Source organism: Talpa europaea (assembly GCF_964194135.1).
Source record: "Talpa europaea genome assembly, chromosome: 14".
NCBI lineage: Eukaryota > Metazoa > Chordata > Mammalia > Eulipotyphla > Talpidae > Talpa > Talpa europaea.
The window spans coordinates 90,931,964-91,040,482 of record NC_140082.1 but is presented as its reverse complement, the minus strand read 5'-3'; the positions used below and the strand labels follow the sequence as shown (position 1 = coordinate 91,040,482).

Below are 108,519 nucleotides of genomic sequence, written 5' to 3'. Positions count from 1 at the left end.
GCCCTGGTGGGCACTGCGGTCCCCGCCCCCAGCCCGCCCGCAAGAGCCCTGGGATGGGACAGTGGGGCGGGCGTGGTCATCGACTGCAGGTTCACCTGTGTGGGGGTGGGGGCGTCAGCAGACTGGCACTTCCAGAAATTTTGCAGCTGAGTGACTGGAGCACGGAGGGACGGGCTTCAGGGCTGGAGCTTTGGAGGGGTCGCGGCCCAGTGTCCTGCGCCTTCCTGGGCCCCGTTCGGGTGCCCTGGCCTGTGCCGCAGTGTGCGTCTTGGGTGGCAGGAGTACGGTCGCCGCCTCAGCAGATGGGCTGGGCCTGCGGGAAGAGGGCGCCCTGATGTAGGCCCCTGCTGCCCACAGTGCATGCGGGAGCGGCTGTGACCAGGCAGAGCTGGCGAAGCCTGGAACTGCCCTTAGGAGACTGACTCTCTCCTCTCCTCCCCAGCTGCCACGCTGCGCCCTCGCTGCGGCCAGGCCTGGAGGGACTGCTGCTGGACAGCTGCGCCCGGGCTGTGTGAGCGCAGCCCCGCCGCCGCCGCCAAGAGGTCAGTGAGGCCGTCCCTGCTGGGAGCCGCCTTGTGCACCTCCAGGTGCGGTGCTAGCCGAGGAGGTTGTCCAGGCAGTGCTGGCTCGGTGGCACGTCTGCCCGGAAGCTCCTTTGCTGCTCGCTGTGTGAGCTCCTTCTGGGTAGCGCTCAGTGGGGCAGCCCTTCTGTAATGGATGCTGCCGCGTCTTCTGTGGGCCATGGGCCCTGCAGATCGGCCCCTTCCCTCCCCCTGCTCTGGGCAGGCTCCCCCTCTGGCGGCCACACTGCTCGGGGCCCGTGCACTCTGCTTCTTGTCCTCTGCACCATGGTCTTCAGCTTCTCCTGGCACATCTGGATTCCATGGGATGGGGTGCTGGTCACCAGGATGCTGCCACGGCGAGCTCTTCCAGTGCCCACCCCCAAATTGCTGACGGGACCTCCTGGTGCCCACTCTGAGGTGCACGTTTCTGCGCCATCAGCGCCGTCGACAGCAGCTGTGCTTGGGGAGCGAAGCCGCTGCCCGTGGCGGGGGCTGGCGCGGCGGCCTGGGCTGGAGGTGCCGGCCAGGGCGGGTCCTGGCCTGCATGGCTATTGGGAGGTGGGTCGGGCCTGGGCAGTGTCCCTGACCTGCAGCCTAGCCCTCCCCTGGCAGGCCCTTGCCACCCTGTGCGTCTGTGGCTTAGAGCGCCGCCACCGTCCGTGCTGTTGGCAGGCGCACGCGTGCCTTGCCTGTGTGTTGGGACCCAGGCCCGTGTGGCCAGCCCTGCCTGCTGTCTGCTTGTGGGTGCAGACTTGGAACAGGCGACGGTGCCCTGGTGTGAAAGGCGGACCTACCGCCCTCCATGGCCTGGGCTTTGAGGGCTCCTGACAGCAGCCCCGCCTGCTAGCCCATGGGCCTTCTCCGCCCTCTTTCCCATCGAGAGGCGGTGTGGGGCAGGAGCGGGGTCACCTGTGGGTCTCCCTGGCATGTGGAGTGGACGCGGGTGGTGGACGGTCGCGTGTCCACATTGCTGACCCTGTGTTGTCTATAGGTGCCCAGCAGAAGAACATGGCTCAAGAGGCGAATCACAGCCAGGCGCCCATGCTGTGCTCCACCGGCTGCGGGTTCTACGGGAACCCCCGGACCAACGGCATGTGCTCCGTGTGCTACAAGGAGCACCTCCAGAGACAGAACAACGGCGGCAGGATCAGCCCACCTGGTGAGCCTGTCCGGGCCGTCATCCACGGGGAGCCAGTGCCCCATCCCTGCATAGCATCCTGTCTCCTGTCTCCGAGTAGGGTGGGGTGGGGCAGCAAGGGGCCCTGGGGAAGGCGGGCGGGTCGTCGGCTGGACCTGGCTTCGCCTTGGGGGCGGGGCTGCTCTGCCCTCCTGAACCGGTCCTCCAGGGCCCTGCAGACGGGCTTCTGTGTCGGCAGCTGCGAGAGCAGATTGAGAAGGCTTCTGAGGAGCAGCTGTGGAGAGGACAGCTGTGGTGGCCTCCAGCTGGGCCACGTTGGCGCCTCGGAGGCCGTCTAGGCTGCGGCTGTCTCCTCGCTGCCCCACATGGAAGCCCAGGGCCAGGCCCATGGGGATGCTGCCCCTCTGGGTCTTCTGCACCGAGACACAGCGGGGGCAGCACCTTCCCAGCTGCTGGGAGCGGTTTCTCAGCCTGCGGGCCCGGCCTCAGTGTGCAGGCCGCCCCAGGGCTCCACCCCCGGGGGACATTTGTGACCAGGACACGGGCGCCCAGCCATTCGTCCTGGAAGTTCATCTCTTCACATTGACCGTGGGGGTGCGGTTCAACAGACATCCTTCCGCTCCCAAAGCCCCGGGTTTTTTAACTGAGTGCAGCGAGCCAGCGGCTCATGGGCGGGCGGGCGGGTGGGCCTGGGTTTGGTCTGCCCTGGCAGGCACCGCCAAGGACAGGTCCTTGACCCACGGTGTCCCCACAGCAGCCTCTGTTGGTAGCCTCTCCGAGCCCCTGCCTGTCCAGTGCACAGATGTCGGGGCCGCGGAGGCTCCTCCTGCGCTGGAGTCCACGTCGCCATCCACACAGCCCAGGTAGGAGGCTCTGTGGGGTGGGGGGCACACGTCATCCCTCAGCCCAGGCAGGGAGCCCCAGACCACCCGGCCCAACCAGCGAAGAGGCATCCCTGGCCCACCCTCCTCCAGAGGGCTGGGCTCCCTGTGTCTCTTGCTGGGACAGGTCCCGACTCCAGCTCCTGGCTAGTGCCAGGCCTCGGGCACCCTTCTCCTTTCTGGCTCTGAAGTCACATCCCCCAGGAACCTAAGGAGATGGACGCTTGCCCCACCTGTCTCCTGCTGTCAGAGGCGGCCTGTGCCTCTCCTGGGGCTGGGGCACACGGCGTGGCCTGCAGGAACGTTGTCTCCCCGAGCCAGGTCATGCCACTCACGCTGTGGCTTCCCCCCGAGGTGGGCTGGCCCCCGCGGCCTGACTCCAGGGCCCCGTGAGGCGCCACAGCCCACTCAGATATGCAGCTCCCACGCTGCCCTTGCAGTTACTGTCCGGGACCACCTTTCAATCTGAATGCTTTTGCTTTTCCAGCCCTGTATCAAATCAGTCACTTTTATCAGAATCGGTAGCCTCTTCCCAAGTGGACAGCACGTCTGTGGACAAAGCAGCGCCTGAGACAGAAGACCTGCAAGGTCGGTGGGGCCCTCTGGGCTGTGGGGCTGGTGCTGTTGCGTAGCTGGGCACGCCGTGCTGGTGGACAGCAGCATGCAGGCCCTCCTCATGGCCGTGGGGCAGGGCGGGGTGCCGTGTCTTCCCTGAGTGGACATGCTGTTGGCCTCGAGGCCTGCGCTGAGCAAGGCCGCCTCCCTGTGTGGGGTGGGCCTGGCTGAGGAGAGTCTCGAGCGTGGGCACCAGGCTGAGCCATAGGTCCTGCTGCCCGTGGGGTCTGGGAGATCAGCTTGGCGGGCGCCTCCCGGGGCGCCCGGTTGCCACTGGCCTGCGGTGCTGCTGCTGAGCTCGAGGTGGCCACCCCCACACAGGCCAGCTGCTCCCTGGCACGGGCAGGCGGCGTGGCAAGCCTTGGCTTTGGCCCCTGAGCTCCGCCTTAAGAATGGGGAGAGGACCTGGGTGAAGTGCGGGGGGAAGGGGAGACCCTTAGAGCTGCGGTGAGGGCCCGGCATGCCAGTCGGCACCTCTCACAGATGTGGGCTGGTTCCTGGCAGGGTCGGCTGGAGCCCGAGCTGGGGAGGCCTGGGCCACGCCGTGTGGATGCACATCTCAGGGTGGCGGACCTAATGGAGGTGTCTGGGAGCACGGGGCTGGGGCGTCCTCGTGGCAGCCTGGGTGCTGGCCTTGGCTCGTGCAGGGACACGGCAGCTCAGCTTCATCACCTGTCTGTCCTTGAGCTCAGAGGTTTCACGTGAACGCCTGGGACTGCCCGACACACATCGTGTCATGGCTCGGGCTGGACCTTGTCCCCGAGCGCCTCAGCACCGGCCCAATATGTGCGTCGGCACAGGGCGCCCCTCACACACTCCCCGGGATGCCAGGCGTGCACGTGCGCTACCGCCGCCGCTGGCCCGGCGTGTGTTGGAGAAGCTGCGAGTACAGCGCGGGCCTGTGTTTTCTGTTTCCCGTGTGCCACGCGCCCCAATGCAGGTGCACCAGATACCTGTCACCCCCTGGGGCCGTGGCTTCCCGGCGCGTGGGTCTTATCACTTAATGACACCGCGCTGCCTTCCTGTTCTGTCAGCCTCCGCGTCAGATGCGGCACAGCCGCCCTCTGAAGAGCAAAGCAAATCCCTTGAGAAGCCAAAACAGAAGAAGAATCGCTGCTTCATGTGCAGGAAGAAGGTGGGGCTAACTGGTAAGGACCCGGCCCGCCGCCGGGGAAGGCCGGGAAGGCGGGCCCAGCTGTTAGGGCTGCCCGTCCGGGAGCTGAGACTCGCTTCGGTGTGTGAGTTTTCTTAAGAGAAATAAAAATAGTTTACTTACGTATCCAAAAGTGAAATGAACAGCTCTTCTTTACGCACATGGACAGGTGAGGCCCGGTGCTGGCACGGGCGGGGTCGGAGGGCAGTCTCCTGGGGAGGAGCACGGTGTCCCGGGGTGCTGAGGGGCAGCCAGGCGTTCCAGGCAGGGCTGTCATGTTTGGCAGAAAACAAGCGCTCTGGGGTTCAGCGAAGGAGGGAGTTTGTGTAAAAGAAGGGTGAGGAGAGGCGAGTGCAGGTGCCTGTGCCAGAGGTTCTGGGCAGACAAGCTGGACTTGGCACCGAGGGGACAGGCATGCAGGCAGAAAGAGCTGGGCAGAAGCTCAGGGAGGGGAGCGCGGGGGTTGCCAGCTGGCCGGGCGGGCCGGGGCAGCAGAGCCGAGTGGCTGCTGGTGCTCGCTGGGTTAGGCCAGGGCTGAGGACCTTCCCTGAGAGTCTGCCCGGGAGCGGGGACGCGCAGCAAGACTGCCGGCCAGCATGCTGAGGGCGGGCACACAGTGCAGGCGGGCAGGAGAGGAAGGTTCCGCTGTCCCCTGTGGACGTGAACAGACACCGAAGTCCCCCTGAGGCCCTGCCCGTGTTCGAGGCCGTCTTTCTAGGTTCAGACCAAGGCCTGGTGGTTCTCTTTCTGCCGTCCACTGGTCTAGCCCTTCTTGTTGGCCTCACCTTCCAGTCGTGCTCACGGCGGTCCGGATGTCATGACAGTGAAATCCAAGGGCCCAGGAAGTCGGCGTCAGTCTCAATGCAGCCCTCACACCTCCTGCAGCCCAGACCCCTGCCAGGCATAGCACAAGGGTCCTTTCCAAGTCAGGTGCTGAGAACGCCGACCCCAGTCTGCACCCAGCCGTGGCATCCTGTGGGCACGGTGGGCCTCCCGAGGCAGCAGTCCACACTCGGCTCAGCTCTCGGCCTCCACCCTTGGGCCACTTTCCTAAAACAAGTCGCTTGCATGTTACTGTTTATGTGAAGGGCCTCCCACTCCCCCGTCACCCTCCAGAGTCACAGATGCAGAAACAGGCTCGAGGCTCAGCTGCGGACTCGGTCAGGGAGGAGCCGCTTGCAAGCCCGCGGTGCAGGGCCTGACCCGGGGGATCCTGCCAGGAGGAGGTTGGGCCCACCTCCGGCAGCCAGTACGGGGGTGGCTGCGCTTTCCCGCCTGGCAGGTGCTCGCCAGGCCGCAGCCATCATGCCCGGTGCTAGTGGACGGCCGGGCGGTGGGCAAGAGGCGCCCGAGGAGGCGCGCGGCGCGGTGGGTGTCTGGGTGCCCCTGCTGGGCCCGCCTGCCACCCTCTGCCCACTCACCTGTGCTGTCGTCCGTTTCCAGGGTTCGAATGCCGGTGCGGGAACGTGTACTGCGGCGCGCACCGCTACTCCGACGTGCACAGCTGCCCTTACAATTACAGAGCCGACGCTGCCGAGCGGATCCGGAAAGAAAACCCAGTCGTTGTCGGCGAAAAGATCCAGAAGATTTGAGCTCCTGCTGGAATACAAAGTCCTTGGCCATCTGCAAACTAAACACTGACTTGAGTTTTTTTCCTAGTCCTTGGACGTAGAGCAGCGTCTGATAGGCCTTTAATCACGCATGTCACCGGAAGAATAGATTTTTGTTTTTGTTTTGAAAATGACTCTGAACATTTATTTCCATTGCAGTTTCTGTGCTGAAAAGACTTAAGTAAACTTTACAAGTATTATCCTTTTAAGATCATTCTCATTCTAGTTGAGCGCAGAGGGCTTGTGATGCCTGAAGCCCGGAGGGCGACTTCCCGTGGTGCCGCCTGCGCCAGCCCGGCCGCTCCGCGCAGCCTCCGCGCCCTCCGGGGACCCTGCTCGCACCGCGCGGACCTGGACTGCCTGCCGGCCCGCGCTTCTCCCTGACCACGGCCCCGCCTCTGCCGGCGCTTGCTCTGCGCCCCACCGTTATGTCCTCGGCGCGGGGAGGGGGGCCGTCCTGGCCCGCGCGGAGGGGAGGGCGTGGGGCCGCGCTGTTTTCTGTTTCGCACCAGCCTCTGATTCAATAAAGGAAATGGCTCCTCTGCTGGCGCGCGCTCCCTCATTCTCACCAGCGGCGCCTCAACCTCTGGGCCTCTGCTTGGCTCATTTTTTTCTGTTTTTTTTTTTTAAAGATTCATGCATACAAGAGCTGGGGTGCAGGCCAGAGGTGTGGGGGTGAGAAGATTCCCCAGAGACAGAGCGGGGAGCAGAACAGGCGGATCCACTGAAATCCACTGCTGAGGGGAGCCGCGGGGAGACAGGGGAGGGCTGCTGCGCCCTGTGGGCAGCTCCCTGGCCGGGGATGGAGCTCGTGCTGCAGAGGCGGCGGACAGCTTCACAGCGCTGTGCCTAACCCCTTGCGCCACCAGGGAGGCCCCGTGGCTGGTTGCTGTTTAATCCCTGGAAGGGCAGGATTATTGTAACGAGAGAGTGAGGGACGCTGGCCCAGGCTTCAGTGCAGGCAAGAGCCACTTGCAAAGGGATGGGTTTGCCAAGAGAATCGCCGGCCGGCGTAGGCGGGCGTCGTGGGGGGGGGCTCTGGCTGCCCTCTGTGGCGAGGATCTGCCCGCCGGCGCCGGCAGCCGACGGAGTGTGCTTTGGCCGCGCAGGGACTTGGCGCCCATGGCGCAGGCGGCAGCGTTGCTGGGGCAGAAGTCGCCCTGGATACCGGGCAGTAGCCGGAGGGTGCTCTGGGGTCTGTCCAGCCTGGTGTCCAGTCCTGGGAAGCCGCCCGGCGCCCCTTCTTCAAAGCCAGTGAGGTTGGGGAGCCACAGTGAGAAGCCAGCCCTGAGCACCCTCTGGCGGCAGGTGGGGACCCCTTGCGCCTCCCGCCTGGGTGTGGCTGGGTCCGCGGACAGAGGGGTTGGGCCTTGGGAGGTTTGGGGTTACCCCAGAAGTTAAGAGTTCACACGCTCCATAACGTGCCGTGCCGCCCTCCACACCGGGCACACGCCCTCCACGCCCCGCCCCCGCTGCCGGGGCCGCCGCCTGCCTGTGCATGGCCGGTGCTCCCTGCGGGCTGGGCGGGCGCCGTGGACCTGCGGAGATGGCCGGGCTCACCGCGAGGGGCGGGGGGCCGGTGAGGCTCTGCCAGCAGGGGCCAAGCCTTGTGTTGGGAGGACAGCCACGCGGGAAGCCATCGTCCTGCCCATGTTGGCAGCTGGAGGTTGAATCAGCCTCCATGTTGAGTTTTTGTGGTTCAGTGTCCCCAAAGCCCCCGCCTGGGTGCTGGGGTCACGAGAGGTCGTCAGGACAGCCCGTGCCCCCTGTGCCCGCCTTGCTAGGGCCACCTGACTCCGCTTCCCGAAACGCCTGCCGCGAGGACGCAGGGCCGGCCGCGGGCTGGTCCAGGCGGCGTGGCAGCAGGGCCGCTAGGCAGGCTGCTGCCCGTGGTCGCCGGACGCTTGGCGGGATCCGGCTTCAAAGCCAGGCGGCCAGGGCTGTGGAAAGGCGGCTCCAGGCCCCGAGACCCCGACGGTGGGGCTGGGGCAGAGGATCCATGGTGGCCCCTCTGGGCTCGCAGCCTAGCCTGGGTCCTCTGGCGCCCTGAAGCGTCTGGGCCTTGGGTGGCCATCCTGGCGACTTGGCTTGTCCTGTGCGGCCGCACGACATGCCGTTCCCAGCCGGGCAGGCCTTCGAGGACCTGCTGGCGCAGGGGGAGGGCACAGATGGCTGCGTGCTGAGAGGAGACACATGGGCGCTCCTGGCCTGGTAACGTGGAAACTAGGCTCCAGGATGTGCCCGGGAGGGAGAACGCGAAGGGGCGGGGAGTAACATGCAAATCTGAAACCACAGGGGGTGGCGCCAGGTGCATGAGCCCTTAAAATTATCTTTCATGGCTGTACATGCTCCCCGCCCCCCCCCAAAAAAAACCAAAATCCAAAGACGGAAAGAAAATAGAACTTTCCAGTCGCTTGTGGTGAGTTTTCCAAAGAACAGCTTTGGCGCCTGCAGACGCACCGCGGTGAGCGCCACCCGGGCCACACCAGGACCCTGCGCCCCGCGCTGCCATCTCTGTGGCTTCCGGCGGGGAGGCTGGCCTGTGCCCGCCTCCGGGGCGCCCCTGCCCGGCGCGTGCAAGCAGGCCCGCAGGTGCCCGCAGGTGCCCGCAGGTGCCCGCAGGTGCTGCACAAACCGGCTCCGCTGCTCCTGCTCAGGGCAAGCGGCCCTGCAGCCCAGAGGTGCTGGGGAGCGAGACCGGCCCGGCGCGGGACACCTCCCTGCACCCCCTTCCCGCCGCGTCCTTCCCCTCCTGGGCCGGCTCCAAGCCCCTCCCGGGCCCTCCCGTCTGTCCCGGCTGTGCAGCCAGCGGCGGCACCGGCACCCCGCGGCGGAGACTGGGGCGCCCCGGGCGGAAGACGCCTGGGGTCCCTCTAGAGCCAGGGCCGCGCTCCGCGGAGATGGACCTGCGGAAAGAGGGGCGGGCCGGGCCGGAGGGGCGGGCCGGGCCGGGGAGGGGCGGGCCGGGCCGGAGGGGCGGGCCGGGCCGGAGGGGCGGGCCGGGGAGGGGCGGGCCGGGCCGGAGGGGCGGGCCGGGGAGGGGCGGGCCGGGCCGGAGGGGCGGGCCGGGCCGGGCCGGAGGGGCGGGCCGGGGAGGGGCGGGCCGGGCCGGAGGGGCGGGCCGGGCCGGCGGGGCGGGCGGAGCGCAGGGCCAGAGTCCGCGCGGCCGCCCGCCTGCCGTCCAGCCGAGCCGCAGCCCTCGCCGCCGAGCCCGCTCCGCGCCCCGCCAGCTCGCCAGCATGTCCTTCGTGCCGGTGCCCGCGGACTGCGACTTCCCCATCCAGAACCTGCCCTACGGCGTCTTCTCCAGCGCGCGCCAGGTGCCGCGCGGGGGCGGGGGCGGGGGCGGGAGCCCCTGGGGACCCTCGGGGCGCGGCCGCCGGCCTCCCCCGCGCCCGCCGCGCGCTGCCCCTCCCGCGGGCGCCCGTGGGGTCCGGGGCCCGGCCAGCCTCCCGGGGCGCCTCTCCGCGGACCCCAGACCCCAGGGACTCAGGGGCGGGGCGGAGGCGCGTGCCCTGGCTGGACATCTGAGACCCGCCGCGCTGCGGCCCGCGGGGTGCCCGCCCTGCCCCCGCCCCCGGCCAGCTCCTCCAGCTGGCTCTGGGCGAAGTCGATTGGCAGCGAGAAACCCCTGGACACCGCGGGATCCTCAGCACATCTGTCGAAAGGCCAGGCCAGGAAGCCCCGCTGCTCAGGGCTCCCCCCCACCCCCCCATCCCCCGTGGACTGGGGTCTGCTCTGCAGTGCCCCAGAATCCCCCTCCCCAGAACCCTCCCCTGCCCGCCCTGCCCGGGCCCTGGCTCCCTGCCACCTTGGCCCAGGTAGCAGGGCCTTTCACAAGGGGCCGCTGGCCGCCTGTTGCAAGGGCCCAAAGGTTAGCCCCTGGCCCCTGGAGGTCGCACACACAAACAGGGGCGTGGCGGCCCAGACCAGCGCTGACTGGCCCAGCAGCCCTCCAGGCCGCGTGGCTGAGGCTGGTGGGGGTGGCCAGCAGAGAGGGCGCGGGGCTCGGGCGTCCCATCCCCGGCGAGCGCGTGCCTGCTCCTCTGCAGGGTGGCGCCCCTCCAGGCCGGCCAGTTGCTCGTCCTCCCTTGCCGGCCACCAGCCCTTCAGATTTTTTTTAAAGATTCATTTATTTATGCATACAAGGATCAGGGTGCAGGCTGGGGGTGAGGGGACTCCCCAGAGACAGAGTGGGGAGCACAACAGGCGGATCCACTGAGATCCACGGCTGAGGGGGCAGCGGGGGACAGGAGGGGTCAGCTGCTTCCTGTGGGTCAGCTCCCTGGCCGGGCACCAACTCAGGCTGCAGCGGTGACAGCCTGAGACTGACCCCGGGCCACAGGGAGGCCCCCTCCATAGTTTGGTGCAGCAATTGTGACTTGACCAGTCACTTCCTTCATTCTCTTATTTGCCCAGTGCTCCGGGTCCAGCTCCCCGCCAGGCTCTGGCCGGGAAGGCGAGTCCTTCCTCAGAGGTGCTGAGGGCTGAGGAACCCGAGAGGGGGAGGCCGCTGTGGGCGGCTGACTGGCTCCCTGCTCCTGGCCAGGTGGCCGCCACTCAGAGCCGGCCTCATGTCGGGACCCGCCTTTCTGCCGCCAGAGTCCTCCTTCTTGCGCAGGGTTCGCCTCCCCGAACAGCCCCGCAGCTCCCGTCGGAGGGGTGGGGGCAGGAGCAAGGCTTGAGCGTCGCCCATGTGTCCTGGGCCTGCGGGACGCTGCCCAGGGGACTCGAGCAAGGCCCGCGCCGTCGCCCGTCACAGCCAAGGAAACGGAGGCTAGGAGGCGCCCCGCGTCGGGCGGCCCAGCGGGTCGGGGCAGCCCTGAGGTCACGTGTCCAGCTCCCAGACGAGTGGGGTGCTCGCCTTAGGAGGATGTGGACACAGCTGGCTGTGCGCTCTAGAGGCCCCGGGCCCTCCTGGTCAGCCCTGTGAGGCCCGCGAGGCCCGGGCCCTATTGGGGCAGATGCCGGGAGAGAGCAGGCTGGGCTGCACCCGGCTGGAGCTGCTCCTGCGCAGCTGAGGAAGCTGCTTCCGGAGCCTGGTCAGGGTTCTGTGGGTGCCAGCACGGGGAGCACCCGCTGTGCCTGTGGCCTGGCAGTGGCCTCCAGGCTGTAGACTGGGCTAGCAGGTGCTTCTGGGGTGCCCTTCCTGCCCCCAGCTGGGCCTCAGAAAACAAGTCTCTGCATGTCCCCTGGGGGCAGCCCTGGACCCAGCGCTCTGCTTCTTTCAGAGGGGGGCTCAGGTGCAGGGGGGCACAGTGGAACTGGGGGTACCAGGCACTGGGGTGGCAGCCTCAGGGCCAGGTGGGGGTGTGGTGTCATGTGCTGGCTGCGTGAGAGATGCCCCACATGAGCACAGTGCGCACACAGCTGCTCCCCTCTCCATGCCCGGGAGGGCAGTGGCAGGCTGAGGCCGGGAGGCCCAGGAGGCTCTGCGGAGGAGGGCCAGGGCCAGTCTGCAGAGCTCTTGGGCTCCCGTGGACAACAGGCTCGGGGCAGTGGACAGACTCTCCGCTCACAGCCCTTGGGAGCTTCCCTTCTCCTCCCCACGTCTGAGCTGCCGAGTGCACTCCAGTGCCCCCCACCCCACCGCCGGCTGCGGGGGCCACCCAGCGGGGTGCAGCCTTGCCTGGAGGGACTCCCCTCCCACCCACGCAGGCCTGGGACCTCCCTTCTGGGTGAACACGGGTTCCTGGGGCTCAGGCCACCCCGGGTCGCGGGAGGAGGGTGCTGGGGGGGGTGCTCATGCCCCAGCTCCACGGCCCCAGCCTCCAGGGCCCTCCGAGGGGAGGCCACCTCACTAGAGAGCCTTGAGCGCCAGCATGTCTCCCCAGGCGAGACCGAGGATCGGCGTGGCCATTGGCGACCAGATCCTGGACCTCAGCGCCATCAGGCACCTGTTCACCGGGCCTGTTCTCTCCCAGCACCAGGATGTCTTCAATGAGGTGGGTGCCGCGGTCCGTGCAGGGGCTGCAGAGGCCAGGCCCGTGCAGGGCAAGGAGGGCCTGGGGCTCGGGGTCTGCACCTGAGCGGCAGGGGCTGCTGCTGTCTCCCTGCTTGGGTAGGGCACCCCGGCTTCGCCACACCTCGCCTTCCCCTTTTCTGTCCCAGCCAACGCTCAACAGCTTCATGGGCCTGGGCCAGGCCGCCTGGAAGGAGGCGAGAGCCTGTCTGCAGGACCTGCTGTCCGCCCGCCAGGCCCGGCTCAGGGACGACCCAGCGCTCCGGGAGCGGTGAGCGGGCGCCCTTGCCCGGGCGGGGGTCCAGCAGGGCTGTGCTCGAGGGCTTCGGCGGCCGTGGCCGGGCTGCAGGGTCACCACCGCTGCTGGCCGTCCCCCTGCGCCCCGGCTCCGGCCTCCAGAAGAGCAGCCCCAGGTTTGGGTAGTCAGGGGGGTGGCCCTCCCAGGTGGCCTGCCCGAGAGCTGCTGGGAATTGCCAGGGGGTTCTGGGAAGGGCCTGGGCTCAGCCCTCATGGGGGCTGCAGCGGGGACCCCGTGTCCTTGCTTAGATTTGCAGCCCTGGCTCTGGTTCATTTCAGTGCGTTCACGCCCCAGGCGGCCGCCACCATGCACCTCCCGGCCACCATAGGTGAGTGAGTTCCCGCTAGCCCAGGGCCACCCAGGACAGTAGCTGGGCTGTCAAGAGCTCAGCCCGGTGCCAGCTGGACGAGGTGCTGTTCGGACCTGGACACTGGGGTCCAGCGTTCCAGGCTGAATCAGCCTTGCGGAGGGCACCCCAGCCTCGTCCAGCTCCATGCTGTGGCCACAGGAGCCCCACTGGACGGTGCCATCCCTGGACAGGCACCTGGTGCTGGGCCCAGCAGTTGAGACACGGGTGGTAGTGAGGGCCACAGAGCGCCCCAGCCCCTCGCCCTGCCCCCACAGCTGGCTGATGGAGTCCTGGCACCCAGGCCACAGGAAGTGTGCGCCCGGTCTCGGGAACGGTGTGCCAGAGCAGGCACTGCCCCCCTGCCCCCACGGATTCCCTGGAGCCCTGGCGCAGAAGTGGGGGAGCAGCCTGGCAGCGGGCAGGCCTCACTGTGCCCTCCTCCCCTGGCCAGACAGTGGGCACCCCTGCTGGCACCCCCGCCTGGCCTCCTCTTGGGTCGGCTGTTGGGGGAAATGCCTGCTGTGCCTCTTCTGGGCCCGAAGGGGTGCAGGGCCTCCCCTCCCTGCCAGCCTGGCTCTGGCCCCAGCTGCTGGTCTGGACCAGCTTGGCCGCTTTGGAGAGAGATTTCCGAGCCGCGCAGGCAGGCGAACTGCCCAACGGGTTTGTCCTGTAGATTCTGGCAGTTGACTCCCCGAGGAAGCCGGGGAGCGGGTGCCAGCCCCTCCCAGGGCCCCACGAGACAGATGGGGAGGTGGTCTTGGCCCTGGGAGGGGGCAGGAAGCCAGCACAGGGGCAGGCGCGGCCCCAGGGAGAGCGCGGCTCTGTGGGCACTGCAGGGGCACTGGGGGGCACGCCCGGCCGCGTGGGGGCTGCCGGGGCAGCGGCTGGGGCAGCGGCTACTCAGGCCACACACGTGCCCCCTTGGCCCAGAGGGCGGCTCCCGACTGCCAGCTCGTCTCGGGAGCCCCAGCGGGTCCTCGCGGCGCCTCGCGGACACCCCGCCCGCCACGCGCCGCGCCCCTCCCGCCCGCGTCCAGGCGCCGGCCGCTGACCACCCCGCGTCTCTGGCCTGCAGGCGACTACACGGACTTCTACTCCTCGCGGCAGCACGCCTCGAACGTGGGCATCATGTTCCGGGGCAAGGAGAACGCACTGATGCCCAACTGGTGGGTGCCGGGCGGGTAGCATCTCCTGGTCCCCCGTCCCCCTGGGCACCCGCCTCCCGCCGCGACCTGGCCGGCCCCGCCCCCAAGCTGGCCCCCCGCAGGGTGTCCATCGCTCTGCTTGGGCCTTAGGGTCATAAGTCAGCTCTTCCTTTGTCTTTAAGTCTTAAAAACCCTGCGGGGCGTGGTGAGCAGACAGCCTGCTGACGCCTCCCCACCCCCCTTGCAGGCTGCACTTGCCTGTCGGCTACCACGGACGTGCCTCCTCCATCGTGGTGTCCGGCACCCCTATCCGCAGGCCCCTGGGGCAGATGCGGCCGGATGAGAGTGAGAGCTGGGCCCGAGGGAGGGCGCCCGCGGGGGGCGGGGTGTGAGGGCGCCTGGCTCACCGGGCTCTCTGTTCCGCACAGCCAAGCCTCCCGTGTTCGGGCCCTGCAAGCTCCTGGACATTGAGTTGGAAATGGTGAGCGGGAGTCTGGGTGACCCCTGGTAGCTCCTGTCCCCGCCGGTCATGTCCGTGGTTCCCGTCCCGGTCTCACTCCTGCACTGCGGGTAGCCCTGGCGGCACCCAGAGCCGGGTCCTCCGGGCCGCAGGGTGAGCTCCCTGGGCAGCACTTGGCCACCTGGTCCAGCAGCGCGTCCCTGGCACAGCCACGGGTGCCACCGTAGTCCAGGACCTGCGCTCTTCTTTGGCGACTCTGCCCTGAAGTGCCCCCGAGGGCAGAGGCCCTCTGTGCCTCGCAGAGGAGGTGCCCGGGCTGCGTCCCCAGCGCCAGTCAGCACAGACCCGCACTGGGCCCCGAGCGGAGGCTGGGCCTGGAGGCTCCAACCCTGGCGGACGCCCTGTCCCGCTTGTCCTGTGCAGGGCGCCCCGACCCCCGCGGCACGGCCGTGCTGGTTCCTCGCTGGCTGAGGGGCTCAAGCCTCCGGGACAGGGCCCTGGCCAGCCATGGGGCTGCGTCCCCCCGCGGTGCCAGGGTGGGGAGGCCCTGAGCCCCACACGGCAGGTGCTCCTCTGGAAGGAGGTCCCAGCCCCGCCCCGATTTCCCGGTGTGGTCCGAGGGGCGCTGGCTGCCGCGATGAGGACTGCCCGCTCCGCCCAGCACGGGCACGGATGGCCGGTGGGCCCTGCGCCGGCTGCCTGTGCTGCCCGGGCTCGGGAAGGCCTGACCTCCGCCCTCCAAGCACGTGCCCCGGCGGCCGCCCAGCTGGGCGCTCACCCGTGCCCCGCAGGCTTTCTTTGTAGGGCCTGGGAACCGCTTCGGAGAGCCCATCCCCATCTCCGAGGCCCACGAGCACATCTTCGGGATGGTCCTCATGAACGACTGGAGCGGTGTGCGGGCCGGGCCGGGGCGGTGCGGGCGGGGGCGGCGGGGGGCGCGAGGACGGGGCCTGGGCGGCGCGCGGGGCCCAAGCAGGGTGGGCTCGGGCTGACGCGGCCCCTCCCCCCAGCCCGAGACATTCAGAAGTGGGAGTACGTGCCGCTCGGGCCCTTCCTGGGCAAGAGCTTCGGGACCACCATCTCCCCCTGGGTGGTGCCCATGGACGCGCTGCTGCCCTTCGCCATCCCCAACCCCAAGCAGGTGAGCGGGGCGTCCTGCGCCGGGCGGGCCTGCTCTTGGGGAAACGGGGGCTTCTGTAGCCTCGGAGCCCCTCAGAGCTGGGGGAGCTAGCCAGCGGCAAGGGGCGGGAGTGGAGAGCGGCTCCTGGCCCCTCTGACCCCTGCCTCTCGGGGGTGACTCCCTGGCTCTGTCCCCTCCCCATGCCCTGTCCTCAGCAGGGAGGCCCCGCAGTACAGCTCCACTGGCCTCCTGCCCTGGCAACCCCCCCAGCTTCTCCCCTGCCGCCCAGCTCCAGGCACCCAGCTCCCCCACCCCATTCCCCACCCCCACCCCACCCCTGCCTTGCTTCCAGCACCTCCAGCCCAGCAGGCACCGAGGCCCAGAGACCACCCCTTCCTGTGGGCACCCCCCCCACAGCTTCCCCCACCTAGCTCTGAGGCGAGACAGCTCAGTGCCCCTGCCTCAGGGGTCCCCAGGAGGGCCCAGCTCCTTGTCTGGTCTGCCCTCGCAGGACCCCAAGCCTCTGCCATACCTGCGCCACGACCAGCCCTACACCTTTGACATCAACCTCTCGGTGGCCCTGAAAGGTACTGCCTCGGCTGGGCGTGCTCTCCCTCCCGCTGCATCCTCCACGTGCCAGTCTGCACGCGCCACAACCCTGGCCTGATACTGTGCCAGGACAGGTGCCCTCGGAGCGGGGCAGGAGTGCCAGCTGGGGTGGCACAGGTGCCCTGAGGAAGCACTGCCCCCCCCTCACGACAGTCATGGGGATTCCCAGGCCTAGAGGGGTGGCCCTCCAGCCACTTAGTGAGGACCGAGCAGCCTGCCCAGCGCCTGGAGCCTGAGCCTCATCCGGCGGGCTCTGGAAGGCTGGGGCAGGAGGTGCCGCCCCAGAGCAGGCAGGTGGGAGGGGCCGGGCCAGGGCCCTCCCGCTGCAGCCCTCAGGGCTTGGTGCTGCTCCCAGCTGGGGCCTGGGGAACACGGCTCCCTGGGGCCACCTGTTCTCTGAGCCTCAGAGGGTCAGAGGGGACGCAGGGCCCTGGGAGGCCCAGTGCCGGGGCGGGGGTGGGGGTGGGGATGGTGGGCTGACCCCCGCAGTGGCATTGCATGGCCGGCCCCGGTGCCCTGGATGAGGAGAGAAGGCCCGTCCTGGGGCCTGGGGGCTGCCGGGAGCACTGTGTCAGGAAGCTGAGGTCTTGCGGCCTCAGAGGTGGCGGGTGCTGGGCCGGGAGGGCAGCGTGGACACTGGGCGTGGGGCTCCTGGCGGGTGGGTGCTGGTGGTCGGTCCTCCAGGGTCTTCTCCCTGCCTGGTGGTGGGGCCCGTCTCTGTGCCTGTCTCTGTCCCTCCCCAGGAGAAGGAATGAGCCAGCCGGCCACCATATGCAGATCCAATTTTAAGGTGAGCTTGACGCGGGGGCTGCCTCTTACGGGGTGGGGAGGGTCTCCGGGCAGGACCCGCATCGCCGCGTCCAGGTGGGGGTGGCTGGAGCACCTCTGCCTTGCTCCTGTGGGGTGACCATGAGGTCAAGAGACCCCCCCAGACGGGACAGCAGCCACGTGGCCAGTGAGCTGCCTCTGAAGGTGCAGTTGGTGCTGCCCCCTGAGGTGCCAGGAAGCCGGGGCACTGTGTCCGGGTGGGGAGGGGGCCCTGCTGGGGCACCGGGTCCAGGCCGGGTTGCACGGTGCATGGGGGCGGGCATGCGTGTCCTCGCAGGGGGCCTGTGTGTAGCCAGAGGTCTGATCCTGGAGGTTGGATGCTCATGCTGTGAGTGAGGGGGTTGTGGGGAGAGTCGGGAAGTCTCTGGGGCAGCACGTCCTCCCGGGAGGCCTGCTGAGCACCCACCTTCGCCCCCAGAACATGTATTGGACGATGCTGCAGCAGCTCACCCACCACTCGGTCAATGGCTGCAACCTGCGGCCCGGGGACCTGCTGGCATCTGGGACCATCAGTGGGTCGGTGAGTGCCCAGCCCCACCCTCCTGGCCCCGCCTCTGGGCACCCCGGGGAGGGCCTGCGCGTCTGGCCTCCGGGTCAGGGTCTCCTTTCTACATTCTGACCCAAGGGGACGGCAGGAGGATGGGGGGGCCTCTTCCAGGCGGTGCTGGCTGTCCCATCTCTTTGCCCCTCCCTGGATGAGGTCCCTCCCACCCCATGTGCCCACATCTCCCCATTCCCCTGTGCCCCTGTGTCCCCCATGTGCCCTCAGCCGGGGCTGTGCTGCTGACCCCGTGCCGGGTCCGGCTTCAGCCTCTGGTTTGATGGGGCTCCGTCCTGTTGGTGGGGTGTCCGGCCCAGTCTAGGGCCCCCCTGTGCGCCAAAGTAGAGGGTGCCTATTTAAATGGTAGGAAAGTTTTGCGTCTGGGATCCTCAGCCTCAATTTAGATGCAGAATTTTGGGAACATTTTGGACCCAAAAAATAACCTGCCAAAACCTTCTGAATGGGCACCTTTGGGTGTGACCCGGCCAGCTACGCCTGCTGGGCGCGGCCTGCACTGCCCTGGCCTGGACCAGGGCGCCAGGGCTGAGCTACTGCGCCTGCGCCCGCTGACCACACCCCCTCTGTGCGGGCAGGAGCCGGACAGCTTTGGCTCCCTGCTGGAGCTGTCCTGGAAGGGCACGAAGGCCCTGGACCTGGGGAACGGGCAGAGCAGGAAGTTTCTGCTGGACGGGGATGAGGTCATCATAACAGGTGAGGCTGCCTGTGGGGCCCCCGCCCCGGCCACCCCCACCGGCAACCTGCCCCGCCGCCGAGGCCGACGCCCACCTCCGGGGCGGCCCTCTTGGGCAGCCCGTGTCTGCCGCGCTGGCCCTCCTCCCCTCGTCCGCGCACCTCACAGATGAGGAAACTGGGGCCTGGGTCACAGGCGCACGGGAGGGCCAGGCCTTGGTGCGTGCGCGGACCTGGGGCCGGAGACCAAGCCCTGGCGGGAGGGCAGCCCCGCGGCAGCCATGTCCCCCACCCCCGCGGCGGCTCTGGGCACCCTGTGGGGCCGGCCACGTGTGACCCCGGCCTCCTGTGTTCCAGGGCACTGCCAGGGGGATGGCTACCGTGTGGGCTTCGGCCAGTGTGCCGGGAAGGTGCTGCCCGCCCTCTCGCCAGCCTGAGTCTCTGCTCCTGAAGTCAGGGCTCGGCCGGAGCGGCCCCTCGCGCCCCCAGCTGGTCCCCCATGGGGGACGAATAAACCCCACGTGAGCCCCGCTCTGCTGTCCGTTTCCACTGTGTCCTGGCGTCCCGGGCCGGCTGTGCCGCCCACTGGGGAGACTCGGGGACTGGCCGCGGAGCCTCCTCTCTCAGTCCTCCGGCACTGGGCAGCGGGGCACCCTGGGGGGGCTGTGTGGGCGCACGCCCTGACCCGACGGCAGAAAGGTCAGCTCCGTCCCATCGCCAGCCTCGGCGGCATCCCAGCAGCTCCGCCCACATGCACAAGCCTGTCCTCAGCTGTGCTTGGGGCCGCGTCTGCTGACCCTTGCTGGGCAGAGGCAGTGGCTCTGGGGGTCGTTCCAGGCCCAAGGGGGAGTGTCCCTGCTCTGGGGACAGCGAGGGCCTGGTGCTCCTCTCAGGTGGCCCGAGGCGGATGTCTCCAGTCCAGCTCCACCCCGGGCACCTCACCCCAGGCCCACAGCTTGGCCTCACGGCCACCTCCTGGGCGGGAGGCTGTGGCTCTGGCAGGTGCACCCCAGTCCCAGGCCTGTGGAGGGAAGATGGTAGGGCAGGGGCGGGGCCAGGAGCTCGGGCCTGCAGTGGCCCTCAGGCGGCCAGCGCCTATGCCCGTGGGTGCGGCAGCCAGGCCTCTGTCCTGCTCTGCTCCTGCGCCTGGAGCATGTAGCTAAAGACGGAGAGTGAGTCTGGGGGGCTGTGGTCAGGCGTGGGGGGCTGTGGGAGGCTGGACCATGCTGCTCAGCAGAGTCGTCTGAGACCTGGGGCCTCGGCTTCCTGGGGCCTGTATGCGGTTCCGGCCGACTGCTGGTCTGGGCTTCTGGGCAGTGCCTTCGCGCTGTCCAGCCTCAGCTTGGACCGTGGGCTGTCCTTGCCCCACGCCTCCCCGGCCTCGGCAGTTGATGGCGCGGGCGCCTCTGCCCTGGCCACAAGCCCTGGGTGGTGCTTGCAGCTCCGGCCACCTGGGGCTGTGGACACTCCCAGGTGCGGGGCTGGGCCCGGGCGTGCGCCTGCCTGGCCTGCAGCGCCGTTCAGGGCCAGAGGCACACGGGCAGCGAGACCCCAGGCCGTTCTCACGCTGGCCGTGACAGCGGAGCCTTCTGGAGCTAGCGGGGCACGCCAAGAGGCGTCCCGGCAGGGGGTCTGGCTGGGGGCCGGGTCTCTGAGCCCTTGCCCTTCACCCCACCGCCCGCCGCGCTGTGAGCCCCGTGCGGGTGAGGCCAGAGGGGCCAGGTCGGCAATTTTGAGGACGAGGGAGCCGTGGCATGTAGCATCAGCTTTAATCGGGAAGGCCCTGGCCTGAGGTGGCCTGACAGCGGCTGCATCGTGTCTCCACCGTGCGCACACCTTGGAGCCCGCAGTGGCCGCGAGCGCCCCCCGGAGGGGCTGCCAGGGCTGCTTTTCTGCTCCTCAGCCAAACCGGGGCCCGCCCCCGCCCCTCCTCCCAAACAGACGCGGGCTGCGAGCCTGTCTGCTCCTGGGGGGCCCGGCCGGTCCCACCAGCATGGCCAGCAGCGCGCCCGGACTGGGGCAGGGGCTGGACGGGGGACCTGTGCCCTGGCCTTTGAACATTCAGTGGGATGAGCTGGCCCCGGCTTCCAGGCGGGGACCGGCCCCCGGCCCCTGGGGCCTCTCTCTGCAAGACCCGCGCAGCTGGACGGGCGCCCCCTGAGAACCACAGGGAACTTGCGGCAGGTGCCGCCCGCCCTGGCTACCACATGGGCCCGTGGGCGAAGATGCGCTATTGAGAGCCTGCCTGGGCGGGGTGCAGCCTGGGTGGCCTGGGCGGGGTGCGGCCTGGGCCCCAGCCGCCCAGCGGGGGACCCCCACCCGCACGCACGTTGCTGTGTGTGAGGGCATGTGTGCTTTGGATGTATGTGTGTGTGTGCACGCTTGTGCTATGTGCAAGTGTGAGTGCGAGTGCACACACGTGTGTGCCGTGCACCTGGAACACACCTTGATTTGTGTCTGCTGAGGCGCAACAGCCCAGAACTGCGGCCTATTCCCCCTCAGGGTCCCACAGCCCAGGGCCCAAGTGGCTGGGGCCTGGGGTGCAGGCATTCAGGGGGCTCAGGCCTGCTCTGGGAGTGGCAGCCGCGCCTGAGGGGACACCCCACCATGTTCATGGGGGGCTGTCAACGAGCACACGCGACCCCTGAGGCCAGGCCGCCGGTGGGCCTGGCTGGGAGGTGGGCCGGAGCTGTACCCCCAGCACAGAGCCTGCTGCCCTGGTGGGGTCGGGGAGCACCCTGTCCCCCCGCGTCGCCCCACCACACCCTGCGAGGTAGATGCTGCTCCCTCATGTCCGGGGACCTGGGCTCAGGGCCTGCGCACGAGCAGAGGCGCGCGGACTTGGCCAGGCCACTCTCCAAGCCGCAGCTGTGAGTGCCGGGGCAGGCATCGCGCCCCAGGTTGCAGACACAGGCCTTGCCCCACCGCCCGCAGCCGGGCCCCTCCTTTCTTTCCTGTGAGGTTTACACAAAGCAAAGGGTGAGGCCCTTCTGGGCACCACCGGTGAGGGGACAGACAGGAGCGGCCAGCCTGTGTCCAGCATCCGCCTGCCGGCCCGCCCTCCAGGGAGCAGGGGCAGCCGGCACTGGGGGGAGAGGGCGGCGGCGGCGGGGCTGGGGGTGGGGCAGGGAGTGGACGCCCTTGGGCCGGGGTGGGGCATGGACAGTGGGGGTGGGACGTGGGTCTGCGCAGCTGGGTGGGGAACTGAGGGCCACCCGCAGAGTACGGCTCTAAAAACTGTAGAAAAGACAAGAAAATATATCAAAACGGAGGTCCCCTGGGGCTCGACATGCCCTCCCCTCGCCTCTCCTTGTTTTCTGGGTTTCCCCAAACTTCCGATGTGTATAAAAGGGAAGACAAACACCTCTCCTGGCGCTTACGGGGCCTGGCTTCCGCGTGTCCCTGCCGGGCGGGGTCCGGCGGTCCGAGCACCTGCTGCCCACGCCGCCCCGGAGGGCTCCCTGCCGCCGGCCCTCATCTGCGCCCCCAGCCCCCAGCCCGCTCCGCGTGGGCGTGGCCGAGGGCCTAGTCGTCCAGGTGCTGTTCCTCCCAGGTGGAGGTGGGGATGGCGCTGTAGGGGTCCATGATGACCTTGGCGCAGCGGATGATCATCGCCACAAGGAAGAGGCAGAGGAAGGCCAGGCAGGCCAGGGTCAGCCCCTTGTCCACGTCCACGTGGACGGGCTCCGGCGTGGGCTCCTCCATGGCGCAGCTGCAGGCCCCTGCGGCTTGGGGGCAACTGGTACCATCTTCGGCCCTGCGGGGAGCAGCGCTGGTCACCTCACTGGCCACTCTGAGGAGGGCCACTCCAAGCCCTGCCCACCAGAGCCAGCACCGCCGCCGGGGAGACACACGGGGCCGGAGGGGAAGGGCCCGAGGCATCCAAGGGTATCTGCATGGCCCCCGCCCGGGCTGCGGCCTCCCCAGGGCTGGGCGGCCCACACAGTGCGCCCGGGAGTGGGGCCACCCCAGGGAGCAGCTCCCCCCCAACCCTGCTCCTCTGCCGGTCTGCAGAGGCAGGCCCAGGAGCGGGGCGGGGAGGTGGGGTCCCCCTGGCCCAGAGGGGAGGCCGTCAGGCAGGACGAGGTTGGCTGTCCTCCCCGCGTGGCATAGTGCCACATCACACGGCTGGGCCGTGTCCACACGCAGCTGTGTCCTGGGCACAGCGGGCCAGTACTGACACGCCACGTCACAGGTGTGGAAACCGAGGCATGGGAGGCCCCACATCCCAAGCCCCAGGCCTTTGTAAGCCCAGAGCCCAGTGGAAGGCCCCCTCCCCTCCCCTGGCCGCCCAGAGCCCCCACCTGCTGCTAGGAGAGGGCCAGTCACCCGGCCATCAGGCTGCGGGCGTGGGTTGGGGTGCGGGTGCGTGGGGGCTGCTCCTGGGAGTGAGGGGGGAGGCACTGGGGCTGCAACAGAGCAGAGGGGGGTGGGCGGGGGCTGGGGGCTCCTTCCTTCTCTTCGAAATGAAACATCCTGACGGTGGCGGTAAAAGCGGTGTAACATCAGGTCCGCCCTCGTGAGGCTGTGGTGCCGCCCGCCCACCTCCAGGCCGTCTTCATCTCCCCAAGGGACCCGTCCACTGGACACCAGCTCCGTCCCGAGGCCACCAGCCACACTCGGAGAGGCCCGCTGACCGCGCCCCGGGGCTGGTTAGCAGTGCTTTCTCGGTCCTTCCGAGGGGTGGGGGCCGAGGCTTCTAGACAGACAGGGCCCGGCTCAGAGCAGTGTGCTGGCCGGCCTGGACACGCCCTCGCCCCGGCCAGCCCCCCAGCCGGCCAGCGCCTGACCCCACGCCGACCCAGGCCTGGTGCTGGGCCTGGCAGCTGCATCCCTGTGCCCAGCTGGCTGGTGCAGGGAACTGGCTCAGACTGGGCACTGGCCCGGCCGGCCGTGGGCCTCTGGACAGGGCTGCGAGTCTCTCCCCCGCCTTTGAGTTGACTCTCAAGCACCCACTGTTTCCCTAACCGGGGAGGAGGTTAGGGAGGTTCCCCGGGATGTGTCTGTGTGCGGGGCTCCAGCAGCGTCATTTCTGGGAAGCCCAGCCCCTCCTCCAAGCCAGGGCACGGGGTGAGAGGGGCAGGGCCCTCCGAAGCCCGGGACGCCCCTGCCACCCCGTCCAGTCCCCCGAGCTGCCCCCGCCTCCCAGAGCAGCCTCAGCTGCTGCTTCCTTGGCAGCCAGCGTCCTGGCCCCCTCACCCCGGGCTTAATTTTGTGTTCAGAGTTGTGAGTCACTTTATGGGGGTCCCGCCTGCTGAGAGGCCCTGGGGCCAGTGGCCCAGCTTGGCCCCTGCTCTCCCTCCTGCTCCCACTCCCGCGGGTGAGGCCTGGGCTGTGCACCTCCGCCCAGACAGCTCCTAGCGAGGGATCGGGCCCAGGCCTTACAAGGGGAGACCCCCGTCTGAGGCCGGGGGTACTCCCTAGACATCTGCCTCGAGAGAGGCTCCAGGGGCCAGCCTGGCTCTAGAGAAGGCGGCCTCCAAGTGTGTCTGGTTTGGGAGACACTTTGCACAGACGCCAAAATCAGCGGCGAGTGTCGCACTGAGACCGAGACTGTGCTGGGCTCTCAGCCCAGGTGCCAACCCAGGTGCCCAGAGCCGGCTGCTGAGCGCAGCCAGCGGGGCCCCGCGGGGTCTGGACAGGCCTGTGCTCGGGCCGCACCTGTGGGCTCTTGGCGCCGGCGGCTCAGCTTGGGTGGGGGAGGCCGCGGTTGCCTACTGGGGACATGACGCCAGGCCAGCACTGACCTTCTTCCTGGGCAGCAGAGCCCTGCATGGTGCTCCCCCAGGCAGGGGCCGGGAGGGCCCACGGCGGCGGTTCTCGCAGGACAGTGCCTGTGGCAGGACTGAGGCCTGGGAGGAACCGGGGTCGGCAGAGGCCCCACGGGCTGGCTGCCTCCTCTCAGCTGCAGTGTTCCAGGCACAGATGGCCCCCTCGCCCGGGCACTCAGGGCCCCCCAGTCCAGCCCTGATGGAGGCAGAGGATGGCGTGGCCGGTCCGCCTGGACCAGGTGCCCATCAGGGCCCTGGCTGGGTCCCCGCAGCCTCGGCCATGGGGCGGTGACACTGGGAGCAGGTGTGGAGCTGCCCCAGGCTCGGGCCTCAGAGCCAGGCACTGGCCCAGGCGGTGCAGCCTGCACACCCGCCCCATCCAAACCAGCGGGCAGCGCCGGCACCAGCCCGGTCACTAGCCGCCCTCCGTGCTCAGAGCCAGCGGGGCAGAAAGCAGCCCTCGCTCCCCTCCAGGTCCGGTACAGGCCCAGACAGAGGCACCAGGGAGGAGGGTGAAACCCTTAGACTCTGCCCTCATCCCTGGGTGTCCCCGGGCCCGGGCAGGGGCTCAGGACCAGCAGGTGGGCGGCTCCCAGGAGGCACGCTGGGCCTCCACCAGGAGGAGCGAGGATGGCCCCGCGCACGCTGGCTCCGGCCAGCAGTGAGGGCGGGGTGGGCCCAGCCAGGGGAGGCTGGGGCTGCCCGGGCTGCAGACAGGTGTCAGACCGTTGCTCTGGAACGCTCCCGGGGTGCTGCCCTGCAGGCGAGGCTGTCCCTCCCAGCACCTCCGTGGCGGGCCGGGGGTGACATGGCAGGAGCAGGAGCAGCGCCCGCATGGAGACCCCATTGGGGTCCTCCTCTCAGAACCCCATTATGCAAACAGGCGCACATGGAGACGTGCGAGCAGAGGACCCGCAGCCACTGGCAGGACAGCGCATCCTGGGCCAGGCATCTGTGTCCAGTGTCCCTGCAGCCAACTGAGCAGACGGGTGCTTCAGAGCAAGCACGAGTGGCAGAGGGAAGTGCTCCTGGCTGTGTCCAGGGACAGGGCGGACACCGCCATGCCCTCCCTCTGGAGCAGCTCCTGTCCCTTGGCCCAAGTCCACCCTCTGTGGGGCCAGGAAGGCCTCGGACACAAGGTGGATAGACGCGTCTCCTCGTGTGCAGCTAAAGCTGGAGCCTCTGGACTGGCACACCTTGCAGGCGGCCCCGCTGCCTGTCCTGCTGCCATGTCCTCCAGGCCGGCGGGGCAGGGCCGGTTACTACCGCCCGCTGGCACCAACTGTGTCATGACTCCAGAGGAGAGCAGGCGTCTTGAGAAGCCCCGTGACGCCCGTGGGGTGCTGGCATTGGTGGCCCAGGCCTCAGGGGTCGTGGTGTGGGCACTGCTGCCCGGCTGAGCAGGTGAGTGTCCCAGAGTCCCCAGGGCAGCTGCTCCCGCCTGCTTGCTGCATCCCTGTCTGCCGGGCCAGGGCCAGGCCTCTGAGTCTGCACCTCGCCAGAGCCACCCAGGTGGTCCTTCTAGAAGTTCTGACCACTCTGAGCAACTCATGGGCATCTCACAGCAGACTCGGTGCTGCTGAAACACAGACTGCCCAGGTGCATGCCGTCTTGCAGGCCTCCGTCCCCCAGAGAACTGACTCAGGGTGGTCATCCAGCTGGACCTGTGCCGGCGGCACCCACCGGGAGGTTTGAGGACACCAGTGGCGGGTGGACCCTGGACACCCTGTCCTGGAAAGCCCCCAGCCCTGAGGGGCCCCTCCGTGGAGTCCCTGTGGGACCGCACCCTGAGCAGGGCGTGGGGAGCGGGCATGGGAGGGCGCGTCTACACTGGCCGACCCTGGGAACCCTCTCCCCGGGGGCATCTGGCCTGGTCTCTGGGAGGGGTCAGAGGAACCTGGGCAGGGTGGTCGTCCCAGCCATCTGCGTATCCGAAATGTCCCCCGTAATGTTTTACCGTGAACTTCAGCAGTTGACACTGTCACCACGTGGACAGCGTCCAGAGAGCGGGCCAGGCCCCGCGGCCTGGCCAGGACAGCCAGGAGCCAGCGTTGGCACTTGCCCAGGGCTCAGCTGCCTCAGTGGCTGATAGGGCCACTCCAGGCATTTTCCTGGACACCGTTCTGCTTTCCACGGAAGCCACAGGACAGCCCTGGGCCTGCAGGCGTCTGCAGGCCCCGCGTGCGCCAGGTAGCCGGGCGGCGGGGCGTGAGCGGGACAGGGCCCACGTCGGGGCCAGGCCTCGGGTGCTGGCGTGGCCCGCCGTCTGTAAGCCTCATTCCACCTGCGCTTCGTGTGTTTTGAATTTACATCTCAGACATGGAATGGTGAGAATTTGCTGTAATTTTCCAGACTTGTTTGCGGTCAGAGACACATTGTCAGGGTCTGCTACCCGCGTGGTTCAGGGAGGGTGTCCGTGGCCGGGGGACACGGGCTGGGACGCAGGACGAAGACAGTCGCCCTCCCCCCTTTCCTGGAGAAACGAGGCTGTTCATCTAGGGCCGAGGCCTCCAGGAACTGCTGTCTGAGCCCCTTTCTGGGTCGCCTCTAAGGGAGGTGCTCGGTCTCCTGCGTCACTGTCCTGAGCCAAGGCAGGAGGACAGCATAGGGCTCCCCCCTCCTCCCCCACTGGGCAGAGGCCCCGGACCCTCTGGACACACGTTCATGGAAAGAGCCCAGGGCCCTGTGGACGCCAGGTCCTCCCTGGCAGGTCTGGAGGCCCAGGGGGACGCACACAGGGACCGAGAAATCTCTTGAAAAGTGGCGCCGCGGTGGCCGCAGGGACCCTCTCCCGGGAGGGCCAGGCCCCCTGAGCTGCATTCTGAGTCCAAACCACACTGACCTTGGGAGCAGCTGGCGAGAGGCTTTCCTCTTCCAGAACTTACCCTGCAGGCCAGGGAAACCTCATTATCAAGTCTAGTGCCCCAGTACACCCAACCCTCCCCAGGGCCACTGTCCCCACCCGGGCGTGGGGACACCGTGTTGGGCTTTTCACCCAGATCAGGACAAGGGCCAGCTGAGACCTGGCGCTCCAGGAAGCTGACCCCAGCAGAACTTTCCCCGAAGTCCACGATGGTGACCTCCTTCCAGGCACCGGGGGCAGACATGACCGGGTTTCAAGCGCTGGACTCCACGGGGGATTTCTAACTTTGATTCCATTCTGCTCTCGCTCCACAAGCCCCCCATGCACAGGGGCCCGGAGGCTCAGGGTGCCCCCATCCTGCCCCGGCGATGGTCCCCCAGTGGCAAAACCCTGGGGGGGCTGCTGCAGCGTCCCCCACCCCCAGGCCGAGGTCTGGCCTCCCCACTGCCAGGAGCTCCGGGGCACAGTGCGCCCAGCGAGTTGGCGGGCCAGGCTGGTCCCCCGGTGGTGGGGTGGCAGGTGCGGCCGACCCCAGGGCATTCCTATCCTCGGGCAGGGGTCCCTGCAGCCGTGCTCCACCCCCAGGCGCCCAGGCGGTGGCAGCAGCAGTGGCGGCGGCCCGGGGCGCGCTGCGGTCCTTACCTGGAGAGGCCTGTCCCGTGCGCTCGCTCGCGGGGCCCCAGCCCGGCCCGTCCAGTGCCGGGGGCGGCTGCCTGCTGCGGGGCACTTCCCGGTGCGGGGCGCGGGCGCAGGGTCCCCAGCCCAGGCCCGGCGCGCTGGCGGCTGCCCGGCTGCGGCTGAGTCAGCGCCCCGGCGGCGGCGGGCGAGCCCGGGCCAGCCGCAGCGAGGGGGCTCTGAGCAGAGCCGCGGCGCCCGGGCATTTTAAAGGCGAGGGCCTGGACGCTGTTCAAGCGGAAACGCGTGGAGAACTTGGGCCCCAGATGAGCGCGGGCAGCAGGAGGGCCCGGCCCATCTGGGGCGCGAGACTGCTCCCCAGAAGCACCCCCCAGATCCAGATCCTTCCCGTGCGGAGATAAACCCCCCCAGCATCCCCCGCGTCTGCGGAGCAGGGCCAGCCCAGGTGCCGGAGGCCGCGGGGCGGGGGCAGGAGACCAGCGCCCTGAAGTCGCGCCTGCAGTTTTGCTGCCTTGTGGGCGCTGCAGAGACTGCGCGCCGGGGGAGTGCGCGCTGGGCGGCTGGGGGGGGGGGGGTAAGCGCCCCGCGGTGGCCGCAGTGACTGTGGACCGGAGCACCCCTGCGCCCGCAGCGCCCACCGAGACCCCATCTCGCCCACAGCGACCCGCGGCTATTTGTCAAAGTCTTCTCTCTGCTGGGGGCGCTTGCCCCGCTGGGTGCTGGGGGGCAGGCAGCGCCGTGACACTGAAGGGCCCCTCATCTGTGGCTCCGACACCCCCGCGTCCTGGCTCAGCAGGGCGGCGTCCCTTTCCGCCTGTCTCGCAGGTCCTGGGTCCGTGGAAGGACAGGAACAGCAGGCGAAAGGTCGCCGAGGAAGCAGGACCGGCTCGGACCCCGGGGGAGCCCTTTGGTCCCCCCTAGCCCTCACGGGGCCTCATCACCGCCAGGGGCCCAGGGTGGCGCCGGAGGCTCAGGGTAGCGCCAGGGCGGTTTGGTGGCATCTTTAGGACGCAGCGGCCAGAGGGATGGCGGCGTGGCCAGAGCAGGAGGCTGGGTTGCCTTGTCTCCCTCCGCAGCCCACCTCCCTGTCCAGTGAGGAGGCGCCGGGCGGAGGGTCAGGGGCTGGGCGGGGCAGTGACCACGGTGGGGGCGCCCCTGACCGCTTGCACGGAGGTGCGCCCCATGGAGAAGTGCGGGTCACGGCGTGGCCCCGTGTGCATGGACCTTCCCCCGACCAGGCAGGCACCTGCCTCACTGGCCCAGGCCGGGCCTCAGCAGCCCCCTGGGCTTCTTCTGGGAAGGGCCTCCCAGGTCACTGCCCATTTGGGTGGGGCCGGGGTCTGTGAGCTCTGTGCGTGGTGGGCAGCCTCCGGGGTCCTGGGCTTGGGGACAGCCCTCCACGGCGCGGGCCCCGGGAGATGCAGCCCCTTTACTCTGCTCCCACTCCTGCCGGGGCAGTGCCGCGCCCAGGCGGTCAGCGCTGCTCGCTGGAAGCTGATCCGGATGCCGCGCCTGCAGCCAGGGCGGTAAGAGTCGCGGTGGGTTTCCTTGTGGAAAAAGGCACCGTAAAGAGAATTAGAAATTAAGTGACAAAGCAGAAAAGGCGTTTGCCATGCCTGTGGTTGGGGCCACGGAGGCGGCTGGCGACCAGGGATGGCCGCGCGGGCGGGGAGGCTGCTGGCCACTGGCCCTGCGCTTAGGGGGCGGCCAAAGTGGGACCCACTTTTTTTTTTAAAAAGATTTATATATTTATTTATTTATCCAAGCACTGGGGACAGTCAGAAGCGCAGGAGGGTGAGAGGATTCACCAGAGCCAGAGCGGGGAGCAGAGCAGGCAGAAGGACCGAAGGACACTGCTGAGGGGAGCAGCGGGCGGCAGGAGAGGTCTGCGCGCCATGGGGGACCCTCGCCCGGCGGCCAGGGATAGAACCGGCGCTGCAGAGGCTGTGGGCAGCTTCGCAGCCCAGCTCTCAACCACTGCGCCACTGGGGAGGCCCGAGACCCACTTTTAATACAAAAATCTACAGGGGGTCTTACAGCATCGCAGGCCTCTGCAGACAAGGGGTGCACAGGGGTAGGCGACCACCCTCGGAAAGGAAACACCAAGGCCCAGAGGGGAGAGGACCTCGCCGGCAGAGAGGGGGCAGGTCCTCGGGGAGGCCCGGTAAGTCCCGGCCTCCTTACCCTGGGCTACGGGTGTTGGGGGCAGGGGTGGGGGATGGAGGGTACTGGGCAGGGCAGGGCCTCCCGCCCTCAGGCCTGTGTGTGTTCGCAGCATCCCCTGGTCAAATGTCACCCACATTCTCAGCCCAGAAATAAAATGGTGGTTTGATGGCTCCTCTCAGCGCCAGGCCCCAGCAGGCTGCCCCCGCCAGTCACCGGCACTCAGATGTTCCCGTGACACCCACGGGTGCAGCTGCGAGCAGGAGCAGCTATGCAAATTGGACATTTCAGTCGTTTAAAATCACTTCCTGCCCATATGGCCCCGCAGTCCCCCAGGGACGGCCTGTCCCTGGGCTGGGGTCTGGCTGGTTTTCTGCAGCCGCGGCAGAGCCTGCCAGCCCCAGGCCGCAGGACCGGCCCGCTACCCCTCGTCCTGAGCTCCCGCGGCTGCCCGCGCACTGCCTACCCTGGCAACGCTCCCGGAGTCAGAGTGCGCCTGCTGTGTGCATGTGCAGGAGTGTGGTAGGGCATGTGCATCTGTGTGCATGCATGTGTGTGCCGGGTGTGTGCAGGTGTGCACACACACATGTGTGCAGGGCAGGTGTGCACAGTGGGCGCAGGCTGGGTGTGGTGACGGACATGGGCAGTGGGCTGTGGCCAGGATGGCAGCGACACGGGGCCTAGAGCCCTTCCGGGCAGGACCCGCTGCAGCCCCGCTCCCTGGGCACACGCGTGTCCCTCTGCTGCGGCCCAGGGGCTGGTGTGGTGCTGAGACGCCAAGGCGTGGTCGCCCTAACCCTGAGCGCTTTCCTGGGGTCTGCTTGCTCCCCGCCTGTCTCCCCGATCTGCACAGACCCCCTCTCAGCAGCGCCACTCTAGCCTGCCCAAGCCGGGGCTGCAACCAGGGCTTCTTCCCCAGGCCCGCAGGGGAGACCCTGGAGAGGAAGCTCGAGGGGCCTGGGGTGCGGAGGAGCCACTGTGACTGACACAGCTGTGGGGGTCCAGGGGCTCTGCATGTCCTTGCTTGCGCGACTTCTCTCCGCGGTGGCGGCAGGCCCTGCGTGCCCCGGCGGTACAACGAGGGGTCAGAGCACCTGGGAAGTAAGAATGTGTGGGCACAGGGCAGGAGCTGCTCTGGGTGCCCCCCCGCCTCCATGCCACACCCTTGCACCCCAACTGGCCAGAAGCCACTGCTCCTGCCTGGGGCCTCTGCTGCTCCCTGCGCACCCTGGACTGTCGGGACCCACCACCTGCTCCCCCCGCGGGCAGCTCGGGGACCCTCCTGTCCCTCAAGGCAGGGATTGGCCACCCTGGTCCCGCTGACTTCGGACTCCAGCAGACGCCTGTGGCTGCCCCTCCAGCCTTGGGGGCCCTCCAGCTCCTCACAGAGAGAGGCCGGCGGGCTGGCGGATGGGGCAGCGGGAGCCGCGCCAGCAGGTGACTCTGCCCTTGGCACAAAGCTCAGCGCCACCCAGCACCCTGTGACCTGGGGTTCTGATGGCAGGGGGCTTCTGTGGGTGGGGACCGGGGTCGGGCGGAGGAAGCAGGCCAGGGTGAGAGCGCGGCAGCCTTTCCTTCCAGTGAGGAAGGGGAGGGGCGTGGGAGCCCCGACCTGGGGGCGGCCCTCACCTGCCCCCAGCAGACCCCCACAGAGGCCCGGCCTCTCTGCTGGCCCCTGCCATCTGGAAGGGAGGCTGGACGGAGCAGAAGATGCCGTGGGTGCTCATGCCAGCCGCCTGGGCCCAGCAGCCCTGCCCACAGCGCCTTTCACGGCCTCAGCTGCCCGGCTTGGCCTCAGCTGGCACAGGAGGGTATGGTGGGGGGGAGGGGGCCGCAGGGCAGCGCAGCCCCCACCCCTGCAGCGTCTCATGCCCCCCCCTCCCCCCCCCCCCGCTCGGGCCTGCAGGTCTCTTTGCGCCTGTGTGTTGAGCTCAGTCCGGAGGAGACGCGGCTCACGGTCCCAGCGCCCCAGCGTCCCCGGCCCGGCTTGCTCAGGGCTGACCGGCCAGGGCCTTCCTGGAGTCTTGCCCAGGGTCACGTGCAGGGGCGGGGGTCTGTGTTTGTTTATTTTTCTCATGCAAATCTCAGCTACAAGTTCAATGCCACCCTCGGAATTTAGCTCCAGGCTAAAGTAAAGGCTGAGTGACACCGGAGCTGGAGCGCCACAGTCCAGCCACCACGGCCCAGTGGCCTCCAAGCCTGCGAGGTGCCGCACGGGCGCCAGACTCCCCTCCGCTCAGGCTGTCTTCTGGGGGGTGGCGGCCGCAGCCCACGCCCTGGGTATTCACCCGTTTAACACGGAGACGGCCCCCAGGTAAGGCCCCCTGCCTCCCCCCTCCACCAAGCCCAGCACCCGCCCCGCTCCAATCTGATCTGGCTGATCTTGATTGAGCTTTGTGACCTTGGGGAGGTCACCTCCCCACCTGGAGCCTCAGCTTTCTCATCTGCAAACACTGAGCTGAACTGGGGTCGGCCACGCCCCCACCCCCAGGGGCGGCCCCGGGCGGAGGCCAAAGGGCCCCTGCTAAAAGGCAGACATGGAGAGCAGCTGCCGCCAGCATCGGCCACCGGCGGCCACTGGGTGGGGGTCAGAGGGGACCCCCCCTTTTGGGGCTGGGGAGCCATCCAGGGGAGCACAGGTGAGACAGGCACACCCTCCTACACACCCGACGGCTGGGCGGCCCGGGGCTGCTGGGCAGAGGCCGGGGTCTGCATCCCCAGTGCAGGGGCCTGGGCCTGGTGGAGGGCCGCAAGTGACCAGGGCCAGTGCTCTGCCACAGGACGTGACACTCAGCGGGACCCCAGTTCTGGGTGGAACCCCATTTTCCCTCTTCCGGCGGTTGAGGGGTGGCGAGTTTCTGGGAGTCTGCAGGGCCTCCACTGGCCTAGGTTGAAGTGACCGTCTGGGGGCCTGCCTGGACATGGGGGTGCTCAGGTGTAAAAGGAAGGAGTGAAGGTTTCTGCAGGTAAGTTTAGAAAACTGAGGCGTGAAGGCCGCAGAGAAGGAAGCGCTGCAGACAGCTGTGTGTCGAGGCGCGCTGGAAGGGTGTGCACTGGGTGGGCGCGGGCTGGTGGGGGTGCGCGCTGGGCGGGGGTGCTGGGGACAGGCCACACTTGCTCTGCTTTTATTTCCTGGTGAGATTATTAGAAATGTGTTTGCTTGGAGACAATGCAAAGTGGCCCCATGTGGAGGCTCGTGTTCAAGTGGGACGAGGACCCGCTTGCTCCACGGGGGGCGGGAGGTGGGCGGGACACACTCCTCTGTGCTCACCTGCTGGCGTGGCAGACGCTGCTCCTGCGCACAAGGCGTGGGGCATCTGGTGCCCCTGAAGGCAGAGGGGCCTCCTGGCCACATGGCTGACGCTGTGGGGTGTCGCCCGTGCCCAGCCCCCCGTCTTCACTGAAAGGCCCCGTTCTTTCGGCTGGGTTACCCTGGTCACCCCCTAGCTGGGCCGCACTCCTTCAGCCTGACCGCAGGTCCCCAAGGTGGCTTCCCTGAGCGCAGATTGCTCTCTGGCGCCCAGGACACGAGCCCAGCGCTGTCGGGGCCGGCACTGGTGTCGTCTAAGCCGCCGGGCGCGCCGGGTCAGCGGGGCCGAGGACGGTCCCCTGCACAGCGGTCTGTGCGCGGCTGCTTGTCCCCCGCCTTGTCCAGTGGCTGCGAGACGTGTTGATTTTGCAAACATACTTTTATTCTGGGGTCTCCATCCTGCCTCCTCCTCTGGGGGGCCCTCCCGGCAACCTTTCTGTGCCACTAGCAGGCTCGGCCTGAGAGCGGATGGCGGGGCCCGGCGTCTGGGCCCCTCAGGGCGTCTGGGCCCCGGCCCGCAGATGAGGCCACCCGGCGGGACGCTTCCCGGCACCAGCCCGGGATGCGCAGCGACAGTCCCCTGGCCGGGCCGAGCCGGTCCTGCCACACCCAGCGCTGCCCGGTCCCCGCGGGCTGCCGGCTGGAGGGGCGGCGCGGGGAGGGCGCCCCGCTGGAGTCTCTCGGGCCAGCGCAGCGCGGCCCTTTGTTCCGTCTCCGGGGACGCCGCCCCCTGCATCCTAATGCGCGTCCCGTCCCCTCCCGGCTCGGCCTGGACAGCGCCGTGACGCGCCGGCCGGGGCGCGCGGGGCGCCGGGTCCCCGGCGGGGGCGGGGCGGGGCGGCACCTGCGCGGGCGCGGGGGCGGCCCCGGGGGTCCGGCGCGAGGCCCCAAGTCTCGCGGTGCCGCGGCCGGACCCGGCGCCCCCGCCGCGTGACAAAGGCCGGCCCGGCCCGGGGGAGGCGCGAGGGGCGGCGCGGGCGCAGGAGCCGCCTTTGTGTGCGCGCGGCCCGCGCCGGCTCCCGCCCGCGCCCCGCGCCCCGCGCCCGCCGGCTGCGCCCGCCCCCCGCCCCCCGCGCCCGCGCCCCGCCGGCTGCGCCCGTCCCCCCGCGCCCGCCCCCCGCGCCCGCGCCCCGCCGGCTGCGCCCGCCCCCCGCCCCCCGCCCCCCGCGCCCGCGCCCCGCCGGCTGCGCCCGCCCCCCGCGCCCGCGCCCCGCGCCCGCGCCCCGCCAGCCGCCCAGCAAGATGGCAACGCCGGCGGCCGCCAACCCCCCGGGTGAGTAGCGCGAGCGCGGCCCGGGTGGGGGCCGGGTGGGGGCCGGGTGGGGGCCGGCACTGTCACCCCGGCCGCGCGGGGGGCGCCCCCCCCCCCCGTCGCCCTGGGGTCCGCGATGCCCCGGCGGAGACAGGCCGGCGCCCGGGGAGGGGGAGGCCGGCACCTGCGCCGCCCGCCCGCGCCCTGGGCCGCTCCGCGCTCGCCTGCAGGGGGGAGAATCTGGGGCCCTTTCCAGGGGCCAGACCCCGTGACTGCGCCCCTGGTTCTTAACAACGGGGCTCCGCCCCGGGCGTCTGCCTGCGCGGGGGCCTCTGGCTCCGCAGCTCGCGCCGGTGCTGGCCTTGCAGGGCGGTCTCGGCGCCCGGTGCTGGCCGGGGGGGCTGCACCGGCTGCACGGCCCGGAGCTCCCAGAACACCCCAGCTCTGGGCACCCACACTCGGGTGTGCGCCGAGGGGCGGCCGCTTCCCAGCAGAGGCGGCCCGGGCGGCACCGCGGCAGCCGGCGTGAAGGGTCCTTCCAGGCAGTGGCTGGGGTCCGCCGCCCCGACCCCGGGGAGCTGGCCCCGGGGAGCTGGCCCCGAGGACCTGAGGGGCGGCTGCTCCGGGCCTGCCGCTGCCTGCGGACCCGACTGCGCCGCGGCCCTTGGAGGCCGTGCGTGCGGGGGACAGTCAGGGTCACGCCACCTCCTCGCGGTGACTGAGGGGGGCTGGGGACCGTCCTGGAGGATTAACTTGTCAGCAACTCCCGGCCACACAGGGGAGGGGGACAGGCTGCGCCCCGGGGCCAGGTTCGGGGGGCCCCGTGCTGAAGGGTGGCACTCAGTGGTCTGGAGCAGAGGGGCAGCACCGCTGAGCAGGTGAGGGGCTCAGCCTGGCGCTGGCTGCACGTCACGTGGGGAGCACACAGAGCAGGGCCCCAGCACAGAGCGGGGGGCCCTGGCACAGAGGCGGGGTCGGTGCCCATGGGTGAGGGGTCCAGGAGGAGCCGGCCCAGGTGGGGGCAGGTGGGTGGGGGAGTGTGTCTGGCTGCTGGGGTGCCCACTGCCTTGCTGCCAGACCCCTGCCCGCTGGCCTTGAGGGAGGTGCCCGGCCAAGGGCAGCGGCCCAGAGCCGGGCGGGAGCCCCTCCCGGGTGCTGGGTGACAGCCTGGATGCCGCGCCCCCGCCCAAGTTAACGCGGCCACCATGGGAGACGCGCTGGCGGCCTCACACTGAGTCACGGCCCAGGCAGGGCCAGCAGCCTGGACGCAGCCCTGAGCAGAATCCAGAGGCCGGTCTCTGGCCGGCTCCTCCTCCATGCCCAGGGCCGGGGGTGGGCGCAGGGCTGGGGCGGGCACAGGGCGTCCTCCAGTGGGCGCGGGGCGGGGGTGGGCGCAGGGCCGGGGGCGGGCACAGGCGCGTCCTCCGGTGGGCGCAGGGCTGGGCGGGCGCAAGGGTGTCCTCTGGTGGGCGCAGGGCCGGGGCAGGTGCAGGGCCGGGGGCGGGCGCAGGGGTGGGCTCCTGGGGCGGGCGACACCTGCCGGGCTCTGCCGCCTCCTCCCCTGCCCAGACCGGCCGGCGTCCATTTGTTTGAGCAGCACCGAGGAGCTGAGCCGGCCCCTCCCCCGGCGAAGAGGAGAAGCTTCTCATCTCTGTGAAGGTGGGGTGCCTGGTGCCCCCCGCTTCCAGCTGAGACGCCCGGGCCTGGGTCGGGGCAGCCACTCGGGGCCGCAGTTGGCCGGCCTCGGGCCTGGCGTGAGCGGTGCCGCCCCGTCAGCTCTCTGGGTCCCGGCGCAGCTCCCCGACCTTGGTGACACCCTGGCAGCCTCGAGCCCCCGCTCCGGCCGCCGCCTCACGGGTCTATCCGGCATTAGCCGAGCATGCTAGGGCTCCCGAGCGGGGGGGTGAGGGTGCAGGGCTGGCCCTGGATTTTTGGGGTGCAGTGGGGGGCTGGGGCCCAGTAACTGGCGGTGGGCAAGCCCCCTTGGTGGGGTCTCGGGCACTCGGGGGCACACAGAGAGCTTGTGTGGGGGCGCCTTTTCACCCCTTCACTCCCAGCGCGTCCACAGCCACCTCTGGGGGCCTTCTGGGCCCTTCTGGTGCCCACAGTGCAGTCCCTTGCTCCACGGAGCCCGCAGGGCCAGGGCCCCGTCATTCCCCGCTGCGCCCCATGTTGGGAATAGCCTTCCTCACAGCCCCGCGAGGACGAGGGCGCCCCGGCAGGCACCGTCCCAGCCAGCAGGCGGGGCTCTCGTCCTCCGGGCATGTCCAGCGCGAGGGTGGGTGCGGGGCTGGATCTCTCTCCTGACCCCGGCGTCCTGGTGTGGGGCAGGGGCTGAGGTCTGGCAGCAGCACTGTCCATCCAGGCATTGTCCCTTCTGGCAGAAGGCCGCCTCGGAGGCTCCCTGCCTGCACCATCTCGGCTGTCTGGTGGTGACCTGCGGGGTCTTCCTGGGGACTAACCGCCATGGCGCAGACCCAGGCCGGGGACGGGCTTCTGGAGAAGGCGGCACTAGTGTAGACTCTCCAGTGGTTGGAGGGAGGCTCAGTGATGGGGGCAGAGCGTGTGCAGAGGCCCTGGGCCCTGGAGACGGGGTGTGCCGAGGACGACTCCGCCGTCACCGGGGCGACCCCGTGGCGGGACAGCTGCCGTGGGAACCAGGCGAAGGAGGCTGGGAGTGCAGGAGGCCTGAGGGAGCAGGGAGTTGGTGCAGGCAGAGCTCCCGGGCGGCCGAGCGCCCTCCACGGCATGTGGGTGATCGGGCGGCGAGGCTCTGGTCTGTCCAGCCTCTCCCCTGCAGGGTGGAACACGGCCTGCGTCCTCCAGTCTCCGGGGGTGGCTTGTCCAGAGTGCAGGGCCCTTGCCGGCCTGGGCCACCTCTGAAGGTCCCGTGGGCAGTGGGTCCCGGAGCCGTGGGGGCAACTGTGCCTGCCCAGGTGGGTGGTGGCAGCAGGAAGCTGCACGTGTCTGGGGCATCGAGGACATGTGCACACGTGGGTGAGCACCGCGTGGGGTGTGGGCGTGCGGGCATATGCAGGTGTCATTGTGCGTGCGGCGAGTGTGAAGCCCTGGGAGAGGGTGTGGGTGCCCTCGGGCTTGCCTGCCACCCCTCCCTGTGCACAGTGGGCTGCCAGCAGTTGGAAGGGGAGGCAGTGTGGGTACAGAGGTGCTGTAGTCCAGCCGCAGTGCCTCTCTGCCCATCACCCTGCTGCCAAGGGAGGGGTCCTGCCGCTGCAGCTCCGGCCCGGGGCATGCCCCTGTGCGCCTGGGGGATGGTCTGAGGCACAGCCCTGGCTGAGCCGGTGCCCCAGGAACAGAGGTGCTCACTGGAATCCCTGCTTTGACTCAGACGATGCCAGGGCGTGCCCGCCAGGCCTGGGTCCTGCTGGCCCGGCACGTGCCGCCCACCGGGTGTGGGCTGTGCTCGGCCATGTGTCTCATCCTTGACTTCCCAGCTGCCCATGGCGGTGGCTCTCAGGAGGCCACGGCTCCCCCAGGAGGCGCCCAGCCGAGGTTTGCTGCGGGCCCAGGTCTCTGACACCCGCTGTAGGTCTCTGACTGGACACGTTCCAGAAGGTCTGGCCAGTGAGCAGCACACGAAGACTGAATCGGTCACCGATTGGAAATGAGAGCATAGTGTTACTTACAGTCCATAGAATTTTTTTTAAAGATTTATTTATTTATTTATATTTTATTTACTTATGCAAGCACTGGGCACAGTCAGAAGCGCGGGAGGGTGAGAGAATTCACCAGAGCCAGAGCGGGGAGCAGAGCAGGCAGAAGGACCGAAGGACACTGCTGAGGGGAGCAGCGGGCGGCAGGAGAGGTCTGCGCGCCATGTGGGACCCTCCCCGGCGGCCGGGGAGCAGCCGGGGATCGAACCGGCGCCGCAGAGGCCGCGGGCAGCTTCGCAACCCAGCGCTCAACCGCTGCGCCCCCGGGGAGGCCCACAGTCCATAGAATTTTAATCTTTGAAAATTTAGACAGATCGGCGAAGGATCATTTGAATCAAGGAGTCGGGTGAAATGGCAGGAGCGCCACATCCGAGGGTGTCCAGGCACTCGGGGCTGCGAGGGTGGCCCGGGCCATGGCGGGCGCGACAGGCCCCTCTGCCCTGGGAGGGCCCGGCGGAAACTGCGGGGGCCTGGGCATCCCTGAGGGTTGGCTTATGGCTCAGCGCGAGCGAATCCCAGGAATGGTATGTTCTACCTCGGCCAAACGCTAAGATAAACCGGGGAGAAAACCAGACATTCTCCAGCCTCTGCGTCAGGGGTCGGCCTGTGGTGGGTTGTTCGCCAGGGCCTCTCCCCGCTGGCAGCCTTGTCCTTCCCACCTCTGGGCGGGGTCCTGTGGCGCCTGGGTGGGGCCCTGGGCTGGCTGCAGGAGGGCCTGAGTGGGTCCATCTGCCGGTCCCGGTTCCAAACCTGTGGACGTGGAAGGAGGAGCCTCTGGGGTGCCACATGCAGGCGTCCAGGGCCCGGCGGTCGCTGTGCTTTAGGGGTGTGCTCAGGGAGGGCGCCCTGCTGCGTCCCTGGCCTTGCTGCCCATCGTGGGCACGGCAGGGGCGCTGGCTGGTCTCGGGGGGCTGAGTCCCGCGGTGGCGCGGGGAGAGCCTTCGAGCTTGACGCGTGGGCAGCGCTGCCGGGGGCCGCCCACCGCACCCGAGTGGCCGCTGCTGGTGGCAGAGACGGTGCCCCGGGCCCTGCACATGCTGCCTCCTCCAGGGGGCCCGGGACAGCTGCCCCATCTCCCGGCGCCCACTGAGTGGAGGCCGCGGGGCAGGGGCAGGCAGCGCCCCGGTGCCTTGCTCCGGCCTGACATGACCTCTTCTCTTTGCCGAATTCCAGAAATGGCTGCAGAAATTCCCGGGTCCGTGACGCTGCCCGTCGCCCCCATGGCGGCCCCGGGACAGGTGCGGATGGCCGGGGCCCTGCCCGCTCGCGGAGGGAAGCGACGCTCTGGGTGAGTGACCGCTGCCCGGGCTGGCTCCCGCGTGCCGGGCGCCCCGACTTCCGCCACAGGGTGGCTCCTGTGTCCCTGGGCTGGGCGGACCCCGGCCTTGGCTCTGCCCTGGTTTCAGGCCTGGGGCCCGCCGGGGCCGGCGTGCGCCTGTGTGTGGTCCTGTGGCTCTTGCTCCCGGAGAGGCCTCCAGCCCTGCGGCTGTCGCAGCCTGACGCCGCCCTGGGGCAGCCGGGGTCGCTCCCGGGCTGGTGGCGGGCCTGAACGGGGAGCGCTGGCCCCTGGCAGAGGCGGCAGGAGCCTTGGCGCCGGGGCGGGCGGAGTCCGAGGGGAGCGGGCGGAGGGCATGGCTGCCCACCGCGAGGCCCTGGCGCCTCCGCCATCTGCGGGTGGGAGCGGGACCGGGTCTGGCCGCAGCACGGGAACAGCCCCTGGCCGGCCCTGCTGCTCTGCCGCGCTGTCTCCTGCCTGGGCCGGGTCCCGGGGCCGCGCTGCCCGGGCTGCGGCGGCGGCTTCCAAGGCAGGAGCCCGCTGTCGTGCCCGCTGCCCACCCTCCCGGCTGCTCGCCGGCCTGCACCGCCCCTGTTGGCCACTGGGGGGCAGCGTGGCCCCGCGCCCGACTTCGCTGCCCGGGCTGGGCTCTGTGGCTGCCGTGGGGGCGGCGCCCAGGCCGCGGGGGCCCTGTGTGGGGTCTGGCCTGTAACTGCCCCCAGCTGGCATTTTTTGGTCGCTGCTTTTCTGTCCTTCTTGCTCTTCTGGCCGGTGGCTCAGCCTGTGGGCTCGGGGCTCCAGGGCAGTGCGGGCCAAACCCTTGCTTGCAACTGGCCACACTAAGCTCGGAGCAAAGCCGAGGCAGGGAGCTCCTCCCGGCCCGGGCCCAGCCCCGGCCCAAGCGGCCTCGAGCCCAGAGGCTGTGCTTTGCCCCCGGCCCCTCGGGCGCAGCCGCTGCTCCAGCTGCGCCTTCCCCTTCCCCGCCTCGAGCCCGGCCCCTCACTGCAGGGTGCCCCTCTGCCTGGCTCCACGGGGCTGCTCCCCGCCTCCTCCAAGCCCACCCAGAGCAAAATGGGGTGCAGGGGCCCCGAGATGCCCTCCCTTAAGGGCCCCCATCCCCCTGGGCAGGAGCCCCGATGCTGGCACACTGGGCGCCAGGCGTTGTTGCCCCCCACATCTGCACGGAGCTCCAGGCGCAGGGCTGGGCTCCCTGGATGCGGGACTTGGGGTGTCGGTGAGCGAGGGCCGCCAGGCCCTCCCCATCTCCTTGCCATGAGCCGGAGATCCATTTGGGCTCACAGGCCAACGTGAGGAGTCAGCCCCGGCTGACCACATCTCCCCCAACCCTGCACCCCAGGCCCTGCAGCTAGCCAGGTGCCCGGTGCCACTGCCTGCAGGCCAGCGCGTGGGGCCCTGAGAGGAGGCCCCTGGGCTGGGGCTCACACCAAGCTCCCCCCGCTGGGTGTCCTCGCCCTGCTGCTGGGCGTCCGTGCCTGGTGCTTGGCCCAGGCGGGCCCTGCCCAGCTGCTCCCACGACAGACCAGCTGACCATGCCCTTGACTTTTCAGGATGGACTTCGATGACGAGGATGGCGAAGGCCCCAGCAAATTCTCCAGGTGAGTCCACTCCCCGGCCCTTAGGGGCAGCGATGCCTTGTTGGAGTGGACCGGGCGGGGACACCGCAGTGTGGTGACTGCTCCCTGGGCCCTGCTGGCGGCTTGTCTGGAGACTCAGCCGTGAGTCAGGCCGCGCCAGGCGGTGCTCACGTGCTCACGTGCCCGCGGCCTCTGGCTCGACGGGGCGTGGTGTCAGCACATCCTCTCAGGGCCTGGCCGGGACTTGGGTTCAGAGAAACAGACCGCAGCAGGCAGCACAGGGGCCTGGCAGTGACGCTGGGGGCAGAGCCCAGGACCAGGCGGTTGGCACCGTCAGCTCACGGTGGCCCAGCTGGTGGGGAGGCTCAGGGTCCTGTTCGGGGAGGGGCCACCGCCTGGCCAGGGCGTCCTTTCTCTGCGGTGCCCACATGAGTGCCCGGCCAGCCCGGCCCGGCTCCGTGTCACTTTGTTTGAGGGCTCGGGCCATGGGGGTGCAGACGAGGGCCTGGCGGCTGATGTGGGCCCCACTGTCCCACCTGCTGGGCACCCCGTCGCCTCAGCGCCCTGTCCTGGCGTCCCCTCCAGCGCAGTGTGGATGGTGCCTGTGCTGGGAGAGAGGCTCTCCAGGGCGGGGCCCTGAGTCTGGCCTTGCCCCTACACCCCGCAGGGCTCCGAGGCCCCTCCCTGCACCGAGGCCAGGAGGGACCCGCCCTTTCGCTCCCTTATGGGCCCGCCCAGGCCTCATACCGCCCACCCTGGGACGCTGACCCCTGCCCAGGCCCACCTGGCCCTCAGCTCAGTCCCAGGCCCCCAGCGGCTGGTGGGGACAGTGCAGAGATGAGGAGCTGCCGCACCACCTGGCTGGTCCACGCGCAGCACCATCCGCTCAGCTGTCGCTCACAGACACCCGCGCACGCGTGCCCCCCCCCGCCACACACACGCACACACAGGGCCCCCAGGAACTGCCCGCCCAGCCCACCCGCAGCTGACCGCTGAGCCTCTGCTCCGACGAGGAGGCGGCGGCCAAGGGTCACCTTGAGTGCCCAGAGCCCAGGGTCTCCGTGTGCAGTTCTGGGAGGCAGCCAGAGAAGAGATGGGGGACAGTGGGGGGCCAGAGGCCCCCAGGAGGACAGGTGGCTGCTACTCAGCAGCTCCTGGGCAGGTGGGAGCGGCGGGGGATGAGGGGACTCCAGGGGGACGGGCCGACGCTCGGGGTCGCGGGATTGTGGGTCAGGGTCGCGGGGTCAGAGTCCCGTCTGACCCTGGCCGCCCCCGCCGGTGCTTGGGAAGAGAGAACCACAGTGAGATCGAGCGGCGCCGGAGGAACAAGATGACCCAGTACATCACGGAGCTGTCGGACATGGTGCCCACCTGCAGCGCACTGGCCCGCAAGCCCGACAAGCTGACCATCCTGCGCATGGCCGTGTCGCACATGAAGTCCATGCGGGGCACCGGCAACAAATCCACGGACGGCGCCTACAAGCCTTCCTTCCTCACTGAGCAGGTACTGTGGGTGCTGGCCTGGGGGTGGCTGGGGCGGGAGCACCCTGACTGTCCTGCCGTGGGCAGGAGGGGGGCTGGCATGAGCCCTGAGGTGTTGGCGCGAGGAGCCGGTGACCAGGAGGGCCAGGGCAGGTAGGGCTGCCCGTGCCAGGCGCGCACTCACCCAGGGGTCCAGGCGGCTTCCTTCCCATCCCAGCAGGGCTGGCTGGTCAGTGTCTGGCACCACCCACGAGGGCCTGAGCGTCTACGGTGTGGGGAGAGGAGGCTGATGGCCGCCCGGCGACTCGCGCGGGTCCTGGCAGCTGCAGTGCCGCCCCCCCCACCGCGTGCCTGGCCTGACCCCAGACCCCCGGGGCCTCATGTAGCCTCGGGGCCTCCCTGCTGAGCACCAAGTGGGCAGGGCTGCGTGTGCAGAGCCCCGTGGCAGGGCCCACGCCTGGCCCAGCCCCCCGAGTGCCGGAGTGGACTGTAGGCCGGGCCGCTCCTAGAGACAAAACCCAGGTGGGGCGTCCCATGGGCTCCTGCCGGAGCCACGACCCCCAAGTTCCAGACACTCTCCCTGCCCTCAACGGTCTCCCAGGACTGAGAGCAAAGATGCCGCCTCAGCCAGTGGCCCCGCAAGGCCTGACAGGCATGTGCCCTCCTGCCCCCACCCCTGCCCCGCCTCTGCGCCCACGGCCCCTCTGCCAGCCGTCTCCACCACGGGCGGCCGTGCCCTGGGGTTTCCTTCCTGCACTGGCTGCCTGGGCCATGTGGGGAGGGTGGGAGCGGGGCTGAGGCTGGGTGTCGCGGGGCGTCGTCTGTCCCGAGGGCAGCTGGCCTGAGGCCGGCCCTCTCAGGCCACATTTCACCCCAGGGCCCAGGTCTGTGGCCGCTGCCCGAGGCCCCTCTCGCCGCCTGGGCCTGCAGGGAGGAGCACCTGTTCTCGACTCCGTGGTGCCTCCCGCATGCCCTTCGGGGACGGCCCCTGCCCGTCCTGGATCCCACAGCCTCTTCCCTCCCGGCAGCGCGAGGCCGCTGGGACCGGCCGGGCCTCCTGCCTCCGCCTCGCAGACGTGGCTCGGGCCCTGCTCCCTATGGAGGAGGCGCGACGCAGGCTGTCGGGCAGGGGGCTCTGGCAGGCACGGACACGGGCGTCTCCTGTGTGGTGCCTAGAAAGTGTCGGAGCGGCGGGGAGAGTCGCTGCCAGTGTGGAGAGCGGGGTGGGGAGGCGGTGCCGGCTCCTCTGCTGGCCATTCTGCGAAGCTCCTGGCACCTGCCCTGCGCACCCGCCCTCCGCCCAGCCCCACCACACCAGCCCTCACCCGCGTCCCCAGGGAGGGTGGGAGGGACAGGGCCCAGCGCCTGGAGTGGCTGTCCTGGGGATGGCACGTTCCGTGCCAGCTCAGGCAAACAAGATTTCAGCGCTCTGGGTATTGGGGCAGGTGAAAACACAAGTGAAGGCACCGGCGGGGGCCGAGGCATGGCGTTGTCCCCACTCTAGCCTTTGCTCCCCAGGAGCTGAAGCACCTCATCCTGGAGGCGGCCGATGGGTTTCTGTTTGTGGTGGCAGCCGAGACGGGGCGCGTCATCTACGTGTCGGACTCGGTCACTCCCGTGCTGAACCAGCCGCAGTCGGAGTGGTTCGGGAGCACCCTGTATGAGCAGGTGCACCCCGACGACGTGGAGAAGCTGCGGGAGCAGCTGTGCACCTCAGAGAACTCCATGACAGGTCAGTGCGCCGGGAGGGGTGTGGGCGTGGCCGGGGCCCGGCACTGGACACCCTTCATTTTTGATGCTTCCTTGTCCCTGTATTTTACCTGCAATTGGGAACTCAGCCACCAGGAGGCGCTGCTGCACCCCCAGACCCACACCTGTAACCAGGTTCCCACCTCAGGTCCTGGCTGTGTGGCCTCCGGGCATTTGCCACCCGGCCCTCAGCTGCTTGATGAGAAGCTCCTGGTGGGGCCGCGTGGGGACAGGCAGCTCTGGGAAACACCCCTTCTCCTAGAACTTCCTGCACGAGGCTGGGAAGCCCGGGCGTTTGCAGGGAAAGTGCTCCTGCCCGCAGCGGGCAGCCTGCATAGAAGGGCCGGACTGGGCTGGGCGTGGTTGGTGTCTGGCTTCCGGCCCTGGGGGTTCAGGCAGGTGAGGGCTGCAGAGCGGGGTGCCTGGCGGGGGCCTGGCCCAGGGCGTGTCCTGGCCATGGGAGCCTACAGGGCGCGGGCTGGCCGTCAGTGTGAGGTGGGTGGGCAGGCACCCGAGGACTAACCCCGGGCTGGGGATCCCACGGCAGGCAGGGCCTGTGCAGAGGGCGGTGAGGGGCGGTGAGCGGCTTGCGCAGGCCCCATGAGAGATGGTGACAGACGGAGCTGGGACACGTCTCCTGTGCAACGTCCGTGCAGGCCAGCCTGTCCCGTCCCCCCAGGAAGCCTGGGGTCTGAGGGTGCTGAGGAGGTGGGACCAGGGCAGGTGCGGGAAGGGCCTCTGACCCCGCCCTTCTCTCCTCCCCACCACCTCCAGGATGCCTGTCCCGAGGCGCTGTGGAGAATCTGTCCCCCACTTAAGAATGGTGGGGGGCGGGAGGGGGAGCCAACGGGGCCTGGCTCGGGGCACCTTCCCGAGATGCTCCCGGCCTGCACAGCCTGCGCCGGCTGCACCCCCAGAAGGGCTTGTGTGGATGGGTTGGGGGCGCTGCTGGGCGCCGCTTCTGGCAGGAGAAGGAGCTCTGCCGTCCAGTGAGCGGCTCTGAGCCACCTGGGAGTCCACAGGCACACACATGTACCACACACGTGCACACACATGTGCACGGACACACATGCACCTGCCAGCTTAGGCTTCAGACCTTGTGAAGCTGCCAGGTCCCCTGGGGACATCTGCCTGAGAGCTACACCCCACCTCGGGGAGAGGGGTGGGGGAGGGGTGTGGGGGGCACGGGGCCAAACGCTGCTGTGCTGTGCGGGGCGGGCGCGGAGGTCGCAGGGGGGTCCCGCGGGGGCAGACGCAGTACGGGGGGCATGGGGGCCGTGGGGCGGACTCCAGCTGAGCCAGTGCTGCGCTTGTGCTCGCGCTGGCAAGGGCGCTGGCATCCTGCGGCCTGAGGGGCGCCTGGGTTGCTTCGGGGGTGGGGGGGTCTGCCCGAGCCCGCACCGGCCTGGTTTCCTGCTGCGTCATGCTAATGTGGTCAAAAAAAAAAAAAATGCAGCCTCTGCTGAGTCAGCAGTGGCCCCTTTGCTGGGGTCCTGCCCTTTGAAATGGAGACAGCGTCTCTGTGGCGAGAGTGCAGCCTGTTTACCGGATGGGCCCTTTGCAGTTGCAGCCCCGGGGGGTCAAGGTGGGGGCAGGCGCTGAGCAGGAGCCGGCAGAGTCGCCCACACAGCCAGGCGTGGCCCCCTGGCGCCGCTGCTGCTCCTGGTCAAATATTTGCACAGCCGGCGCTTCCTGTGCTGCCCTGCTCAGGGCAAGCTTGCTGCCCCCACGGGAGGCCGTGGTCGGCCTGGACAGAGTCCCCGAGCCTGTTCCCTGACCTGTGCTCATGGCCCCACTGGCGTTCTTGCAGTGTGGGGGTGCTCAGCGAAACCCAGGCAGGGCTCCGGTGAGGGCCAGGGTGCTGGGGGCAGAGCAGGGTGGACTTCCCAGGGCCCGGGCAGGCTGTGCCGGCCCCTCTCAGTGTTGGCCGGGCCTGGCGGGTGGCCTGCTGGGGTCAACAGTGCCCAGCTTGTGGCCGCTTCTCCTGCTCGTCCATGGGGCCGGTTGTGCTGAGCCCGTGGGGGTCAGGCCAGCAGACGCGCCCGCATCCGTGTCGTTCCCCGAAGATCTCGGGTTCTGGGCCTGTCGCCAGGGCAGACGGGCGGCCTTTGGCTTTGGGCAGTTTTGCCCTTTACCCAAGGCTGGCATGTCCCTCCTGCCCGCATGGGCGGTGCCCCAGCTCAGGGTGGGATGCAGGTGGCGCCCTGGATCCTTGTTTTGTTTATGCCCCCCCACCCCCATCCCCCTGCCCACCCACCTGCCTGCCCACCCAGGGACCCAGGGCCTCCCGCGCGGCTCACTTTGCCGACAGGCTGGGCTGCGTGCGGTGGGGCCAGGCTGCAGCCCCATGCCCGGGTCCACGGCGTGGTGGGCACCAGGCGCAGACACATGGCGGCGGGGGGCCAGGCCCGAGGGACGGCTGGGAGAAAACTGAGGGCACCAGCCAGCAGAGGCGGTGGGGCCCAGGGGTGCTGCTCCCCAGAGCAGTGATCCCAGTGCTGGAGATCCAGGGACCCGGCCTGGGTGGGCCACGAGAGGCCACTGGTGTCTTCTCGCAGAGCTCGCCAGGGAGGTGGAGCAGAGCCCCCCGCCCCTGCTTTCTGTCTCCCCCACTCTCAGGGCAGAGCCGGTCCCGGTAGGCGGGAGAGGCTGCCCTTCTGTCCAGGGGCATCGAGGTCAGTGTCCACCCCACGGCGTCAGCGGGGTCAGCTGCAGAGCTTGACCCTGGCTGGGAGTTCCGGCGGATCCTGTGAGCGCAGCCCCTGGTGTGACACTCGCCTGCGGCACCCGGCCGCCCTCTCAGGCTGTGTGTGGCGGGGGCGCTGGAGCACTGGGGGGGCCAGGCGCGCCCCTGCGGGCCCGAGCGGAGGCGTCGGCCCCACTGCCTGCGCACAGACCCTTTGAAGCCCCGAAGCCGGGCTCTAGGCCTTTCTCCCGGGTCCCCCCAGTTTGTGGAGCTCGCCGTCCGTCTGCGCCCACCATGGCCGCGCGTGGGCCTGCGCCAGCCCGAGGCTCAGCCCGAGACACTGTGGAAGCCCGAGCGGGACGGGCCGGGAGCCGCCGCCCCGTCAGCCCGCACCTTGCCGGCTAGGAGAGACCAAGCGCTTGGCCGCCGTGGCCCGGGGTCCCGAGCAAGGGCCCCTGGCCTGTGTGGGGAAGCTGGGGGGGGCCGGATGCCGGTGTTGGCCTAGAGGAGACAAATCACCGTTTCCTGTGGGCCCGATTTAGTCTCGCTGACGTGCTCACGTGAGCCCACGTTGCAAGCTCTGGCTAAAAATAACAGGGTTGCAAAACCTCAGCGTGGCCAAGAAAATTAAAATAGTTTCCTTCAGATTCACTGACACGAGGCAGGCGGCTGAGACGGTGACTCAGGCGGCGGCCGCGCTCCTCACCCCGTCTGTCACCTTTCCCAGAAGCCGGTTGGGGAAATGTCTGCACAGCTGTTTCTGCGGGGCCTTGTGCCACTCCCACCGGGGGCCCAAGCCCCACCCCGCCCTCCCCCCACCCCCCGCAGTCCCCCAGCCACACACCCCGCTGTCGCCACCTTGAGCAGAGGGCGGGAGCTGAGGACCTGGCCCCTGACAGCCCTGTGTGTGTGGGGGGGCCCTCCGCCCCCAGGAGCAGCCCCCCACCCCACCCCCACACAGCCACCCCGTGAGCAGCCCCCCCACACACACACCTGCCCCGGGACCAGCCCCCACGCGCTGCACGCCTGCCCCGGGCACACTGCATCAGCTGGCCGGGCTCACTCCTCCCGCTGTGGGGCAGTGTGGTGCTCGGCCGGGCCCCGGCACGCGGTGGCACGTGGCTGTGGGGACTGGGCGCCTGCACGCACGTGTGCAAATCCGCCTGTAGCCCAGCGTGATGGAGCGTGTGGGCCTGCAGCAGGGTCCCGACCCCGCCCCGGGCGCAGCAGGCTCTCCGGGCCCCAGACGGCGCATGTGTGGTGCTGGCGCCTGGGCTAGTGGCACACGCGGCCCCCACGCAGGGAGGGAGCAGTACGATGAGGCGGGTTCATGGGAGGAGACAGGCCCAGGCCCAGGATGGTCTCCACCCACCCCCCCCGCAGCCCTGTAGGTGGAGGAGCCGGGACTGCTGCCCTCAGGCTGGCCCACGGGGCCCCTCAGCTTCGGGGGAGCCTGGGACAGAGCCAGCTGGCCATGTCCCCCTTGGTGCCATGAGCCCGCCAGCTCCTGAGGGGGGCGGCGGGTGTGTTCCATCCACACTAGGGTGGGTGAAGTGGGCGCCGTGGGCGGGTGGGACAGACACGCCGAACTGGTGGAGCTGTGGACGAGGCGATGGATGCAGCCCCGGACGATCGCAGGGGGCGGGCGTGTTGGGGGAGGGGGCTTGGCCATGGCAGCGAGGACCTGGCCTCTTTTCGATGGGGCCTGGGCAGGGGCACCTTTCTGAGGGGTCTGCGGGGCTGGGGCAGGGGCTGGGCACCGGTCCCTGGCGGGGAGGCGTGAGGAGCCGGTGGGCCCTGTAGGGCGGGTGTGGGCCTCCGTAGGCGCCCGGCTGGGCAGATGCGTCCTCTCGCCCGTCCGGTGCTGCGGGGAGGCGGCCCTGCTTGGAGTGGAGCAGAGCGGAGTGCACTCACGGGCTGAGCGCAGGGGCACGGACACCCACTGGCCCAGCGCTGGGTGGGCTGTGCCTCCGTGCAGGTGGCCATCCGCTGGCGGGGCCCCACGCCTCAGCGGGGCCAGGGCTGCCCCTGCGCCGTTCTCTTTGCCACGGGACTCCAGCTCTCGGGGCCTGGGTTTCCACGCAGCCCTCCAGTCAGCTTGTCAGCTCCTCCAGAGCCAAGGCTGTGGATGGGGGCTCCATGGACCGGGCCTCTGGCGCTGAGCCCACCCGCTCCGCCCGCCCTGCTGCGGCTGGCTGTGTGGGAGGCGTCCCGAGGCCGTCGGGGAGGACATGGACGTGGGGTTCCTGCCTGATCATCGCGGCCTATGGCGTCCCCAGGCAGGAGGGCAGGTGGCTCGTCCTTGCTCTGGCGGCCCCGCGATCTCCTGTCTCAGCCCCGTGCAGAGCTTCTATTCAGAGTGGTGGGTCCTGCTGGCTGCCTGGCGGCACCTGTTGAGGGAAGCTGTGGCTTTTCCTCTCCAGTCTCCCTGTGGCGACTTTCACAGGCCTGGGCAACCTCGCGGCCCAGCTGACGCCACCCGGTGTGAAGTGAGCGAGTGGTGGCTCTGGCCGAGTGCTCCCGGGAGCGCCTCCCCTGGGGCCTCGGCCGCTGGAGTCTAGACACGTCTTTTGGGTGGGCCTCCCGCGCAGCGTCTGTCCTTTGTCCACATGAGCCCCTGCTGAGCAGCGCCTGGTGGCCGAGCCTCCCCAGCCCTCCACGCGCCTCGGCTGCGTGTGTCTCCTTGGAACTTGGTTTTTGGGGGCCGTGGACTGGAGGCGCCCTGTGCTGGCCCTGGGTGCAGACCGCAAACTGCAGCCATGGCCGGGGCCTGAGCAGCCACCGTGTCCCGAGTGGAGAGGGCTGCTGGCCTGGCTTCCCCACTCGCACTTGAAGCTCCCATCAGGGGTGCCTGCACGTTCCCACTCTGGCTTCCTGTGCCCCATGTGGGACCCTCCCTAACCACCCTCCACCCCCACTGGAGGCCCCCCTACTCCCCCCATCCCCCCCACCCCCCCACCCCCTCGCAGAGCAGGCTTTGCCTGCCACTTCTGTGTTTTTATCACTTCATTAGCACTTGCAGGAGGCGTGGCCCGAAGCTGCCGCCCTCGTGTGTGTCGTGTGTGTTGTGTGTGTTATGTGGGGCGGGCCTCCCCTGGCTGGCCTCCCCACGGGCGGGCACGGCAGTGTCACGCGAAGCCTCAGGCCTGCATTTCTGGCATTTTTGGAGCGTGATGCTCCAAAGGAATGTGGTGCTTTAAGCCACACTCCGCTCACGCAAAGCAGGAGGAAGCCTCTGCCTCTGCCACAGACCAGGATGGGGGGCGAGGGGTGGCCCTGGGGCAGCTGAGGCCGCTGTGGCAGCTCCGTGGTCCCTCCCGTGTGTGGCGTGAGTGTGGGACCGCCGGCGCTGTCGCGGCCCGTCCAGCAGCCTCGGTGCAGGGTGGGCCCCTCTGTGCCGCCAGCTCCTTGGTGCTGCGGGTGGCTTCGCGGTGGCAGGCTTGGCTGGGGCGGGCCCGCAGGCTGCGGGCAGAAGGCACCTTCATTCTGGGCCCCGCTCCGCCCCTGTCCCCTGCAGCCCAGTCGGGCCCACAGCCTTGTGTGGCTGCCGTCCATGGCGTCCTCGCGCTGACCCCAGCGTAGCTTCCTCAGTTAGGACAGCAGGGGATGGGGCCCTAGGCCTGTCCTGCTGCCTGAAGGCGGTCCCTGGCCTGGAGGGAGACCATGGCCCCACGCCAGCCGCCCATCCTGCCAGTGGGGTCCTCCCCGGCCGGGCAGGCCTGTCTCTGAGGGTCATCAGCTGCCGCTGCTCACCCACAGGCTCTGCTCCGAAGGCCCCAATTCACATCGTTCCCACGCGGAAACCTGACCTGCAGGCTCCCAGGCGGCCCTGGAGGCTGGATGCCGGTGACCGAAAGCCCCCCTGTGGCCACAGTGCCCGGGAGGGTCTGCAGAGCGCACCCCCAGACACCGGGGAGGCCCAAGCCGCCTGCGGCTCCACTCCTGCACTGCTCGGCTGTCCTGCTCCTGGGCCCGTGCTCGCCCCCAGCCCCCGACTCCCCAGCCCCCTGACCCCAGAGCGCCCGCCCTGCAAGCCCTCTAGCCCCACCCCAGAACCCCAGTTCCCTGCCCACTGAGCAGCGGCTGCTCCCGCGCTTCAGAGGCCCAGGACTCCCGCCCTGCCCCACCCCAGACACAGCCAGGTCGTTGGGAGGCACCACCGTGCCAGGAGGAAATCCGGAAAAGCGGTCAGCGAACACCCAGAGAGAATTGCCCGACTCTGACCCTTCCCAGGCTGGTGCTGGCCTGGGCAGCCCAGCCCAGCCCCTCAGCGCAGGTCCGCCTCACCCCTGCCCGGCCGCCCTCATGGGGTCCCGCTGAGGGGGCTGGACCCCTCTCATCCTTCTGCCCCTGCAGCCACGGGTGGACCCAGGGGCCTGCTCAAGGCCTGTGGCTGGATTCCTTGGGACCACCAGGAGGCTGAGGAGGGACCTGGGGGCGTCTGCCCATGCATTGTGCACTGAGTGCTGGGAGCCCCCCAATCCCGCTGCCCCCACTGACCCACCCTGCCCGCCACCCCCCATGTCGGCTGGACCCCTGTGCAGGTCCCCTCCTGGGGAGCCCCTGCTGCTCCTGTAGCCTCTGTGGGCCGGCTCTGGACGTGGCGCTGCCTGGGGTGTTTGGGGACAGGCCACGGAGAGGAGTCAGGTGAGGCATTAAGGGGGGGCCTCTAGGGGATCCTGCCCGTGGGGTGTCGCTGGATTCTGCATTCGCCGCTTCCGTGGAGACAGGGTGGAAATAGGCCACCAGGCCGAAGCCACTGACCAGATTCCTACAGAAAAGGGAACTGGGAACAGGCGCGTTTGCCTGTGGAGGCCTCTGAGTGGCCAACTGCATCGTCCTGGGCAGTCACCACGGGCGGAGGGCCCAGCCTGGGCAGTGGCCAGGGTGCCGGGCTCGGTGGAGGGGCAGTGGCAGAGGTGGCGGGCAGCTCTGGCGGCTGAGCGGGTCCCTCGTCTCTCCGGCTGCCTGCTCCGCCCTGCCCCGGGCCTGCGCAGGGACCAGAGGGCCCTGTTCCCCGGGGGGCAGTTGGCCGTACCTGCTGCGCCGGGGAGCCCCTCTGTGCCCTGCCCAGCCAAAGCCTCTGACTCAGTAAGAGCCACCACTGACCGAGGTGGTGCCCGGGAGCCGGCTGCCTGGCTCTCGGGGCGAGTGCAGGGGCTGCGGAGAGCGCGGGCGGGAGCTGGGACCGCGCAGGCCGCGCAGGGTGTGTTGTGGCGGCCGCAGGCAGCGGGGATGCGCCAGTCCAGGGCAGCGCTGCCCGGGCGAGGCCGGTGTGGGGAAGGCAAGTCTCGGGGCTCCGCCCCCCGCAGCACTGCAGCCGTCAGGGTGCCAGCAGCTCCGGGCGTGGAAGACACAGCGAGGGGTGGCGGAGGCCAGCGGCTGGTGGGGCGCGGGCGGCAGCTGTCCCCACGCGGAAGGGCCCCGAGTCCCACCAGCACGTGGGCAACTAGCGCCTCCGCGCTGGAGCTCGGACGGGGTCGGGGGAGCGGCCTGCGCCGGCCGCGGCTCAGCCTGGAGCTTCTTGTGAGCAGCCGTGGCCCACCGGGCCTGGCGGGCGCCGTCGTGTTCGAGGCGGGAGGAGGAGCAGGGCTGCGGCAGGGCCTGGGCAGGGCCTCGGCGGCCTCCAGGGGTCCTGGGGCGGGCGTCGTGTCCGCGGGAGGCGGCCCTCGCGGGAGCTGGCCTGTGCCCACGCCCGGTGCTCCCGCGACGCCCGCCCACCCGAGGACTCGGCGTGAGGGCCGGCGCCGCCTGAGGCTGGCGACACCTGAAACGGGGGACGGGGTGTCCAGTTCTGTGCCTTGTTGACCATGAGCCACTGGAGCCTTTGGGGCCGCGGCCTTTCTCCCAAAGTGGGGGCGGCTGAGCCTCGGCCGGCGGGGGAGGGGCTGTGAGGAGATGGGGGTCCTCGCGGGAGGGAGCAGCTCCCCGTGACTCTAGGAGGGTCCCGGCCCAGCAGAGCCGCGGTTGGGGCTGGGGAGGCGGGCCTGGGCGGTGTGGGTCTCACCTCCTGCTGAGGCTGCGGGGAGTCCGACACCCCGGTGCTCCGCGGCCGTGGCTGATGTGGCGCTTGTCCCCCAGGCCGGATCCTGGACCTGAAGACCGGCACGGTCAAGAAGGAGGGCCAGCAGTCGTCCATGCGCATGTGCATGGGCTCCCGGAGGTCCTTCATCTGCAGGATGAGGTCTGCGGCCGGGAGCGCGGGGTGTGGGTGGCCCTTCCGTCTGCCGGCCCCGGCCCTGCACATGCGGGAGGGGTGTCCTGCCCAGGCGGGCCCCTCCAGAAGCCCCCAGAGGCCGGCGCTGCCCGGGCTGGGCCTCAGCCTCAGGAAGCCGGGTCTGCTGGACGCTCTCCCCCCACCTCCGCCCCCATTCCCCCAGCTGCCTGGGGCTGGGTCCTGCTCCCGAGCCCTCCGCCTGAGCCCTGCAGCAAAGCCAGGCTCCCTGTGGGGGCAGCTCTCCTGCCAGGGGGGGCCCCGCCCCATAGCCTGCACCCCCGTAGGCCTGCCCCGCTGTTTGCTCACCAGCCCCGTCCACAGGTGTGGGAACGCCCCGCTGGACCACCTCCCGCTGAACCGGATCTCCACCATGAGGAAGCGCTTCAGGTCGGTGCGAGAGGGTCTGTGCCTGTGGGCTGGGCTGCTGAGGGCAGGCGCAGGGTCTTCAGACAACAGAGGGGGGAGGCGGGACCCCAGGAGCACCGAGAACCCCTAGCTCAGATGCCCGGGGTGCTGTGACCTCGTGCCCCTGGTCCCCCTGGCCGGGCTGGAGGCAAACTCACATGCGTGTCTCTCCAGGAATGGTCTTGGCCCTGTGAAGGAAGGCGAGGCCCAGTACGCCGTGGTCCACTGCACGGGGTACATCAAGGCCTGGCCCCCCGCGGGTAAGCAGCCACAGGCTCCCGGTCCCGCCCTGGGCACCCCGTCCCAGACTGATGACTTTTTGCCCTGGAAATGTCTGCCCTGGAAAGGTCTCCGTGGGAGGGTGGGGGGGCTGGGTAGGGGGAAGGTTGCAAAGGCAGGACATGGCGAGGCGCCCAGCCCCCGGCGCTGAGAAGGCGGAGGCTGCCGGTGGGCCAAGGGCGGCTGAAGGGAGTGGCTGGACCCCCCCCGGGGAGAGCGGGCACCCATCTGAGACGTGGCCCTCTCAGGCGCCTGGAGGCCTCGTCCGGTGGGGCCTTCGGCGTCTGGGAGGCACTTCCCGGGGGGCGCATGGCGCTGAGGCGTCCTCCAGGGCACTGCTGCGGTCGGGACACTGCAGACATTGGACGTAAGCCAGGCGATGGGAGGAGCCAGGCCGGTCCCTCTGAGTGGTGCTGGGATGGAGGGCAGGAGAAACAGCCAGGCTGGGGCCCGCCGGGCAGTCAAGACAATGGGCGCTGAGCGGGGTCCCCACTCTGTTGCCTGCACCCCTGGCTGTCTGCACTGGTCAGTCAATCACTGGAGCCAGAGGATGGACCTGTGGGAAAGCATTCCCCTGGAGGGGGCAGTGTGCAGGGCACGGGCTGGCCGTTGGGGCTCAAGTGGGGCGCTGTGTCCCTAAACAGCTGTGGGCCCAGCCAGGGGACACCGGGCCCAGGGCTCTGTGGGCGGTTGGCAGCCCTGGCCGCAGCGCTGGTCCTTGGAGTGGCCGACCCCGCTTGCCCTTCCTGGCCCAGAGCCCTGCCCCCAGGCTGGTGGCCAGTGCGGGGAGCCAGCTTTGCCGGGTTGCGCAGGTGTTTTGGGGTGGTTTTCGCTTCTGCTGTTGACCAACGGTCTTTGTCTGATTCTTCGTCAAAGGACGAGTAAACCATTTCCGTCACTGGACGACCGGTTGGGCTTCTCACTGGAATCCCTCCACAGCCACATGTGTGCACAAGCGGGTGGACAGCAGCCCCTCCTGTGCCCCTGCATCACCCCCGATGCTCTCGTGACCTGGGGCCCAGCGCCTCGGCCCCTCTCCTGACCACGCCCCTCCTTTCAGGAATGACCATCCCGGAAGAGGACGCAGACGTGGGGCAGGGCAGCAAGTACTGCCTGGTGGCCATCGGGAGGCTGCAGGTAGGCTCGGGGCTGGTGGTCCGTGGCGCCTGCCTGCCTGTCTCTGCCCATGCTCAACTGTGCCCCGCGCAGGTGACCAGCTCCCCCGTGTGCATGGACATGAGCTCCATGGCCGTCCCCACGGAATTCCTCTCACGGCACAGCTCGGACGGTGTCATCACCTTCGTGGACCCGCGGTGCATCAGTGTGATCGGCTACCAGCCCCAGGTGGGTTCCCGGCCACTTTAGCCCGCGTCTCCGCAGCCAGGTGCGCAGGGGCTTGGGCCCGCAGCTGCCTGACCGACCCAGGCCAGGAGTGCCACTGCGTGGTCACAGGCACTTCGCGAGACTAGGATGGGGCGTCCTGCGGAAAGGGCTGGCAGAGTGCCGTCAGGGCGCGCCTCCCGGAGGGTCAGGGAACCCCACCCCTGACGGTGCGCCCTGCGCGGTGAGAGCGCTGGCTGGGGGAGGGGAGGGTGGGCTCTGAGCGCATCTCTGTCCACAGGACCTTCTCGGGAAGGACATTCTGGAATTCTGCCACTCAGAGGATCAGAGCCACCTGCGGGAGAGCTTCCAGCAGGTGCGGTGGGCAGGGGGTGTGGCCTGCGGGACTGGGCGTGGCCTGAAGGTGGGGCTTGGACTGTCAGGGCTGGGCGTGGCCTACGGCCCGGGCAGGGCCTGTGGGTGGAGCAGGGCCTGCCCTGACTGGGTGGGGCCTGGCAGACCCTGGGTGGGTGCAGACCATGCCTGTGGACCCGGCAGTGCCCCCAGCTCACAGGCAGCCCCGGGCAGCCCCGTCAGGCTGTGACTCCCGTGCGCGGTGGGAGAAGAAATGTCGTGGCAGAGGGTGGAGGTCCCCCCTGGGGTGCGGGCAGCCAGCCTTGGGAAGAGCCGGTGGTGGGTCTTGATGCGTGAGCAGAAAGAGAGAATGTCCGTGGCTGAGGTGCCAGCCCCAGGGCCCGGGAGCAGGCCCTGGTGGGAAGCTTGCACCGTGGGCGGAGGCAGGCGCGACGTGGCCCATGGCGGGCCAGTGCACTTCTCAGCTGGGCCTCGCAGCGAGGGTGGCGGGCCGGGCAACAGGGGCCGGTCTAGGGGGAGAGGACGGGGGCCTGCTCGGCGGGGCGGGGGTGTTGGAGAGGGGCGGGCACGGGCTGCTCGCTGCTTGGTGGGGAGGGCGAAGGAGGGCAGACCTGGGGGCCTGAGAGGAGGCCGCCTGGCATCCTGCGCCGCCCCCTCTGTGCTGCTTCCCAAGTGCACACTGTGCGCCAGCTCTGGGCAGCCTCTGCACGGCAGCCGAGGCGGGAGTTTGACCTCACGTCAGGGAGCCAGGTGGAGTGCAGGCACCTGGCTTCTGGGAGACCCACTGAGGCCACAGGGTAGGCTCCTGCCTGAGGCCCCGGGGGCGCAGCGAGGGCCCTGGAGCTGCCCAGCACATGGGAGCAGGGCACACCCGTCCAGGCCTCGACCCTCCGGGCTTCCCTGTGCCACATGTCGTTGCCCTGCCCTCCTGACCGCTGGGCAGCATCTGCTCGTCCCCTCCTCCCCGAACACCTGGACTGGACTAGGGCAGCCCTCACAGCAGCTCCACACCCCCACCCTCACAGCGCCTGGCTGGGGGAGTGTAGCCAGGAGTGGCCCCACCGTGGACCCAGGCCCCCCTCACTGTTCCCTGTGGGCACTGACTCTCGCTCCCTCCTCCTCCTGCCTCACCCAGCTCCCCAGGGACACACACACACACACAGCCCCCTGGTGGCTCTCCCTGCCTCACTCTTGCCCCTGCCCCATCCTGAAGCGCCCGTGGGGTCTGCCCCCTTCCGTGGCTCTGCAGGGTGGTGCGCCTCGAGGGTCAGGTTGACTTGGGGCTGAGCCGGCCCCTTGGGCATTGCAGGGCGGAGCCCCTGCCCCAGCAGCCAGGGAGGAGCCTGAAGGACAGCGTGGGTGTCCATTGGCTGCGGGAGGTGGCCCTGTAGCCCTGGGGAGGATGCTCCTGTCTCACTGCTGTCCTGGGGAGGCTGTGCCAGGCCCAGACCCCACCCCTGCCTTGGGCCCCGCTGCGGCTGCCTCTGCTGATTCTGCGCGTGTGGCCACGTCTGCCGAGAGCCCGGGGCAGTGTGCAGGGACCTCCTTCCCGTCAGGCTTCCCGCCGTGTGTCCCCACCAGGCAGTGCATTTGCTCCTCAGAGGCTCGGGTGATGGTTGTGGCTGCACAGCTGCCTCCCCGGCCCCTGGGGCGCACTAGACGCCAGGCTGTACCCACACGGGTGCGGGCCCCCGGCGGACGGGTCCTCACAGTCCTGGCCAGCCGGTTCCCAGCCCCGGCACCCTCCCAGCGCCACCCGCCCACGCCCCTGTCGGACACCCCGCCCCCGCCGCAGGTGGTGAAGCTGAAGGGCCAGGTGCTGTCCGTCATGTACCGCTTCCGCACCAAGACCCGGGAGTGGGTGCTGCTCCGCTCCAGCAGCTTCACCTTCCAGAACCCCTACTCGGACGAGATTGAGTACATCATCTGCACCAACACCAACGTCAAGTAGGCTGCCCGTGAGGCTCGCGCCGCCCCGCACCCCCCCGCAGAGGCCAGATAGCCACCGCTGTGCCCCCACACCCCCCCCCATGTGCCTGAGTTTCCCTTAAGATGCCTTCAGGGCGGCCCTTCTGTGCACGTAAAGGAAAGCTCGCGTGTGGATGGTCTGGGTCGGGCCAGGCAGGCTGCGGGGGCGTCTTCACTCCTCACTGTCCCAGGCTCGGTTCAGGACACGGGTCCTGGAGTCCTGACTTGGGGCCTAGGATAACCCCACAGATGAGACCCGAGCTATGGGTGGATGGGGGGCGCCGCTCATGCCCATCTGTCCCCAGGCAGCTGCAGCAGCAGCAGGCAGAGCTGGAGGTGCACCAGCGGGATGGGCTGCCGGCCTACGACCTGTCCCAGGTGAGTGCCCCTGCCCCGGCCCGCCCGGAACAGTGCGGCAGGCGCTCTGGCCGTGGGGAGCCTGGCCTGGCGGGGGGCTGCGGGCTCGGCCCCCCTCCTCACCGTGGACCTCGCCATCGTCCTCCGAGCCCTCCCCCCACTCCCTCGTCTCTGCGGCTTCCGGGAGCCGCTGGGCAGAGAAGAGGCAAGCGCGGTGGTATCTGGCCTCTTTCCTAAGTCCGCTCCTGCCGGCCTTCAGAGGAAGCCGGCGACCCCTCCCCGAGCATGCAGCTGCCCGCCTTGATCGCCAGCCCAGGCCCGCCCGCCCCTTCCTGGCTGGCGCACCTAGAAAAGGTGCAGTGGCCCGCGTGAGGCGGCGTGGCGCTGGGGAGCATGTCGGGCTCACGGCGCAGTCCTGTCTTTGTGTGCCAGCAGGTGCCCGTGCCCAACCTGCCGGCAGGTGTCCACGAGGCCGGCAAGTCCGTGGAAAAGGCAGACGCCATCTTTTCCCAGGAAAGGGACCCCCGCTTTGCTGAGATGTTCGCAGGGATGGGCGCGTGTAAGTCTGCAGGCCCCAGACAGGCAGGGACAGAGGTTGTGGCCACTGCCAGTCCCGTGGACAGCTGCCCTCTGGGGAGCTGGCAGGAAGAGTGGCTTTCGCACCACCACTAGGCACCTGGGCATGGACCGCAGAGCCGAGCCAAGGGCACTTGGACGCCTGCCCCCCTCACCCTGGCTGAGACTGGGCGCCCAGGGCAGGGGTGGGGAGCAGAGGGTGTGTGTCCTGGCAGTGCCAGCCGGGGCTATGGGAGTGTAGGCCTAAGCTCGGGTGCCTGCCCCCCAAGCCAGAGCAGCCTCTCGGGGGTCGCTGGGCTGCAAGGCCCGGGGGACAACCTGAGGTCCTTGGTCCTTGTCTCCCTCGGGCGGGATGGGGGTGGGCCAAGGGCGGGAAGCATTTGAGATCCAGGCAGCCAGTGGACTCCGCTCTGCTTCCCCAGCTGAGAAAAAGATGATGAGCTCAGCTTCTGCTGCGGGGACCCAGCAGCTCTACTCCCAGGGCAGCCCGTTCCCGGCGGGGCACTCGGGGAAGGCCTTCAGGTAGGAGCGGGCGGGCGGGCGGGCCCAGCTCTGGCTGCCCTGTGTGGGCAGTGTGGGCATCCGCCTGCGGCCTGGCTAGCGAGGGTCTGCGGCGCCTCCGCTCAGCCTGCTCCTCGCGGTGGCCATGGATGGGCCTGGGCGGCGGCTAGAAAGCCGGCTGTTGGGCCCCTGGAGAAGGGCGGGAGCTGGCCCCTGCTGGGGCACCGCACGGAGCAGCAGGACCTGCCCCTGTGGCCCCCGAAAGCAGCGGCCACATCCAGGGAGGACAGGAGGACTTGATTGTCAAACCTGAGTCTGTTGAAAGGGCGCTACGGGCCCAGGAGGGCACCGCCTTCCCGAGGCTGGGTTCTTGGCATAAAAGGCCCCGTGGGTCCCTGAGCCAGCAGTGGCAGCCCTGGGGATGCAGACTCCCGTGACCCCACCAAAGCCCCACTCAGCAGAAAATGTGCCCCGGGTACCCAGGAGGTTGGCCTTGCCACACTGTCTCTGCTGAGAGCCGGGCTGCCAGGGAGAGGGCCCTCGGCCGCGCGTGCACAGCCCCGGGGCCGCAGCTCAGCCTGGCTCGGGCGGCTTTGCTAGATGGCATCCCGGGGACCCGGCCACGGCGGGCCATCTGGGGACAGCAGGCCGCGACGGAGGTGCCCCTGACCGCTCCCGAAGGTTACGGCTGGTGGCTGGTGGCCACCGTGCCCGAGCAGCGGTCAGGCTCCCGCGGCGGCTGGCCCCTGGGGCCTCTGCATCTGGGCCAGCCCGCGGTCCGCTCCTCCCCAGCTCCTCTGTGGTGCACGTGCCCGGCGTGAGCGACATCCCTGCGTCCTCGTCCACCGGCCAGAACATGTCCCAGATCTCGCGGCAGCTGAGCCAGAGCCAGGTGGCCTGGACAGGGAGCCGGCCGCCCTTCCCGGGTCAGGTACGGGTCAGCGCGGGCCTCCCGGGCTCCTGGGGCCGAGCCGTCTGGGGTCCCGAAGCTGAGGACAGGCCAACACCCTAAGCTGGGGCTGCTCCTGACAACCCCTGGGTCCTGGTCGGCCATGCCTGCTCTGCCAACGTCTTTGCCAGGGTCTGGGCAGGAAGGGCCAGAGACCGCCCCCTGCTGGCCTCCGTGTACCTGTCCAGGAATGCTGGGGACCCCAGCCCAGGCTCGCTAGCTCCTACTGGCCACTGTGGATGGGTGCCCCCGGGGTGGAGGGCTGGTGGTCAGCGTGGCCAGGAGGCTGGACCCAGGTCCCCCAGCCTGGGCAGGGGCGGGGCATGCAGCCGGGGGCAGAGGGTGGCGGGGCAGGCTGGCAGGGGTGGAGACCTGCCGTGGACGCCGTCTCTGCCTCATCCTGATGCAGCAAATCCCCTCTCAGTCCAGCAAGACCCAGTCGTCCCCCTTCGGAATCGGAACGAGCCACACCTACCCGGCCGACCCCTCTTCCTACAGCCCCCTGTCCAGCCCCGCCACGTCCTCGCCCAGCGGAAGCGCCTACTCCAGTCTGGCCAACCGGACGCCAGGGTTCGGTAGGGGGGATGGAGGGGAGGGGTGGCAGCCTCGGCCCCTCTGACCCTGGACTCTGCACTCTGCGGGCTTCAGGGAAGCGGCGTCCGGGTGGAGAGGCTGGGACAGCGCAGTCAGCCCCAGGAAGGAGGGACAGGGCAGGCGGGCGGGGCCTGGGGTGGGTTCTGTGTAGCGGGGGGCAGGGTGGGTGCGGGCGGCCCTGCTCTCTGGCCGGCCGGGCGGGGTGGGCACCTGTGAGCAGACACACAGAGAACCCCCCGTGACGGCCTGGCTGATGTCGGGCAGAGAGCAGGGGGTCCCGGGGCGTGGTCCTGGGGTCCCCGTCTCCAGGCCTGCATGCATGTCGACTTCCAGCTGAGAGCGGACAGAGCAGCGGGCAGTTCCAGGGGCGGCCCTCGGAGGTCTGGTCGCAGTGGCAGAGCCAGCACCACGGGCAGCAGAGCGGCGACCAGCACCCGCACCCGCAGCCCGGCCAGACCGAGGTGTTCCAGGTGGGCGCACGCCCGGCCCCTCGCGTCTGCGTCCTTCCCGGCTGCCCTGCACCCCCACCCTGCCCACCTCTGCTGGGGCAAAGGCCCCCTCCAGTGGGGCCCCGCCCACGCCGTGCCCCAGGCCACTGCCCTGAGGGGGTGGCCCTGCGGGTGACTGCTGGGTCTCAGGGGTCCCGGACCCTGCAGGTGGCCTTCGGAGCTGGGCTGCAAGCCGGTGCCCCCTGGGAAGACGGGGGGCGGGTGGAGGAGGTGGGCTGGGCGCTGGAGCCAGAGATGAGCCTGGCGCCCTACCCCTTCCCTCGCAGGACATGCTGCCCATGTCGGGGGACCCCACCCAGGGGACGGGCAACTACAACATCGAGGACTTTGCTGACCTGGGAATGTTCCCGCCGTTCTCTGAGTAGCTGGGCAGGGGGAGGCCCTGGTGGCGCCACCCTCAGGCCACCCACGCGCCCGGATGGGCCCTGCCAGCCGCTGCCCCCAGCCTCTCCCCAGCCCCACACTGAGGCTCAGCCTCCCACAGCCGGCGTCGGCGCTTGACCGTGGCCCGGAGCCGCTGTGGGTCCCCTGCAGCCTCCATCGCCTGTGACACTGAGGTGCGCCCAGGGACCTGTCTTCCCCTCCCTCTCCGCACCCCGGCCTGGGCCCGGGGGGTCTCGGCACGCAGCCCTGTCCCTGCCGTCCTGACGGTGCGCGGGCCCATCGCCGGGCAGGAGCCCCGGGCCAGGCACGACCCGGGCAGCAGCGGTCCCTGGCTGCAGCTCCGTCGGCTGGCGCGACCCTCGCCTTCACAGCTGGGGCCTTTGGTCCGGGCTCTGGTGCGCACCCAGGGCCCCCCGCCCAAAGCCGCCTGCCGTCCCCCAGGCACCCCGCGGGAGCAGCCCTTCCTGCCCTCCGGGCTGAGCCCAGGCCCGGGGGGTCTCGCCAGAACCCCCGAGTCAGAGCCCCGGAGGCACCCTCAGGTCCCAGAGACCTCGGCCCTGGAGGAGGCTGGATGGACGGGGTGCCCGGGCCAGGTGGGCACCCCCCAGGCACCGCCTCTGCTCCCCAACTGGAGACGGTGTAGGGCAAACCCTACGTTGGAGACGGGACGCCACGTCCCTCCCTGCCAAGCCGCTGGGGAGCAGCAGAGTGCAGGGTTCTGGTGCCAGCGCTGGTTCTGCCTCCCAGTTCCTCGCTTGGCCTCCTTTCTGGAAGCTTCTACTTGAGGGCTGGCGCTCAGATTGGAGGAGAGGAGCTGAGGGTCCCCCTTGCTCTGGCCGCACCCTCAGCCTCGGCTCCTCTTTTCCTGCACGTCAGCTCCTCCCGGACTGAGGAGATGCCCCACAGAGCCTCAGGGCCAGTGGAGGGCCCCCCGAAATTTGAGTGTCTCCCCAGACTCCCTCTAGGACCCTCAGGCCCTGGCTCAGGAAGCCCCTCCCCCGGGCTCTGTGGCTAGCAGAGGAGGGTGGTCCCAGGCCACGTGGGTGCTGAGCAGGCCCAGAGGCAGGCAGGGGGTGCCCCGAGTTTCTGGAAGCTGCACAAGGGGTGCCTGCCTGCCTGGCCGCCAGGGGTCCAGAGCCTGGTCCTGCTGCCCCCTCCTGTGCTGCCAGCGTGTGATGGCCTCAGGCTGCGAGGGCGGCTGGAGCCCCGCTTGTGGGTGACATGGGTCTCCCTTCCTCGCTGCCCCCCAAGGGGCCCGCTCATTGCCATGAAAGCGGAGGGGGCTCTGGGACCCAAGAGTCGTTCCAAGTGACACGACAAGGCACTGTGTGTGGCCTCGGGCTGTGAGCTCGTGGGTCCTGTCTGCTCTCTGTCCGGTGGAGGGTGTCAGCTGCGCCCCTAACCCTCCCGCGGAGGCGCTGAGCCCGCGGGGCAGGCCACTTCGGGGCGGGGGTGGGAAGGGTCCTTCTCTGCCGCTCCCTCCATGGTGCTCTCGTCAACCAGAGTCCAGGGTGAGGAGCCGGGCCCGCCCCGCTCCGGGCAGGAGGGGGCCGTGTGGGTGGTGGCCCTGGCCTCGCTCTGGACCGGGGCCCCGGGGCCTCGTGCTGCAGGAGTGAGAAGAGCTGGGGGCACAGAGGACACTGAGGCGGCCAGTAGGAAGGAAGCCCTGGGGGGAGGGGCTCTGTGCAGTCTGGAGTGGCCCCCGCGCGGCCCCTGTCCCAGGAGCAGATGCCAGCGGACCCCTTGGCTGGCTCGGCTACAGCCGCCAGGTTCCGGTTCTGCCCCCACAGAGCCCAGCCGAGCTGCGTGGCAGGGAGAGGTGGGACGTGTTGGCCTCACTCATGTGGCCTCACCTGCCTGCAGGGGCCTCAGCACAAGCAGGGCCGGCCCCCTGCCCGGGCAGTGGCCACCGGAGGCTTGGGCAGGAACGGGCGGGAGCACCCAGTGTCTGGGGGCCTCCACACACACCCCAGAGGCTTTGTTGAGAAGTAGCTGGTCGCCAAGCGCACGACCCGTGGCCCTGCCTGCCCTTCACTGCCACCCCTGCAGGGCGCGCCTGTCCCGCGAGCTGGCCGGTCCCCGACAGGCCCATGCTGGTCACAGGCCGGGAGAGAGGCGCCGTGGCAGCCGGGACGGGCCCGGACCACGCCCGGCTGTGGACCCACCAGCTCCATCGCGGGCCACGCTCACTCCATCCCCAGAGTGGGCCAGGGCCGCGGCGGCTGGCTGCGCCGGAGGAGGCCCTGGCCGCTGTGTCGCCAGCGTCCCTCCCGGCGGAGGGCCTGGCGGTGGCCGGGACAAGCCAACGCTGGGCCTCTCCCCTCTGAGTGTCGTCCTGTGGGTGTGAGCTGTACTGTGCAGTCGCCGTCCGTGTCTCTTGAATGTCCTCTGTGACTAACGGTCACTAAGTCGGTCGTGTACGTGTGTAACTAATGTGACTGCCTTCTAAGTCGTCCTCGCAATAAAAACTCCGCTCTAGACGGACAGCCTGGCCGGCTCTGTGCCCAGCGCTGTGGGAGCCTCCGCCGCAGGGTGTGGTGTGGTGTGGACCCCGCCCCCGCCCCCTCCCCTGGCCAGCCCCACCCTCCTCACCCGCCCCCACCCCCTTGCCAAGTGCGGCCCTGGCGCGGGTGGCCGAGGGACCCGGCCTCTTAGGCAGGACTCTCTGGAAGGCGCTTTGCAAACACTGTTCGTCTCTGCACATCTGTGCCATGTGGCCGCTGCCCTGGCTTCGGGTTAAGACCCTGGGCCCCCGGAAGCCAAGTGTCGCGCAGGGCCCGGGAAGGGGGGGCGTGCAGAGGCTCACACTCACTCACACGCACCTGGACACGCTCAGCTCAAGGATGACTCTGGACTTGCCGTGTGCGCTGCGGCGTGGGCTCATGCAGAGGCCTGTGGAGGAGCAGCGCAGAGACCACGAGATTGTCGGGGCTCACGGGGGGGCTGGAGGCCTGCCGGCTGCCGCCCGCCCCAGCCCCCGCCCCCCCGCCCGGCTGCCTCGCTGCAGGTGGTGTGGGAAGGTCGTTAAAGGTCCGAAAGCCACTCAGGGCTCCAGGACCCTCCTTTGCCCGTCTGCCCGCCCCATTTAACATCAAACCATGCCTGCACTTTGGTCAAGGAAGTGTCACTGCCATAGGAGCGACACGTGTCCAGGCCCGCCCCTCCGAGGAGGCCTGCCCCCCGCTCCACACCAGCCTCCCCACCCCCCAGTCCATTCTCTGTGCTGGGAGCAGGCGCGGGCGCCGGTCTGTTGAGAGGCCCCCTCGCCATCCGGACGCGCTCCGAGCGCCTGCCAGACCACACAGGTAGGGGGTGCAGAGGGGGTGAGGGGTGTAGAGTGGTTTAGGGGGTGCAGATGGGTGCAGGGCTGTTGGGGCACAGGCTTCATGGTCCACACCCAGTCACAGCTGCAGCCCCGGCTGTGTGGCCCGGGTACTCTGGCATGACAGCAATGACCCGCTCCCCGCAAGCAGGACCCCTCCGCTGCCACCCTGGCTCCTCTGCCTGCCCTTCTCCCTGAGCCTGCCCCGGGGGCTCGTCGTGGGGCCGTGTCCCTTCGGACCCCAGATGTCCCCTGAGCTCTTCCGCCCCCTTCTCTCACAGCACCCCCCGGGCGTCTCCAGGGCACGCTCAGCCTGCTTCTCCCCTGCACTTTCTTCCCCACCAGCATCCTCTTGCCACCCCAAGGCCACATCAATGACTCACCCCCAAACTCCTAGGGTGGCCCGCTTGGGGGCGTCAAACCAGTGGGACCCCCTGTGGGCTCCGGGCCCTCACACGTGCCCCGTCCACACTGCGCTTCTGGGTTTGTGCCAAGGCACCAAGTCATCTTCCTGGAACTCAGCCTCGTGTCCGAGCCAGCGCCCGTGAAATGTCCCAGCCAGGAGCCATGCCGGTGAGGCCACGGACCCCGGAGCCGCTGAGGCGCCTCCTCCGGCCCCCCACAGCAACCTCTACCTGCACCCCCCAACCCCCGCCCTGTGCCTGGAGAGCCGGCTGGGCTCGGGGGTCACGGCAGGTTGGGTCTGCACCGAGACCCGCGCGTGGTGCGGCCACGGGAGCACCGGTCTCTCTGGCCCCTGCGTCCCTGTGCCGCTGGCCGTGCAAGGTCTCTCCCTCCTGAGCCGAACCCCTGCCCGGGTGGCCGCCGCACCGCCTGTCATGCCGCTCGTACCCGGTGCTGCTCAGAAGCCGCCTCCCCCCGCAGCGCTCCCTCTGCCAGCTCTGCAGGGCGCAGCGCGCTGCTCCCCCTCTCGGGCGTGCCCTGCGTGCCTCTGCCCGTTCTGCCCGTCCAGTGGCGCTGCCTGCCCCCAGTGTCCAGGCAGGGGTGTGGGTCCTTTCCAGGTGCAGCCTGTGTGTCCTGCCCCCTCCCAACCCTGAGGAGGGAGGACGAGGCTGCGGCTGAGTAGCTGGGACCGGTGACCCGGGCCTGGAGGGATCACTTGGGGCGGGGGGGGGGGGGCCTGCCCAGCATCAGCCCAACAGGGGGCTCTGGCCGCCTTGGGGGCAGGCGGGGCACTTAGGGGGAGGCGAGTGACTGTTCCCTCTGGGACGGAGCCGCCCCGAGACCCAGGCCGGCGGCTGCCCACCCCAGCCGGCGGGACCCTCTGTGCGGCCGGCGTCCTCACCTCACCGACCCGCGCCTGCCTGCTGGGCGCCCCTGAGGGCAGGGCCAGCCCCTCTGAGTGGCTCAGCTCCTACAAGCAGGCACTGACCTGTGCCCGTGACACCTGCCTTTCGACAGCGCCTGGAGCAGCTGCAAGCTCATCTGCAGGTTAATCCGGCACGACGGTAAGTGGGGCTTGAAGGAGGAAGCCAGGAGCAGCCCCGGCCGCTCCGCCAGGCTGCCCGGGCCCTGCTTTCTGGAGGTCTGCCTTCTGCTGTCCTCCGGACCCCGGGGCCGCCTCCCAGGGGGCTGCCCCTGACTCAGGGGGCTCCGGGGAAGTGGGTTCCTGCGGTGGCACCTCGGGGACTCCACCGCAGACCGCCCCGTCCCCGCCAAGGTCCTGGGCGAGCCTCTGAGCCTGCAGTCTTGTCTTCTGCAGACCCAAGGCGCCGTCGGGGGGACGAGGCCAGGCCCAGCGCAGGCGCCTGACAAAGGTCCGGCCAGCGCGGCACAGAGAGGGATGACCGGGGTGGGGGTGCACAGCCCCTGGATGGCGCTAACTGCCCACACGCCAGGGCCAGGGCCAGCGTCCCGCAGTCCCAGCGAGGAGGGAAAGGGCAAGGAGCCCAGAAGGGGGGACGGAGGAGAGCCCTGGGGACACTGCGGCCAGGGCCGGGGGCGGGGGGTGGGGAGCAAGAGGTGGGTCCAGGAGCCGGAGGTGGGGGCTGCTTCCTCCCCCTGGGACGAGGGCGGGCGTGGGGGGAGCGCAGGGCTCAGGAGGCCCGGGAAGAAGGAAGGGGGCACAGACCACGGTCCCCAAAGAGAGGAGAGTCCAGCTGGGTGTCCGACCACCTCTGCACCCCCACAGCACAGCAGGTCTCGAGAGCTTTGCTTAACTCAACTGGACTCGCGTTGCTTTGTTCCCTTGTGAATGGAGAATCTCTTTATCTCTGGGATGATCATTTTTTAAGTGTGTCCCTTAAAATATCGAGAACATCTTCACTGTTCTGAAGCACTTTCTTTCCTCCCTTTTTTGTTTGGTTTAAAATGACTTTGTGGGGCCTCCCCGGTGGCGCAGTGGTTGAGCGCTGGGTTGCAAAGTTGGCCGCAGCCTCTGCAGCGCCGGTTCGATCCCCGGCTGCTCCCCGGCCACCGGAGGAGGGTCCCACATGGCGCGCAGACCTCTCCTGCCGCCCGCTGCTCCCCTCAGCAGTGTCCTTCGGTCCTTCTGCCTGCTCTGCTCCCCGCTCTGGCTCTGGTGAATTCTCTCACCCTCCCGCGCTTCTGACTGTACCCAGTGCTCGTATAAATAAATAAATCTTAAAAAAAAAAAAATCATAAAAATAAATAAATAAATAAAAAAAAAATAAAATGACTTTGTGGCTTCCTTTTAGTTATTAAAATGAGACATGCCCAGGTTTCACAGAGCAGACGTTCACACTCAGCCGGTGCGGCTGACCCGCGGCCGGGGGGCGGGCCTCGGGCCGGGGCCTCGCTGGGGACACCCCCTCCGGCCCTCTGCCTTCACGGAATGTTTCCCACTGGGTCCCAGGCGGCTGCTGGAGACAAGCTGGCAATGTCCTCGCTTTTCCACAACCTCGGCCTGGCCGACCTTTTCCTGTCGATCTGAGCGGATCTGAGCAAGTTACAATGAACCGTCAGTGTCGCCGTCTGGAAACCTGGGCCCGTCCACGGCCTCTTCCCCCAGGAAAGTGCAATGAATTTATAGCAAATATTGCGGCCTAATTTCTTTTTCAAAGTCCTGCAGATAACAAATGTGCAAATTTTTTTGTTACGGAAATTGGGAGCATGTGAAAGTTTTAGGGGCGTGCCTGCCCGTCAGGACCCCCGGCGAGCCCCCGAGGACGGTCCCCCTGCTGACCTCCTCAGGACAGTCCCCCGGCGACCCCCGGAGCCTCGCCACGTTTCAGGACAGAAAACTGAAAGCGGCCGTGGGCCCCTCTCCAAGGCTCCCTTCGCAGCTCTGCCGTCCGCAGAATTCCTCAAACGGTGTAAATTTTTTTACACTGTTGTATTTTTCAGTCACCTTTTGTTTCATTAAAAAGAAATCTTTGATGTTTTGCTCTAGCAGAACCGAGCTTTATGGTTTAAGCTGAGACCAGCTGTGGCACGAGCCGGCGTCAGCCCTGACGGAGGGCGCGGTCGCTGCGGGTGCCGGGGCCTCATCGTGCGGGGTCTGCGCCTGGCGTCACCCCGGGCGCGCGCTCTGCCAGCTGCTTTGGCACACAAACACCCCGAACTCTGAGAGCCTTAGGCTGACATCGCTCATTTCACCTTAAAATTGGTGCCAAATTCCCACTGTATTTTTTTTTTTTAAATTTATTTATTTATGCATACAAGAGCTGGGGTACAGGCCAGAGGTGTGGGGATGAGAAGATTCTCCAGAGACAGAGTGGGGAGCAGAATAGGCGGATCCACTGAAATCCACTGCCGAGGGGAGCAGCGGGGAGGCAGGAGAGGTCTGCTGTGCCCTGTGGGTAGCTCCCTGGCCAGGGATTGAACTCGTGCTGCAGTGGCTGCGGACAGCTTCATAGGTTGTGTCTTATCCTCTTACGCCACCGGGGAGGCCCCCGAACGTCCCACTTTAAAAACGACTGACTTAGCCTGCTCTAGCGCTCACCTCTTTGCTGACTTAGGAAAAGTGATTAGAAATGACCAGAGTGTGCCATCCAGTCAGGGACACGCCTGTTTTGGGGAGGGGTGTTGGGTGCCGATCAGGCACAGCGCTGACCTTGAGCAGCTGACCAAGGCCAGTTCTGACCCGGCTGGGCCTCTGGCCAGGAACCGGGAGGAGGTGACCGGAGAGGCCAGCACAGGTGCAGGGAGACGGGGCGGGGTGGGGGGCTGTCGTGTTTTCCGGCCCCTCCGGCGGGTTCCCTGTGCGCGAGGGGCTCCAGCCCCCACAGGAGCCCAGGCACCGTGTCCCTGCAGCCCTGGGGGACAGTCCCCAGCCTGACAAAGGGATGCGGGTGCCCCGATGCTTTCCCAGCGCACCAGCCCCGCGCCAGCCAGGGCCCCTCGCTCTCATCACAGCCGCGGCCTCGTCGCCCAGCTCAGACGTGTGCACGAGCAGACACCAGTCTTAGGCTTAGTCGTCGTTGAACGTTTTTCTGTGGGGGAGCAGCAGGGTGGAGGCACAGCAGCTCCCCTGTTCCTTGGCTTACTGGGAAGGCAGTCGAGAGAGCCCTCCTTGCGCCCCGAGCCGGCTGATGCAGCGCTGGGCCCGGTCGGTCGGCAAAACCCTTCCCCACACCGGGAAAGCCTCTCACTCCGCGCCAGACCAGGGTGGGGGGGCAGCCTCCGTGGAGCCGCAGGGCCGGGCTCTGTGTCTTCTCCGCCATCTTCAGGCGCGAGACTCACCCTCATGGCGCCAAGGGGCTGCCGTGGCTCGAGCCCAGCTCCCGGGCCCCTCGGGGTCACCGGGGACGGCCAAAGGCGGCTCTGCCAGGCTTCCCAGGAGCCCCTGGGCGCTCCACCCAGGACCAGGGGTGTCCCGGCGGCAACGGCCTCTGGGCCTGGCAGACTCAGGCTCTAGAATGGAATGGGGGTCGGTCCAGCTGGAGGACACGTGGAAACCCCCACCACTGGAAGGCTGGCTCGGGGAGGCTCTGCACCTTCCCCAGGTCCCCCAAATTGCTGCGTCTCTCCATGTACTCACGCGCCCCCCTCCTCTCACCCCTGACCCAATTAACCTCTGTGCCGGAGGACGCCACGCCAGCCTGCGGAGGGTGGGGGGCCGGGGGCGGAAACACCCGACCTTGTCCTGGGCCCCAGGACGGAAGTGGGGCAGCAGGTGCTTGGATTCCTGTCCCAGAGCCGGACTCTGGGCTCCCGGGTGAGCAGACCCTCCCCGCGGCCCCAGGGCCTGTGCCTTCTCGCCGGAGAGGGACACGGGGTGGCCTCGAGAGACTGCCTGCCCCTCCCACCCAGGACACGCCGCCCAGGGCAGAAGGGGAGCCTGGGGGCGGGGGGCATGAGCTCTGAGTTCTCAGCCCACTCAGCCCGACTCCTGGGGATACCCCGTGGTTGTGCTTGCCCCAGGCCCAGAGAAACACCTTTCTGTCATGGAAGTGGGGTGTCTCGCAGAAATCCCTCCAGGCCACAGTGGACATGCCAGGCGCCCCTGGCCGTGACCTTCTAGGGCTCACTTTGTCTTTCTGAGCAGCAGATGCCAGCTTTGGGCCAGCGTGCCTGCTGGCAGCCACCGTGCTGACCATGAGCACCCCCTCTTGTGGCCACACCCCCACCGACACCCCCACACACGGTCAGAGCTGGAGGCTGCGCTGGGCCATAAGGTCAGGGTCAGCTTCACGGTGGCCTGCGGCCCGCCCACTAGGAATAGCTCCTGGGCCCAGCGCCTGACCTTGGGGGGAGACACAGGCGGGCACCTTCTCTCCACCCATTTGTGGGCGGCAGGGCAGGCCAAGCAGGGCCTGCTCATTTCCCGGCAGGGTGGCCCAGCCCCCTCAGAGGGAAGCCTGGACCCCAGAGGCCCTCTGGGTGTGCGTGGAGCCAGCCCTGACTGCTGGTGTGGACGCGCCTGGGAACGGGGCAGGCACGGTCTGCGAGCGGCTGTCTCTGAAAAAGCCGCCGAGTGTCCGTGGACACCAAGGTGCCGGTGGGCTTGAGCCCGGATAAGAAATGTCTCCCCATTAAGTCACTTACCCCCCGGCCTGAGGCAGCCGGAGAGCTGGCGCCGTGGGGGACCGCGGTGCCCCGGGAAGTGTGCTGTGGGGCCGGGAAGGCCGGCCGCAAGACAGCAACCCGCACAGCCCGGCTGGCCCGCGGGGAGCGGGGTGGGCACAGGGGGTGAGGTCCCCGCCCAGGGAGGCCAGGCAGCGGGGGGCCGCAGACACAGCCCGCTGGAGCCACAGGTTTCCGCTTTATTCCGGCTCTGCCACCCCGAGAGCCTCCATCTGAGAGGAAACTTAGATCTGGGCAAGGGAAGCGGGTGGGGTGGGCACAGCCCATCTGGGAGGACACCGGCCACCGCCCAGGCCCTCTCGGGGAGCGGCGGGCAGGTGCTCCTCCATCCCGGGGTCCGGGCGCCCCAGCGGGTCCCGCAGAACTTCCCGCGCGGAAGGTGCCCGGGCCCCTCCAGGTCCCCCGGGAACCCGCGCGCCCCAGCGGCCCAGGCGCCCGGAGACCGCGGCGGGCCGGCGGCAGGTGAGCCCCGCGCGGGGGCGGGGCGGGGCGGGGCGGGGCGGGGGGCGCCCCGCCCCAGGGCCGCCCCGCGCGGGCCGGGCGGGCGGGCGCGCGCGCTCCGGAAGCGGCGGGGGCGCGCTCCAGCGCTTTGTGTGCCGCGCGGGCCGGGCCGGCGCCTCCCGGGCCCGGGGCCTGCCGAGCCGCCGCCCGCCCGCGCCCCCCCGCGCCCCGCCGCGCCCGCGCCCGCGCCCGCCCCCGGGCGGCGGCGCGGGCCCCCCGCCGCCCCGATGCCCGAGCCCGGCCCCAGGATGAGCGGCTTCTCGCTGGGCGAGCTGTGCTGGCTCTTCTGCTGCCCGCCCTGCCCGAGCCGCATCGCCGCCAAGCTGGCCTTCCTGCCGCCCGAGCCCACCTACGCCGTGCTGGCGCCCGAGCCCCCCGGCGCCCCCGGCGCGCCCGCGCCCGCGCCCGCCCCGCGCCCCGGCCCGGCCGCGAGCGCCCCGGGCGCCCCGAGCGCCGCGCCGCCCGCCGAGGAGGGCCCCGCGCCGGGCGCCTGCAGCCTGCGCCTGAGCGCGCGCGCCGACTGGCAGTACTCGCAGCGCGAGCTGGACGCCGTGGAGGTCTTCTTCTCGCGCACGGCGCGCCGCAACCGCCTCGGCTGCATGTTCGTGCGCTGCGCGCCCGCCGGCCGCTACACGCTGCTCTTCTCGCACGGCAACGCCGTGGACCTGGGCCAGATGTGCAGCTTCTACCTCGGCCTGGGCTCGCGCATCAACTGCAACGTCTTCTCCTACGACTACTCGGGCTACGGCGTGAGCTCGGGCCGGCCCTCCGAGAAGAACCTCTACGCCGACATCGACGCCGCCTGGCAGGCGCTGCGCACCCGGTGAGCCGCCCGCCCGCCCGCGCGCGCGCTCCTCCAGCCGGGCCGGCCGGCGGGGGGGCGGCTCCGGCCGCTGGAGGGGGGGCCTCGGGGGGCCGGAGGCGCCGCCGGGCCGCCGGGACCTCGGGCGGCTGCGGCCAGGTCCGCGGGCGGGGTGACCTTGGGTGAGGAGCGGTCCCTGGCCCTCCCTGAGGCCTGTGCGGAGACCCCAGGGCCTCTCGGTGCACGGTGCCGTTGGCCTCGCGGGGCAGCCCCGGGAGAGCAGGGGCCGGGCAGCGTGTTGGCCCCGAAGGCCGGCGACACCTTGGCTGAAGTCCGTGATGGGTGGGCCGGGCGCCTCAGCCAGGCCGGCGAGCTCGGACCTCAGACGCAGCGGGAGGGTCCTCCTGACCTTGAAGAGGCGCCCACGGGCGGGCTGGGAAGCCTCCGCAAGGGCGGCGTTGGGGTCGTGGCTTCAGGCCCGACCTGGCAGGAGAGGCAGGCTGGAGATGTCTTATCCCGAAGGGAGGCGGGCAGTGGTGGCACAGGCCCCCGCGGCTCCGCCCGTTCTGTGTGCGAGGCTTCCCCACCTGCCTCGCATGGTGGAGTTGAGGGGAGACGCCCGCCGGACACCGGCCAGGCGCCCGGACACCGACGCGCGGGCAGAGTTCTCTTTAGACCATGGGCCCGGCTGCACTCTGTGAGCGGCCGGCGCCTGCCGCGGTGGACGTGCCCCCGCCCGCCCCAGTCTGGGCCCGGGGCGGGCTGGCCGGTGCCCTCCTGGGGCCCGGCTGTCCTTTGAGGGGCGGCGTCCGTGACGGGTCGGGCAGACGACAGCATCTCCGGTGCAGCTACCGGGTCAGAATCCACAAGTCGCTCACCGCCACCTGCTCCGGGAAGGAGCTTCACATGCGCGTGTCACAGCCCGGGCACTGGGCTCGCTGCTGGCCCGCGTCACCCTCCCCGGGCAACTTCCCCGGGACGCCCTCGCCCTCGCCCCCTGGCCGCCCCCGGGCCCCTGTGTGCCGAATGCGGGGCTTCTGCTACCAGGAGCAGGAGGCTGACCTGGCTCTCGGAGACCCGCCTCACGTTCGGTTCCGTTAGGGACGCCGTCTTGGCCTGAGGCCAGTCTCCATGACCCCGAGGCCCACCTCGCCCGGCCCGCGCCTCTGGGCTTTGTGCAGGACGCCTTCTGGACGGGCACCGCGGCACGTGGGCTGGGCTTCGCCAAGGGCCGAAGGGCCCATGGGAGCCTCCTGGGCAGGACCTTGGGTCCGACTCGGCTCAGCTTGTGGCCGTGACCCCCGCAGCGAGAAGCCCATCGCTGGGGGGTGCCCAGCGGAGCACCCCGGGTCTGGGGGCCCAGGGCCTGCACCCTGGGTCTGCGGGGAGGCGGCTGCTTCCCCGGAGCTCTCTGGGCAAGGCACGAGGCAGCCACGTTCTGTGTCTACTTATTCATTTAATTGAACAAAAGAAACAGAAAGATCTTCGACTGCGAGTCAACATGTTTGCTTCCCCTCAGCCCGACCGGCGCCTCCGCCCGTCTGCGGTGGGGTCCTAACGACAGAGCGGCCGGGTCTGAGCTGCCTGCTTCCCGCAGTCTCTGCTCCCCGCGTCAGCCTCTGCACCCTGGGGCGCTGCCCGCCTGTACCACTGTGCGTGTCCCCACTGCTCCCCATTGCTCCCCACTGTGCGTGTCCCCACTGCTCCCCACGGTGCGTGTTCCCACTGTGCACATCCCTACTGTTCCCCACTGCTGGTGGCTGAGGAGACACCTTCCAGCCCAGTCCACGTCTCCTTGGAGCACTTCCTCTCTGCTGTCCCGGGCACCCCGCGGCCACGACATGGGGGCGCTCACCTGGTCTGTCTCTTGGGGGAGGCAGTGCCTGAGCTGTGTACCCCGGCCCCCTCGCGCCGTGTGACCCTGGCACACACCCTTTGCTGTGTGGGGCAGGTGCAGAGCCCATGTTCCCAGCGTATCAAGGGCCGGACAGGCCTCCACGTCCATCAGATCTGAGGCCTCGCTCAATGTCTGCTCTGGAATAGGGCATGGGGCACCCCAAAAGTGCTGGGGGTGGGCCCCGCTTTCCCAAGCTGGCTTCCTCTGTAGGAGTTGGATGGACTTTTACCTGCAAGCTCCATGTTCTCAGGAGCCCCCCAGCCAGAAAAGGGGTGCAGCTTCCCTCCCCACCCCAGTCTGGCCAGCTCCAGCGCACAGGGCCCAAGTGGCCGAATCCTTGAATAGGGCCCCGGGTGGGCACCCCGAAGGTGACCCTAGGGCAGGAGCCACCAGGGTCCACACAGCTGGACAGGCAAAGTGGCGGGCAGGTGGGCGGCCTGGAGAGCAGGCGGGGTCTGGGCCCACACGCAGCACGGTTTGGGGGCCCACGTGGGGGACAGCCCTCCCTGGAGCCTGGCCGCAGGTGGCTGCTCTTCTGGACCCTCAGGCGAGGGGCAGGGGACGCGCTGGGCTGCCTCTAAAGGGCCAAATCCCTCCCGGAGACTCCGCCCTCAGGCCGGCCACCCAGTCCCACCCAGAGCCCACCCTGCCCCTGGCCTTGGGGCCCCAGGAGTGGACAGGGGCCTGAGAGAGCCTGAGGGCCCCTGGGCAGCCAGCTGGACTCACCTGGAAGTGCCTGGGGAGGGACGCTGCCATGACAGCGCAGCCCCATGGGAAGTGGCCTCATGCAAGAGGCCGTGACCCACTGCCCGGGGCAGCCTCCCCAGCCAGCCCCTGCCCCGCTTCAGAGGGAGTGGGCCGCTGTGGACAGGTGTGACTCAGCCAGGTAACCCAGTGGTGGGGGGGCTGCTGGTGTCTGGCCCGGGGTTGTCCATGACCCGCCTAGTCCTCTGCGGCAGCATGGGAGGGGCCGTGGGCCCTTCCAGAAGCCTCGCCCCTGAGTGAGCCAGGAGGGTGAGGAGGCACATACGGGGCTGCGGCCTGGGTGGGGGAGGCAGATGCCTGGTGTGTTGCCCCAGGCGGGTTCCCTCCGCCGCCGGCCAGGCTGCTGCTTCCACATGAAACCCTGCAGTGGGTTGAGACGTCGAGACTGGGCACAGTCTGGTCGGTTCTCAGGTGCTCACCTGTGTTCCCAGGCTTACCTGGCCAGCCCCACAGGGGCGGCTCACCATCCAGAACCCCAGAGCCCCAGAGCCGGGGCGTGCCCACGTGTGGAGTCCGATAAGGTGTCTCTCGGCCAGTTTATAAGATGACTGTTTGGGGTGGCCCTGGAGGGGGGTTGGGGTATGTGGAAAGAGGAACTTTTAGTCCATCCCCCGGCCCCTGAGGTGAGCCCCACGGCCAGTGGCCAGCCCCTCGTGCCAAGTGACGCAGCCCTGGGGCCCAAGAGGAGGGCCTTGGGAGGCAGCCGCGCCCGTCACCGCCAGTGGTCACCGCAGGGGCGTGGGGCTCTGCTGCCCAGAGGCGGAGTCGGCATGAGGTGGGCTCCTGGGGGGCTGGCACCCCATATGCCTGGGAGGGGCACCGTCAGGGTAGGGAGGGCTTGGGCAAGGCTGCGGCGAGGCCCAGACGTCTCAGTGCATCTGACAGGGTTTCTTCAACAGAGTTACATGAACTTGGGGCCTGGAACTTGGGAAACGTGTCGCCCCCGGCCCGTCGCCGGGACCAGCTGGTTCCCAGGTGGGCCAGCAGCGCGCCGCACCCGTGGCCGTGCAGGTGCCTTCTCTCTCTTCTTTTCCTGATAATCTGCCCTTTAAACTGTAAAAAAAAAAATAATAAAAACAAAAGGTGGGCCCAGGCGGGCCTGGGTACCGCGAGCGCCCATCCATGGCAGCCCCTTTGGTCCAGCGCCCACGGCCTGGCGGCGTCTCGGGGGGCAGCGGGCTCCGGACCACGCGTGCAGCTGTGTGGTGAGCGTGTGTCCGGCTCTTGGAAGCAAGCTGTGTTCTGGAAAAATCCAGGGTTCTTTGTTGTCTCATCTGGGCAGAAGAGGCAGACCCCCGCTGCCCAGCAGGGGCACCCTGGCGGTGCTTCATAGAGGGGTGACCTCCCGCATGGAGCCCCCTTCTCCGATGGGGGGTGCCGGGTCCTCAGGACGAGCGTCCCACCTCCCGGCCGCGGGCTCTGCGTGCCGGCTGCTTGGCGACGCCCCTGCTGATGACCTTGAGTGTGAAGGGCCCAGGCGCCACCTGAAACCGGAGGCTTCTGTTTCCAGGACGTGTGGCGGGGCAGAGGCCGCTCTGGCGGGAGCTGTGGGTTACCTGCCGCATGGGCCGGCCCCCGACCCGGCCCCCGGTGGGAACGGTGGGGCATGGAGCACCCTCCCTGCGCCGGCTGCCGGGACAGTTAGAAATGGTTAAAATGAAGGGGGGAGACAAACCCGCCCCGGGGATCTGCCTGTGGGTTGAGTCCACAGAGGCTGGTGGTCACGCACGTCCCCAGGGCTGGCCGTGCTGGCCGTGGCGGCCTTGGGACGTGTGAGCCGCCGCCGGTGTGGACGCAGATTTGGGGCGCCGGGGGGGGGGGGCTTGTCTGTGGGTGGCCGCAGGCGCCTGCTTGCCCCAGGCTCACACATGCCCGGGTGCTCCGGGCCCCGTCCCGGTGGGTTCTGGCCACTCCCGTCACCCAGAGGCTTCGTGCGGTCCGCGCCGTTTATCTCAGCAGGCGGGCGGAGGGGCCGCGCGCCCGTCACTGTGAGCGCACGGAGGCTGTGGCCGGCCTGGCCTGCTCGCAGTGACGCTTGATGACTCGCTGCCACTCGTTCTGAAGCCGGGCGCAGCGTGCACCGCGGGCAAGGCTGGCATTTTCCCACCGCTAAGGGGTGCGCGTGTCGGAAAGACGTGGCCGTTTCCCGCCTTTGCCACCTGCAGGCAGCCTTGCCCGGGGGCCGGCGGACCTGAGAGGGAGCCAGAGCTGCTGTCCCACTGGCTGCCCAGAGTCGCCCCTGCCTGGCCCCGGGGCCTGTGGCGGGGGGCTGCCTTTCTATCCTTGGCACCCGGGTCGGGAATGCACACATGAGGTGTGAGCTGGAGGAACCTTTGTGCTCGCCAGCCCGTTGGATGAATGTCAGCACCAGAGGGGGTGGTTGGTGCTAAAGTGGCCCAATCAGTCGCTTAGAATTGAAAATGGTCCAGTCAGGAGGCATCAAGTTGGGGGGCTAGAGAGCGGCGGTGGCGCCTGCTTGGGACACCCAGACGGGCTGCCTGGCACCCTGTGCCGCCTCGAGGGGGACAGAAGCAGGTTCCTGCAACTGAGGGAGAGAGCAGGCGCCACCCCTGCCTCAGATCCTGCTGCCGCTGCCGCCAGGGGACCCCCCAGGCCCAGGTCTGTTACTTAGCTCTGCCTTGCTGGTGGCCCAGGCCCCCTGGGGACCAGACCTGCGCTGCCCACCCCACCTGCCCCTGCGGTGAATCCCACTGGCCGGCCGCTCTGGCCCTCGGGGCCTCAGACACGCCGGTGTCCCCTGTTTGTTGAATAAGCCCCGGGTGGTGGTTCTCTGAGCCCAAGTGAGACCAGGCAGTGGCCTGTCCTCTGCTGGGCGCCGTCCCCCACCTGCTGTGGCCCCCCAGCCCTGTCTCCAGGCAGCTGTATGACAGGTTCTGCAGGGAGGGAAAGACGAGGGACAGAGGAAGTTTACACGGGGGCTTTAGTGCGTTCCCGGGCGAACCTCGCAGGCCCAAGGTGGGGGTCGGGGAAGCGGCGCCTATTGTCAGGGGACGGCAGGTTTTTATAGGCTGGGCAGAGGGAAACCGGGCTTGCAGGTAACGAGGAACAGTTGCTTTCTGATGGTGTCAGCAGGTCCTCGTTCTCGCCCTTGGGTGGGCTCCCTACCCGATGCCTTTTCGCCCTAGTAACTCTGGTTCCCGCCAGACCTTTCACTGCAGCGCGTGCACTTTCCCCATGGAAACTTCCAGCACACCCTGGAAGCGGAGCCTGGGCATGTGGGGCTGCAGGGTGGTCACAGAGGGGGGCTGAGTGCTTAGGCGCCTGCCCCCGAGGGGTCCTCAGCCTGTGCCCTCCAGTCAGCCTGATTGCGGCCCCTCGTGCTGGCCCTGCAGCCCGGTGCTGCCCGGCCCTGGTGACTTGCACCCGAGCCCCTGCCCGCCCCCATCCCCCGTGGTCTGCCCAGGGCTGGCCGGGGCTTCACCTGTGTGCCCAGCCCTTCCTCCCCGACTGGGACCCAGAGCACAGCTTGGCACGCAGTGGCTAAGGGCTGAACCTGCTCAGGGGCGGACAGCCCCTTGGACACCTCGTGCCCTGGGGCCGGCTCCCCGGGACCTGGGTGAGCAAGTTGGGAGCCCCCCTGGAGTGTAGGCCTGGTGGGGGCTGGGTGGCTGGAGGAGCCCCTGAGGGGCCAGGGGAGGCCCTGCTTCAGGGGGCGCAAACGTGACGCTGGATGCTTGGGTGTGGGCACTCAGCACTGGCCTGTAGGCTGCCTGCCCTCTGGGGCTGCGGCTCCCTCCGGGGAGCCATGCAGGGCACCCGGTGACGAGCCCTCCCGGACACCGCTGTGCAGGGGTCTCCGGCCTGCTCAGTAGCACAGGTGTGGGGCAGGCGTTCTTGCAGAACAAACGGCCCCGTCCGCTGAGAGGCCAGGGCCGGGGCGGGGTGTCCAGGGCTCCCTGGCCCTTGGAGGAGCTGACCCACAGCACGGACGCGGGCCTCAGAGGCTCTGGGAAGAGAAAGGTGTGGTTTGACCTGGGGTCCCGCAGGACCCTCTGGTGCCGTGTATGGGGCTCTGGCACCAGGGAGGGAAGGGGCGCACCCCCTGCAGCTGGGGGGTGGGGTGGCTTGGGCCAGAGGGTGGCCGCAGGGGTGTGAAGAGGTGTCAGATTTGGGGTGAATTCTAATGCTGCGCCAGGGGTGTTGGCTGGCATGGTGGGGGCAGGAGGCTGCGATTGGGAGATGGTGGCCGTGGCTGGGGGCGGACCGGGCCAGGGCAGCATCCAGCTTTGGGTTCCTTGAGTTCTGCTGGGGCGGGGCCGGGGCCGGGAGTTGAGGCAGGAGCAGGGCAGGCCGGCGGTGCACGTGGGAACTGTCCCCTCGGGGCGGGCAGCAGCCCAGCCGCAGCCAGAGTCCCTGCCCGCTGGGGGCAGCCCGGCGCTGCCCGGTCGGTCAGGGCCGCCCAGCCGCAGCCTGCCTGTTTCTCCAGCTCTTACGTCCCCGGGGGCCCGGGATGGAGGGTCAGAAAGGCCACGTCCCGAGAGCCTCCCTGGTGCATGTGCTCCGCCCGGCTCCTGGGGCGCTTTCTGCGCCTGGGATGGGGGAGGTCATGTTCAGGGTCCCTGGGAGAGTGGCCGTAGCTCCCTGCTTCCCTGCAGCCCAGCTGCCCTGCTCCCCCTCCACCCTGCGCCCTGGGCCCGGCCGCCTGCTGCCTGTAGTTCCCCGGCCCCTTCACCAGTGCTCCCAGCTCTCTCGCGCTTCTGGGGCCCCGGCGCTGGGCTCTGGGGTCTCCCCTCCACATCCTCCCTGAGGGGGTTGGGCTGGCCTTAGAGGCTGCGGCGTGGCCCAGCTGGACCCCTCCAGAAGGCACGCTGCTTTCCTCTAAAGCTTTCGGCATCTTCATGCTTGAAAACCTTGCTCGGAGATCTTAGGAGAGTACCCCAGGGCGGGCCTCCCAGCAGCGCCCCTCGCTCAGGGCAGGAGCCAGACGGAGGTGGGAGGTGGGGAGCAGGGTGGCTCGAGAGCCCCTGGAAGGCGAAGCGTGACACTGGCCCCCATCCCTGCCTGGTCCCCTTCTGGCGGGGCCTGGCCTGGGCGTTGTGTCCACTGTTGTCGGGATGAGCGGCAGCTGCGCCCCCTCCCTCCTCCCTCCTCCCTGTATCCCATGCTGTGGGTTTGTTACTTTCAAAAGGGATGAAGAGGCACGTGGAAGGTTCTGGAAGCAAAGTAGAGGCAGGGACAAGGAAAAAGACCCAAGCCTGACCGTGGAATTTCTGGGGGTTCTTCCTGCGGTGCGGAGGGCGGCCTCCCGGGCTCAGGGCAGAGAGGGGGTGCAGACGTGGGGGGGCGCTGAGCAGGCGGGTGGGCAGGCTCCTCCCGGAGGTGGGGCCTGGCGGGCGGGGTGTGCAGCCCCTGACCCTGCGCTGTCGCAGGTACGGCGTGAGCCCCGAGAACATCATCCTGTACGGCCAGAGCATCGGGACTGTGCCCACCGTGGACCTGGCCTCGCGCTACGAGTGCGCCGCCGTCATCCTGCACTCGCCGCTCACGTCGGGCCTGCGCGTGGCGTTCCCGGACACGCGGAAGACCTACTGCTTCGACGCCTTCCCCAGGTGAGCCCGCCCGCCTGCGTGTGCTCCGCGGGGACCCGGCTTGGCCCTGTGCGCGGCTTCAGCCCGGGAGCAGGCGGCACGCGAGGCCCTGGCTGGCACTGGGGTCGGGCCACTGGGCGGGGTGTGGGTGGAAGGAGGGGCCTCGGGCCATTCCCCGGCTCACCCCAGCCCTGGCGTCTGCGCCCCTCCAGGGCAGGGTAGGCGAGGGACGTGCCCCGCGCCCATCTTTGCAGCAGCACCCACCTGAGCCCCCCGTCCTCGCCCGCCTCAGAGGCGTGTCAGCCGCGGGCAGGGCAGCAGGGGTGTGCAGAGACCGGGGTCAGCGGCCTGCTTGAGGGCATCCCGCCTGTTTTTCTGTCTTCAAGCCCAGGTTGAGGATGCACTTCTAGCAGAATGACTGGAGTCGGCCTCGGCTCCCGCACGCTGCTGGGGCTGCAAAATCCTTCCACAGCTGCTTGGCCCGAGATCGGGGGCCCGCGGTGTCCTCTGCCAGGCTGGCTCCAGGCCGTCGGGCGTGAGATCCGGCCGGGGTGCCGGGTGGGTGGGTGGGGCCCGTACTGGACTGGGCGTGGGAGGTGGGTGCCTGCCAGAAATGGAGCCGGGGTTGCCGTGGCAACAGGACGCCATGGGGGGCGGTGCCTGGACAGCCTTAGGCTCGTCTGCTGGGGTACGGTCGCCTCTGTGGCCGCCTGCCGGCCTCCTCCAGGGAGGCTCAGCCTCAGGCCTGTGGAGGGGCCTGGGGTCCCCACCCCTGCAGACAGGCTCCCCTTGGTGAGCAGTGGCCACCGGTGTCCACCTGGGCATGATGGGCTCTGGCGGCCTGCAGGCCTCTCCAGGGCTCCAGCCAGCGCTGGAAGCAGCTGTCCCGGGTGGGGCGCTCAGCCTGCAGGAAGAGGAGCGGAGAGGCCGCTGTCCAGCCGGCTCTCAAGAGGCCTCCGCAGGGTGGGCCTGCTCTCCGCATGGCTCCGGGGCCTGCACTGGCCGGGCCGCACTGTCACAGCCCCTGCGTGACACCTACTGGGCCCCTGGGCCAGAGGAAGCGCCCGGCGGGAACGGGGCGCTGAGAAAGTGGGATCGTGGACCCCCGGTTCTGACGGGAGTCCCTGGTGCCCGTGTGGGGCTCGCTTCTGGGGCGGGTGCTCGGCTGCCTGTGCTGCTCCCGCAGGGCCGGACGACCCCAGGGGACTGTCTCCGGGAAACGAGGGGAGCCCTGTGGGCTGCGGGGGTGGGCCCGCGCCACCCCGAACCAGGCCTCTCCCCTGTCTTCCAGCATTGACAAGATCTCCAAAGTCACCTCCCCGGTGCTCGTCATCCACGGCACGGAGGACGAGGTCATCGACTTCTCGCACGGCCTGGCCATGTACGAGCGCTGCCCGCGCGCCGTGGAGCCGCTCTGGGTGGAGGGCGCCGGGCACAACGACGTCGAGCTGTACGCGCAGTACCTGGAGAGGCTGAAGCAGTTCATCGCCCACGAGCTGCCCAGCGCCTGAGCACGTGCCCGGCGCCAGCCCCGCCCGCGGCCTCCGTGCCTGCGCTGGGCAAGCCCACAAGCCGGGGCGCCCCTGCCACTTGGGGTGCCCCTTGGCCCTCCTCCTCCTCCGGGGCGCAGTGCTTCGGCCCTGAGGTCGCCGCCCGCCCGCCGAGCGCACTGGACGGCTCTCTCCTCCGCGCGCCACGCCCGTCTCCCGCCACCCCAGGTCACCAACAGCCGCCTCCGCTGGCAACTTCTACTGGAACATTCTGAACAGGAAACCGGGTTTTTTTAAGTGTAAATTTATTACGAGCCAACAGAGTTTTGATACTTGGACTGTGGGGCTGGCCGAGGGCCGGGCACAGCCCCATCTGCCCGTGTGCAGGGCGCCTGGCGCAGGCCCCAGCGGGCGCTTCCTTTTGCCGGGGTCCAGCAGCGAACCCCAACTCCTGGTTTGTAACGAAAACCGAATACATTTTGTTAATATGTTTCTATTCCTATGTTTTGCTATTAAAAAATTTTATAACATTTCCAAGACAAAGAAAAGGCCAGTGTATGCTTCGGAGGTCTGTGACGGCCGCTCCCTGCCGGCTCCGCGCGGCGCCCTGGGCCTGCCAGGCCTGCGGCGGGCCGGGCAGATGGTGGCCCTGCCCTGCGCGGGCGGGCGGGCCGCGGCCCTGGTTCACTCACCGGTTTCTCTCACGTTTCCAGCCTCAGCTGTTGTGTGGGCGCCTGCGGCCGGCGGGAATAAAGATGCATGGACCGAGGTGTGCTGCGTCCTTCCTCCTCCTCGCCGCCAAGGAGACGGCCCGGCGCAGGCGGCGCTCTGGCTGGTTTAAGGAGCAGCCGGGCCCGTGGCCTCCCTTGCCCGAGGTCCAGGCTGCAGCGGGGAGAGCGGCCTGGCAGCATCCAGCCGGGGGGGGGCCGCGGCCAACTGCCCAGTGCGGCCAGGGGGTGGCGAGCAGAGCTGAGCCTGTCTCCGGGAACCCCCAAAGGGCTTGTTCCTCCCTTTACAGCCCCTGAAGGGAGCGAGGCCCGGGGGTGCTGGCCCCCTGGTTCCCCAGGTCCCCTGTGGGGGCGGTGCGGGCAGAAGCCTGGGCTATGGGGTCGGGCGCTCCAGGGGCTGCCCCAGCCGGGAGGACGCACCTCCAGCCACCGTCCCCCCTGTTCCCTCCCAGACCCGTTTGTGACCTGCCAGTTGCTGTGAGCGATGCCCCCTCTGCCCCGTGCTGGGGCGGCTGCGGCCGTGTAAGACATGGTCCTCGGGTTGGGGTACCAGGAGCCCTTCAGCCGCCAGTTCTGAGCGCGTGTGGGGCACAGCTCACTGAGCAGCTCCCAGTTTCCAGCCTCTGCTCTTTTCTGACCCCTTGGCGGAAGCTGAGGTGGGGACAGCCTTCCTGTGGGGGGCATGTGGGGACACCCCAAGCAGCCACACACCCGAGGCAAGGCCCACTGTAGGGTCTTCTGTTTCTAAGGTGGGCTTGGGGTGGGGCGACCCTCCTGTGGAGAAACGAGCCCAATAAATGAAACTCATAGGGCTGAGCCCAGGCTGGGGCCCGGAGGGCCGGGAGGGGAGAGGCCGTGCGGAGAGCAGGCCCACCCTGCGGAGGCCTCTTGAGAGCCGGCTGGACAGCGGCCTCTCTGCTCCTCTTCCTGCAGGCTGAGCGCCCCACCCGGGACAGCTGCTTCCAGCGCTGGCCGGAGTCCTGGCGAGGCCTGCAGGCTGGCCAGCACGTGCTCAGGCTGGTCGAGGGGTTCAGGGCAGCAAGCAGGCCCTGGTGCTGCAAGGTGGCCACTGACCGGAGACTCCTTGTTTAGGGGTGCGCCGCACTTTCTGTCCACAGGCTGCAGGCTGCCCAAGGGGGGCCGTGCTCTCCTCAGCACCCGAGAAGGTGGGTCAGTGCAGTGGTGGCCGGGCACGTGAGCATGCAGGGAGAAGGCGCCCCCACACCCCCTGCCCAGCTGGGCCCTGGGGAGTAAATTCATGGGGTGCGGAAATGAAAGAAACCCAAAGCTCCAAGGGAAGGTCTCCTGCTCCGGGTCCCATTCCCCCCGCCCCAGCCAGTCACCCTCAGCCTGGCCGGGCCGAGGTGCGCCCCCAGGCCCAGCCCCCTCTCTGCCCATCTGGGTGCCGCCTTTCCTCCTGGCACTGGGGCGGCCTTGCTCTTCTGAAAACAGCTGCCGAGTACCCCAGGAGGCGGCAACCCGCCCGCCCCACGCTTAGGCTGTCCCCAACTCCTCAGCGCTGGGAAGGCGGGATCGGTCCGGGTCTCCCCACGCGCTGGTTCCTGGAAGCGCCGCTGCTGAGTCAGACTCGCCGGCAAGTCCCTGGTCCTGGCTCGGGGCCTGGCAGTCTCACCAGCCAAGTATGCGGCCCAGACGCCCCCGCCCCCGGGGCCCGTGCCCCTCACCCTCCCAGAGGCCTGGGCACTACGCCCGCTCCCCCCCACGGCCCCAGAGCCTTCCCCTCGCCCCCCATGGGGGGCCGCCCCCACACTCTTGGGCCTTTGCCCATCTGCTAGGGGCTGCGCACAAGATGAGTTGGCATTTCTTGGTTCATATGCAAAGTTGAGCCTCTTTCCAAATGTTTATGAGCCACTGGGCTCTGCTTCCAGGGGCTGCTGCGCAGCATCCGCTTTCATGGCTAGGCGGCCGCGCCCTCCTCCTGGCATCCCGCCCTCAGGCCCAGCGGCTGGAGAAGCGGGCCCTGGGGTCCAGTCTGGGTCCGGAGAGAGCAGGGACGAGCGTGGGCAGGCTATGGGCGCTGCCTGCCGTGGAGGACCTGGGCTCCACGCTGGCCTCAACTGGCGAGGCCCTTGCCTGAAGGCGATTCCTTCGTCTTCTCCTTGACCTTCCGGCCCCTGTACCTACAGACACCCGTTTGCATCGAAGCGATTCCTTGCACCGTCCACTTTCTGAATTTTCAAACACGCGCGAGGGAACACATGAGGCTTTCAGGTTGGGGCGGCGCCCCCAGCACAAAGCGCGGGCGCGGGAGTCCTGCCCCTGGGCAGGGTTGGAGAGGGGAGATGTGGACGCCCTTCGGGAGTGCCTGAGAGGTTGGCTTGTGTTCTGACTCCCTGTTCTGAGTCCGGAGGGCCTGTCCGCTCACCAGAAAATGAAAGGCCTCGAGTCCACCCAGCTGCAGCCAGAGGGTGCCCCTGGCGCCCCCTGCTGGCCGGAGTCCACATGTCCGCGATCCTTGGCCTCTCCTTGGCCTCTCCTTCGATCCTGAGGCCTGTTTTTTGGCAGGGTTTGCGGGAAGCCTGGAAGCCTACGGCCTGCGTGTTCCTCTTCCAGGCCCACCCTGCACCCCGTCTCTCCCTGCTCCCCCCCTCTTCTTTGGGTTTCCTGGGAAAGCCAGGCCTGGTGGCCTGGACCCGCCTGTGGAACTTCACCAGGCCAGCTGCCACGGCAGGTCAGCAGGTGACCCTCACCCTCGGGGCAGCCCTGACCAGGAGTGAGCAAGCCGGACCCTTGCGCTGGGGCGCCATGCCCCACCCAGGAAGGAGGGCTGGAGGCAAATGCCCAGAGCCAGGGCAAGCTTTCTGGGGGTGTCCTGCCATCTCCCGTCACCCAGAAACCAGAAGGCCAAGGCTGGCCAGCTCTTGCAGCTGCACTCACAACAGCAAGACCGTGGGTTGAGGAGCACAAGGTGAGGCCGTAAGTCCACCAGTGCCCCACAGTGCCAGCGATTGTCTGCAAGGACCCTCCGGGCCCTGCCCATCAGGGAGCGCTGGGGCTCAGGAGCCCCCTGAATCTGGCCAAGCCTGGCTTCAGACACCGAGCCTCTGTGAACCCCTCGCTGCTCATCTCAGCTCGGGTCAGATGCTGTGACAAGGAACACTGTGACGCTTGACAATGAAGCGGGTGGGCAGGGCGACAGGGCAGGAGGCTGGATGGGAGGATGGAGCGGCCACCCAACTGCCCGGCTCTGAGACAGGAGCCACCAAAAAGCCCCAAAGGCCAAAAGGCCAAGAATGGAAACCAAGGGCTGTGGCAGCAGAGCACCCACAGTAGGAGCCCTGGTTGGAGCCCAAAAAAGACCGTGCCTGATGGACAGGACCCCGTCCGTGGGTCTGCCCCGTGCACAGCTGCGAGAGACCCCGGGCTCCAGGAACCACACGGGCTCATCTTACAAACAGGGCACAACGAGCTCGCCCAGACGGTGTCAGCGCTGACCACCGCCGGCCACCAGGCGTCTGGACAGCACTGGCCGGTGTGATGGTCACTGCTGGGCCCCCAGAGGCGGTGTCAAGAGACACCCCGTGTCCCAGCTCTGCGTGCGCCGTTGGGCGACGCCAGCAACAAACAGCTCTTTGGGGCGCCAGGCCGGGCTCGGGGCTCCCTCCGGGGGTGGAGAGACAGGACGAGATCCTGTCCCTGCAGAGGCCTCCGGCGCCTTTCCCTCGGAGGGCGGCTGCTGCTGCTCCCTGTCTGCTTTCTTCGGAGGCCAGGAGCGGAGGCTTCCCCGTCTTCCTTCGGAGGCTGGCATCACCCTTCTTTGGGCACTGGCCATGCCTTTCTGCTCGGGCGGGACCCTGGCTTATAGTCTCTTCCAGGGAGCCCCACCCACACGTCTGATTGGACCATTTCTCAATCCTGTGGCTGATAGGACTATTTAGCACCAATCAGCTCATAGCTTGCACCTGATTGGTCCATTCCACGATCCAGGAAGTTCACAGTTACATAAAGGGCTCCGGGGCGCACCTGCCACTACAGAGGCGGTGGAGCCCGGAGGGAAGGCACGTCCCTGCTCCTGCCGGCTCCGCCTCGAGGCCGCTGGGTTCTGGTGACAGTCGCACATGACAGGGTGAGCCCCAACACATCTCCCTGTGCCCCGAACCCCCCGGCACAGGCCCCTTGCTGAGCTCACACCCCATGGGCCCCAGCTCTCCTCCCCATTGACCCGCCAGGACCCCATGGCTGGGAGCTCAGGGCGCCCGTCCTCCGCTTGGGCCACGTGCTTGGCGCCCCCCAAGCATCTGTGGGTCTGGCCCAAGGACGGGAAGGCACAGAATCGCCGCCTGAGGAGTGGGACCCTCATCTTGCTGGAAAGGAGAGGCTGGGACGGAGGCCTGCCCCGGGGCCTGCTCCTTCCTCCCAAGACGCCCCAGAGGGGCCCAGATGAGCCCCCAGGAGCCCTGGAGCGGGGTGGGGGCCCCCTGCTCGGGTGGGCAACCCCAGCCGTCTGTGCCAGCCAGGGGGCAGCGCAGACCCGTATGCTTCCGTCCGAAAGTTGCTTGGCCTGGATGCCCGGCCCTGGGGTCGCAGCGCCGGGAGCCAGGTGGGCAGCGGGCAGGGTCGGGCCCCAGGGGTGGGGGACATTCCAGGAGTGCTCTGGCTGGGAGATGGGGGGTCGCCCCCCCGCGGGTGAGGACGCCCCGGGAGACCCCCGTCCGCGGGCTCCAGTGCAGGTCTGCCTCGGGCTTCAGGGCAAAGCCGCATTCCCCCCGAAGGGCTTCCCTGGCCACAGCCGGCTCCTCTGGAGAACTCCCGCAAGAGCGAGGCTTCAGAGCCCCGACCCCGCCTCGCGGCCCCCGGGGCGCCGCAGGGCCGCCCCTCTGGGATGGCCCCTCCTCCCGGCCGGGCCCGCCCCGCGACCCCAGGCCCCCGAGGAGCGCCCGCGGGGCGCCAGGGCCGCGTCCCCCGCAGGTTGCGCCCGGCGCCGTCTTCTGCGCCTCCGCGCGCGGCCGCCAGAGCCCGCCAGGGTCCCGCCGCCGGCCCGGGGAGGGGAGGGGGTGCCGCGGCGGGGCGGGCCGGGCCGGGCCGGGGCGGAGCCAGCGCCGCAGCGCCCGCCCAGCCGCGCCGCTATAAAGGCCGCCGCGCGGGAGGCGCCGGGGAGCGCGCGAGGGAGCGCAGGGCCGGGAGCGCAGGGCCGGGAGCCGAGCCGAGCGGAGCGCAGCGCGCGGGCGGAGCGCAGGGCCGGCGGCCGAACCCGGCGTTCCAGCCCGGCGCCCCGCCAGCCCCGCCCGCCCCCGCGGCCCGGCCGCGCCCCCGGCCGCGAGGGGCTGCGCGGCTCACCTGCCGCCGGAGGTAAGAGGCCGGGCCGGGCTGCGCGGCTGCTCCCGCCTCGGGCGGGGGGCCGGGGTCCGACGCGTCCGCCCGCGCCGCGAGCGCCGCGCCGGCTCTGTCTGTCTGTCCGTCTGTCTGTCCACTCTCGCGCGCTCCGCCCTCCCCCCGTTGTCTGTGGGCGCTGTGCGCGGGCGAACGCCCCCGTCCGGGTCCTCTCAGGGATTTTTCTGAGCGCCTTTGCGAGGAGCAGGTGCCCGAGGGCTGGTGCCCCCGGAGGGTGTGGGCAGGGGAGGGAGCGCCCTGCGTCCTGCACCCCCGCCCCGAGCAGCGCACGCTTGTGCCCGCGCCCGCCGCGCTGCCGGGGGCTGCTGGGGCAGGCGCAGCCTACCCGGGCGCGCGGGGCGCCAGTGGGCTGTGCCTGGCAACAGGTCTGCACCCGCCGCCGCTCAGCGCGCCTCCCTCCCGCTGCCTCCCGCTCCCGTCCCGTCGGACACTCGGTCCTCGCGCAGCGGGCTGGCCTGGCACCGGTTGGAGGCCACAGCTTGTTAGATGACCCGAGGGGCCCCGCGGGCATTTAGGCAGATTCCAAATAGGATGCCTGTCAAGGGACGTCGGCTCCAAGAGGGTCCGTTAGGCTGCAAGGAAAGGCAGGGCCGGGCACCCCGCGGCCCGGGGCCAGGCCAAGCCTCCGACTTGCTGGAGAAGGAGCGCGGGGCCGGAGCTGCTCAGCGGAAGAGACGCCCGGCGCTCGGGGACCCCCGCCCGGGGCGAGCATCGTGTGGGGTCCCGCGCCCCCGTGGCGGGCTTGAGGTCCTGAGTCCTGCTCCGCGCGGCCAGCGCGGCCCCCAGGTGAGAACTCCCCCTCCAGTCGCCCTTCTGATGTGTGAGCCCGCGCTGGCTGCAGCCCACGCCGGCCGGAGCCGGTGCGCCTGCAGCGCGGCTCTCCGCTCCCGCGGTCTGGAGAGCCATCGGGGCGCGCCCGCGTGCGGGGGGCCGGGCTCTGCGTGCCCGGCGCGGCGCCACCATGGACAGCTCCCAGGCGCTTCCTCCGCCGGAGCCCGCGCGTCCGCGAGCCGCGCTGTCCCGGGGCGCTCGGCAGAGGCTCCGCGCTCCCGCGCGCCCGCGCGCCCTGCCCCGGCGCCTGAGCCCTTCGCGGGAGGAGGGAGCTGCGGTCTGTGAGCGAGTCCAGGGTCCGCCGAGGCCGCTGTGTCAGCAGGCGTCGCCTGTGGTGTGGGGGCTGCTCGGCAGCGCCAGGCCTGGGGGGGCGGTGGAAGGGCAGCGCCCCTGGAATCTCGCCAGGAAAGACAGATAACCCCAGACCTAGCCAGGGGCCCCGCTCAAACAGCTTTCTGTGCCGGGCATGGCCGTGTAAAAAGTCATTTCATGCATGTGATGCTGGAGGGGACACGGGCCCCACAGTCCCGGTCACAGCCCGGGGAGGAAGAGCGGTTTCTAGAGAACATGTTTGGAACCGCTCGCCAAGGCGGCCATGCGGTTTCCGGCCCCAGCGGTTCTCTCCAGGGTGCATGAGCCCCCACAGGCAAGGCTGCTCTAATGAGTTTTCAAGCTGGCCGCCTGGGAAGGGGGCAGAGGCCCTGCGGGGTTCGCCCGTCCCAGGAGCCACGTCTCCCATCCCCGCACAAGCGTGCCTCGCCTTTGTTTTCCACGGGTAGGAAGTCCAGGTCTGCGCTGGCTGTCACTGGCGTAGGTGCAAGGACGGTAAAACCAGCGTCTGTTTTTATTTTCTGTGCAGTCGCCGCGCATGGGCTGTCTCCTGTGACGGGGCGGCCGCGGGGCAGCTGCTCCTGAGAGTTTCGCGGCTGGACGCGAGGCTGGCGCCGCAGAGGCGGCTCTGGAGACAGCAGCGGGCGCCCTGGCACGTGCCGGGCTCTCCGAAGGCTTGCGGCTCCACGGCGCCCGTGCTGCCCACCTTCCCCGGGCCGTGGATGGACCGACGGATGTGCTGAAGTGTGTCTCATTCAAAAAGAAACGAGTTTTTCTGTCAAACAAATCAGCCGCCTGCCCTCCCGCCTGCACCACTGGAAGAAAGATCGCAGCCGTCCCCAAACCGTCACAGCCGCCGCCAGGACCAGCCGTCCAGCCCGACCTTCTCCCCAAGGAGGCGGCTTCCCAGGGCTCCTGGCCTTGCCGGTGAGGCTCTCCAGAGTGTGTGGGCAGCGGCCTCTCGGCCCTGTTGCTGCTGTGGGAGGGGACGGGGGGCGCCTGGGGGGCGCAGGGGCTGGGACTCTGCGGGGCGGGCACCTGCAGCAGCGCCTCCTCTGAGGGGAACCTGGCTCAGCCTGAGGCCTGGTCGCACCCTGCTCCCGCGCGCCTGTCCCCGCCTGGTCCCAGCCTGGAGAGCCCGCAGCCTGGGCCCAGGCCCTGAAGTCGGAGATGGAGCTTGCCCCGCCGGTCCTGGGCAGGCATGATCTAAGCATGTGTTTCTGCCAGTGCCCCATGGAGCCTTCGCAGACCCCCTGTTGCTTCCCCTCGTAGGTCAAAGGCAACCTCAGCGGCCTGCAGCTGACGAGAGTGTGATTAAGGGCGACCGCAGGTGCCGGAGCCTGCCGTGGCTCCTCTGCCCCGGCCCTGGCAGGCCTGCAGCCCCAGCTCCCTTGCCACCCGTGCAAGGTAGGGACCCGACTGGCGAGGCGCTGGGTGGGGAGGGTGGCTGCGGGCGGCTGGGCTCTGGTGTCCGGGGCGCTGGGCAGGCAGCCCGTGGCAAGTGGCTCCTGGCGGGGAAGGAGGCAGGAGGGGTGCAGCCAGCGAGCCTCTGAGGCCCGCATTCCGGGGGCTGGCAGCACGCGCTTGGCCGAGCTCAGGGGAGATGCGTGGGCCGTGGGAACCCTCCCGGGGGGCCCAGCTCTGGGGCCTCAGCCCACGCCCTGGATGTCCAGGCCGCCCTCATGCGCCCAGTGTGCGGCCCGTGGCGACCTGGGAGACTTTGGCGCCTGTTCTTACCCCGGTCCTGTTAGGGAGGCAGGAGGCAAGGGGGGTGGGCAGGGACACTGCCCATGTGAGTCCCTTTCACTGTACGGCCATCTGCTCCGCTGGCCCTGAGCCTCCTTTCCGAGAGCTGGCTCCAAAAACTTGCTGACCTGCAGGGCCCGCGCCGCCCCCACTGCCCCTGCCTCCCCGAGGACCTGCTCTCAGCCCCGCAGCCCTGGCTATTGGGAAGTTGGGGCTGTTGGGGTGTCGGTGTGCGGAGGTGCATTTGCTTTGTCCTGTGAGCCTGACACACGTGTCCGCCTGGGCAGGGCGCACCCCTAAGGCTCAGCCTGGCTCCCTCCTGGCTGGGTGTCCCCCTCCCTGCTGCAGGAGACAGGGTGGCCCCCCGGGCACCCCGGCCGGAAGCAGGCTTCCTCCCAGCTGTGGAAGCTTGGCTCTGCCTGGGTGGCTGCTGTGGCCTGTGTGAATCAGCCAGGCCTGACCTGGAGTGCTGGGCCGGGCCTGTGCTGCTCCAGCCGGGATGTGCAGACATCCCAGGGCTTCCTGTGGAGTGAGGGTGTGCCCCAGCCCCTGGCACTGCCACCCCAATCTCAGCCCCCCCCACGCCCCCACAGGAGGGCCACGGCCTTCCCTGGGCCAGAGTTCCAGTCAGCAGGGGTCATTCTGCTCGTGAAGTGTGGGCCTCTCTGAGGGGCTTGAGGACAGAGCCTGGCCGTGCCTTTGCGGTGACTGCCAGGACAGGGGGTCCTGGCCTGTCCCTTGGGATTGGACGGTGGGTGGTGGCCGCACAACCCCCAGGGTGGCTGTGGCTGGAGGACGCTGGGCCCCGAGGGCAGACCTGGCAATGGTCTGCGTCACTCGGGGCTTATGTGGCTGCTGACTTCTGGGTGTTGCTGTTTTTGTGTCTACAACTTGTGCTGCGGTGAGAGGGCGCTGGGCGAGGCCGACGCAGGCGTGCTGGGCTGTGGCCCTAGAGGCTGGCTCCACGCTCAGCTCGGCCACGCCCCAAGGTTGTCCAGGTCCTGTTAACAGCTGGTAGGGAAACGAAATAGCTTGTCTCCAGGATCTTCACATTGGGGCGACATTTCTTGCGTGGGGCTGGAATGGGGGCACACGTGCCCCAGCCAGGCCTAGGAGGAGGGAAGTTTCCCGCCCAGCCTGGCCCTGCTGGCCTCTGACACACCCCCGGGGGCTGAGCGCATTCCCGTCCTCAGCAGAGCAAAGCGTTTCCACCCAGGGTGGTGGAGGAGGTGCTTTCAGCGTGGTGCTGGGAGAAGCCCCCCACCTACTGGGCAGGGGTGACCCCGCCCCCTGCGGCGGGCAGTGTAGGGGCAGGGGTGCTGGGGGCGGCGACCTCCGCGCCTTGGGGTGGCGTCTCCCGGCACCGGGGTCTCTGTGTCTGCCCCATGGCCGTGTAGGCCGGAGCGCCCTGACCCGTGGGAACCCGCTGTGCCGCGGCCAGGGCTGGGCGGAGGCAGGCCCGGGCTCACCGAGCACCTGCACCATGGACGCTGGTTCTGCGGGCGCCGCGGGGCTGTGGGGCGGGCTGAGCTGCCAGCGAGTACAGGGGCCTCCTGAGCCCCGTCTGTCCTCCCCCAGGGGCGCTGCCTGGGGTCGGGGGGGACCCGAGGGGCAGGAGGGACGGCTGGGCGGCCGGTCGGTAGGTCTGGCCCCGGGTCCAGCTCGGCCCCGGCCTCCTCCTCTGCAGGGCTCTCGCCCTCCGGGCTGGGGGAGGGCCACCCTCGGTGGTGTCCTCCCCAGGAGCCCGCCCAGGCCAGCACCTACGGTGCATCTGGGTGCCAGGCAGACGGCAAGTTGGCAGAGCTTTTCTCCCTGCAAAGAGCAAGGGTGACGGACTCAGGATGACGAGGGACAGACACGGCAAAGCGCTAAGCGCTGTGAGAGGGCCCGGGTCGGGCGCCCACGCTGTGGCCGGCTGTGCCACCGGAGGTGACTCACTCCTGCGCTGGTTTCCCAAGGTCCGCACTCGGGAAAACCTCAAGCGCAGTGAGCTAAGTGCTTCTGCTTGCCTTGAAAAAAGTTGTGCTTATTTTTGGAGGAATTTAATCCATATGCCTCAGACCCTTGCGCGTTACTCAGCACAAGGCTGTTTCCGCCAGCCTGGCCGGCTGTGAGCCGCGTCCCTCCGCCCCCCGGCCTCCCGGCTCCCCCCTCCAGTCCTCAGCCCGCAGCGCCAGGTGCCGGGGGTGCTGGGAAGGGTGTGCGTCCGGCCTCCGTTTCGGGCTCTGTGTTTGGCTCACTGTGCATGTTTGGTGTGAATTTCCGTTTCTGCAGCGTTGCCCTCCGGTGGGGTGTGTGTGGGGACAGGCTGTGGGTGCTCTCTTCAGTTCCGCCGCAGGTGGCCAGCGCCTCTCCCGGGGCCTCCTTCTCCCCGGCGGGCCCCCACGCGCGCACCCCACTCTGTCCCGGCGGGCAGGCGGCGCCAGAGAGGGCAGCCCGGCACTGACGTGCAGCGCGGCTCTGGCGGAGGCAGGCCCTGGGGTGAGTGGAGAAGTGGGGCGCAGGGTCCCCCCAGTCTCCTGGGCCTGCCCCGGGGAGGGCGGCTCTGCCACCTGTGGTCAGGAAGACGCTGACTTCCTGACTCGGTTCCCGGTAGCAGGAGAGGGAGCGGTCGCGGGGTTTGGCTTTGAGTCTCCACGGCAAGGACGCTTCTGGTCTCAATAATTCCGTAAAATGCCCAGCGGCCTGGTGGTGTCTGTCTGGCCCAGCGCCCGGACAAGGCTGCTGCCGGGCCCTCTGGCCGCGGAGCCGGTCCCTTCCCGGGGGTCCCGCCAGCTGTGAGCACGCGTGTCTGGTTTAGATTTCAGGTCGCGGGACCTTGTCACAAGCGGCAACACGTAAGCAGTGCCGGGCTCCGGGAGCGATCAGGTGCCAACGCACAGATGTGACCCCGAGCCAGGGGCTGTTTCTGACTCACACGGGCTGGCCCGGCCTGGGCTTCCGCTGCGCCTCGCCCGGGGCAGGGGCTGAGCTCCAGGCCCGGCTGGTGGGGGGGCCTCTACAAGGTCTGCCCCGCAGGGAGCCCAGGCCCCTCCCAACACGGGGGCGCTGGGTCAGGCCTCTGTCTGCAGTGCTGTTCACCCCCAAGGACTAGCGCGTTGAGGCTGGGGCTCACGAAACACGGGGGGTCCCGCGCCCCCCAGCCCCTACCGCTCTCAGTGGATCGCCCGCGCTGAGCCCGTGCTGGGAGGTAAGGCCGGCGGCAGTGGCCGTGGCCGTCTCCGTGGCTCCTGGGGACTCATGCGAGGAGCCCTGCAGCTCCCCCCGACGCCTGAGCCAGGTCTGGGGAGGAGGTCGGGGGCGCCTGGGCAGGGCCCGTGGGCAGCATGGTGGGCCTCTTACATGCAGGCTCCGCCTCCTCGGACTGAGAGGCACGCGGGGAACCGTAATTCAGAGCGAAGCCGCCGGCAGCCATCGCGGCCCAGGACGCGCCTGTCAGTGGATGTCGGGACACCTGCGGGCGGAGCCGGCCCCACGCCCCCACGGAGCCGCCCCGTCCAGTGGCTGGGAGCAGGCCGCGGGTCCCGGCGGGGCGGGCTCTGCAGGCCAGGAGGGCAGGGAAGGGGCCTGTCCCAGCATCCACGGGGTGCGGGGACGTCGAGGAGTCGGTGGTGGAGGCGACCGTGTAGGCCGGGACCCCCAGCCAGTGATGGTGCAGGTGGGGTCCCCAGGACCCCGGGCCAGAGGGGCGGAGGAGTGACGTCTCTGGCTTCGGATGAAAACTCAATGTCCGAAGTAGGCTCCCAGCTTGGCTGTGCCCGCTCTTTGGGGTGGGGCCATGGGGGCTTTGGGGGGGCGGGGCGACCGTGGGGGGCCGTCTGGCCGGCCGGCAGGTCACTGCTGTCTCAAGGCGGGCCTTCCTACTCCGCCTCCCGGCCCAGAACCCATGGGAAAGGGGTGTTGGGACACCCCACCCCATGTGCTCGTTCTTGGGCCAGGGCTCCGCACCCGCCTGGCCAGGCCTCGCGGCTGTCCTTGCTGGACAGCAGAGCTGGTGCCAGGGCCCAGCGGAGGCTTTGCTGGAGGCACTGGCTCCCTGGTCAGATCCTCGAGGACGGGGCTGAGAACTTGCTTCAGGGCACATTTCTCAGGGCCCTGCACCTTGGCCCTCGAGGGGTGCCGAGGCCAGTGAGCTGGGGGCCGGGTCCACCTTCCTGGGGCTTCTGCAGCGTTAGGCCGCGTGTCCTGCTCTCCAAGGGGCAGAGGCCCAGCCGCAAACCACTGCCCGGGGCCCTGCTCAGCGCACGTGGAGGAGGGTGGGTGGGTTGGGACAAGGGGGAGGGGGACCGGCCCCCAAAGTTCACCAGCCCGCCTTGGGCTGGGGCTCATGCTGTGCTGCCCTTGGCAGCACCCTCCAGCCTGAGTTCTGGCTCTGCCGGTGCCCAGGCCTACGTCCACCCCCGGCTTCCAGCCGTCAGCTCAGGCCTGGCCGTCTGGTCTCCAGTGCAGTCACCAGGACGGCGTGGGGCAGGACAGGGTGCCTGAGCTGGGAGGCGCACTCACGAGGCTCCTGAAGGCGGCTCGAGCCCCCGCTGCAGGCCGGTGCCAGGGCTGGAGAGGCTGGTGGCCCCACCCGTGGGCAGCCGGGTGTGGGTGCAGGCCCTGACCCACCAGATCAGCCCTGCCCGGGCGCCACTCCAGCCCCGCCCACACGGCGGCTGCTGCCCGGGGCACCACGGAACGGATGGTCTCATCGCTTTTAAAATAATGACGGTGGCGTGGGCTGGCGACGCACTGCCCTGCACCGGCCAGTCCCTGCCGCGGGCCCGTGTCCGAGTGGCCGACACAGATTGGGTCTGTCCTGTCCAGAGCGCTTGGGATGACCCCTCTGGCCGAGGCCAGCAGAGCCGGGGCGGTCGTGGCCCTGGTTGACGGCGGCTCAGCGTGTGTGTGCTGCCCCCGGCCGGCCGGGCCCTGGGCTCCTGTGAGGAACCAGATTCTGGGACGGATGCGAGGAGCCGGACCCCACAGCGGCCGCTGGGGACTGAACTGCAGAAGGTGCCGGTTCCAGGGGACATGGAGCTGAGGCCCCTGCCCTCCTCAGGCCCCCGTGGGCTGCATCTGGAGCGGGGAGGGACTTTCTTGGGCACACGCTCTGCGGGCCATGCTGTGGGCGCCAGGAGCCGCCGTCGGCGTGCGTGAGACCACAGGTGTTGGTCACTGATGCTGACAGCAGGGACGGAAAACTCCTGGTCACTTCCGTTTACCCTGCACACCCCAGCAGCTGCGCGCGGAGACGGGGCGTCCACCTGTGGGAGGAGGCCGCCGGGGGGGGCTCGAGCCCTGACTCTGGGGCGACCCTGAGGTGGGAGGGGGCTGGGTGCAGCATCCTCCTGGCGGGTGGCCAGACACCGCCCAGGCCCCTGCAGGCGGCAGCCATGAGCACGTCCTCGCCCTGCACCCAAGCCAGGGCGGCCAGCAGGCGGGTGGCCAGGCGTCCTTGGCAGCTGGCCCCAGGTCCCAGCGACAGTTGCGAGGCCATCCCGCGAGGCTCCTGCCCGGGCAGGTGGGTGGGCGGTTGCGTCCAGTCCGTCTGTGCAGGGGCTGTGAGGACGGCATTGTTCCTCACGAGGGGCTTGGCTTGGTCTGTAGGTCTGATCTCCCGGCCCGTGTTCCCCCAGGAGACCGGCGGCTGTCTGGGCGCAGGAGGGCGGTGCCGGGGCTGCACCACATGCTGACATCTAGGGTGTCCTGTGGAGACCGGGCCCAGTGCCCACGGTGATGTCCTGTGCAGCTCCAGGGCCAGCAACGGGCAAGAGGCTGCCCCCTCCCCGGTGCGTGCGGTGGCCTTGCTCTGGCCTGCGGGCTGGGAGGGGTCTGCTGCATCTCGCAGTGTGCTGACCTCCGGTGGGGACGGGGCGTGGGGATGCACGGGCCTGGGCTGGCCACCTCCTGCCCCCAGGGCTGCGCCTGGTGTCCTCCCAGTCTGGCTGTGGGTGAGCTGCAGAGACAGCAGGGGCCCTGGCCTGGCATGTGTGTGCCCGGGCCGGCAGGCTGTGACCCGGCGGGCTGCCTGCTTCCTTCCCAAGCGCCTCGGGCAGAGGCCAAGGGGGGACACACAGCAGGAGACGCTCAGGGTGTTTTGAAACCTGCCCCTTCCTGCCCTGCCTGGGCAGTGTTTACAAAGCAGACAAGCAAACAAGCTGACCTCCACGTCCCGCCCGCGAGCGCCTCCCCCGCGGGCCTGTCTGCCGCCTGCACTCCCAGCACCGGCCGCGTGCCCTGGGGGCTGCTCCCCCAGAAGGAGTAGGGGGACTTTCTGGGGTGTCCGGTGCGGCTTCGCTTCCCTTTGTCACTGTGACTCGGTGACCGGGCCGTCCCCAGGCTGGAGCCTGCAGAGCTGCTGGTGGGCGCACGGCCAGGAGCTCGAGGGCCCTCACGGGCGAGAGCCTGATGCTGGCCCGGCCTTGGGTGGCCACATCTGCTCGGGCAGCGAGGGCTTCATCTCTGTGTCCCCCCAGACTTATCTGGCTGCTGGGAAAGAGCCATCGAGGGATGCTGCCAGCTCCCCACTTTCCAGCCCCACCTGAGCTGCGAGCACGCTCCTTCCCGGGGCCGGTCTCTGGAGAGTGTAGTAGCCCTGAGCTTGGGCACAGCTGGGCAGCTGCCCAGCCAGTCAGCCACGCTGGCCCTCAGCCGCTCTCTGGTGCTGGCGAAGATGCCCCAGGACGCCCCGACAGTCCGTGTGACTTGGTCAAGACCGCGTTGTCGGTAATGTGGACGCGCCCCCGCTGGGAGGGCGCCCGTTGGCAGGCACACACTGGGCCCGAGGCTGTGTCCAGGGGCGTTCAGTCCTGGCGACACCCCATAGCTGTGATGTCAAGGCTGCCAGGTGCTGTGCGAGGGCACCACTCAGGAGCATTTCGTCCGTGCCATGGAGGCGGTGGAGGGCTCTGGGGTCAGCCTGCGCCACCCCCCACGGGCCCTCTCAGCCTCGGGCTGGTGTGCCAGGGGCTCAGGCCCCCTCTGTACCGCCGTGCGGCCCATGGGCTGGGGCGTGGGGTGCTCGAGGCCCATGGGGCCCTTGGGGCGTGTGGGGCGCTCGGGACAGCATTCCTCCCGCTTGTCCACGGTTGGCTCAGCGCTTCCTATTCGCAGGGCTAGGTTGGGGGAGCCCCGAAAGTGTCCAGTCACACCTAGTTGAATGCAGCAGGGGAGCAACTGGCAGATCTGACTTCTCGGGTGAGGCACTGGGACAGTGTCCAGGGCTGGGACGGCCTTGCACAGGGTCTGGGAAGAGCTGGTCGGCGCCGGGGCCCCCCAGCGCAGCGGGGGAGGGATGCCCAGGCGGCCCCGCAGGCATCAGCTTCTGCCCCTTCCTCCCTGGTCTGGCAAGGCCACTCACGGGCCCCGGATCCCCAAGCTTAAGCCCCAGGGGCGCCTGGGGTGAGGGTTCGGGAAGCTGCCGGCCAGGGGACCCACAGTCTGCGGCCAGGCCCCTTGGACATCCCTCCCCACCGGGCCGCCCGGCACGTCCTGCTGCTTCCCTTGTAGAAAGGGCGTCGCTGGCTGCCTGGCCCTGCTAGGCCCGACGCGAAGGCCCAAGGGGCAGAGGGGTACGTCCTCTGCGGCGCCTCGGCGAGGCTGCTGTGTGGGGGCCTGAGACCACCGGCCGCGGGGGCCCCCAGCTCTGCACCGAGTGTGGCCTGGGTGGTCACCACGGGGCCCCAGCGTGTGTCTTGAGGAAGGGCCGTCGCGCCGGCGCTTGACCCGGGGAATAAATGAGGTAGCGCGTGGGGCGGCCCAGATGCAATGGAGTGGGGGTGCCCGGACGTGGGGGACGCGGGGGGGCACGCCCAGACACTGGGGGTGCCCCGGACGCGCCCCCACCTCTCCGCTCCCTCTCCCTTTTTCTTACTCCCCTTTGTTCCTCCCTTATAAAAATGAGGCGTTAGGGTAAACATCCGCTAATTAAAGAGTCTGAGTCTGCCTTTTAAAGTAATAAAAGGCCGTGTTTTTGTGGGATGTTATTTGGAGGGTTTGGGAGGCCGAGAGACGCCTTTTCCGGTGGGCGGGCGGGGCAGACCCCCTCTCTGGGCGCTCGAGGAGTTAAAGACGGGGATGCAGAGGCCAGACGGCTTGTTTCCTTCTATTTATAAGCTCCTCTGCACAGCCCGCTGGCCCATGAGGCGCTTTTTCCACCAAGGAAACTTTCCTTGGCGAGGCGGGCAGGAGTGGATGCTTTCCCTAGGACGCGGCCATCCCTGCAGCCCTCTCCGGCGCCTGTCCAGAGCGAGCGTGTGCCGAGGCCGGGATCAGGGAGGCCTGGCTCCTAGGCCGCTCTGGACGGGGCTGCAGCCGCCCTCTGGGGCGGTGCCCGTGGCCCTGGCTGCGTGTGGGACCCCCAGAGCCGCAGCTCGCTGCACAGCAAGGGGGGCCAGGGGCTGCGCTCGGCTGCTAGGGGCCTGGCCTCCTGCTCCCTCCCACCGCACCCCCGGGTGCTGGGGCCAGCTGGATTGCAGGCACCTCGGTGCTCCAGGGAGGGACACTCTGGGCTGCAGAGACGGGCTGTGGGGCGACAGAGAATGGTGTGGGTGCCGGCCCCCACCCCAGGGCCCTCGGCAGCCGCCCACGCACCCTGCGAGGCCTCACCCTCTCTGCCCTGGCCCCGGCCTCACCAGTCCTCCCCATGTCCCAGAAGAGCCTGCTCCTTCTCCAGCAGCAACTCCTCCAGGAAGTCTGCCCAGGTCACTCCAAACCAACTTGCTCCCCTGGACCCTGTGATGCCTCTGCTAGGGCCAGTCCTTGACCCCAGGTGTCGCCGACCATCGGCCCAAGCGTCTCAGCATGTCAGTGTGTGGGGCTGGGCCTCGGGACAGGGCCGGCCGGTGGGTGTCCACTGCCTGTCAGACTGGGGTCTCCCAGTAAGTATGGATGGGCAGAGTGGTGGGGCAGCAGGGGTGGGACTCGGCTTTGCTCCTGCATGGTCTGTGCTGTCCTCCTGGGCATAACCCTGGGACTTCTGTGTCCATTTTCAGATCGTTCTGTCACCCGCATGCCTGGTGCCCTCGGCACGTGGTCAGAGCCCGACAGGGGAGTCTCCCTACCCCTGCCCCCACCCCAGCGGTGCATGCCTGTTGCCTCTACCCCTGTCCTGGCCCCCAGATGCCCCTCACACCTGCCGCCGCTGAGGTTATTGCCCAGCCAGGGACTGGGGGCCTCATGCTGGCCTGAAGCCTTCCAGGGGACACGCCTGTGCCCCCCACCAGTGGCCATGTCAAGCAGTGGCCACACCTAGTGGGGAGAGGGGTGGCCCTGGGGAGCGGGAGGCTGCGGCGGCTTCGTGGTGGCCAGCGCGTGCTGGAAAGTGCCGCCTGCCCCCATCAAGCGCGGCTGTGCCTGTGTCACCACCGCGCTCGAGTGGCAGGGAGCGCTTCCAGAATGTTCCCTATCCTCCGGCAGGTCAGCCACAGGCCGACAGGGGCTGAGCCAGCTGCTCCCTGGCAGTGGCAGGGCCACCCCCTCCCTGTGACTCAGGCTTCCAGAAGTCACGGAGGCGACCCGGGATTGAGGCAGCCCGGGCACGGGGGCACCACATGGGCTCCCCACCAGCTGTCCTCCGTCCTCGGAGGTTCCCACGCAGGCCCAGGGTGCAGAGGGCCTCTCACAGCCTGCCCACACCGTCTCTGAGGCCCACCCATGGTGTCTTGAGACCCTGGCTGTGCCAGGGACGCGCCTGTGTAGTGCCTGAGAGACGGCTGGGCCATCCAGAAAGGCCGTCCACCGCTCCCCAGCCAGGCCCAGTGCGGGGTGTGAGGGCCCCATCATTCTCCAGCCAGCTGCACCTGCTTCCCTCCAGCCTGAGGCTGCGAGAGCCAGGGCTGCCCCTGAACCCGCTGGTCCATGCAGCTCCTGGGGCACGGGAGCTCCTGTGGGGGCTGGGGTGACCGTGGCCAGCGTGACCGTGGCCCAGGAAGCTAGTCCAGGCCTGCAGAGCCGTCGGTTCTGCCTGCCCATGTGGCTGGGGCTGTCTGTGCAGGTGTGTCTGGAGCAGGGGGCTCACACCTTCGGGGGGCCACATGCTCCTTGTTGCTCCCTAGCCTGTTCTGGGTGTGCTGCTGCCCAGTGGTCATCCGTGGCTCCAAGGCTCTGCCTGTGTCCCCACCGCCTGCGGCCTGCTGGTTGTCGGGCTGTGGCTGTGGTGCTCCGGGCCTCGACTGGGCCCTGCGTCCTCCAGGGCTCCTTGCGGCCACAGCTGCCGGCCACACCATCCTGTGGTGCACAGCGGCATGGCCCGGGCCTGGGCAGGAGAGACCGGCATTGTCATGTGGACCTGTGCTGTGGCCTCAGCCCCACGGCAGCCACCTTTGGCCTCCGTCACTGCCCAAGGGCCGGGTGGAAGCAGAGGGGCAGCCCCGCATCTCGGGTGTCTTCCCTGCTGGGCAGGCCTTGCAATACTTCACTCTGACCGTCCTCTGTCCACCGGTGTCCCTGGAGGAGGCCGAGGAGCAGAGGGCCTTCCGAATTGGGTCCCGGAGGGGTTGGGAAGGAGGCGCCGTGGGCCTGCTCCCTGTTCTCCATTCCCTGCAGAGATGCAGGTCTATCTGGGCGGCAGGTGGGGGTCGCCATGTGCCCCTCTGGTGCCTTGGGTGAGGCGGCCAGCTCTTGCTGGGCAGTGCACCCCTCCTGGCCACCCACTTAGGCACCAAGGCGGCTTGGCTTTAGAAACCACCGACGGTGAGGCCAAATGTGGGGGAGGCGCGTCCACCACCAGCCCTCCTGCTCTGCTGGGTGGCAGGCACAGCTGGAGAAGGCTCCAGGAGCCTGGTGTGCATGCATGAGGCGCACTCCCCCATCAGCCTGCTGTGTTCCCAGGGCCTGGATCTGGCCTCTCTAAGTCTGGTGCCACCTGCAGGGTGCAGCCCCGCCAACAGGAGGTTATGGTGTGACCCATGCTGGCCCCACCTACAGGGGTTGTGGCCCTGCACTGGCCCCACCCACAGGGGGTGTGGCCCTGCCTCCCTGACACCCACTTGGCCTCCCCGCTCCATTCACCTGAACCCGGAGGGGCATGTGTGACTGTGCCTGCCTGCGTGCATGCCCTGCCTAGGTGCTCACAAGCACCACCTGGTGACACAGGTGGGCACAGAAGAGGGGTGCTCTGCCGCAACTCAGTGTGGGGGCTGGGGGTGCGTCTCCCAGTAGAGGCCGAGGGCTACAGGGACTCCAGGCTCAGGCAGGGTCGCCAAGTCTGCAGGGCTGTGCCACCGCCGACCTGTTCGCTCCTAGGGCCGGGCTGGGCCTGCGCGTTGGCCATGGGGGCAGCGAGTCTGGACCCTGGGCACCCCGGCCCTCCTCTGTCTGAGCTGGGAGCTAGTGCGGAGGCTGCGGTGGGGCGGCTGGGCTGAAGCGGGTTGGTTTGGGGCTTGGGGGTGCCCCATGTGTCCAAACCTTGTGGACACCACCCACCCCCCCGCCTCGGGCCCCGCTCCAGGATGTGGGGCGGCCATGCGTCAGGCCCCTCTCCAGGCCTCTGCCTCACCCTTGGCCAGAGTCTGGAAGGGACGGCGTTGCCCCACTGGAACGTGGGGGCTTTTCAAAAAGATTTTATGAAATTTAGGCAGACATGGAAAATCTACATGTTTATTTTTAAGTGTCCTTTTGAAATGTTGAATCCTTGTTGGCTGGCTCATAAGGAGAAGCTCGTACTGGATACATTTAGAGGAGAAAGAAATGATTTTTCAAATTAAGTTTGTCTCTATTTTTCTTTTTAAATCGAAAAGAGCTTGGAAAATGTCTCCACCCTCTTGTGGCTGCTGTATTTTCCTGGCTTCTCAGTGCGGGGCAGCCACTGCGCCCCACTGAGGCATCCGTCCTCTGGGCCTGGACCCCGTGGACCTGGCTCCTGCCGGGTCTGGAAGGAGATGCCTCTCTCCTTCCCTGGTAGCAGTAGGAACGCCGGGGAGGCCGTGCCGTGCCCGCGGGAAGACGACATCCTCTGAGGGAAGTCGAGGCAGTGGTGATACCCAGGGCGGGGTCGGGTGCAGGGACTTGCTTGACCGCTTGGAAGTCCCTCCTCAGGTGCGTCAGCGCCTGCTTCCTCGGGGCTGCCCACCTGCCCTGGAGGCCTGTCCCCTCCCCTGCCCGCCTCCCGGTCAGATCCAGGCCCCTCCCCATCCTGGGCAGGGTTCACGCTGCACGTCCGTGCCCAGATCTCCACTCCAGCCACAGGGTCTTGGCCACCAGCCAGGGCTCGGAAGCTCTTCCAGCCCTCCGCTGCTGGCCCCCCGCCCCCTGCTGCCCACGCAGCACTGCCCACCTCTCGGGCCTGGCCACGTCCCCTCTGAAATCCAGGCAGTGGCCTGACGAGGCCCTGCCGGGGCGGTGGGGGGTGGTGCTGCCTCCTGGGGCTGCTGCCGCTTGGCGGGGACAGGCGCTGGTGCTGGGATGGCATGCGCCTCCTTCCCCATCTGCCTTCCATCGGGAGGGAGAGGCCAGATATTCCAGAGCATCTGAACCAAGCCTTCTGGCATTTATTTTGGGACATTATTAGTGCTCATTTCACTTCATTCACGACGCCAGCTGGCAGAGCAGAGGCGCCCGCTGAACCGGAGGCCAGAGGCTGCCCGCGGCCCCTCCCGCCTGGAGGCCGCCAGCCCCGGCAGCCAGCAGGTCTCATGCTGGCTCCTGCCTCACCTGACTTTCCCCTGGGGGTGGGCAGCCACCCCAGACTCCACAGACTTGAGGCCTGGCCCCTTGGTGCCTCTGGACACCAGGTGTCCCCACCGACTCTGGTCCACCCTGCCCGGCTCAGCCCGTGGGGTGCACCGGAGCCCGGCTCGCTGGCCCGGCCTCTGCAGTCCCCAGCACTTCTCCTCATCTCTGGTTCTCACTGCACCCCCCGTCGGAGCACCCCCAGGCAGATCCGGAGGCCAGCTCCCGCCTCCGTCAGCACCAGCTGCCCTCACCGCGAGCCCTGCGGGTGTGGGGCGGCGGGGCTGGGGCTGGGACTTTGGGCCATAGGCGAGGACGAGGGCTGGCGATGGCCGTGGGGACGGCCGCTCTCAGGGGACAGCCGCTGCCCGGACCCCAGGCCGGGCTCCACGGCAGCTGGGACCTGCCTTCCAGAGCTCGGGCCTTTGTGTCAGGGCCAAGGGGAGTGTGCGAGAGCGTGGGCGTGCGGGGACGTGAGAGAGTGCGGGTGTGTGCCTGTGCGGGCGTGAGGGGGCGCGGGGACGTGTGTGGGGGTGCAGGGATGTGAGCGGTTGCGGGGCGTGGCAGGCGTGGGGAGGTGGGTGTGGGGCGTGCGGGGGTGCGGTGTGCACCTGTGGTGTTTCGACAAGTGTGTCTGGTCCCGGGCTGGACTCGGGAACAGTGAGGGACAGGAGCGGCGCCTGCCCGAGGGTGGCATGGGGCCCCGGAGCATCTGAGGAGCGGAGGCGGCAGCCGCCCGCCGGGTGAGCCAGGTGCAGCCCCGGGCAGCAGGAGGCGTGGACAGGGGTTAGGGTGCTGCCTGTCACCCGGGCTGCAGTGACACTGATATTGGCGGAGAAATCGGGCCACGCCAGGAGCTCGGCACCCGTGGGGGGCTGGGGGGTTGAGGACCTGCGGCCAGGCTGTGGGGGATGCGCAGCGGGCGCAGGGGCGGCTCCCGCAGGCCTCCCGGCCGAGACGCCAAGCAACACGTCACATGGCCTCTCAGGCCGCCAGGAGGCCCCTGAGCCCGTGACACCCGGAGCCGGGACTGGCAGCCCCGGGCATGGTGCTGAGTCCTCCCTGGGGGCAGGGCTTGGCAGCCCCCAGGGGTCAGGGCGGCCAGAGAACCCTGTCCTGGGCAGCTGGGTCCAGGCCGCAGCCCCCGTGGACATGCCGTGTGTGGGGGGACCCGGCGGTGGAGCTGGCTCCCGGGGGCCGCCCTGCCTGCAGGGCCCCGCCTGCCTCCTGCTCCCCGCATGGCCACCCCAGGCCGTCATCTTGAACGCTTGCTCTCGGGGCGTTCTGGGCAGCCCTCACAGTCAGCGTGTCGGGGCGGCCTCCCCTTGGGCCTGGCTGGGGCGGCCCCGCCGAGGGAATAAACAGGCCAGGGCCCCGTGGCCTGGGTGCCAGCCAGGCGTGGGAGGCCGGCCGGCCCAGCACTGGGTGTTTGCCCAGGTGTCCTGGACAGACCAGCCTGCCGTGGGGGCTGGAGAGGGGCCGGGGGCCCAAGCCAGGAAGCCAGAGGGGTTCCTGCTGTGTTGGGGGCCAGCAGGCTTCCGGGAGCGGCGGCCCCGCGGTCACCGGCTGGGCGGGCTGGCAGGCGCGGCTCCCGCTGTGTGGCCGGCGGCCTCCAGGCCCCGCGCTGACAAAGCAGCTCTGTCCTCCCGGCCTCAGCAGAGAGGAGCGGCCGGGAGCGTTCCGGCCGCCCTCCTGAGCCGGGTCAGGGCCAGGGCCAGGGCCAGGCAGGTACACCTCCGCTGTCCTCTGGGGGCCGGGCCCACAGGGGCCGCCCTGCGCCGGCATCACCACGGCGTGCAGATTCCGACTCAGCGTCAGCTCTCCCTGCGGCGAATCCAGATGCTCGCGAGAGCTTCCTCGGTCTGTGAAACTCGTAACAGCGCTCTGGGCTGAGCCCACAGCCGTGGGCCCGACGGGCCGGCGCCGATGCAGACCTCGGCCTGAGAGCGAGGCCCGGGTAGCGACGGCAGAGGTCATGGGGGCGCAGAGTTCGCGGGGTGACAGTCCGAGGTCACAGGGGACAGCAGGGGGCATGGGGTGATGGCGGAGGTGGGTGGAGACAGGTGCTAGGAGGGCCCCAAAGTCGGCAGAGCAGAGGGACATAATGTCCCAGCTCTCCCAGCAGACAGGAGCGGGGCAGGGTCCTGCTGCCCTCTGGCGTGGGTGCGGGCACGCGGCGCCGGGAGAGGCCCCGCTCCTCTTGGGTGTTTCTGTGCTGAGATGGCGGCCTCCAGGGTGGGGGGAGCCTCCCTCTCCCTCCCTGCCTCTGCTCTGTCCACGCCCACCCTTGGGCCCCCAGAGGCCCTCCCAGCAGGCTCGGGCCAGGGACAGGCTGGGGGCCGGCGGCCGACTGGTCAAGGCAGCGGGCCATGTGGGTGGGCATTTGCAGACAGGGGTCAGGCCAGCTGATCACTCACCGGCACTGGCTCCCACCTGGACGTCAGGGGTGGCGCCCCCTGTGGGCCACGGAGGGCGGGGTCGGGCTTCCAGTGTGGTAGCTTGAATTCCTGCTGGGAGGCGTGTCTGCTCCGGGGCAGAACATGCCCTCCCACCTCTCAGACAAGCCCCGGGGGTTGCCAGGCCACAGAGGTGCTGAGGCCACCGTCTGTCCCCCACAAGCCAGCTCTTGCCCCCCAGCGTGTGCGGCAGGTGGTGGCAGAGGGCACGGGCATCTGTGGGTGGGGCGCCCGGGGAAGCAGCTGTTCAGTGGCACCTGGGGCGGTTCAGAGAACAAGGGTGGATGCAGCAGGGGGGTGCCCAGGAGCTGGGGGGGCTGTGGGAAGGTGGGAGTCAGAGGAGGCCCTGCTGCTGTGCGGCGGCGCCCAGACCGGCCAGGTGGGGTTGGGGGCACCCGTGACAGGGTGTGACTGAGGCAGATGAGGCTGGGGGGCTGGGGCAGGCTCCGGTGTCCCTGCTGCTCGGGTGACACTCTCTGGTTGGAAGTGAGCGCCATGCCACCTCCTCCTGCCCCCACCAGGTTGGGGGCCCCTCCGTGAGCGTGCAAGGCTGCAGCGTTGAGGCTGGGGAGGAGTCTCGTGCTCAGATCTGCCCCGGGGAGCCAGCGCATACTCCTCCGACCCTGTTCCTGGCCCCGACCTGGGACAGAGGACAGCTTGGGGGGGCCCCCAGCCCCTGAGCCCGGGGTCCCTGCTGTGGTGGCAGGAGAGGGCTCGCATTTTGCAGAAACTTCCTGGAGCCTCGGCAAAAGTGGGCACATGTGGGGTGACTTCAGACCAGGCAGCGCCTTCCCAGCTGCTGATGGGGTGTTGTGGTTAAGCTGCTGCTGCTGAAGTGTTTATGGCTGCCCCAGCCAGTGGGCGCCCCATGGCGGGGGGAGGGGGCTCGAGGGGCCATGTGCTGACTTAGCCTGGGGACGCGGAGGCTGATCTGACCCTTCCGCCATGGCTGGGCCCCCCCACGTCCCCTCCCCCCTGCCGCTCCTGCTCCCGCCAGGCTATGGCCAGCGCCTCCCTCTCTCTGGCAGGGGGTCCTACTGGCCAGACAGCGCCTGGCTCGATGGTCCTTGCAGCAGATCTGGGGGCGGGGATGCCAGACCTGCCTGGAGGGCCGGTGGCCGGGCCCATGTGCAGAAGGGGGCCCAGAAGAACAGGCGTCTGACAGGGGATGCTGGGGCGGGGCCCCCGCAGAGGGCGCGCTGGAGAAACCGCACACCGTGCGGGCCTGCTGCTGGGGACAGACGGCTGCCCTTGGCTGCCACCCTGCTGCCCTCTCTCCCGCTGCAGCTGCCTCTAGCCCAGGGTGCAGGGGCGCCGCCCCATCCCCAGTGAACACGCTGGCCCTGAGGGCTCCATGCAGCGCCTCCCACTCAGCGGCAGCTCTGGGAGGACGGGGCACGGCCCAGCTCCCCAGGCGGTATCCCGTCCACGAGGCAGGCCCCTTGGCGAGGCTCCTCGAGGTTCAATGGGTCCCTCTGAACAGAATGGACTCTGAGGGAGAGTGTCCGGCTGCGTCCTGGGGCCCTGCGCCAGCTCCATTGGGTTCTCCTGCCCTGGTCCGGGGCGCGTCCACAGAGCAGGAGTGTTCTAGATCCACACTGCCCCGCAGTGACCACCAGCTGCAGATGGCGCTCGAGCCGGCTCCAAGCCCAGCTGGTCTTAGTTGCAGCCAGGTGTCCATCACCACCTGCACCAGCACCAGCACATGGACGGGGCAGGAGCCTTGAGGGCGGCCATGGGCGGTGCACCCCCCCCCCCGAGTGCTGCGTCCTCTCCTGCAAGGTCCGGCCTGTGCCAGGCAGGGCTGCCCTTGCCTTCTGGGGCCTGCGTGGGCAGGGGAGGGCCGGCCAGGCCTGGGCTCTAGTAACACTGCCCTGTCTCCTCTTGCTCTGCAGTTGACGGGCTGGCCGGGCTGCTGTGGGCAGGTCTACCTGCAGGCAGAGCCGAGGCCCAGCACCTGGTGGAGGCAGCAGCGAGGACCGGCAGGCAGAGCCTCCATGGGGACAGAGCAGCAGCTGGCCAGGGAGCGCTGAGCTTCTGGAAAACCTCACCTCCCGCTGGGAAGCCTAGGGCAGCCCAGCAGCCTCCTCCACAGAGGCACCACCGAGGGCCGCTCCCCTGGCCGGGGCCAGCTCAGCCAGCGGGCCAGCCTGGGCAGCAGCGTGTCCTGCAGATTTGCGGCACTGTGGCCAGCCTGCGGCCCCGACAGCCAGGGCCACCCAGAGAGCCTGCTGTGGCCGCCAGAAGCTGTCTTCCCTGGGTCGGAGTCTGAGCACCCGGTGCCCACCCTGCGCCCCAAGCGGACGGCCTGATGGACACACAGCCTCCCCACCTCAGGACACAGCGGCTGCGCAGCCCCTGCCCAAGCACATCGTGCGCCCCTCCAGAGAGACTTGGTCTTTGAACTGATGTCGACACAGCCAGGAGATGAGACATCCAGCCGGCCACCCCCACCCCGTGGCCTTGCCAGGGTGACCACCCAGGGGCTGCCAGCTCCAGGAGGCCTCATCCCTCTCTCAGGAGACGCAACACCCGGCTGTGAGCCCGGCCCGAGGGGACCTGGGGCCTCGAGGCAGCAGCACAGCAGCGGGCTCCCTAGGGTGTCTACACTGGCCGGTCCTTGAGCTCAGGACCCGCTTCACCTGGGGCTGTGGGACTGTCCAGGCCCTGAGTCCTTTCCTTCTGCTGCTAAGAGCAGGGACCGACTCCTCCGGGCTGTGGGAGAGACGCGGCCAGAGCCGCTGGGCATGAGCCCAGGCCAGCCGGGGCAGGAAGGCCCCTGGTTCTCTGCAGACCGGGCTGGACAGAAGGCCGTCAGGACAGGCTGCAGACTCCCTGTCTCGTCCCTCCCTCCCTCCCTCCCCTGCCCAGGGCGCTGGGAGGGAAGGGGGGCGGGGCCCTGGCTGCACTCGCAGGAGTCCCACACGGAGCCCCACACGGAGCCCCACACGTGCCCTAGCGATGCCTGAGCCCTGTGGCCATGGTGGGGGCCCTTGCTGGGGGATACACAGCCTCCCCATGCCGGTGCAGGGCCCGCCCCGCGGCTCGCCTTTCTGGAAGGGAATTGGTGTGTCCCTCAGGCTCCTGCCGAGGGTTGTCTACACGGACTCCCACGCTCACCCCGAGATGCGTGACGGGGACCAACGAGGGGCTCCAACATGAGAGCTCAGTGAAGCGGGATCTAGTCCCCACAGGAAGCAGCCTCTTGTCCAGGCGGCCTCCGCTTGGCTGGGC

The 108,519-nt window shown here is 69.2% G+C and overlaps 5 protein-coding genes across 13 annotated transcripts; 4 read left to right on the top strand and 1 right to left on the bottom strand.

Annotated features, from left to right (window-relative positions):
* Window positions 1-1,571: 1,571 nt before the first annotated feature.
* Window positions 1,572-7,145, top strand: ZFAND6 (zinc finger AN1-type containing 6; the record flags this gene model as incomplete). Of its 6 annotated transcripts, none has more annotated exons than XM_084253134.1 (5): window positions 1,572-1,722; window positions 2,459-2,564; window positions 3,070-3,200; window positions 4,232-4,345; window positions 5,794-7,145. In XM_084253134.1, the coding sequence occupies 5 exons, from the start codon at window positions 1,572-1,574 to the stop codon at window positions 5,940-5,942; spliced, it is 651 nt and encodes a 216-aa protein (XP_084109260.1). In that variant the 3' UTR covers window positions 5,943-7,145. The 6 variants fall into 6 exon arrangements, with proteins under 6 accessions (XP_084109260.1, XP_084109262.1, XP_084109261.1 ...); XM_084253136.1 differs by having other exon boundaries at window positions 2,456-2,505; window positions 3,086-3,170; XM_084253135.1 differs by having other exon boundaries at window positions 2,456-2,564; window positions 3,070-3,170.
* A 2,054-nt stretch (window positions 7,146-9,199) lies between these two features.
* Window positions 9,200-18,482, top strand: FAH (fumarylacetoacetate hydrolase; the record flags this gene model as incomplete). Its single annotated transcript, XM_084254277.1, has 14 exons — window positions 9,200-9,280; window positions 11,795-11,905; window positions 12,072-12,193; window positions 12,499-12,548; window positions 13,645-13,735; window positions 13,962-14,059; window positions 14,143-14,195; window positions 14,966-15,065; window positions 15,185-15,315; window positions 15,806-15,881; window positions 16,647-16,693; window positions 17,150-17,251; window positions 17,866-17,983; window positions 18,320-18,482. 14 exons carry the CDS (start codon window positions 9,200-9,202, stop codon window positions 18,397-18,399), a joined length of 1,260 nt encoding a protein of 419 aa, XP_084110403.1. The 3' UTR covers window positions 18,400-18,482.
* A 3,005-nt stretch (window positions 18,483-21,487) lies between these two features.
* On the bottom strand, window positions 21,488-21,667 carry CTXND1 (cortexin domain containing 1; the record flags this gene model as incomplete). The annotated part of the gene is made up of 1 exon (XM_084253741.1): window positions 21,488-21,667. The coding sequence occupies one exon, from the start codon at window positions 21,665-21,667 to the stop codon at window positions 21,488-21,490; it is 180 nt and encodes a 59-aa protein (XP_084109867.1).
* A 12,280-nt stretch (window positions 21,668-33,947) lies between these two features.
* ARNT2 (aryl hydrocarbon receptor nuclear translocator 2) lies at window positions 33,948-60,834 on the top strand (the record flags this gene model as incomplete). 4 transcript variants are annotated; one of them, XM_084254363.1, is made up of 19 exons in its annotated part: window positions 33,948-33,978; window positions 38,805-38,919; window positions 40,476-40,523; window positions 41,805-42,006; window positions 43,503-43,716; window positions 52,501-52,603; window positions 52,958-53,023; window positions 53,216-53,301; window positions 54,381-54,457; window positions 54,530-54,664; window positions 54,942-55,016; window positions 56,811-56,962; window positions 57,289-57,361; window positions 57,776-57,899; window positions 58,339-58,438; window positions 59,210-59,348; window positions 59,791-59,941; window positions 60,294-60,430; window positions 60,736-60,834. In XM_084254363.1, the coding sequence occupies 19 exons, from the start codon at window positions 33,948-33,950 to the stop codon at window positions 60,832-60,834; spliced, it is 2,127 nt and encodes a 708-aa protein (XP_084110489.1). The 4 variants fall into 4 exon arrangements, with proteins under 4 accessions (XP_084110489.1, XP_084110487.1, XP_084110486.1 ...); XM_084254361.1 differs by having other exon boundaries at window positions 41,793-42,006; XM_084254360.1 differs by having other exon boundaries at window positions 41,793-42,006; window positions 59,776-59,941.
* Window positions 60,835-70,912: 10,078 nt separating this feature from the next.
* ABHD17C (abhydrolase domain containing 17C, depalmitoylase) lies at window positions 70,913-81,209 on the top strand (the record flags this gene model as incomplete). The annotated part of the gene is made up of 3 exons (XM_084254099.1): window positions 70,913-71,508; window positions 79,540-79,719; window positions 80,990-81,209. 3 exons carry the CDS (start codon window positions 70,913-70,915, stop codon window positions 81,207-81,209), a joined length of 996 nt encoding a protein of 331 aa, XP_084110225.1.
* Between the last annotated feature and the right edge of the window lie 27,310 nt (window positions 81,210-108,519).